The sequence below is a fragment of the Gallinula chloropus genome, assembly GCF_964237585.1.
Source record: "Gallinula chloropus genome assembly, chromosome: 2".
NCBI classification, from domain to species: domain Eukaryota; kingdom Metazoa; phylum Chordata; class Aves; order Gruiformes; family Rallidae; genus Gallinula; species Gallinula chloropus.
Window position 1 is genome coordinate 120085442 of NC_140086.1, and position 114494 is coordinate 120199935.

Below are 114494 nucleotides of genomic sequence, written 5' to 3' on the forward strand. Positions count from 1 at the left end.
CTCAGTCATATTCTTCACTTTCTATCAATCCCCTGCAAAGCAAAAACATTAGTGGACAGGTATTTCAAGGCAGCAGTGCATTTTTGCATGTTGGGAAATGCCATAATTCCCTTCTGTTCGTCAAGATGTGCTACCTGCAAATGTGGGGCTTCAAAGGAGGACATTTAAAAACATAATCTTCCAATCTGGACTGGCACTTACATCCCCACACAAAGCAGGTCATTGAGACTGCATTTTTGCAACCCTGCTAAAAAAAGCAGCATCTCTCTCCTGACGTGTCTGTGCGCTTACTACTGGAAACCAGTTAAACCAAGGGAATATTTATAGCACCGGTGAGAGAATAAAGTTGGTCTCTTAAATGTGACAGAGCCCGTTTCAGTCCTGTCAGCTGCCTCCTTTCTTAGTTGAACATCAGAAAGCAAGTTCCATTCAGTGGTGGCTTCATGCTGCTCTCTGCTGCCAGCTGAAACTTCAGTCAATGTCAGTGTGAGTCGATTATTAGACCTTCCTGTCTGTACTGTCTGCAGCTCCTGCTCTTGATCCCTGATCTCTTGCATCTAGCATCCACTTGCCCTCTTGATGATTGTGTAATGCTTCATGGAAGTTTTCTAGTCCATCTGTGTGTAGGAGATTTTAAGTATATGCTAATTATACTGTAAATTATTGACAAGATGAATACGGAAAGATCTGTTTGGATCTGCTTTTGATACTGGAGAAATCTGATCAGATGTTTTCCATCAAGGAAGCTTCTTGTCCTGTTTTCCCCTCTTTGTATGCTTCGTTGAGAGCGTCTCCTGCTTGGCAAGTGGTCTGAGAAACTGAGAACTACACCCCACAGTGTCCGTGGCTGCAAATACATGAGGGGTATAATCAAGTTTAGGCAGCTCAGGCTGACTCATTATATTGCTGTCTACACTTTTGTCTCTGTGGTGACCATCACCAATTTCTTCCCTGCAGTTTAGGATAGGGAGGCCCCGTGAATGCCTTCTGAGACATGCTCGAGGGAGACCAAAGAATAATGTTTAAGGTGGTTGGATGTCATTAATTAAAGCTGTAAGTGAATTTCCTTAGCTAAACCTAGTAGCAATCCTTTGACCTTTCAGTTATTGTGGGTTGTTATTAGGCTTAATTTTAGGATGTTATTAGGATGAGTATCATTAGGATTAAGGGCCCCAAGCTCTTTTCCTCCTAAAAAGATAACATGTTGCTTTTATTTTAGATTAAGGAAATCACAGACCTGTGAAATCTCGTGATGGTTCACAACATTCCTGTGACAGTTTTCGTCACCTGTGTCTTAGCAATGCACCATGTAAAACTCTGCCCTTTCTCCTCCTTTGTGGAGCCTGATGATGGAGGATGTGCATGACCAATGTAACCTGTAATCTGCCTGTAGTGGCACCTAGTGCATGGGCTGGTGGAGGGACAAGACCATGACGCTACCATGAAGCACAGATATGACCTCTCGTGGGAGCCAGTATTTGAAGAGACTTTCAGAACTTCTTCAGCAGGAGCCTTTTACCAAGATCCTGTCACAGGTTTACCAGATACTGTCCACTATCATACTCTGAGGGCACTGGGACCTGAATGGGGGGAAGCTTGAGAAGACAACAACAGAAAAAAAAAAACCCAAAGCAAAATAAACCTTCAGTGAAAACTGTGTGAGTACTTTCCTTAGTATCCAGAAGTGACTTTGATATAAACTGTTTGCTATGCTAAAGAATCAGAAGGTTCAATTCACAGAAAACATGTACTTTGGCTGCATAAATCACAGAATCTGAGAATACTACCAGTGTTCTCTGTGCAGGTCCCTGTTGATTATCTGTGCTGTGGAGAATATAATTTTTATTTCCCTCCTGCAAACCGATCTTGTATGCACTTGTTTGACATATGAACTTTCAAAATTTGATTTATTTTTTCTCTCTCCAGAGCTGACACCCTGAGTTTCTCCAGTTAGCTGCCAGAAATTAAAGTCAGGTTCTTTGATTCATGACCATGTCTCTTTCCCATCATGCCTAGCCACTGACACCCTCAACACTGAATTCTGGGAATGTGATTCTGAACTTCAAGGTCTTGGTCCCTCCATCTGTGTACACATACCCAATGTGTACCATCTCCTTATATGCTCAGAATTGGTATCTCTGTTTAGGGATTCTTGTCTGATATTTCTGGGACTTGGAATTTGCTCTTTTAGATTCTCTTGGCAGAGAGACCTGAACTTGGCCCCCTGCCTGCTTCCTTTGGCCTTTAGCCTTTGCAGTGGTATGTTCTTCTTTCCTGAGACCTGTCTTCATCTCAGCTGCCTGGGAGAACTCCGTGACTTCTCTCATCCTTTGCCCACTGATTTTGCAGGGATTCTGACCTGATTGTGATCTGCAGAGGTCACTGATATTGCAGGGAATTGGGTTTCTGAGAAATCTTGCTCTCAATATTGGGTTTTTTTTTTCCTATTTCCTTTTCCAAGTATCCATCTTAGTACCTTTGCTTTTCACTTGACCTCAATTCAATATCTCATGCAACTTCACACTTTGCCTACTTCATAGCATTTTATCTACCTACTGATGTTAAACCAATTCAGAATGTCTTGCAGGGCCCTGGTTCTGGTAACATTATGAAAATATCAATAGGGAGAACATTTCCTGAAAAGGGATCAAAACAAAAGAGTTAGATGCTGTCTTATTATTGTTTAAAAATAACCCGAATATTCACATCCATTGAACTTGAGCATAGATTGCTGGAGCTGAAATTGTCTTTGTTACAGTTCACATGAGATCATTAATGACTTCAAAATACAGAAGTTTCCATGTCCCTTCCTCTTGAAAAAATATCTAATTTGGAGATCTAAACTGTGAGGATCTGAACTCTTTCAGTAAAAGTTTTACAGATTTCCTGAGCAGTGTCAGATGACTTTCATTGTTGGAAAAAGTTCTAGTTCTATCACACCTAAATATATACCTATTCTGTTTGAGATAACTTTTTTAAAATAAGTCCTCTTGACCAAGGTTCAATTATTAAAATCGCTTCAGTCTCTGTGAGGAGACTCACGGGGCTCAGAGTGAGATCAGAGCCCTTCATCTGCTAGATAAGTACACCAGTAAGCGTACTGTGAAGTCTAAGATGCATCCGAGGTCATTTTCCCTCTCTGACTACCAATGGATTCAACACAAAGCCATCTTGAGGACCTTCCTGGTGGCAATTAGTGTGGCAGTGTGGCTTTAAGAAGAGCTTCTGCTGCACAGTACTGTAAAGACTGTGTAGAGGCAGTGCCTCTAATGGTAGAGAAAACAGGGCAGGGAGCTTTCTCTGCCCTTAGGCCAGGTAGGATAGCCTGGCTCATGATCACATGGCTAAATGGCTCCTTCCCTCTTGCAACCAAGCTGAAATGGCTTAATAAATTCATGCCAGTACTGTTCCACTCCAAAACCGATGCCACGTAGGATGTGGGAGGGTGGGAATTAGGACTGGTGAGAACTGGGTTGAGAGCATCCCACTAGCTAAGTGGCATCAATGATCATGATCCAGAACTCAGGTCACTATCCAGCATTGCCTAGTTTGCAGTATACAGTTATTAAGATGGAACATTTGGAGTATTTTAAGTTCCACTGTAACACCCTTAATGATGAACACTGTGATGGCAGGGTCATAATGAAGACAATTAGCAAGTCTGACCAGCAAAGAAATTAATGGCTAACAATTTCCAGCAATAGTAACGAAACTTTGTGAAAAAAAGGTGTAGATGCTTACTCTGCTTACTCCATTGGCTTTGAATTGGTTTCATGTTCTGTGACTATGAATGTGTAAGTGGGGTACGTTTGGAAAACCTTTGCTCCCTCAAATAAAAATAAAAATGACCACATGGTGTTTTTGCCTTAGAAGTGTTGCCCCAGTTTTAATCCCAAGTGGCTTCTTTTTGGACCAAAATAGTTCATTCCCATAGAAATTCTGCATTTGCATGTTGCTGCTCTGAGTCAAGTCCTTTCAGGCTTTTGCCTTGAGGTACTCTGTCCTGTACAATTTTGATCACGTAGCCATAATCCTGTGCTTCAGCACAAGCCTTCCTTTTCATTCCTAAAAATGTGTGTTTTCCAGCTCAGCTATAAGATGACCTAACAAATATATCTCCTGTAACCTTATCTATTTGTTTAATGACCAGTGCAGACCAGCAACAAATGTCAGAAATTTCACTCTTTTGGTTGCAGAGGAAAGAAGCAGAAGTTCAACACGTGGCCTGTCAGGGCTGGACAGAGAAGCATAGGACTAATTAGCATTCCCTAGGTGATTTTCATCCAGTTCATTTTTTCGTATCTTGACAGGACAGCACTGTTTTCACAGGTCTCTGATCTGAAAGTCAAGGGTGTCAAACTGGATCAGTGTTCTCTTCCTCTGTGTCGTGACTGTTATCTTAATTTATTTTTCTGCTTTTAGAAGAATAATGATTGTCCACTCACTTGGGTTGAAATGTACAGGCATCTGGGAATTCCAGGTCATTATTTTTTCCTGGAAAATTCCAGTTAAAATATTTTCTGCTAAACAATGAATGAGGTTGATAGTATCTTTGAATTATGTATGTGAGGGGGTGGGGTGGTGGGGGGTGGGATGTACTATTTGACCATTTGGAGGTAGGTTTTATTCATCGAGGAAGAAGTACGAGGAAAGAGCTTATTATGGCACAGATTTGTGTGTGATTGTCCTTGGCTCCAGTCCTACAACTTGATCTTTGCAGAGTGACTTCTCTGAATGCTGTATGGAGGCTCTTGAGGTCATGGACGATGTTTCTGTATTACCTAATGAAATTCAACACATGGACCTCTGGGCAACAGCCAGCCTGCTCTGGCACATGCAGATTGTGCAGAGATGCTAGGCTGATCCTCTGCAGAGCCCTCAGTTGAGCAGTACTGCCACAGAGTCACTGGTTATGGTCAGCTGCAAAACAGTTCACTGAAGGGAAGGCTAGAGTAAGAAGTTTCGGGGTCAGTGGTCTGCAAGACAGGTCTGAAGACTTTTGTAACATTTTTATTTCCCAGTTAAGTTGCTTGCAGGTATGGCCAAAGTGTTGTCAAATGCATGGGGCTAGTCCTGCATCACACTTTGGGGTTTAGCTTTGACCCCGACCTCCTCAGCCAAAAAACAAAGGCCCCTCCTCTACTCTTCATCCATACACAGAGCCTGTACAGTCTAGTAAGAGGCAACAAGTAGCAATAGGTAGTAAGTAGCAAGTAATAATTCCTTCTGACAAAGCGAAGACTCCTGACAGGCTTGTTCAGAGGCTGAAGAAATGCTCCTGAAGGGAGGACAGGAGGCTGCCCCACTGGGAAGGTGCAGAGCACAGTGCTGGCGATGAACCTGAGCTGGACGCGGTGAGTAGTACAGCTGGAGGGGTAGCAAGGGGCAACCTTGCCCACAGTCCTTCATCTGGAGCAAGACGGCTGATTTCCTTTCGTCACAGACAGCTCTACTCAGAGTGCTGCCCAGGAAAGGAATGCAACAAGTGATAACAATTTGTCACCCATTTGGTGAAGCTGCTAGAACTGTGTGTTAGCAGTTAAGGCTAATCAGTTGCTAAGAAAACAACTGCACTGGTTTAAGTTCTTACAGCCTCTTTGCTGCTTGCTGCCTTCTGTCAGCAGTTACTATTCCTGTAGGAGACCTGGCAGAAAGAAATGTGTACCCAGACTTCTTCTGTCTGACATTTTAGTGGAAACCCTTGTTCTTTGGTGTTGCAAGCTATCAGGTGCACTGGGAGATAAAGCTGTTTTGGTTTAAACTTGGTGAGCAGAATTTAAACTAACACACTTCATAGATTAAATAAATATTAAATAAATGAAAATCATGCTTTCGGTTAAACTGATGTTACTTCATTGTAAAGTTAAATCTTCAGATTCATATCAGAATAATCATACATGTGAGCTGTTGGGTAGATTTTTTTTCCTTTATCATGGAATTATAAATTTGTTGCAGAGGAGTAACAAGTTTTGGTACTGCGCTGTCATAAATGTATGTTACCTGAATCTTTATTGCACCAGATCTAATGCTCCTATGCAAACTGTGAAAATTAAATCTATGAAAATTGACTTCATTAAGGTATAAATGAAACCATTTGCTGTACTTACAAAGACATTCCAAACCTGCTTTTGGCATAAAGTGTGTCTTTTACAGCATATCTTGGCACGCACTTCTTCTGACTCCCAATTACGAATGCCTTGGGGTGACCGAGTAAGCAATAATTCCAGCTGCTCCTGACAGAAGACAACACTGCTGCGCTGCATTGTTTTTCTGATGAATGTATCTTCCCAATAAGCTGGAACAGGCTTTGCATCAGCAACATCTGCAACAACAGGGATTTAGAAATTGGGTCAGGTATGTTGATGGATTGGAGAAGGAGGATGGATGAAGGAGGGTGTGTGTGAGCATATGTATAAATGCAGATCTACTTTTGCCTTCATATTTTCCTCCAAATACCTCACTAATTGATTCAGGTCCTCTGGCAGTAGTCACAGAGGGAGCTTTCAGTATAAAGTGCCTGACTTGGAGCTTTAGTCACCATGGCTGATAAATCTGACTCTGTTATACTTAACAGTAATTCATTTTCTTGACTGGTACAGGGACAGCATTTCTCCTTGTAATTCCTAAACTAGTTCAGGGCAGGATCTAGGTAACACATCGATTATACTATTTGTTCTCAGTGCTGTTCTTTACTATTGGCTCTGGAATTGTGTATGTGGCAATGACAGTACGTTGCTTGAGGTTAAAAAATGTCTAAAACAAGATGACAGATTTCAGGAGGGAAAGGACTAAAATCTGCAGACCAGGGATTACAATCAGCTAAAGAAAGAGATAAATGGAAAACCTGTGTTGTTTTGAGTCTGGTGTTAATATATCAGGCAGCTGGGCAGGAAGATGTATTTGTGAAAACATCTGCAGTGTGAAGTCTGATTCCCTGGGGTGAGAAAGGAGATGGGGGAAGCAGCAGTAGCTGCAGTCTGACTGAGAAATCTCTGCTTTTTGCTGCTTTTTTTTTTAAAAAAAAAAAAAGATTTATTTCAACAGCAATATTGAGCTTATGTTGTGTTGATGGCTCTGGAGACTGTTTGGTTTTCTTCTTGCTGCCTGGGCTGGACAGACATTTGAGCACGCTTCCTGGGACCTACCTATTAAATTGGTTAATGCATAAAGTGGAAGTGCCACCTAGAGAGAACAGACATCTTGAAGTAAGCACCTCAGCCACTGAATGTAGTCCTTTGCAGTAGCAGGCAACCCTGTGATAGATAGTTATTACAGATGAGTTAACAGATATGCTACTCTGTGTGTATTCTAGGTGCCACAGAATGCTTCCCCCAAACTTGTAATAATGTGGTAGTCCATAACACAAAAGGCAGAACCACAAAAGTGCACCACACCACAGGAAAAGAGCAGAAGAGATTGGGCATTACCAGTGTCTTCAGGCTCTAAGGTATCAGGAGAATTTGACTCTTAAAGAAGTTTAGAAGATCCTACAAAATAAACAATCCCCCACACTATTGACAGAGACCAAAACCTTCCAAGCCTTCCCTCCCAATCTGCTCTAGAAGAATTTTTTTGCCACAAATCTGGCAACCTGCTTAACTCTTGATGCTTGAACAAGATCCCTCATGATTTGGACAGCTGTTCATCCTCCATGTCCATCCAGTTTTCTCACTGATTTCTATCTTCAGGGGCAGCTGATGAGGTTCTCTGTATGGATATTGTGATAGTTAGATACACTAGAAACTCCCTTGGCACAGACTTTCAGACCCATCTTATGTTGACCATTCACTCACCATTACAGAGATCTTGTTAAATCTTACAGAAAGTAAAAAAAAAACCCAAACCCTGAAAATAAACTAACTTTAAAAAAAAATATTTGTTTTCATGTTAGAACTTTCTGTGGGGTGAAGAAGGGGCTCGTTAGAGACTAGCACTGGAGTTCTGGTTTGCTTTCCTATGTTGCCACCATATGCTTCTGTCTATCTTCTTTTTCACTGTCCCTGCCTACAGCAGAAAGGATCAGATAGAAAATTTGGCCTCTTCTATGTACGGGTTTTTTTAATTAAAGCTGTCCAGGTAAGACTGCTGTCAAACTAGGTTAACTTTTAGACTGTCATAGATGATGTCTCCTAAAATTACCCTCTGGGACTTCAAGGACACTGAGGACCATATGCTTCTGGCCTTTAAACAAAGCAGAAGAAAGCAGATATCTAGGCATTGTAAAAGAGAAATCAAGTGAAAGCATAAGCCCGTTCTTTACATCAAGAGGTAGTAAATAACATTCTGGAGCAGGCCACAGCGAAGAGGGGGCTGTGAAAGGGTCCATTAACAGTTATGATGTCCTGGGTCAGAAACTGGAATTTCAGCGCACAAATCACCAGGTATTTTCTAAACAGATGAACTGAACTTGGAGTTTCAAACCTTTGAAAGTCCTGTGCATAGTCCCCAGTAAGTGGGAGAGATTGGGTTTGCAATGCCTTAATATAGCAAAAGTTCCATATTCCTTTCAAGTGCTCAGTAGGTTCTGGAAACCTCCTGAATGCAGTCCTGTTATTCACCATTTTGCTGTAACCTTTCTACTGAATTGATTTTTTTGTACTGCTAAGAGAGAAATACTAATTAACTCTCTCCATTTTTGATAGCTTGCCTTATTATAAAACTAATTAGTGCCTGACTTTTATTGTTGTGAGAATTAGAATACTGAAAAAAGTCTCAGAGTAACAAAATTAAAACTCTGAGATTTTTCTAATGATTCTGCACTGGGTCAGACACTTAGAAGGTATTTCTTCCAACAAACTTTCATTTTCTTTGGAAAGGAAAAGGAAAGGAGAGTACTCTTTGGGATACTTGAAGTTCTATTACTGCACTAGTTCTGAAAACGAACCTCTGAAAAAAAGGGAGCAGTAAAGTGTAAAAGATACTCAGGGCTAGAATTGTTAAGCAAAAAAATCCAGTTTACTATCAATAGAGGCTTCTGCTTGAAAACTAATGGCACAATTATTATCTTCATTCTAGTACTGAGAATACTATGGAATTTGTTTGACATCTGAAAAGAAACTAAACCATCCGGAATGGATCCAAAGCCCTTATTGCCACTCCTCCACTGTAAATGAACCGAGTAACAAAGGACTAGGATTAAAGGATATATTGGTGGATTTACAGAGCACTGTCAAAAAGAGTTGCAGTGTTGTCATTTGATGGCCCAATACTGTAATAAAAAGCAACTGGCCGTAAAGGGTCCTCTTGAAAAACTGGAAGTGATCTGAGATAACTAATTGTGCTACACTAGCTCAATTTATGTTAGGGGACTATGTTAATGACATTTCATTGAAAAGTCTGAAACTGTTGAGATTGACCTTTGAAGAAGAATCAGTTACATGATTAAGAAGACCTGTATCAATATCAGTAGCCCTATTTTAAAAGGTGATTTGCTGATTTGAGCTACTGATTTAGCACTTCTAAATACCAGCGGTAAGAGAATGTGCTTCAGTGACACTGTTAGTTTTTCTATGTCTGAACTGCTACAGACACTAAAACTGCGTCTAAACGAACCTTTATGGGCTGCTTATGCACAGGATGCAACACAGATGATGTAAAATTACATATTTAGGGTTTATGTTGCTGTCAACATTAAATGTTTGAAGATGGTTATGATTCAGGAGGGAATGTGACTGGTTTTAATGGACCACAGTTGGTTGAGAAGTATATAATTTAATGGCATCTTTATACCTAAAAGTGTTCTATACCACTCTGTATTGCTTTATGTAAATAGGCACTAAAATAATATGTTAAAGTTATGCATTTTTCTCTTTAGTTCATTTTTAACAGTATGTATATTTATACATTTTAGGTTTATATACTAGTCGGCTATTTCTGATAGTTCAGTTTATTTGTAAACTGGCACTGGCATCTTTTCTGAAACAAGGTGGAAGTTCATTTGGATTTCTTTCCATTGCACTGCTGGCAGGCCCTGTATTCTGTGACTGATTTGACTCTGTTCATTCTGATATGCCTGTAGAGTAAGTCTTTGTATTCTTCTATGCTGTTGAGTACAGGATCTATGCAGTGTTGTCATCTCTACTGTTTTGAATACAACTGGTTGAGTGAGCAATCACAGGCGACATATTTTTACCTGTGAAATCCAAAGAGATCCCAAGAGAAAAGATGTCTAGGCACAGAATGCCTTGAAAGTTTCAATGGAGGGTGTCTCAAGAGAAAACCAGTTCTGAAAGATTAGTTAAAAAAAAAATAAATTCTTGGAAATAATGAATCCTTCTTCCTACCTGACACCAGCACACCTCACTAAAGGGACTACATAACTGAAAGTTGGTTTGCAGATGAATAAGTTTTCATTTTCTTTCTTTAAAAAAACTCCAAATCTCAAAAATACTATGTGAATTGCTCTTTTCAAGAGACTAGTTCACATAATCCTAATGTCTAATTGTGCTCCCAGAGTGTTTGACGGCGAAAGAAATAGCAGTGCACAGGCTCTAGTTTAGCTATTCAGTTGTGAATGCCTTTGCCAAAGGGAAGATGTGGCCAGAAATGATCAAAAAAAGCCCTCTTGTTCAAAGTGCTACTATTCTTTCATTTGTTTACACACTGACATTTCTACACTGGAAATTCTTCTTTATTAATATACTGATCCTACTGGAAAAGGTCTAGAGGTATCCACAACAAAACTCTACTGCAGAATAAGGGTGTGCTATACTCATTAAGTATTGTATCTTTTGTTGCATCAGTGCCTTTCTCAGTTAGGCCTGTCCTAGCTTTGCCTCAGCTCTATCAGCAGAAACAGCTGGTGCTTTTCATGGGTGCCATCTTTGGAGGAAGTGGTCTACCTGGTCCTTAAGAAGCAGAAATAGGGGTTACAGTGTTTCAGCATCAAGGATAGGTTTTTCTCCTGGTTAGGGGCTGGGACTTCTCTTTCTTTTTGCTGTGAAACAATTTTAGATCACTGGTTCATTCTCAGTCTCAACATATGAAATGTATGCCATGTGCAGGGCACTACACTGGACACGGGAGACAGGAGTTCAGATCCTTTCTCTCTTGGGAGTGCAGTAGGTAACTTTCAGCAAGACACTGGCATTACCATGACCTTTCTGTGCACTAGATTGTCTTTATGCAGGTTGTTTTCTTCAGTCTAACAATAGGGACTTTTCAAAAGTTATTGAAGAGTTGAAGATGCTAAGAGGAGTGAGCTCAGTATAATTCTTGTCCTGAGAGATGCTTAAACTTCTTATCTCCTTTGATGTCAGAGAAAATGCTGTCACAAACTAACCTCTTTTTCTCACTATAAGGAGTTGTTGGAGAAATAGCTGCCAAAAAAAAACCTAAAATGAAAAGTTGTAGTCATTACATCATGCACTGTATTGTGCCCAACTCACAGTCATGTCTTAAGTTCAAATTTGTAAGGCCAGCTTGTCCTATTCATTGCCTGTTTGTAAGTGATGATGTAGTTCAGTACTGTGAAAGCTGTATGATAACCAGATGCATCAGGAGAGACTTGAATTGCAGTTGAATGTGTGCCCACAGTAAGTAATTATTCACTTTACTTTCTGTAGGGAGTGGAGCTAGGTACTAAACCCATTATCACAATAACAAGGTTTGGCATAGCTCTGTTTTTTACCCAACAGTGTACAGACAGACAAAAGGGGCACTGAACTACTTAATTTTTGCCTCTGCTATCATAAGAGAGCTGATGCAGGCCAGAAGTGGCCTTCCAGTTTCATACAGCTAATACTGTCCTGAAGATGTCAGTCCTCTCTCTATTGCTGCTTCACTTCTCCTGAAAGATGGAGGAGTAGTAAGCCACCTAACTGACACTGGCTCTCTTATCTACATGCAGTATTTGCATTATTTATGACATGTTTACCATTAAAAAAATACTTTGTTCTGGGTGTGGGCTGGTGGCATCTGCTTCTTGCCTGTCTCATCCCTGTCTGCCTTGACATCAACTATTACAGTCCCTGCATACAACAGAGTTCATTTTACCTCAGGCCTTCTTTAGACATAACAGGTCTTTGAACAAATACAAGAAATAGTGCTCACTGCAGTGAGGTCAAACATCAAATATGAAGATGGTTAAAAGAAGCTTTTTTGTCCCCAGATGCAGTTTCAAGTCACTCAATGTACATTATTTGTGCACAGAATTTTACAAGTGCCATGCAAGTGAGTGTTGGAGTCATTTCGTTTGCAGAACCCACAGGGTCCTTTTTTTTTTTTTCCTAAACAGCACTGTTCAGTATGGTTCTGAAATTGCCTGCTGCTTTGCATCCTTCTGAATGTTAGGTGGTCCATGACCATGCATGAGGAAAGAATGAATATAAATTCTGTCTTGAAACAATATAAACTTCATTCTTTTCCTGAAGTTTACAGAGACAGGAAGTTCATGCATTAGCTCTCCTTACTTAATGTGGTCACATGCTCTGGAAGACAACGTACATGTGTTCCACTTACACTCTGTGGTGTCTGTATCTGCCTCCAAATGGTATCACATGATGCCCTGTACTGGATGAAGAACAGACTTGTGTGAGTGCATTTCTTGGGGTCATGTTCCCTTCTGGTGGCTGCATGTTACAAAGAACATAAATCCTGATTCTAGAAACAATATTCATGCCTCTTCTTTTATGGCTTGCTAACATGACAGTTGCAGCTTTTCCCACAAAGGTATTTCAGGTTGGCATATACTTAGCCAGCTGAAAATTTCCCAGTTATTATTCTTTGGAAAATCACAAGATACTAACTTTTTTGGGGGATTAGGACAACAAATGTTCAAGCTACTTTATGTGGAAAACCAGGCATGTAGGGTTTCCTTAAGATTCCTGACATTACAAGATGTAAAAGTGATGAGTTTGCCCCTTTCCTGCCTTGCCACCTCTACTGTTGTGCTCTTCAGGGTTTATTGTCTCAAGGATAACTAGTGAAGCCTGATTGAAAAGTACCTATAAAAGATTTTGGAAAAGAGCCATTGTGGGAGAGTCTAATTGGTGCAGCTGACTGATGAGTGATACCCTGTCTTTTTACTAATTGCATCTTCAATTCTGTAATCTTCATACACAGATTTTATCTCCTAACTTCCAAGATAAACTAACGGCTGATCTTCCTTCTGTTCTGCCAGCATGTATGATGATCTGTTACAGCCCCGTGCATGACAGTGTGCTGGATGTGGCAGTGTGCAGCTCATGGGCCCAGTGCCAAACATCCAGCCTTGAGGAAGAGTCTGCAGCTTGCCTTGAGCATTCTGTTACTTTTGCTACTTCTTCAGCAATATCCAAGCTTGCTAGTTTAAAGATAGCTCATACATGCTCACACTAGCTGCAGTGACCACGGCAGTGTCTGGCATTTCTTTAATTTTTCTCTATCCCTCCTCTGTGATCCCCTTTCTCTTTGTAGACTTAAAATAGAATGTTAGACTCTTACATTAAAAAAAAAAAGAGAGAGAGAAAAGCTATGTGCACTTTCAGTATCTCTTTGTTTATTAAAAAACATCAAGCACAGACACATAATAGCACCTTGCTCTTATTAGCCATTGTTGGCTAGGCTTCTCTGTCTATTACACAAAGAAACAGGCAAATGTGAATTATACAGCTCTCAAAAAGATTTTGGTTATGTTATAAACCATAAGAATGGCACTTGTGTACTCTTTTTAAAAGTTTGTAATCAATGAGATCTTGAGATAAAATTAGAGTCTGAATTTTGAAATATCCTAATTTGTTAAAATTCCTGAACACAATTTCCTTATTATTTCTGCTCCCCCTTTTGTCTACCCGATTCAAATAGGAAACAGAAGCCCTGCTATAATCAGTTGATCATCCTATCTTTAATTTGCAGGAGTGATTTAATCCCGCTGAATTACAGAAGGGGCAAGTGACTTCATAAACCTGAGTAATGAGATTTGTTAAACATTATTTTATCATGAGGGCTTTTCCTAGAGCACATATCTACCACGGGAAAATATTTGATTAAAATATACTGGGTGAAACAGTATGCCGTCCCACATACTGCAAGATTCTTCCTCCTATGAAGTTTTAAATTCCTTCACCTCCCACCAAAATCAGCATGAGAGAAGGGATATGACATGACCTCATTTGCCAACACTGATTAAAGGAGAATGCAGAAAATGTATCAGTTATGAAAAAAACAGTGTAACAGTTTTGAGATCAGGCTCCTCTGATAGTCTACCCTTGCATAAAGTAGGTTGCAAAGCTTTTTTTATTAAACATAGGAATGATAACAGATCTGTAATTATCATTATTGACTTAAATTAACAAAAGTCATCCTTGAAAGGGTGCACGTTCAGCGGTTATAAATGGCCCTATCTGGATTCCCCTACGCTTTTCCCCAAGAAAATACAACTGTGATTTATTAGATTTAAATATGTGACATGGGTATCTAAACTGGGTGTATGAAGCCACGAAGGACTTGCCAGCAATTTGAGTGAACTTGCCAGCAGTTTGAGTGGCAACTGGGCACAGAGCTAGTAACATGAGGTTGCCACGTCCAGCTCAGGCCTGCAGTGGAGTGGGATGTCTTTCCAGTGCCTTTGGTGCTTTTAGGCTGTTGCTTCTGTCTCCTGCTCATCCTGCCCATCACCACCAGCAACGACAGCAGTGGGTTCTGCTATTTGACAGCTCCTTACCCTGCCTCCTAAGGTTGCAGAGGCTTTTGCTGCTGGTGAATTGTGCTCTCCCTGCTTTCCTCCACCTAGACTCTTCATAGCACGTGTGACCTTTGGACATCTGAATATGCAATCTCCAAAAGACGACACGGTCTATGGGTGTCTCAAGGGAATGACATCTGATCACCTCTGAGATGCAAAATATCTCCAGAAAGTGTCCTGTAGCCATATTTTGGTGCTTAAATTCACTATTCCTGTGGCTTTGTTGTCTCTGCTGATGCCTTTAGGGTCTGAGCCTTAACTACTGATGTTCTGTTGTTTTGAGCCTTGATGCTCTGAACAATGTGTTTTGCCAGCTGGCTAATGTAATATTGTTCTTTTGAAGGCATCAGATGCTGCAACTTGAGAGCCTAAGTACTTCTTCACTTTACTGTATAGAATGATCAGTCTTCACCTTTGGTTGGCCTCCAGCAGCACAGCAACATTATTCCTCTGGGCATCAAAAAGATAATGAATGCCCTTCAACCTCTTAATGCTTTCTCTTCCCTGTCTCAGTTACCAGCTCCAGACTACTAACATTTGAGTTCCATAGGTGGTGTTGATACCAATGGAGGTAACCATGACACTTCAATTATTAATGCCCTGGGATCTGATTTTCACAAGCACAGCGATCCTGCAGCTTTTGTTTACTCTATTTGGAATTGGGAATTCTTTGTAATTCTAAAAAGGGAACCTAAAGCTTCTCCTGGGAAAAAGACAGAAAAGGAGCAAAGACCCTTCTTTATGTACCTTCCAGGTAAGATTTGCAATAGTATCTGGTGATGTTGAAAGCTTCCATCTTTAAGACCACAATTTTTCTAAATAATTTCTAGACATTAGAACCATTCACAGCTTGTTAAGGTTTTGCACACCAAAATTATGCAGTTCAAAATCTTTGAATGTCTTTTGGATAAAATTCTTTTCTTATTTGGAAAGCACAATTGTTTTGAACTTTGTGGTAGCAGAACTGAAAAAGAAGTTTACACGCTGACTCCAAAAGAAACTCTCCCTCTCCCGCTTTGCTCTTTCTTCCTTCAGTTAAGGAATGTGTTATTATTCTACCGTTCTAACTATTTGCTTACAGCCATTGGCTTTCTGCATAGTTCAGAGGAGGCTCTTTACTTGATGAGAAGGTTGTGTCTTCATATAACAAACTTCAGAGAGAGGGACAAGTGATGACAACAGAAAGGGCACCGAGGTGAACCCTGCCATATCAGCTTTGTGAGCAGAAGAGAGAAGACGCAGGTTCACATCCTGGCAAATACAACAATTTAAGCAGAATGCTGGTTCGTTAATGTTTAAACATAGTTCTCAATAGTTTATGTGCCACACAGTTCAGTTCTGTTGTCCTGGCTGCTTTCAGAGAGGTAGGTATAACTTGTCAGTGTCAAACCTTTTAGTCTTCACTGCATACCACTGCTCATTATGGGGGATCATCACTTCAGGTGAGGTAACCTGATTCGTTTATGCACAAGCTGGGCAAGAAACCCATACATATTTAAAACTGATGTATATTTACTAGTGTAATATCGCATAGAGAATTAGTTGTCTGGATTATCTGCCAGTGTTTCAAAGCTCACAGTTTACTTATCAGGTTACCCAAGGCTGATGGCCAGTGTTTTTAATGGATTCATGCTTCTGCCCTTTCCTTCAGCACCTCCTTAAGCTCTTCCAAGGTCCTTTGCGACCCAGATGAATTGAAATCTTGTCTGCTTAGTGCACTGATAAATGAAAATAGGTGACTAATGTTGATTGTCTTTTGATATGTCACACTCTGCTTGCCAAGAATGTCTCATGTACTGCAATCGTTTAAAAACCTACACATTCAGGGTAGTCATGTTCTTCATAGAGACTGATTGCAGTCAGTTGACAAAGAATATTATCTTGAGCAGATGCTCTCCAGTAGCCACCCCTTCTTATATTTACTTAGTATAACAAGAAATAATGAAGGAGGACCACAAAAGACAATTTAGTCATATGGTCAAATCTCTGTAACCTGTGTCATTAGATTTCATGAATGTACAAACACTGAGGAAAGTTACCTGCATTTGGCTAAAACCTGTCTTCCAGAAAGACATCTTGTGCTGGTTGGGGGACATAAAACCATTAAGAATTTCTTGGTGCCCCTGTTAGCATGTTCCACTGATGTACTGTACCTTAAGAAGAAAAATTTTGTGTTTCATTTTAATATATCTGACTTCAGTTTCCACCACAGCTTCTTGTTATGCCATTCTCTGCTAGGTTAAAGAGCCCTTTAGAATTCAGTATTTTTTTCTCCATAGAAGTACTTATATGCTGTAATCAAGCCAATCTTTTTGATAAAACAAACAGATTGAGCTCTTAAATCTCATTTAGCAGTATTTTTCTTCAATTCTCAAATCACATTTTCAGCTCTTAATCTGCCCCCTCTCCACTTTTTCAGTGGTTTTTTTTTTTTCAAATCATGGGCAGGAACACAGTAGACAACATTGGTTTAATCAGTGATGTATCCAGAGATAAATCCATCTCACCCACTTCCTAGTCCCTGATGCAGATAACTGGTAACCTTCCTGTTACCAGTGTCGGAGTGAACATTTATTGTTATTGAGGAACTACAACCACAAAATCTTTTTCAGCAAGTGTCATCTCCCTCTCAGTGCACAGCACCTACAACCCTTCATGCTTGTTACAGGGGTTTAGTTACAGTATGTGTATTTTGTCTGACAGGGTCCAGTTTGCCATTCAGTTCAGACTACTTCCCGTGGTTGGTTTGGTCCTCTTCATGTTATTTTCACGTGACCCCCTTTTCACAGAAACATACCCATCCCATGAAGGTTCCTTACTGTCAGCTACTTTTTGTCATCAGTCATTTAGGCAAATCTTAGTCAATGTAACATGTGCCCAAATGATATCATGGGTACTACATTTTCTTTCAGACTGTCTTAAAGGCTTAAATCATCAATATGCAGTTAACCAAATGAGCAATCTCATCAAAGAATTAATTTAGAGAAGTTGGATTAGACACGGTCTTCATAAAAAGATTTGGCTTATTTCAATTCATTTGAAATTGTTAAAAATTAAATCTATTATTCCCATTATTCTTTGGGGTTCTGATGTTGGCCCATATTTTGTCATTGCAATTGTCCTCTTCTGACTACTGATATAACATCAGCACCCCTTTGGAATTTCACAGGTATTCCAAAGTTTGCTAAAACAAGTGAAAAACCCCAAGTGTCTATTCTAAAACCAGGAGTAAAAGTTATCAAAGTCTGCTTATAGGAGAATGGTCATGATTTCTATCTCTCTTAATTACTTGCAGGCTGGAGCAGTTCTTCACAGTCCCCTGGAAGTCTTGCAACCACAGACTTTTTTTCCTTCCCCTATCAATTTTTGATATCGCAACTGGTAATTTATAGCAACTGTAATTTATAGCAACTGTAATTTATATAATTTCTCTTTGTTTTCAATTTTATTTCTAACCGACACCTTTGAGCTTTTAAGGGAAAGTTACTGCCTTCTGTGATGGCCAAATCATAGTCTTTTGCCCATTTAATAGAGTATTTAAGACAGCTACTCTTTCGGTGTTCCCACTAAATGATTTTTGCCTTGTGAGTTCCCCATAGTGTTTTTCTCAGTTTGTGGAAATTAGCTCTTTTGAAGCAGCAGAAATAGGTGGTTTTGATTGGAGCTGTCCCTCATTTACCCACGATGAATGCAATCAGGCCACGATTGCTTGTTCCCAGGCAACTATGAACTTTTAATTTAGCGGTATCTGCCATTTTTATCTATCACAATGAGGTTCAAATACTTATCTCATGCAATGTACGGTATCTATTGGACTACAAAATTGCCTTCTGCAAGTTGGGGAAGTTATTAATGACTTAATAGAGGCTGCAGTTGAAGCTAGAAAAGGGCTACCTTTGTTTCCTGGCAAACAAGGAAAATTAGGATACTGCATGTGAATAAACCTTTAATTCGCGCCTGAATGTTTCACCAGCTTCCAAATATCTTTGCCAAACTTTAATCGGGTCTGAGTTTTGACGGAGAATATGCGCTTTTGGGGGCTTTGGTAGTGAATTTTTGGGCGCTTTCCGGCTGCCCTGTGAGAATGACACTAATGCCTTTTGTAAGAAAGAAAGCTTGTTTGCTTTAAAAAAAAAAGAAAGAAAGGTAGCAATTGTGAGGAAATAAAGGGCTAAGAATTAAGAAGGGCTGTGCTGTGTTGAATGGAGCTGGTGTCCTGGAATAAACTGGAAGAAGGAGGTCAGTCACAACTCGCTTGGAGGCCTTTAAAATAGCCCTTGGCAGCCTGCGGTGCCAAGCCGGGCTTCGGTGGGCAGCTGGGCTGTGCGGGCCTGGCAGCTGCCCCGGGGAGGCTTCTGAGGCACTGAGACAAACGCTGTCACAAGCTGCGGCAGCAGCAAAGCCCCGGCTGCGGGAATAAGGGCAGCTCCCGGGTATTAAAAGCTCCCTCTGTATTTACTGCAGCTACGCGGCAGCCGGTACCCTCGCACAGCCGGGCAGGGAACCGCTCAGAGCGACTCCCCAGCTTCGGTGCGCCCGGCCGTGCCCCAGCACCCAGCCCCCCCCGCGTCGCCGGAGGAGGTGGCTGGCAGCGGGCCAGCGGCGCCGAGGGTATTAATAGGCGGCCCTGAGGCAGGCGCCGGGCGGCTGCGGGTGTGTGGGGTGAAAGGCTGTGGGGTTCGGCCCTGGTGCGGCACAGGACGGCTCGGCGCGGGAGCAGCCTCCCCTCCGGTCCGCACCCGGCTCCCAACGCGAAGGCGAGATGGAGGGTAAACGCTGCCGGGGCTAGAGCCGCCTTCTCCTTCCTCTCTCTCTCTATCTCCCCTCTCTTCAGCCAGGCTGCGGCTCCCGCCCGCCGCTCCTCAGGCTGCGGCCGCCGGGGCGGCGCCATTTCGGCCGGGCGGAGGGGTCGGGGCAGGGAGGGGGCAAGCGCCTCGCTTTCTGCCCCGCTCGGGGTTGTTTAACCCCTTCCCTGGCCGGCCACCGGCTTGCGCCGGCACCCGGAGCCACCCCTCGCTGCCTCCCACCGGGCCCGGGAGGAGCGGGACCCCTCGGGGCTGAAGAGGGAGGCAGGGTCTCTGGGGAGGGGTAGAGCTGCCTTAGTTGGGGGGGGTTTCCATCCGGTTCGGAAACGTCCCCAGTATGGTGTGGCGATGAGTAGGAGGGCTGCCTGTTGAATACCGGTCTGTCGCCTCCTTTGGTTAAAGAGCAGCAGTAACGCAGCCAGAACGGTTTCCCGAGGTACAGGCTTCGCAACAGTCGCTGTAAAGGCACTGCGGCGCGCTATTTTTGTTGAAATAAATGATCTTTGAAGAGCGGTGCCTTTTATTTATTTTATTTTCTTTCAGGCACCGGGCTAAAGCGAGCGTGGGCAATACACTGGTTTGCTTTGGAGCAAAAAGGGCTGGGGAAGGGAGAAGTTAATCCTGTTTGGTAAACGTATTGTGAAGTTAACTTCTTTACCTGCATTAGCAGGAAGGCCTTGCCTCACTGAGTAAGGGAAAATAAAAGTTGGCCGTGTGCTTATGGAGGTTGGGAACAGGGATGACCTATAGGTAATACAATAAGGTGGCTCCTGTAGAAGTTTGGGAAATGGGTACAGATGAAGTTGGGGCACGCTTAGGCTTTAGGTATGCCGTTATTTTCCAGGTTAAGAAAGGAGGAGTTCCTTGATCTTGTGGGTGGAAACTGGTTGCTAAGTCAGAAGATAGTAAAAGTGTTTGCAGATGGCAGTCCCCTCTGCCACAAGATCAGTGTTCTTGGTAAGAGTTTCTCCACTTATCCCAAACTGTGAATCTCTTATGGAACCAGAAAAGCTTGGGATCTACTAGGCATATTTTAGTTCTACCCTAAGCATGGATGAGAACATCTTTTTAAAAGTTTTTATCTCCAGGTTGAGGAATTCTCATAGCTTGTGTCCAAAAGCTCCGTTTCTTTTGTTTGTCATTAGGACTCTATTGGTGGAAAATCTCAATACAATAACATATGCCAAATTTAGAGAAAATAAGAACTCCTGAAACTTAAGATTTAAGGACATAATTCCTTTTTTTTTTTTTTAATTTGCTGTAAATTGGATGAGCTTTGTAAAGATACACGACAGCTCTAGTATGAAGTAGATGTACTGTGGTGGCTTAAGGCTGTGCCATACAAGCAGCACTGCGTGAATGGTGGTAGCAGCTCCAAATGTGATTGCCTTCAGATGTAGCTTATCTTAATGTCATCTACCAAGACACCACCAAAAATAAGCTTCTAGTGGTCACTAACACAGAGATCTCAGTGTTCCCTTCAACTGAGTAATACTTTTCTTGTTGAAATACTGCCCGAATTGTGCTACCAAAAGTTTAATTTTGTTCCAAATCTCTTGGCTTGTTCTGGTAAGCCAGAACATGTCTAGTGATATGATCCCCACCCTTGTTGCTGTAGGCTTTTCTGTCCCTCTGCTTTCCTTGTGAGTAGCATCTATAACTTCTGCCTACTTTCCTCTCAGTCTCCCTGTCCCCTCTTCTTCCCTTTACCTTTGGTGATTTGTTGCGTTTTCAGTCCAGTGGTTGAACTTCACATCAGTGGGATGGTGGAGGAAGTTGGGCTGCACTGTAGCCTTTCCTGGGGATATTGATAGTAGCCTGGTTATTTGTGGATTTAGGTGATTTGGGACCTGGAGAAAGATATTGCTCGTTATTCAGAGCTATTAAAGAAATGAGGCTCAAGTTCTTGAGGTGATAAGGTCTTCACTGCCTCCTGAAAGCTTTTTACCTAGCAAGTGTGCCTCCACATGTAAACCCAGATCTTTCTGTGCTGGTATGTGCTGACTTTCTGATTTTTTTTCTGGTTTTATGTGCTCTTAGCTGGATCTTGTTAAGGTTTAATGGGAAGCTGTCCAGGAGGCAAAGACTGAAGGGCACCTGCCTGTTGCAGAGTAGCATTTATGTTTGCTTCGCACATCTGGAGCAGCTGGTAAAGCAGACATAGTTGCAGTGAAGACTTGGGTCAGGTTTCCCTGTGCATAGAGTTACCCTTGCTGTGGCTGTGAATACAGTAGGAGTGCTTTTGGGCAGGCACATTGATATTTAACTCTCATAATGCATCTGAAAGCGTGTGCTCGTGAGGTTCATCTTGCTGCTTTCTAATTGAGCCTAATTTCTCTCAGACTTTATCACTGCTCCACAAAGGCAACCTTAATAACTGTGCAGGGATGGGTAAGAGGATTCTTTAGGCTACACCTCCACTCACACAAAAGACAACAAAATCTCCTGTGAGTGGGGTCTAAGTTGTAGATTACTAGTCCTAGCTGCAGAAACAGATCTTGACTGCATATATCCTTCAGTCTTCTGGCATCAGGGTAGCTTTCCAATGTTCTTTTGGCAGGGAGAAAGGCTGGAGAGTTTTGCATTTGGAGAAAAAAAATAGGTGAGATGTTCCCTTGTGGGGTGTAAAGGCTGAGTCTATTAAACATGTTGTTGCTAGCTCATCAAGTGCAACAAATAGAGTCAGAGCAGGAAACCACAAGAGGAAGGGAGCAGCCAGCATCTGTGAGATATGCTGCTTTTTAATTTCTGAATTGCTGGCTGCTCAGTGGGTTATGTGTTAAGTTTGGGGTGTTAGGTGGTTTACATCAGACAGCAGACTGGAGAGATGGGTCAGTCAGACGTTTATTTCCTGTAAGATGTTGCTGTGTTGCCATCTCAAACAGGTGTAATGTGAAGCGTGGTAAAACATACTGGGTGTTAGGGTGATGTTAAGGCTCTGGTAATGTGACACTCGGGTTAGTATTTTGGTCAGAGCGAAGGGATAGGATCTCTCCTGTGTCTGAAAATCTGATCTGACAAAAAGATGCTAGGATCTTTGCTCGTGTCACTTCACCAGAGGAAGGGAAACACAGGTTTGCCAGAAATGGAGTTGCATCAAATAAAGCCATTCTCTGTGTGTGCATTCATTGCACTTTAAAATTAATAAGAATTTTCTTGGCAGTTAATGAACATTTAGTGAAGAAGCTTAATTTGACATTTGAGAAGTTCAATAAATAATATTTCTTTCTTGATTAAGCCATCTTTTAAGCTGTCACTTATACAACCAAGAATTGTCACTTTTTAATGCATTGGGAGATCTTGTTGCATACTGATTCAGCTGTTACTGCCTATTAAACAGTTTAGATTTCATGTGCCTTTATTTCCCTGCCCTTGATTATTTGTAAGCAGCCTGCTTCTCTAAAGGCCATATGTATTTCCATAAGCATTTATTGCATGTTCAAGCCAAAGAATGGACGCACTGAAATACAAGTTGTATTTCTCTGACTTTGCCTCTCTGACCTGGTCAGATTTGGGATAGTCAGTCCTAATGCTCATCCCAGATGTTTACGGAAACTAAGTCTTCAGACTTTGCAAAAACCTGAAATTAAATTTCTAATGGGCTTTTTTTTTTTGCTTTGTGTCGTGTCACAGGCTGTAGAGGTTGTTGGGGGTAGTTGCTTGTGAAAGCATTGGTAGGTCAAGGATGCTCAGCAGGACGTGGCTAAATTGGGGCCAGTGCACCCCGTTTTTAGTCTTCCATCTATGCACACAAGTTATCTTACTTTGACATTAATGGGGTTTATGTATGTGCAATGAGGGATTAATAAATTTAAAAGGGAAATGGTTGTTGCTTTGTGGTATGTCAGTGGAGGTGGTTTCAGTAATTATCAGGGTTGGTCTGAGGCAATAAAAGGTGACTTTGACCTGGTTCAAATGTATGTATCCATCTCTGTTACTGTTTCTTGAGTATATGTGGTCTTGATTTTTTTTTTCCTTTTTTATTGAAAACCTCATCAAGTGTCAGCAAATAGAGGTGTCTTTAAAGAAAAAGTCACTGGACCAGAGGTTTTTCAGTCCCATAAATATGGTGAGGAAAGTGGTTCTTAGTGACCAAGGTCTTTTGTCAGTGAAGTAGCAATAACTCTACAAAGCAGCTGGTTAAATCTAGATAATTTGGAAGAGCTTTTGAATCTAAAACATGGATGTCCCTGCCCTCTATCACATCTCACCTTATATAAGTGGAAAAAGCAGCATAAATATGATCTTATCCACTGGCAAATGTCAGGGTTTCAACAAGAAAGGTTGTCTCAGAAGCAGTTTGGTGTCCCTCTGCTCGTTACACTGAAAGACAGCTTGTGTCTCATTGAGTTTCTGTAACTCCATTTTCTCAAGCAGACCTACTCCATTGTTAAGGGATTATTGAACCCCCTTTGGGGCCAATATGTTGTGTTCAAAAAGCTGTTACACCTGCCTGAAGGGGAAAGAGCAAACAACAAATGCTGTGTCTGTACCTGGTACTCAGTTGCAGTGCTGGTGCTTATCTCAAATGTCTGATTAAAGTTTTGACATGGTAAAAAAAAAAAAATCCAACGCAAAAACCAAACCCAAAAGACATTGCAGAAGAAATTGAAGACTGGGATCATGGGTGCAGTCAGACAGCAGATAGTGTGGGGACTCTGGGCTTCTTTAAGCTATGGTAGGGATTAACAGTCTCGATGGTGATTTTTAGCATGCATAGCATGGTCAGATCTGTGCTTCTGCCAGGCATCATCCTGGCTGCCACCCTGGAAAAGGACTGACAGTGTCTTCTGCTGACACTTTCCACAGTGTGTTGTCATCCAGCAGCTTGGCCTGTTGCAGCTCAGGAACAGCTTCACATGGGAAAAACAAGGCAGATATGATGTTTCTCTCTCTCTGTGATATGTGTGTGACTGGTTTCTGCTGATCTGACCAGCAACATATTATAATGACCTGTGCAAGTGGATTAACTACTGTGCTGTACATAATATGCTAATAAATTAGTGAAAGTCTACAGGGCAACTAGTTCGGAGAACTTAGTGGGCTGTAAAGTTACATCCTGACTTACTATGCACCAGCTTCCCTGTGTTAGTAACCAAGGAGATACCTCAGAGCAATGTTTTAGATGTGCATTAGTGAGCAGTGATTGGAAGCCCTCCATAGGCAACGGAAAATAGGGAAGTGTTTATGATGTCAAGAAAAGTTGGTTTGACTGTAACTTGAATGTAGAGGTAAAACTTCCTAAAATGAAATTTAATCTTCATCTAGTTTTACATTTTAACTTGCACTGAATTCCAGAAAACTCAGGTTTAGTAAATTACAGCTTTCTTAGTTGATTTTTCAAAGACTGAAGTTAAAAATTGTTTTTATGTTATGACTAAAAATACATGAAATTACAGGCTGTCATGGACTCTCTTATATCAAGTTGCAGGAGTCCATTTGGAAAAAAAAATTGTATTGGCACTTCAATTTCTTCCAGTGGGAAGCAGGGAAATCTCAGGGATTCTTTATATTCTATGTGGGTCACACATGTATTTGTCACTTCTGTCTGAACTCAGCCTTCTGAAGCTGTTAACTTTGCTACCCCCATGCACGGTGATTGACTTGGATGTTGCAAGCACATTCGCATTCCCCCAGAAAAAAAAGGATGTTCATTAAACGTTCATTATCAATGTGCAACTTCTAATTAAAATAAAAGCCATTTTGTTTCTCAGATGGTCCCTGCCCTGTTGGCAGATGTTAAAAATTAGAACTTGCGAGCTGAGTGAATCTCATTGGGGTCAGGGAGTTGGGATTTCCATTTCATAGTTGGCATCTGCCGTTTCTCAGTTTCCCATCAAGGAGAATTCCAATTCTCCACAGCCTTTCTTCCTAATTGGAAATGTTACAGCGTGAATCATTCCTGCAGTTACTTGGTTTGGGCACTGAGAAGCCATTATTAAGTATTAACATAAATTCCTGGGGTTTGGCTGCATTAAAAATTTCCTGATTCTTGTTTCTTAACTTCTGTCTGATTCTTTTGTTACTTTTTTATTTAAAGCATATCCTGCCTAGTACTGTTGTGTATAGCAAGCACGTGGAATGCAGTTAATGGGCACAACGTGTCATGAGCATTCAAGTAAAAAAGGGGCCTCCTCAGGACTCTGAAAACACCCCCGAAAGCAGAAACTCTGTCCTAATGTGGACTTTGCATTCCCTGTCAGTCATTGCTGGGGCTGCTTACCAGGTTTCTCTCTTTCTCCTCTCAACCTTTCCTTTCAGAATGGGACATGGATGTGTGGGACGGAGAACAGGACTTGTTTGTAGTGCTGTTGCTGTTCTAGCAGTGTGCTCAGAGTCTATTGAGGGGCCCCTGAGCCTGGACACAAACATTTTTGTTTTCCTTGGGTGCTGCTCTATAAAGGTCACTTTTGCATTTTCACAGAGTGTTCCTGTGAGCAGAAGGCTGTTACAGACCCTCTGAAGTGAAACACCCAGCTTGTTCCCTCTCTGCAGGCCTTGTCCATAAACCTGAAAAACAGAGATGCATAGTGCAAGGACAGTTGCATGAGCCCTACCATGCCTGGGCCTACTTTCTCAGATGGCTTTTGCAAGATGCCAAATCAGCTCCTAGACTGGCTTCTAGGAAAACAGGCCTGGGAAATCAGTTTAGTAAGAAACAATGTGTCTTGCCTTAAAAGTGGAGTGGCTTCACTTCAGTCATACACATACAGATAAAGAAACAAAAGTGTCCTTAAGGATGAAGTGTGCCATGGGACAGTGCTGGGTCTGGGCCTCATAGCTTTGTGTTGTGCTGTGCATTGGTAGCCAGCAAGGTGCTGGTATCACACCAGGGTCTTGGCTCCTGTTGAACAGCGCTGGCACAGCATCAGGGACATCTCTTGCCAACGTTGCCCCCTTGCAACTGGGCTGGGGGTGGGCAAGGTCTTGGGAGGGGACACAACCAGCGCAGCTGACCTGAACTGGCCAAAGGGATGTACCATACCATATAATGTCTACTCAGCAGTAAAAGCTGAGAGAAAGGAGGAGGAAATGGGCATTTGTTATGACACTTGTCTTTTGGAGCAACCACTATGTGTGTGCTTCCCAGGAAGTGGTCAGACATTACTAGCTGTTGGGAAATAGAGACTGAATTCTTTGGTTTTCCCATGGCTTCCATGCTTGGCCTTTTACCTTATTGAACTGCCTTTATCTTGACCCATGAGTTTTTTCCCATTTTATTCCCTGTCCCATCGTGCTGATGAGGGGAGTGATAGAGCAGCTTGGTGAGCACCTGCCATGCAGCCAAGGTCAGCCCACCACAAGGACTCAAGTAGTGGCACAGGTTTGTGTGTTTATACTTTAATAGACGATGTGACACCATGGTAATCCATTAAACATGGTGGTGGGGAGTCTTGACACTGACATTCACTTGATTTCTTTTGCTAGTCACTGTGAGAGAAAATACCACGGTCATCTGAAATGAGGAACAGGGACTGGATCATAGAGAACGAGAAATTTAAAATTTGTTTCTGATTAATGCTGGCAATTATTACAGCATTTGTTACAAAGAAAAAAATCATCCTTTGGTCAAAGCCAGCCTTTTGCATTCACTTAAATAGTAAGTGGCGTTAGCGCAGTGTAAACTGAACAGGATTTGGCTCTGGCATTCAAGCACAAGCTACTCTTTCACAACCACCCCCTTCTGTTTCTGTCTTTTCCTTGTGAGCAGAAAATCTTTCTGGGCATTTTATTCTACTCTCCCAAATGTTTTCAGAATGTGCCAAGTACACGGCTCCAGTTTCTTTTTGTAGAGCAAGAATTTAGCAGTGAAAATTTCTATATGTTTATGGAAACACAGATGCTGATTTTAAAATACTTGATGGTTCTTACATAAAGAAATAGAAACATCTGAAAAATGTTTATTTTTCTGTACATAATTTCAGCTCCAATAAATTTACATTTCCTGCTGGGAAAATAATATTGATCATAAAAATGAAACATAAAAAAACCTTAGGCTTCTGTAATAGAATATTTAATTCAGGATGAAATATGGGAACGATGGGCTCGAGTCGGCTGCTTCTGAAGCCAGTGGCTAAATGCCCAGTTACCTTCAATTGGAGCAGGATGGAATCATCTCTTTTGCAGAAGTGTATTTGTACAGTCAATAATCCTTAATCTCTCATTTAAAGCACTTCCATGTGGTAAAGTTTTAGTACTGTTTCAAGCCTGGAGCCATTTGGCTGAGATTGCATTTGATACACTTTCTGGAAGTCTGTTTTGTGAGTCTGCTTAGGAATCTGTTTCTATATTCTTAAATAGGAAAAAAAGGTAATTATTGCAGCCACCTCTCTAGGTTGCTTGCTTATCATGTTTGAAAACAATAAAGGTGTACGTGACAAGATGCTGTTTCTACAAAGTGGGCTTTATGTGGAATGTGGTGACTTAGTGCAATTAGTTGTGTTTGAGACATATATAAAAGGCTCGAAATTCCTGGAAAATAATGTTTTGACCATTTGAGGTATGATTTATTTATTTACTTATTTTTAAAGAGACAACATGAATTACCAGATAGTGTGTGTTTCTTAGCTGAGATGCTGAGCTCTGAGAAGGTGCTGAAAGCATGCTACTTAACTTGGGTAGTGTGACAAAAATCATGAAACTGGAATCTTTCTGGAGGTTCACCCATCTGAAACAAAATTAATTGGTCATAAGATGTTTTAAAAATGTGATAGAGAAAAATGATGTTATGAAAATTCAGACTTTTATAATCTGCTTAGTTTTCCAGGTTTTTGCTGTAACCAAGAGGAAACATTTATTTTTCAGTAAAGAGTTCATCTTGTTGAACTCCCAAAGTCAGACAGTTGTAAGTGGAAGATTAGGTATCACAGGGTTTGGAGTAAAATCATGAGGGGTGGGACTAGTGTATATATATATATATAGCAGGGACTTGCTAAACCTGAAGACATTTACCTGAGAAAATGTGTATGTGTGGGGCTTGATTTAGCTGCCGATTGTGAAATAGTTGTTCATATTAATATCCAGTAACAGTCTTAGGGTACGTTCCAGAGCAGCATTTAGCTCAGCAAGTTCTGATTGAAATGGTGATAACAAAAAAATTATTGAGAAATTGGTATGTACTGACAAGGTGCCTTATCTCATGAAGTATAACGTGGGCTCAGCCCTGAATTCTGCTGGAGCCTTACACGGGTACTGAAGTGAAGGCTCTTTTGCTTCTTTTCCCTCTGACCCCTCTGCATTGCCTTTCCGTTTCACACACTGTGCCTGAGGCCCAACACAGATCTCTTGGGATTGGAGGTAGGCTGTTGCCTGTTTTCCAGAGGGTGTCTTCCACCTCCAGCTGCACAGAGCATCCTGTGCAGATTGTAAAACTGCGTGTAAAGGAGAATAGACCTGTGTCAAATAGGGAATAGTTGTTAGATTGATCACCCAGTCCTCTAAAGACCTGTAGAAAACATAGTTCTGATTTTGCTTTTCATAGAATCCTTGGAAGAGATCTTTGTAAAGTCATGGAAGGATTATTACTGCATCTCTGTACAAAATTATCAGAAATAGGGCTGATGGAGTTTCCAACAGAAGGCTTTTGCACAGCTCTGGTTCTAGCAGGGACCCTGGGGTGGAGCAGAGCAAAAGAGAAGTTAATGAATTCTCTTGCTCTGTAACAGAAAGAAGCATCAACATCTACACTGTATGATAGATATTAATCTCCTGTAAGTTTTTTTTCAGATCCTGTTCTCTTTTCCATGGAAACAAACTGCCTTTGTCATACATGGAGATACTAACATCTTCTGGAGGTGACAAGTCTGAAATTTTTTTTCTTTCTGATTATTTTCTGATTCTGATTTTTTTTTTTATATTAAGGCACCTATTTATGTATCAGCTAATGAACTCCTAATCCGAAAATAGTCCCTTCTCTGTCTGCCCAAAGACATTGTGCCTTCCAATTCTTTGTTAATACCTGGTATTTTAAGGCTCTTAAAATTGACCTACAAGCTTATTATCAGAGAGAAACCTCTTTTTCAAAGCTGCAATTTCCATACAGTGCCTCTGCTGTGGTGTGCTGGGAAGCATGATTAGAATTGACATTTCTGGTGCCTGGGATTTTCCCTCTTTGCCTGTTGAAGATGCAATACTGTTTACCTGATAGTTCTGTATCTGTCCCACAAGAACATTTATGCCTCTTCTGTATCAATGTGCTGATGGCTACTCTGTTTAGTGAGCTTTAGTATATTGCCCCTTTGGATTAAAAAACAGAAGTAAGCTCAGAAATGCAGAGGGCAGGGCGTCTCATTTTTGTTACCAGCACTATGGGAAGGCTGAGGTTCCATCTCATGATAAAATTTGATCTTCTTTGTCGTATCTCTCCTGGTAAGCAAAAGTAAACTGAATAGCTACTCTGAGTCATCTGTAAATAAAAGCTTATGAGATTGACAGGGTTTCTTTCAATCGGTGGACCTCAAAGTCACCTTTCTAGGCAGCGTTGTTGTTCTGTATTCTCCTGTGCATGAAGAACCGTAATTATGATAAGTATGATGAATGTGTCAGACTGCACAAATTCACTTGCTTGTTTAGAGCTGTAAAAAAGGTTCCTTTCTTCTGTACTTTATAATTGGAGCAAAAAGTAAAGCAGAAGATAAAGTTGTTTTGAGCATGGAACTTTCACCTTGTATGTCCTACCCTTCCACCATCCTCACTGAAGCACTGGCTGAAGAAGACCCTCCAAGGCAAGGCTGCCTGGTTTCATAGATCTTAGCTATTCTAGGGTGAGATCAGCAGGCAGGCACTGCCTGTAACCCAGATAATTTGGATACAGTAGTTACCGCTTCTCCTTTCAGCCCTATGCAGTTTCAAATGTCTGTTCCCTTGGTATCTCCAAATGTCTCACTTTCACCTTTATCCTTAACGTTGATTAAAACAAGAGTCCTGATCTTGCTGTATGAAATCAATACATGAAATAGATACGTGATTGCTGCTCTTGGCCAGTGCTTTATATAAGCATCTTAGAGGTACCTGCAGAAGTAATGTAAAGAAGGGAGTAGCGATGTGTTTATGGAACATGTCAGGAGAGTGCATCTTGTGGATAGGTGAAGGAGAAGAAAGTGATCATCACTGAAGTGAATAAACTAGGTATCTGCACAGCAAATTGCTGTAATTAGTAACTGAGAGCACTTACTAGTGCAAGGCCAGAAAGAAGAGGCACAGGTATGTGATACTGACAGCTATCACAATACCCTGTACTCGGCATTGGTGAGGCTGCACCTCGAGTACTGTGTCCAGTTCTGGGCTCCCCATCATAAAAAGGACATTGAGGTCCTGGAGCAAGTGCAGAGAATGGCAACCAGGCTGGTGAAGGGGCTGGAGGGCAAATCATATGAGGAACGGTTGAGAGAGCTGGGGCTGTTTAGCCTGGAGAAGAGGATGCTGAGGGGAGACCTTATCACCACCTACAACTATCTGAAGGGAGGTTGTAGAGAGGTGGGCGATGGTCTCTTCAGCGAGGTGACAGGAGATAGGACAAGGGGAAATGGCACAAAGCTGCCCCAGGGCAGGTTTACATTGGATATTAAAAAAAATATTTTTACTGAAATAGTTGTCAGGGCCTGGAACAGGCTGCCCAGGGAGGTGGTTGAGTCACCTTCTCTGGATGTGCTTAAAAAAAAAAAAGGGATATGGTTTAGTATAGGATGGGAATGGTTGGACTTGATGATCTTCAAAGGTCTCTCATTAAAACACTTTGAAAAGGACACAGAAGACTCAGAGCAATAGGACTGGCTGGTGGGAAGGAGCGACATGACAGTGTATAACATGAAGCTGGAAAAAGGACAGCAGGAGGGATGATGTTGAGGGAAACACTTTTGGCTAGGAAAAATGCCTGTTGTTTTGTGTTTTATTTCTGTTTATCCAGCTGGATCATGTTCTAGGCCAGAACAATATTTTCCTCTGTGTTTGGAAGGTGCCTTGCATGCTTTTGTATGCTACAGAAAGCAGTGGATACCTTACAGTAGGCTATGATTACCAACATAATAGCAAAATAGGTTTGAAGAAACACATTGGGGTTTTTTTGTCTGTAAAGATTCTTTCACCGAAATCTAGGATTTTTATACAGGTGAAAAGTCCATGTAAATTGTTTTCTTAAGTTGACTAAATTTTCAGCAATAAATGAGGTTTTGGGGGTTTTTTTTTGCTTAATGATTTAGTTGTCCAAGCCTTGCTCTAATGGTGAGTTATTTATCTTACAGTTAGCATTTGCAAACAGGAGATGCTCCAGAAAAAGAAGAATGCTGTTTTGGTGGATGGGGTCATCCTAAACGGTCCGATAATGGACTCAAAAGCAGGAGAGAAGTTTGTGGAAGAGGCCTGTAAAATTATAATGGAAGAAGTCATTCAGAAAGCTGATGATGTAACAGAAAAGGTAAAGCCATTGAGTGTTGTTGAGAATTTGTAACGGAGAAATGAACAGTGAGTTGATATTTTTTTTTTAAAGCTGTGTTTTATTGCACTTTAAGTAGCCTCAAAATTGCTTCTAGTCTGTGTCTGGCTCTAAAATAAAGACAGCTCTCCAAATTAAGAGATCATATTATAAAACCTTTCAATAACATAGTTATCATGCATATTTGCCAGAATATAATGATTTTTTTTTAATCTTGGAGAACAACGGTCACTTTCTTTGAGATGACAGATGGGTGCAGTGGTTTTCCTGTTTGGGGTAGGAGAGACTTATTTGTTTGCTCCTCCAGAGCTTATCAGAGAAGGATGAACAGTTAATGTTGTACCCTTGTGGGGGAGCAACATTATGATACTGCTCTAGCCCCTGTTAAGGGGGTGTATAGGAAAAGGAGCTGAAAATGAAGCATGTTTACTTTTGGTCATGCCCTGATTGCTCCCACACGTTGGCAGAACGGCATCTGAAAATGCTGTGATTGCAAATCCTTAGTGAAGGATGAATTTTACCTGCAGGCTTTGTGTTTCTAGCTAGGACATGTCAGCCATGAGCTGGGCAGCTTGGTTTTCAGACTTGAGGCTGGCTTTTTACACCCCTGCATTCCAACAGGCACACCTTATCCTCCTCCAAATCTTTTCCTCCTCCCTGTTTTTCCCACTCTAGTTTTTATGGCCCAGGAACACAATAAAGCCAAGGTCCCATGAGACCGTTTTACCAGAGATACTTTCTGTGGTGTGCTGCACTTCAGTAGGCAGTTTTGTGGAACCATTGCTGAAATTTGGTGCTTACATAGTACCTTTATAACCTGTTCATTGCTTCTGTCTCCTTCTTCCCCATCATTAGGTTTGTGAATGGCGAGCCCCTGAAGCACTGAAGCAGATTCTTGATCTGGAAATGAGGGACACTGGGGAATCTCATCAGAAACTCTTGCAACTCTGCCGGGATGTTATACAGTACAGCGTCAAAACCAGTAGGAAGTTATTTTGTATGCTAACCTAGGAAGAAGGGATAATGTTTACAAAGTTCTGTCACCTTTCAGGGAACTGGGAGCATGAATGTTTGTTTTCTGCCTGCCTATACAAGTGTGCAAACATTGGGCTGTGTTGGATTGTTTGAATGAATGCTGGTCACCATCGGTCTGTCTAAAATGTGTAATCATGGCAAACTAAATGAAAACTAATTCCTCTAACACCATTGATGTTAGCAGTAGATTCTGTCATTTTGAAGTCTTGTGAAAGTCACCTAGATGGGTATAACAGTCTAGCAAAACAGGCAGGAGAAAGACCACTGTATGTGATTTCCTGCTGTCTGAGTGATGAGAAGTGGAGTCGCCATCATTGCCCTCATATATTCTTAGTGATGATTTCCCTACGTTTACTATTGCTCTCTTTGAGCAGTAGTCTTACAGGGTGCTAATTTGCTGATAGGCTGCAGTTCCTGTTCCAGACAGGGTGAGAAAAGAGCCTGCAGTGTTTCAGAGACACTACACCGCATCTCTGCAGGATGAGCTCTGTACAGCTAACCTTTCTGCAGCATGTGTAGTACAATTCAATCTGAGCGAAAAGCCATGAATAACATCTGTTCAGGAAACAGCGCTGCGGATCAGTAGCTCGGGGTTTCAGATGTGGTACAGCTTAGGCTGTGTTTTGGAAAGGGAGAGGGATGTTTGATGGAGTTAGTTATGCATTTCCAGGGCATGTTCCCTCCTACAGTTGCTGTTGCTACGAAGTAAAAACCATAAAATAATTTTGAGTGTGAACACTCGCCTCTGAAAGCCGTAGAAAAGCAGCAATGCTGATCTACAGGGGAAGTGCCTAATAGTATGCAGATATAATTACTGAGTTACTGCAAGGTGTTCTGTTTATCTTACTTCTGCAAACTGCCTTTAGATTTTCGTTTGTTACACTATGTCCCCTTAGAAAGGATATGGTATATAAAAATGTGCTGTGCAAATAGTCTTTAATTTAAGTATAAGCACTTTTTAAGCCCCAGATATAATATAAATGGAGCCATACGGTTTACCTGGGTTTGCATGTCAAATAATTATGTTGTGGATTAAAATTTAGGTGGTGATCTCACTGCTGAACTGAGTTGTTTTTACAGTCAGCAATAGTATAGAATTTTCTCCTAATTAGTTAAACCTCAGTGTTTCAAGGGAGATAAACAAATGTTTTTAATTTGTAACTTTAAGTCTGTAGGAAGTTTTTCCAAGCTGTTATGCTGCTTCTCTCTCTCAATACTGAGTGTTTGGTGGGAACATGAGCACAATTTCTTGAGATAAGAAGGTATTCTACTGTTTAGCGAAATTTGGCTGAGCACTCACGGTGGCCTCTCAAGACCACAGTTAAAAGCTGCGATGTGTACTCAACTGTCAATCCCTTCTTATGATTTGTAAGACTTGTGAACAACTTGCATTGATTCTGTGCACTACTTAGATCTCTCAAACCTTGTTTTGGGACCTGAAAGTGCTTATTAAATTTCCTTTCAAAGGATTGTCTAACCTGAGAAAGGACAGAAAATATTGAGAAAATGATGGCGTGAATTTTGGTTTGCAGTGATCAGCATGCAACTGAGAGGGCCTGTGATATACTCTCTTTTCATGTATAACCTGTCACTGCTTTTCATCTCTATTTTCAGGTCATCCAAGATTTTTCAATCAGCTGTATGCTGGAATAGATTATTACTCGTTAGTGGCTCGTTTCATTACAGAAGCACTGAACCCAAGTGTGTAAGTTTAGTTCTTCATCCTCTTGATGAAATTGGCATGCTTTTTGGCATAACCAGTCATCCCCCCCACCCTTTCTGATTTGTGTTTTCAGTGTTACAGAGGTAGGAATCATGCAGGAATTTGGGAGAGGTTGACTGTATAGCTCACCAGAAGGTTGGCTAATCTGATGAGGCCATTTTTTTCTAGTTTGTGAGGTGGGGCTCACCTCAGTGCTTTTAAACCTAGACTTTTATCTTTCTTATTGCATAAAAGTGAATAAATCAGACTGAGTTGTTCTATTCCTTTGAAGCATTCTGCACAGTCAAATGCAAATGATTACCTGTCTACTCCTTGTGGTGGGTTGGTGCTGGCTGGAGGCCAGATGCCCACCAAAGTTGCTCTATCACTCCCATCCTCAGCTGAACAGGGGAGGAAAATATATGCTGAAGAGCTCATGGGTCAAGATAAGGACAGGGAGAGATCATTCAGCAATTACTGTTATGGGCAAAACAGACTCAAATGGGAAAAAAAATTGATCTAATTTATTACCCAATGAAAACAGAGTAGGATAATGAGAAATAAACCCAAATCTTAAAAGCAGCTCCCACCATTCCTCCCTTCTTCCTGGGCTCAACTTTGTTCTCAATTTCTCTACCTCCTCCTCCTGAGCAGCACGGGAGGGACGGGGTATGGGGGTTTTGGCCAGTTTATCATGAATTGTCTCTGCTGCTCCTTCCTCAGAGAGGCGTCTCATTCATTCTTTTCCCATGCTTCAATATGGGGCCCCTCTTGTGGGAGACAGTATTCCATGAATTTCTCCAATGTGAGTCCTTACCATGAGCTTCAGTTCTTCTTAAACTGTCCCAACATGGCTTCTATGGGGTGCAGACCTTCAGGAACAGACTGCTCCAGCACAGTCCCTCATGGGGTCACAAGTCCCCCTAGCAAACCTGCTCCAGCATGGGCTCCTTCCTTCATGGGCTGCGGGTCCTGCCACGAGCTTGCTCCAGTGTGGGCTTCCCACTGGGTCAGAGTCTCCTTTAGGTGTCTCTGCCTGCTCCAGCGTGGGGTCTCTCCACAGGCTGCAGGTGGGATCTTTGCTCCACATCATCTTCCATGGGCTGTAAGGGGACAAGCTGCTTCACCATGGTCTTTTCTGCCACCTGGGGCGCCTCCTCCCCCTCATTCTTCACTGACCTTGGTGTCTGCAAAGGTTTTTACATCATCTCACTCCTTTCTCTGGTGGTAAAAAGCTGCTACTTGCCTTTGGGTTTTTTTTCTTCTTAAATATGTTACCACAGAGGTGCTGCCACTGCCGCTGATTGGCTCGGCCTTGGTCAGCGGTGGCTCTGTCCTTAAGCTGGCTGGTATTGGCTCTGTTGAGCCTAGAGGAAGCTTCTAGTGCTTCTCATAGCAGCCACCTATGTCCCCCCCCTCCCCACTATGAAAGCTTTTCCAGACAAACCCAAAACACATGTGGAGCCCAAAGAAAAAACAATTTTTGCTTGCACTAGGTTATAGCTGAAATTTAGTCATGTGACCTACATTGAAAGCAAACTGGAAATACCAGTGTGGTGCTGTCAGGAACTAAGTTGTACTGGGTCAGATCCATAGTGGTTTTAGTTCTACTGCTGGTGGTGGTGAGCTTCTGATAGATTAGAGGAAGCAGCAAGAAACCTTTAATCTAGCAATATTCTGTGACATGAGTTCTGTAGTCTTCATACCAATCGCAGTGCTTCTGTTTTTGTTCAGATATACATATGAAGTATCCCCTGTGTTCCTGTTGGTGGAAGAAGCAGTCATCAAGAAAATGATTGAATTCATAGGCTGGGAAGAAGGTGATGGTATATTTAATCCAGGTAGGAATACTTCAGATTTCAAGATGAGTCATTATAAACCAACTAACGCCAGCGTGAACACTGGATTCATGTAGAATATCTTAAAAGGCATATGAAAATTCAGCAATGCCTACACACAGCTGTTTTGTCCAGGCTTGTCTTATGTGTTTCGAGTAATAACTCTGTGAATCTGATTGGCAAATGAATGGAAACGGCTCTACATTAAATATGATTATGTGGAAATTAATTGTTTCTAAATGATACCCTTCCCGACCTTATTTACAACAATACCAACAGCCTCATTGGACTGAGTCAAATTGATTGACAGACAGAGAGCTCATTTATGTGCTAGACACAAAACAGTGGTGCCTGTGGGCACTGATCTGTGTATCCTGCCTATCAGCTGTGGGAGCCAGATTTTGTCTTAGTGGGAGTGTCATGAGCTTAACAGCTTCCAGTTTTGATAGTTTTTTTAATGTTGTGATAAGGCCAACCAAACAAATATTTCTTAAGCTTCTTGAGAAGCTACAGTTTTCAAATGTTCTGTAGAGCAGCTTTCTACCGCACTGTATTGCAATAATTTCGTACCGGATTTGATGTGTGTTTTCAGTAGAATCTCTGCTTTTACAGCAGAATTGCTTTATTAAAACTTGCTGAGATACTGTCAAAAGATGAATGAATTGTACTTTTTTTTTGTGCTAGTTTTGTGTGAGGGTCTTTCTTATTATTTTGGTTTTGTTCTTTTAAGTGAATAACACCCAGCCTGGTCTTACCTTGCAGATCTTCCAGTTCCAACTCAGTCTGGGGTTTTTTGGGTAGTTTTTTTTTTTTTAAGGTTTTTTGTCTCTGAGGGCTGGTTGCCTGAGAGATCTCCTAGGCCCTGCACAGTGGAACCACAGCTGACTTCGGTGTGGGTAGCTGAACTGGCACTGCTTCTATGTGAATAGGAAGGAGCTGTTGTAGGAAGTCCTCTCACAGGGAGGAGTAGTTGGGCACAGTTCTTATTCTTCAGGAAATTTAGAATCACAGGTTAGTTGGGGTTGGAAGGGATTTCAAAGATCATCTAGTTCCAACCCCCCTGCTGTGGGCAGGGACACCCTTCACTAAACCAAGTTGCCCAAAGCCCCATCCAACCTGGCCTTGAACACTGCCAGGGAGGGGACGGCCACAGCTTCTCTGGGCAACCTGTGCCAGGGCCTCAGTACACTCACAGGGAAGAGTTTCTTCCTTAAAGAGTATTCAAATGCACTGGTTCTATACATGCTGCAGATCCCAGAGTTCATTTTATATCTGTAGGGTTTTGGGGAGAAAATAAGCATGGATGCATCTGTAGGCCAACTGTATGTTTTGGGTCTTTTTTTCCCCTAATAGATCAAGCATTAAGACACAGGGCAGATACTAGGACTGTGGCTTAAATGATATCTGTATGCTTCTTCTACAGGTGGATCTGTTTCTAATATGTATGCTATGAACTTAGCAAGATACAAATTTTGTCCTGAAATAAAGGAAAAAGGCCTTTCAGGTTTGCCAAGACTAGTCCTGTTCACTTCAGAAGAGGTAAAAACAAGCTTTTCTTTTCATTATGGAACTTCTAAAATGAACTTTATTTTTCAGTAGCTGCAAAATTTTATCACTTTCATATCTGATGGTGCAATAAATTTGTCATTGATGTATGATGTGAAATTTTGGAGCTAATTGGAGAAGTCTGATGGTAAATGTCCCTGCAGAAGCTTCCTTCCTTTCAGAACACAGATTTAGATGTTCCTGCTCTTGGAAATTGCTGATATAACAATGGGCTGTATGTGGGGCAAACATGAAGCAGAAGCATGTGGGTTGTTGGGGAAGCCTGTAGCATTTTATTTCCCACAGCATAAAGTCTAGCAGGAACCACAGGTAGGTTTTGGATGTCAAAGTTTTGGGTTTTTTTCCCTGCAGGTTTAACTTGTGCTAAACTGAGCCCTTGTACCTGTGAGTTGGCTCTGCAGCTCCCTCTCCACCCTGTATATGAATACATACTGTCTGTGGTACAGAACCAAACCCACTGTCAAGCATTTTGGAAAAACCTGATGGATCTTTAGACAGTTCTTCTTTAAATAATTGAAAATATGTGGCTAGGGTTAAAATTTTTTAATAATACCTGTCCAAACTGCCTGTGGGAAATGGAGTTATATTTATACATTTATTCTGAATCAGGTTTGGTTTTTCTTTGAGGCTTTTTTTTCTCACCTATTCCTCCAATTTTAGGAGTTTCTAATTTCATTAGTACAGAGCTGTTATTAATTCTGACTCCACTGTATAAAGGCCCCAGTGGAAGAATCTTAATGTACTCGGGAATATATAGTTACTAGTATAATATTAGTTCGTACGTTTATGCTCCAAACAGTTTGCAGTGTAAATAGACAAGAGGCTTATTTTGAAGAGGCCTGAGGGATGAAGGCATTGAATAAGTTGTCCAAGACAGCAGGTATATTTTGGAACTGGATCCAAATGTCCTAAATAAAGCGTTTTGGTTGTTTGGGTTTTTTTTTTCCCAGGCAAAATATGGTTAGGTTTTTTCTTTCTGAAAAGCATGTATGTGAAATGACGTGCCAGCTCATACTTAATCCATCATGTTGCATCTTAAAAATAGCTAAGGAGGAAAAAAATTAGGTTGAAACATGTTCCATTAATGCTTTTGAATTGCAGCACGTAGAATTTTTATTATGAAGTAACATTTTATTTCATTGCAAGATTTAACTAAAATGTATGCTTTCGTACTCTACAACAAAGCAGCATTTAATTTCATGACAAAAAAACTTTTATTTGATGCCCAGAGTAAACTTATATTGATGTCTTTGCTTCACCAGAAAGACTAAAACCATAAAACATAGAACTGAACGGGAAAAATAAGTTGGCAAACTATTTTCAAGGCAATGGTCTTGATCCCCACTGCTCTGCTTGATTCACAAAACCACATTGTTTTTAGTGCTGCTGCTCAATAATCACTTGCTGCAGAACTGCCACTTTAAGTAGTTGGATATTTTGACTTTTGTGTAAGATCTCTTGTGTTCATTCGTGGTTATGAGCAAGAAGATGTGGATATTTATATATGATTTAGATCCACCTGTTCTGAGTCCAAGCTACATTACCTTTTTAAATTTTATTTAGTTCAGATATGTCATATTGAGAATATAATTAATAAATGGTCCACACTGAAGATAAGTACATAAGTGCTTGTGTCACACACTCTGAATTTTTTATTTGTTTCCGTTTTGAGTATTCTTTTATTTAGTATTTTGTGCTTTTTTTTTTTAATGAGGTAAGTGGAGAAGCAAATGATTAAAAAAAATGGAGGAGTTAACAGCCTGTGTTTATCTTTGACGTGAATCAGGCAAACTGTGTTGGCATGGAGAAGCCATGAGGCTGTAATGAACTGAGAGTATTGATAAGGAGTCAAAACACATGGCTGCTGAAGGCACTTGTGTCGTTTTAGAGCCTGGCTTCAATGTGTTCAAATGAAAGTGTTTTTGCCTTGTGTTGCCAGGTTTCAGTCTGGCGCTTGGCAGACTGAAAGAGCTGCCTTGCTCTGTAGAGCAGAGGAACGCACAGGCTTGTCAGTGACTTTCATTTTCTGTGCTACATACTTTGTGTACATTCTTGGATAACATGAAGATGTATGTTTAGTGTTTGGCCTGCTTAAAGTCCTCACATGCTCTGGCCTTAAGGAACAAAGAGCCTCCTTGTTCCTCCAAGTAAAATGCTTGGCTGCTTCAAATCATGGTGATACACAATGAACACTGTTTGTCCTACTACTCCATAGTTCTCTTGCTGGACCATTACAGAGCGATTCCTCTGGAAAGAGTAGCTTGTGTAGAGAAAATGTTATATCCCACTTTCTTGAAGCATGATTTGTGGATCTGTAGGAGTGGAATGCTGTTGTAGTTACAGATGTCAGCCCACCTTTTAATCACTTTTTGCTATTCGAGTCCCATATGAACTTTATTCTGACCCCAGGATGTATTGCGTTGATCTGGAAGATAGAAATCTGCTAGATTTGAGGTAACTGAGAGTAGAAGGGAATGCATAAACAGTTGAAATGTGCATGCTGATATGAGCGGTTTTTTAGATGCAATGAAACTAAATTCCTCCCCAGTGCAACTTGATCATGAAAGTAATAAAGTGAGAGAACACAACATTAACTCACCATGTTTTCCCCTGTTGAAATTACCACAGACAAAAATGAGTAATAAAACAATCTCATAATAATGTAATTGCTTTATGCAATCATGTTTCTAGGAAACTTTTCAAAATCAAGAAAATACAAATTTATCTTCTGTTTTAATGAGCACCGGGGAAAAGTACCTTGTCTTTGCAAATGTTATTAGGCAACAAAAACTGTGTCTAGCTATAGTTAAAATAGTACAACAGCACATCTTACATGTACTGTTCCAATTTGATCTTGTGCTCAAAGGCATTAATTTCTCACTACAAATAGCTACAGTTTTAATAATGTGTCCAAACAAACAAAACTGCAAAAGACATGGCAAGACTAATCTCAATTCACAGTATTTAAAATGATTATTTAAAATTATGTCTATAACCTAGATACAAATAATACTTTTTATATGGATATTTCTTTCTCTTTTTTTTAGAAAGGGGACTATGAACAAGTGAATTAGTTGACACTGTTGTGACTGGAGCTGCTAAATGTTTCTTTGGTATATTTTTTCTCAAAATGATGCAGTCTAATTTAGCATAATGGCTTCTGGTAATGATACCAGGGGAAAAAAAATAAATACTGGTATATGTTCGATCAATGTAACTGAAAAGATTACTTTTTTCATCAAAGAAAGCATATTCCAAGTCTGTAGCTGTGTAAATCTTGTCCCTTTTCTGTCCTACTGGAGACCTGACAAAATTTTCCAAAGGGGCATGAGTGTTTGTGGAGGTGAGAAATAATGTATTTTGCAGCGTGTTTTGTTTTGGTATTCCCTTTGTTCTTCTCTTTTCCTCTGTGCTTGGGTATAATCACTCAGATGACCAAGCCTCTTTTATCTTTCTCCTAAACTCCCATAACATCTTTTATAACAAAATACAATTTTTTTAGTGATTGCCTGTTTACTAGTATGCTGAATTTGCAGGTCTCCTTCTTTCTCAGGTTGGAGCAGTCTGATTGCTCCTGGTGAATCATACCTTTTACTTGAACCTAATGGATAGAAATCAGTGATGGAGGCAACTTGTTCTTTAAGAGATTTACTAATCAGTTGAAAACATCTCAGAACTTCTACTGAACAACATACAGCCACTCTACAGTCATTATTACCATTATTCATGTAATTTGATGTAATGTAAGACTAATTACCCACCTATGTATGTTATTATTTTTCTAACAGTCTAAATGAATGAGCCCTAAAGGCTTTGTAGGTGTGTCATGTTACAAAATTTAGCTTTCTTAAAACTACCTGATACTATCAGGTAGTGTCTTTGTATGCCTTGATTTAAAAAGTGGGTGATTGTGGGGGAAACCTTTTTGTCAAAAAGAAAGAGAGCTCTTTGAGATGATCCATCTCATCAAAATAAGCGTGACAGGCTTTAATACCCTTAATATATTCATACCCACACATTAAAATGTTGTACACTTTTCATAATTATGTTCAGCAGTAACTGCATTTGTGTGAACTCTCTGGAAGAAAATGGAATTAATTAACCACCTGGCTTCACCTCCTGTATGAAAAGTAACAATTGCAGACATCTTCACGGTTGCTGGAGTATGTGTTATTTTAACTCTTCTGTAATAAAGTGAAAAAGAGCTGATTTTGGTTTTTTGAGATGAGCGGTGATAATCCAAGGTTTTGGATGATCTTGATTCTGAGAACAACTGTGTTGTCCTATGAGATGCTGTATACTCTCAAAACTGACTCCATTGCTGTGAGTGGGTAGGCATTTGGCATGCTGCAGTCTCTTCAGAGTGGTTTTGACATCTAAAAAATGTCTTCAGATCAAGAAGGTTACTGTATCTTTAATTCCCAGGCTAATCTTGAAGATGAATTAAGCCCAGATCACCATACTCTTGTTCTGAATTAAACAAAATGTTCTTATGCTGGAATAATAGCATCCACAGTAGAGCAGCAGGTCCTTATAGGGGCAAATGTTAGAAATATGGTAACTTGTAGCTCAAGTTTGGATTTTTTTTAACAGAAAAAAAGCTTGTAAAAAATAGTTGACTGTAGGCTTAAGTATTCCTCTCACCAGAGCCATGTTACCACATTCTGATTGAATAAACACCCATTTCTAATGTTCTTTGAGCAGGTGAAGAGGCCTCTGCTTTTACAGGCACCTCTCAGGTTTCATACACTAATGCCCCTTATTCAGTGAGAAGTGGGCTGTGTGTATCTTCAGTTGCTCAAAGATGCCTTTCTGATGCTGCCTAGCTAAAATTCCTTGCTGAAACAGCAACTTTTTTTTTTTTAAATGCAGACTGGTCCAGACTGGAACCTTTTGTAAAATTCATGTTAACTCTTGAAGATGTGTTGAGTCCTGCCTAAAGTCTGCTTGCTTTCATCATGGCTCCTAAGAGCCTCATTCATGTGAACAACCCTGGTAACTAAATACCAAGATTTTCAGGTCCTTTTGCAGAGATGGGGCTTTGAAGGTCTTGGAAGCCTCAGCTGTACTGCATCTAAAGGCCTTAGTAGGTCTTGGGAGTTGTGCTTTTTGATGCTATCAACAGAATTGCTGGATCAGGCCACAAATCAGTTTGATGTAGTATCCTGTCTCTAGTGGGCAACAGTGGATGTTTAGAGAAAGCATGTAGAAAAATCCCATGGATGAAGTGGTAGATGTATCACAAGACACATCCTAATTAAGAGTCCAGTTTCCAAGGAGTGGTGCTTTTGGACTTTCAGACCTATAGGTTGCTTCTCAGCTGTTGAGTTCAGGAGCCTTTGGATCCTTCTCATGCGTTTCCTAACTTCTGCACTTATCAATACTTCTGACTGAGTTCTATTTTGAAACATTAACTCTTCTCTGATGACACTTAAAAATTTCTGTTTTTCATTTTGATGCAGAGCCAGCTTAAAAAAAATCATATGGAACAGAGCTTTATATTTTTTCAGCCCACATTGTAAACATGGTGATCGCTGGGTTTTGTCTTATTTTCCCCAGTCCTCAGTGTGTATCATTAATTGTCAAATACAGGATGGTTTTGGTGCTGTGTAGCATTGTCAGCTTGCTTTTTGTGTTAAGATATACTGTTGTCATGACTGTTAGTTGCTATTAAATTAATTTCAGTGTCACTCTTCCCTATTTTCAGGAATTTATTTCTTCCTTTATAATCACATACTTACTTTTTTCATGCCTCTTTCATTTACAGTGTCATTACTCCATGAAGAAGGCAGCCTCCTTCCTGGGAATTGGTACAGAGAATGTTTGCTTCATCAAAACAGATGAAAGGTAAGCAAGCAAAGCTGTGGCTGTGGTTTCTGAGCCTTTTTAAAATGCAGTAGTGCTGTACATAACCAACCTATTTGAATGTAACTGAAAAAGTTTTAAATCTGTGTCCCTTAGAGGTAAGATGATACCTGAGGAACTGGAGAAACAAGTCCAACGGGCCAGGAAAGAGGTGAGAGGGGGAGAGAGAGAGTATGAAGGAGAGAGGAAGAGTGTATGCAGACTGTGTGCTTGTGTCTGAGTGAAAGGAAGGAAAACTAAGAGTGAGTGAAGTCTTAAAAATAGGGCAGTTAATGTACCAATGCCTTTCTAACAGGTGCAATCTGTTTGCAACAAACTTGTGTAACAAGCCAAGACTTCTAAGCACCCTTAGGAGGGAGAAAAATTCCACAGGGTGTTTACTACTAATGAAAGTCCTAAGAACAGCCCTGCTCTGAAGTACTTAGCACATTCCTTCTAGGATTTCTTTTTGCCCTTTATCCTTTTCTCCTAAATGGAGGCTGTATTTGTTTTCCTTAAATGGTAAACGAAAACTAGGTTTTTCAGTTAATTGCATCTGCTATTGCTCTGTCCTCAGCAGTGAGCAAGAGCTATAACATGGCTTAGGCTTTAAAACTATAATACAAGCTACAAATGCTTAATTTGTATTGTAGCAAGAGTGCAGAGATTCTGTCCTGTGCCTGTTTTTTCCCTGAGGACTTTGCCAGGTAGAAAGTCAAAGGCCAGTGTTTGGAAATGTACGTAGATTCCCACAGTCTGTAAGACAGCACTTACTATAGTCAACATAATTTATCTTAGAGAGCTTGGAGGGCTGAATGTGAATTCTAAGGTACGGAGCATCTTTTGGCTTGGTTAGCTCACCTTGTTTCTTGCTTTCAGTTTGTGTATGAGTGTGGTAGGATTCAGAGCTTGACCCTTAGTCCAAGATCTGTGAATACCAAGCAACTAGTGCAATGTCTACCATGGACTCCTACCTTGGGAAACCTACTTTTGTAGCTGGTAGAAAAGCCATGGCAATGCTGTCTTGTCATACCCTCGCTTTCACTAAGATCTGAGTTAGATACATCTGTGAAACAGCCATCTCTCTTTGTATCATGCTAGATAGAATAACTACTGGTACATGGTAGCCCTGAGGACCTAGCAAACTCACCTGCTTGCCTTTTTCTGTACTTCATGTTATCTGTGGAAGGCAACTTGTACTTTAGTCATTTGAGAAAGCGGGTGGGTGGGGGGAAGACTGAAATTAAATGGAGCAAGAGAAAGGCTGACAGGAGAATGAGCTCTTTGCTCTTGCTAAAACAGAATTCTTGTTTGTTGATGCAATAATAAACTTAATGGGTATTTGAAAGAAGTCCTCTGGCATTTATGATTTTAAATAAAAGGTCAATCTCAGTATGGTGCTCTGCAATTTAAAAACAAATGTTCTATATTAAAGTGCTCTGCTTACAGGAGAGCACTGTTTCGCTCGCATTTTAATGGAAGTTACCTGGTATATTGGAAGGTTTTCGTTTCATCAGAGCTTCAGTAAGTGTGTCTGTCCTTGATAAAGTGCTACTTCGCAACTTCTACAGAGGGACACTTCAGTGAATTACTGTAAATATTCTAATGACTCTAAACAACAGAGGATATATTCGCTAGCAGTAGGAGTGCAAAATGATCACTGACTATGAATGGCAAGAGTCTTCGTCTCTTTTGGGGCTTCAGTCAGGAAAATTTATTTAACAATTTTGTCAAGAATAATAAAAATTTAATTTCCTTCTTTGTGGGCAAAATGCAATGGTAACAATGTTTGGAATTTGTAGAGGTCCTAGACTTGTCCCCATATTCATGGGGGGCCTACTGGCTGCTGGGAGACCTTCGATTTTTATGTAGCTTTGGGAGAAAATTGGTGAGAGCACAAACAGGAGCTAGGTGCAGCAGATACATCTTGCCTCACTTGCAAGTATTTTGTGTGTGAGCTGCAGGCTCATGTAAGTTTGTAAGTTTGATTGACTTTTGTGGTAGATTGTACTAGGAATGAATGACCAAGAAGTGAATTATAGGCTGATAATTCTTTGTGAATGCATGGGATTAATTTAATTTAATTCCAAGGTTACTTTTCACTGCTTTAGGAGTTTGTGAAAAGATCTAAAATACAAATAAATCATAATTATGTACCATTCTAACAGTCCTCTGTGCTGTTCAAGAAGTGTAAAACTGTCAGAGTCTAAATATGAATCAAGCCTGTCTGCCTCTGTAGCAGATGTTTAAAGGAGGCAACACCTTTTTTTTAAAGAGCAATGATCAGATTTCAGTTGAAGTGAAGACACAAACAAGACTTGTATGTAGAGTTTGATTATTTTTTTTTTTTCAGCTGATGTGTGATTTCATATAAGCTGCACTGAGTTACATCAGCAGAGGTTTACATCATCTAAGAGATGTAATTCACTACAAATGGACTCCAGGGATTTCAGATTATACAAATTCAGTAACAACTTTAGTCCCTCCTCAGTTACAGTGTTCCCAACTGTGGGGCCAGATGTTGAAAGGTGCAGAGAAGTTCCTTCAGTGTATATTTACCAGTGAGACCGTGTAGTCATCGCTAGGGCTGGTACCCTCAATTTCATGAGTTTCAATTTCATAGTTGTTTCAAAGTCTACCAATTCTTTCCATTGTTTCATTTTCTACTCCTGAGTAGGCACAGGCATGTTACACTATGCAAGGGTAGGTGCCAGCGGGTATACGTGGCCTAGTCTGTTGTTGTAATTGTGCCCATGGTATTAGTTGAGTGGGAAAACAGTAAGCAAAGCCACTGAAACCACAACGGACGGATTGTGATGGCTGTCTGAGACTGCAACCTGACAACAGTTTGCCTTATCCCACCTGTCTAACCGTAAAACTGTCTTGAGATTTCCAGAGGTCTCTCTCCTGATGTTCAGTGACCATCTACGGCCTTTCCTGCTTTATAGACAGGAGTAGGAGTGAGCGAATAGCACTTTGCAGTAGATCATGTAGGCATGGAGGTCAGGCCGTGATGGCTGTCCCAGCTGCGGTGTGTGCCAGTGCTGCCAAAGGCAAACAGTGTTCCTCTTCACCAAGCAGAGAATGGGGGCACTGCAGAGACAATGCAGGTGAAACCCCTAAAGGGATGAGACCTTTCCTTGTATGGGTGGCCTGCTGGCGGAGCTAATAGCTTTATTGTGTTTGGCAGGATAGCAGCAAATATGGTAGTAAAATGTGGAAGACTGAGAAGTGAAAATCAGTGTATAGAGAGAGATGTCAAATATCTGGTATGTTTTGATCTTGATAAAACAAGCATCTGTCAAAACAGTCTGAAGCTGGTGAAATCTGCCCTGGGAGGATGTTAACTGGAAATGGAACATGCTTTTTTTTTTTCCCCTTTTTCAGTTTTTTTTTTTCTTTTTTAATAGTCAGCACTTTTAAATGTAGCACCTTCTGCTGGGAAACTAAAATATAGACTGTTGCATCTTTGTCCTGTATTCCTAGACCTTTTAATACTTTGGCTTTGCAGATATACTGGAAGAAATGAGTGGTGCAAATGACAGTTTTCTTGTTTTGAATCCTATTGCAGGGGTCAGCACCATTTCTTGTCTGTGCTACAGCAGGCACAACAGTGCTGGGAGCATTTGATCCTCTGGATAAAATTGCTGATATCTGTGAAAAGTATGGCCTCTGGCTTCACGTTGACGTGAGTTTGTGTACCACATAGCTGTATTTAGCATTGCTTTTTTTATAACTGCTATTTTTTCTTTACTGTTGATGATTCTTTGTAGAAGTAAGTTGGGCTCTAATAACTTTTATTATTATTTTTTTTTTTGCATAGAGAACAGAAAAACATTCTGATTTATTTGTGTCTGTTACGTGTGCTAAAAAAACAGCAAATAATTTGGTTGTGACAAGCAGTCAAAGCTATTTTGTCATTGTCAGGTTATACTTCAAAATTACTTTAAAATCAATTTCTTCTTGCTACCTCCTAAAAATGCTTCAAGGATGATTATATACAAATTTAACTTAGGATTCTTTCCACGTTCTATTAAAGAATGGGTATATTAGAATTGTGGTATGTGGTTCGTACAGGTTAAAATAAAAATATATTTCTGACTCAACCAGGCATAAATTATTCTGTTTCATATTTACAGGTTTAAGTTTTCTGTAGATCTCCTCATGCTTTCCTAAGTTGTCTGGAAACTTTTCTTCTCTCATTTCTTTATAATTTTAGGTTTGGTTATGAAAATCCATTCATGAACCTTTTTGGAATAAAAATTGAGCCTTTTTATTGCCTGAAAGAATTAGCTGTAAACATACTTTTTCTAAAACCAGGTCTCTTAATATTTTCTAAAATTACGTTCCCTTTATAATTGCAATGCCACAAATCCAGAATGGCTAAATTAAAACCCATGGAGCGATGTGAGAATCTGGAGCAACATTAATGGAGATCTTTAGATCCGCTCTAAATATTTGAAGTGTTTGTTTAATGTTGACTATTTAAAGAAAAATCACGTAGGCAGCAAATGTGTGTTTCAAATAATGTCTCACAGACATTAATAAATAAAGTCACCATGAGTCACAAGAGTTTTTTCTTACTGACCTGAAGGCAAAGATGCAGAATTTAGCCTTAGTATTTAAAGTGTGTGCAAAGCCTCCTCATGGCTGCATGCTGGTGGGAACAGCCCAGCAGATTTTCAGTACACTCAGAGAATTCATGGTAGGTGCTAGTCTCTCCTGTGTCTGCATATATAGTCAGTGGAAAGAGAGGTGTATCCAGAATCTGGGTTGGATCTTAGGTGAGTTGAATAGATGTGGCTGGAGCCATCTCCAATGGCCGTAGGAGAAGAATGAGTAGTCTCCTAACATACTGCCTCTAGCTGAATGACTAAAATTAGATAGGATGGGCCTGGGACATATTGTGAGCTATGTGTTTTATAACACAGTTGATAGTGCTTTATAAAGAATTAACTTTCTCTTTCCAATTTTGCCTCATGTTAAATTAAGGCAAAAATGTGTGTGAAGATCTTTGAACAGGACAGTAGCTATCAGATGTTAATTGATTCCCAGTAGAAGGACAAATGTCCAGTAATAAACTGGGCTCATGGTCCAAAAGACCAACTGTTCTGTTAAGGTGTGATTCACGTTATGAACTTCTCAATGGTTCTCAGGAGTTCTATCAGCTTTTTTTCCGTCTTTCCTTTCACCCTCTATGCAGAGTTGAGTGGATGACTTTATTTGTTGTTTAAAGTTTCTAGCTGTATTTATATGAGAACAGGATATCAGGAAAAGACTGAAAGCTTTCCATCAGGCAGACATTTATATACAAATGTAAAGTGAGCAGACTAACTCATAATGGGGCCTTTTTTCACTCACAGCGCCATTGGAAATAGGTTTACTATAAAAATACATGAAAAGGTATAGTGAGACCAGGCATCTGCCATTTGGAGTGTACAAGCAACACAGTGAAGAGTTGGATTTTTTTTTTCTTTGTTTTTAAGCAAGCCTACCTCCTCCTAGCCTCATAGGCAAGAATATAATATTTTTGGTAGCTTTTGAGGATCTACATTCCTCTGAAAGTCTTGGCTTCTTGTTGAATCATTTACACATTATGGAGGCTGAGTTACAGCAAGTGAATCCTACTGTTTGGGCCTGCTGTAACTGTAGAGGGGAAAAATGACACAGTACAATTAAAACAAAAGAGTGAAAACTAGGGGAAGTTCTGTGTAATTTAGGACTTTTCCTGTATTATTGATGGAAGTCAGGGTTATCTACTACAAATGGTCTCAAGAGCTGTTTACAAGAATATCTTCTATATTCTTGTTTACAAGAATATAGAAGTTGGAGCACAGGAAGTTCTGCACCAACATGAGGAAGATCTTTTTCACAGTGAGGGTGACAGACCCCTGGGACAGGCTGCCCAGGGAGGTGGTGGAGTCTCCGTCTCTGGAGATATTCAAGACCTGTCTGGATGCTGACCTGTGTGACTTGTTCTAGGGAACCTGCTTTGGCAAGGGGGTTGGATCAGATGATCTCTGGAGGTCCCTTCTGACCCCTACAATTCTGTGATTCTGTTATTTCCAGATTTGTCAGTTCTGTTATTTCCAGATTTACACTGATGTACTTCAGAATATTTTCTGATCCCCAAAATTGGTATGTTTGCCTTAGGGAGACACTTTTCATTAAATATGAAATGATAAAGCTCATAATTCTTACAAATGCAAAAGGGAGAATGTCAACTTAAAATCAGTGGGCTTCAAGAAGATAAATTTCAATAAAGTCAGAAATAGTAGATAAGCTCTCACATGGAGACAAACCTGAAAAGGGAGTTAAGCAAAAAGTTGTTTTAAGAAGATAATACCAATGAGCCCAAACTGTCTCAGCAGTCAAGCCATTCAACAGCCTAAGTGCAAAGAGTATAACCAAGTTTATTTTGTGTGTATTACAGTACTCATACATGCATCCCAGTTGCTCTTTGCGTTCTGTCATACACCTGTGATGCCTTTCTTAATGACTTGTTTTGCATCATCAATACACAGTCAAGCTCCAGCACTTAAGAATGTCATTTGTTGTGTTCATGTAGCTTTAAATACTATGTGTGACTATTTCTTCCCTGCTGGTCCTGACTTTGACTTTTTTTTTTTCCTATGGCTAGGCTATGGAAAATCAAGTTTGACCTGTCAGCCTGTGCTTAGGTAGTTAGTTTAATCACACTGTGAAGACAGAGATTCCTGTCCTTCAGCTGTAAGTGGTTTGTTGCATATGAAACACTGCAATTTTCCCATCCCTAGTTACCAATTACATTGTGTGGGACACAGATGATAATCTTTGTGTTTTGAGCTATCCTGCATTGCTGGATCAGCTGGATTTGTTGTAAACAAAAATGTGTCAATCTGGTTTGATCCATCTACCTTCCTTCTGTAGTCTCATGGATGGAGGAGAAGCAGTTAACTTCATTGTGTCTTTGCAACATCTCACCAGAAAGCCTGAGAAACATGCCAAGCAGCAGCTGTGGTAGTGAATGAAATCCTGGCTGGAAAATCATACCCAGAGAGCCAGTTACCAGTGGTTCAGTACTGAAAAGGAAGGAAAATTTTGAGGAGGATTCTGCAAATGTCCATCCTAACTTAGCAGTTAGTTGATATTTTCACGAATAGCTTGGATGAAAAAGAATACGCTGACTAAAATTGCAAGTGACATAAAACTGCTGCAAGAGGCAGTGGGAGGACAGGATTAGAAATCAAAAATATCTTGACAGTGTGGAGGAAAAAGTGGAAAAACTAGGCTACAGTTCAATAAAGATAGAGCTCTAAGTTTAAGCTGTAATAATCAACTGCAGAAACAGGCTGGGGATTGTTGGCTAGACAGCAGGTCTTCAGAATAAGATCTGGTATGTGAAGTATATCACAAATCAGTGATGGTAGGCATTTTCAGATAGGGTTAAATGTCTTTCAGAGTTGAATAAAGAAGATACATAAAATATTCTCTTTCTGCTTGGTGCTCCATCTGCGTTATCTAGATTGTGTCCAAATAAAAAGCTGTGTTTCAAGAAGGAAATGCAGGAGACCTCTAGCAGAAAGATTAGAGAATAGTAAAGCAGTGAGGATAAACAGATCCGTATCTGGAAATCATGACCAGTGAGGAAAGACTGAAAGCACTGATATTACTTGAACTAGAACAAAATTAAGACAATAGGTAATAGTCTACAGATGCTTTAAAAGCTGCTGCAAAAAGAAAAGGATAATCTGTTCTCTTGATCACTGCAGGTATGACAAGAGGTAATGCTGTTTAGGACTGACATTTTATATCTATAGGGTTGCTACTGTTAAACACAAATTAAGTGGTTAAATCATGCCGTCTCCATCATAAGAGGTCTTTAAAACCAGACAAAGCCAGTGATTTTCAGTCATCTTTGGCGCCTTTTCAGTCCTTTCCTGTTTTTTTTGTCAGCCCTGGACCCCTAAACAATTGTTCTTTGAACTGGGAAAAGAACCACGAAGCACAAGCTCGTTTGTAGTACTGAGTGATCGCTCAAGGAGCTATTTAAACTTGAAGTGTGGACCTCCAGTGCTATCATCCCTCTCTTCCAGATCTCCAGCAGTAATTTTTAAAACAAATGAAAAAAAAAAAAGTTGTGCCACTAGTGCTGTGGAGGCAGCTGAGTCTCTCTGCACCTTACTTTTCACCTTGATACTTATCGCAAACTGTGCGTGTTCCCTGATTCCTGGTCTCTAGATAAGACAAGTGTTTGACAGGCGTGAGATGAGTATGGCTGGTGCTGCCTTTAGGGGTGGCACACTGTTGAGATGACCTCTTCAGGGCCTTTCTAGGCCTGTTTTTCACAGACTGTGAAAATGGCAACTTTTTCAAATACAGCCAGCTTTGGATGCAAATTTTGTAAACATTTACTGTATTTCAGTGGGTTGCTTATGAATTATGAAAATCAAGTAATTAACTTAGTGACTGTTTTGGCTTTATTGAGTTAGAGAATGAGGAGAGTAAAATTTGTCTGAATAGGTAGTTCTTCCGACAATACGGCAAATTTGGGCGAGCTGGAGAAACCCAGTGTCATGTCATGGATTTGTCGCAGGGTTGCTGTGAAGTTGGAGGCAAATGATTTCCCACCTTAGGTCCCACAGTTACCTTAGACTGAGCAGCACCACTTTCCTCAGCAAGGATGGGAGCATGACAAGGTAAAACACGATGGGGTGCATTAATATACTGCGTTAATGACAATGACATGTGATAAGGCAAGTTATTAACCTTTCATTTCCCTTGTGAGCCTTCACTATTCCTGTCTCCCAGAGATAGCAGATCTTATTCCTAATGTATGGCAAGTGAAGCAAATGCTGATTCAGCTGTTGCATCCGTTTCTTTCAAGAACAAAAAAAAGGACAAAAGCCAAGCAAGCATGTGTTCTCCATCCTTAGGTCAGGAATCTTCACATCAGTGATTTTTTTTTTTTTTCTTCATTAGCCTAAAATGTGTGAGTCTTTTCTTTTAAATACGCTGAGTCCAGATGTTCTGTGGACTTATGCCTCCTGTGACTCTCTGAGGAGCCTTGCTTACTTCACAAGGAATGTGCTGTAGTGGATTCTGTCTGCATAAACATTGAAAGTCTTTTTCTTGCACTTTAATAATAGCTTATCAAATGCACTGTATGACCTGTCTAGTGATTGGTGTGTCTTGTCCCCACCCCTTCCCTGTGGACAAATACTGTTCTTTGAGAAAGGAAAAATCACAGCACTAGGTGGGTGAAATCTGATCCTTGCCATATTCATGGATCCAGTTGCCAGAAATTAAACTAATGTAATAAAAGCTTGTTATCTGGGTTCATTCTATAGTCCTTGGAGAGAGACATCTGCAGGAAGTGTCACCCACCCAGAGGCAAATATCTAGAAGAGATAGAATTACACTCGATAAGGAGTTTCGGTGGAGAGCCCCCTCATTACAGAGAAGGAGTAAATGTCTCTTAGATAACACGTTTATTTCTTAGATGAGCTGAGGGAGATGTTGTGGGGCTTACTCCATTTTCACATCAGTTGGATTGCTGGTAACAGAAATGCTGCTATAGCTTACTCACTGGCTTTGCTTTTTGTGTCCAAACTCTGTTGAAAATCTGAGCCTGGACTTTGCAATTGGCAGAGATTGTAACTCTCTACTATTTCCCCTGTGAATGTCTCAGAAAGGAAACAGCTAGCAGGAGGAAGATGTGCAAAATGTGGCTTTCTGCTTTCCCTGCCTAGGTTTAGGCTGGGGGAAAGGAGGCAGCTCTAAATTAGTATCAGGAATGGGTCTGGTTATGCAGGGATGCTTCAGTTCACATCTTTGCTTACACAGAAGGGACAGTGTAGTTTGTGGCTCACGGAGTGGTAAAGACCACCACCTCCTTTATTTTAGGTACAGCCACAAGCTGCTATCTTTATTTCAGTAGGTGATACTAAAGGCAAAATTTAACTCACTTATGTTGTAAACTAAGTTTTAAACAAGATAAAACATCTTCAGAAATTATTAGTTGAAGCATTATCAAAAGACCTTTATACAAATAATATTGCCTTGGCTCTATGAATGTTCCAACAGGCTTCTTGGGGCGGCTCAGCTTTGATATCAAGGAAGCATTGCAGGCTTCTTCATGGCATCCACAGGTAAGTCACTTTTAGTTCATGTACATACTTACGGGGACTAAGGTGGAAATTGTGTGGCTTCTTGGCCTCCATGAGAGCTGCGTTTTCCAAAATACAAATTACTGTTAATTAGAGATGCTTCTGAACCTGTGGGAGGAAGAAATGTGAATTCTCATTTGTCTGCTTGGATTGAATGTGCTCATTTTTGATTCTCTAATACCCATGATTATAGGTGCAATTTCCTTCTCCCTTTCTCTGGTTATAAATTTCTCAGGGCTGATTCTGTTGCCTGGAATCCCCACAAAATGCTGTTGGCAGGAATTCAGTGCTGTGCTCTTCTGGTGAAAGACAACTCTGTAAGTCCCTTTTTTTTCCCCTCTTTTTTTTTGTTTATTTTTTTTAATATGATAGGCTGTCATGGCTGTAATATGGAAATGGGAATAATTAGAAAACAACTGCAAGTCAGTTTTACTACACTGCAGTGCAAAGACTGAATGATATTATTTTGAATTTCACCACAAAAATTAACAAAGGGTGAATAAGAGAGGAGGGTCAAAATGATCCAAGTCACTGTACTCACCAGTGGTCAAATTTTGCAGCTGGTGCCTTTGCTAGTTAACTTCTGTACATGATTTGCATTCAGAATTGAGTATTTTATCACCTGGGTCTGCAGCACTGACACCAAGCTCATCAAAGGCCTCAGAATAGCTGTCATCCATTGGGACTGCAGCAGTACTGCGTCTCTGTTGAAAGTAGTCAGAGCTCCCCTTCGCATCCTCTTACATGGGTGCACCAGTGGGAAAGGAGAGGGGTAGGAGTTGGAGCACATGCAGGTAAATGTGCTGAGCCTTCTTTCCTTACTCTTCTAGTTCTTCCTCATTACCAGGGTGCTTTAGGCTTTCTAAGAACCATGACTAATTAAAAGGTCTAGCAAGCAAACAATAGAGCTTTGATCTCAAGAGATACAAAAGTGAGATGAATCTGGGATGTGGTAAAAGTTTCCTACTTCTGTCTTTATTGAATCCTTCTATCTTGACAAAGAAACAGTAAGAGGTCAATTATTTCAAGCCCCATTTCAAATTCAGCCCTGCTAAAACTCATGTCCATTGTCTACCATCAAGGGAGAATTTTAGCTTCTACTCCATAGGTTATGGAAGACTGAACATCATGAAGCTATGGAGCCTCTGAGGTTTGTGCCACTATTTTGTGGCCATGGTTTGTAGAACACTTTTATAAATCTGTCAAAACAGGTGATAGTTTCTATTCAGCTGCCAATGGTTAGCTGCCCATGTAATTGGTTACTAACTTCTGGTCGTAAGAACTGATGAGGACCGAAGAGCATAGATGCTAATCGGTGTTCTCTTGGAGCTGATTGCTCCAAGTCAGGGGTGAGACACATGGCAGGACAGCAAGGACTAGGGTGCCTCCTCATTTTCTTAGACTAGAGTCTGTGGGATTAAAGAGGATTAGACTCCAGGACTACCTGTCCATCACTATCTTTATTCCAGGATGACAAACAAGCAGAATGAAGTTATTGACTAAGATTAATGTGGTGTCTTAATTGAAGGCTTGGGAAGAATTCAGTGCTATATTTTTAACTAATTAGGCCCAGCACATAGATATAGCCCCAGGTAATGATTAGTCTACTTGGGCAGCATAGTGGAAATTTCTCAGGAAGAAAGAGGAAAGAAATGGGAAGGAAAGAAATATTCTAGCTCTCCTGGCATTTGGAGTCCCCTTACAAACACTGTTCCAACTTCAGGGCTCTGGCAGGCTTTCTGTATTCTCTACAGTGCAGTGTCTGGTAGAGCAGTGCTATTCAATTTCTAAATCACAGCTAGGCACTTCTGTGCTGAAAGTAGTTGTAGGGTTGAATCCTGGGCTGCTGAGGGGTGAAAACGCAAGCATTACTGATCATACAATCAGATCCTGTTGTACAGTGAGACATGTTCTGGAAAATAGAAGATTTCTCTCCTTGGGGACAAGAGAGTGTTTTGCTCTGTGTTTAGTTCCTGGAAAACTGGCACTTACATGTTTTGTGTATGTGCCAGTGCGGTCTTTGTGTGCACACAGATGCACATACAAATCTGAGTACTTTCTTACCAGCTTTTTGAAAGTGTTGGAATATAAATCCTTAAGGAAAAAAAAAAATCAAATGCATATTTAAGACACTTTGTCAGAAAGACTTTGTCTCCCTTTTGTCCTCTCTGTACCAGAACAGGCAGTTTAATCCAGTCTCCCATTAAAAAATGCTATTTTCATACCTATAAGGGAAGGGAAGAGTATGTGTATCAGTTTCTCATTTTGGAGTTTATTCCATGGCTCCCAAATTAAATAAATACCTATGGCTGCACATGAAGCACAGAGTTATATCTGAGTATCATTCCTTCATACTGTAGTTAGCAGGAGCTGGAAGAATTTGGCACATACTGCTCTGCAAGTAGATGTTCAAGGAGCTTCAGGTAGTTTCTGAAGTGGTGCATTCTGCAAGGAATCAGAGCAGTGAAATGTTAAATGTAGATCTTGGGTCCCATTTATGAATCAAGCCCTAGCTCCCTTTGAAAGTCTGACTAAGGAGTTTTTGTTAGCCTGTCTTCCCTTTTGATTTGAGGTCCATTTGGAAACTGAACTATCTCAGGATTAAGGTTAGGTGATTATTGGTGGATACTCAGGTTTTTTTACTGCTCACTTTTTCTTTTTTTAATAGATTAACAAACCCAAAGCTTGTATGTTACTTAATGTGTGAAAAGATACTCTTCAGACAGAATCATCATGTTTCTGCTGTAGTGGCAATGCCCTAGTTTGCCATTGACAACAGTAATACTGACTCTGTTTTTGATTTGAGCTTTTTTGCCACATAGTATCAATAAAGCTATGTGCTTTTGCAATGTTAATCAGTTTAAAACATTGTGGCTACATTATCAGAATGAAACACTGTATTTAAATAGTTTCCTCTTCAGATTAAAGAAATAGAAATAAACTGCAGTGAAATGCCCATAAGAGAGTATCTTCCAACCCAATGGAACGATTTCCAAACAAGGTAGATACAGAAAAGAGAAATTAGTGATTGACTTGATTTGAAGGGGGAAACATTTTCGCCAAAAGGGAAGGGATTGATTAATCCTCTGTAAAAGCTCAGATCAATGAGAGTAGTTCTTCAGTACTTAAAGCACTCAAGAAATGCACAGCTATCCCTCTGTTGTGGTTTAACCAGGAGACAGACAGCTAAAGCAACCCCACAGCCCTCACTCATTTTCCCCCTACAGAGAGGATGGGGGAGAGAATTGAAGTGAAAAAAATGGTAAAACTCATGGGTTGAGATAGACAGACAGTTTATTAGGACAAAAAAGGAAGAGAATGATAATTGTAGTAATACACACACACTGCAAGTGATGGCACAGCACAATTACTCACCACTCAGAGCTCAGGTTGTTCCTAAGCTTGCACACCTTGTGGCCAGCTCCCCTAGTTATACACTAAGCAAGGCATCGTATGACAAGGAATCCCTTTGGCCAGTCTGGGTCAGCTGTCCTGGCTGTGTTCTCCCAGCTTCTTAGGCACCTCCCTGGCTTCTCATTGGCAGCCTGGTATGAGCAGCTGAAAAGTCCTTGACTGCTTGGTAATAACTAAAGTATTACTGTGTTATCAACATTGTTCTCATCCTAAATCCATACCACAGCTGTGTACCAACTACTGTGAAGAAAATTATCCTGGCAGAACACCCTTTTTCACTCTCATACCCTGAGTAACTTTCATGGTTTCTGTAGTAAGACAGACTTACTCAGAAAACACTTGTATTGCTGTGGTGTGAATTGCAGCGCCTGTTTAAACAGAAAGCTAGATGAACCGATATTCTCAAATCATTAGTGAGTCAACTTTGTTCTTATATATTCTTAAAATGCTATCAATCAGTCTTGGGTTGTACCTACTCCCCTAAGACCACAGAACCGCTCTTATTTGTCCTGGCTATAATCTGTTTTAAGCTGTATATTATCACCATATAGAGATGTAATGTTTATCACCGATGCCATAGTTCAGTGACTCGTCAGAGTGTAGCACTAGCTTGGGTAATTAGCAATCAATTCTAGGTAATGAGCAGGATTTTCACTTATTAGTTAAAATAAACTCTCAAAGAATGTAGATATGGAAATCCTGGTTTAACACAGAATATAATTGATTGAGGTCATGATGGCAGCCATGTACAGCGTGATCTCTTTCTCATCATTATCAGTATTGCAGAGATACCTGCTTCCCTGATTCCTTTCCAGGGCAGCTGTAGGGATATATTCTATTCCCATTGCTTTCTGCTTGGGGCAAGTGTAACTGAGAGCTCCTCACCTCTTGAAGTGAATTACAGGGGTGGCCTTTTGCACTGCACTGCTTTTGAGAATTTTCAAGTATGCCATTCAAAAGATTGTCCTTATTGCTTCAGATGAGGCAAATCAGGAAGATATTTGTATTAGGGGAGAAAGATATTTTGTTAATGAAATTGGAATTTCCTTTTAACTAGCCATGGAAATAAGGTCAGAAGGCTTCCTCTAGGTAGGTGTGTTCAATGAGGAAATCATGTTGAGTTATGACATTGGAGTTCTTATGTATCAATTTCAGTATGAATAATTATTATTTATTTCCCATTGATTAGAACACATAACTATCTATAGGCTTCGTTAAAACCAAAGGCTTTTTGAAACTTCACAGTGGATTGTAGCCTCCATGAAAATGGTATTTCCATTGTCTAAACAGCCCCAGTGTAAGGCAGAGAACTACCATTAGTCTGTGTACAAAGGGCAGAATGATAAAAGACAATGAAGAATGAAACTCAGAAATGTCAAATAGGGCAGTTGTAGGGAAATTTTAGCAGTTCTTCCTAACAGATGGGGCAGCTCAATCGCTGTGTGGAAAACTGATGGAATCTTCTTGAGACTGAGAATCTTGAATTAGAAAGCATATTTTGAAACTTTTTTCTTTTCTTTTTCTTCTACTTTTCCATAATTTTAATAGGAAAGCTGACATGTCTCTTCTATGTCTTCAGCATGTTTGAGTCATACTTTTGAGACAGCAGTGATCAAAGAGTAATTGCTTTCTTGCACAAAAGATTTATCTTGGATTTTTTTTTTTTCCTCTTCTGTTCTTTTCCCCACCCAAACTCTGTTCTTCAACATCCTCTTTCTTCTTTTCCCTTCTCTTTCCCCTCTACCTTACTTCTTGCATTGGGCTAGCATACTTGTTTCTTTCTCACAAAGCATGATTTCTGTTTATTCTCCTGTCTGATTTACTGATGTGCTGGAGGATGTCACTGTACTTGCCTCTGGAGATTGACAGTAGGCAATCTCTACAGAATTTAAGTGTATTGCATAATTAGTAAGATAAGCAGAACAAAGAGGATCATCAAGCCAGAACATGTGAGCTTCAGGTTCACAAGGAGAGTAGGGCAGTAGCCATTTCTTTTTTAAAACTTGTTTTTAAAGCATGTTCTCAGGACTCTTGAGCTCACTCAGAGATACTGAACTATTTGTTTTTGTTGTGTTTTACTCCAGAGTGTTTGTTTTTAAACTATGAAACTCTGCAGCTGTACTGTGATCTTAAGTGCACTTTTCAGTATTTCTGTAATATTACTAAGCTTAGTTTTCTTGTGGCAAAAAAATGTTGTTATTTCTCAGACAACAGGCATGATGGGAACTAATATCCAGTAATGTCCTCTATTGTGCAGCTGTATTACATTCTGATAAGGCAGAAGATAGTCCCATATTGATCAGCTGTGCTATATGCTTACTGCAGAAACACTGCAAAATTTTCAAATCAGTAAGAAACAAAGCAAGTAACTTAAATTTGTGGATGTTGCCGCCTTTTTTTTTAATACCATATCTAGTAAACTTCTATTTTCCCTGAAAAATCAAGGTATAGAATTCAAAATGAATAAGGCACAGTGGCTTGACACATTCCTGTTCTTGTTGTGCAGCTTCTACTTAAAGAACACAAAGCTGTAGAAAACCCATGAAGGATGGATGCTTAAGTGCTTGACTTCTCCTTGGTTTCTAATGCCATCTTCTTGCCTTTCCGTTTTTTGCAGAAGTTCAGAAGTAGGTGTGAGAATTTTATATACTGCAAAAAAACTGCTGCCAGCATTGGCTTTCCAGTTATGGCTGTGTGTGCGGCTGCAGCAGCACATTATTACTGTGATGACTGCAGAGGGAGAGCAGCTGCTGTCCCTTTTTTCCCCAAGCTGTCACATAAACTGTCTTTTCCCACTGCTGAACGCACTGGTCCTGTGGCTAAAGAGTTCAGGCTGAATTTGCTGGCCTTTTTGCAAAGCAGTGATGTTACTGTGGGATTGTCAAACCCCTACAGAAGCTGTGGAGAAAACCTTTTGTGTTATTCTCCTTTTCTGCTCTACAAATAGGTTGGGTTTTTTGTTTGGCTTGGTTTTAGTATCGATAGAGGGAATTGAAAATGCCAGGAGAGAGGGACACATTCTGTGTATGCCACTGGATTACTTCTTCTTTTTTGTCCTGACCCTTTTTCTCAATTTTAGTGCCAGCACCAAAGTTAGCAGCAGTGTATTGTCACATTGCCTTTATTATGGGAATGTGACACTTTAAGAGTGATGTCAGACGCTGTCTGCCATTTTAAAATCAGACTTGCAGCAGACGCAGAGCAAAGCATGAAATGCTTTTTCAGCTGGTTCAAATTAAAGAGTGATCTAGAATTGGAAAATGAATTGTACTGTTTGAGATACTTTTTAGAAACTTTCGTCACACTGCTGCCCACTTCTGTTCCTTGTCTGTTCTGCGCTGGTTTGACTGTCACTTAAATACACATTTGCAGATCTCAACTTTTTTTTTTAGCCTTATCTAAATTTCTATTCCAGTATTATCTTATAGATTGTGGTTTATTTTTCTTACCCACTTTTAATATCACCAACAAATCTACAACCTTTTCTGTCTCCTGGGGTCTCTGTAGGACCAACTTCACCTCTGCCCTTGTAACCTGCTTTTTGCCAGCCCTTCACTTTACTTCATAGTATAACAGAGTATACTTCACTATTTCATTCTTCAGCCAATGGCTGGTCCTATGACTCTTCTCTTCCTCTGCCCCTTTAAACCTGTAACAGCCTCTGTGCTTTCTGTTTTGGCTGCTCATCTTTGGCCAGATAGCCTCTCAGAATCTGGAAGGTGAAAATTGCAGAACAAAAATAATTTCATTAACAAACTGTAATTAGGGTATGTTGTTCTGAAGTTATTTTCAAATGTTAAAATTGTCTGCACTGTGAAGAGGCAAAAATTGGGGTTGTACTAATCTCTTCATGGTGTTTCAGTCTATACTGAATCCCCAGTCACTTTATTTTCTGATAAGGGCTAACTGTTTATTTCTTGGAGCTAAAATCTTCCCTACCTGCAGCTAGCTGTGCTGTATATAAATGAAGTTCTTTGACAATGAAGGAATAGATTCAGCCATTTGTTAATGTGTAGGAAGCTCCTCAGGACCTGTTCTTCCAATCTGTGGACTGGAGCAGTGGACACAGGCTTCTTCCTCTTTCCTACCTACGTATGTCTTTGGGCAACTGTTTCTCTGGTACACACTCTTGTGGTTTCTTGAGATCTGAGTGAGAATGTCATTTCAATCTGCAGGTCTTCAGTGATGTTACAAAGAGAATAAGCTTTTTTTTTTAAAAAAAAAGGCTTCCTTGTTGTCAGTGCCAACTTCACTGGGTTCAGGTTCATCCAGGGTTCTTAAACCACACCATAGGCTTTGAATAGTTTTCTGGACGTCCAGTTCTGGTTTACTAAGCAGGTGGTACAGGCAGGAAAAAAAGGTTTTGACTTGTGAAGGTAAAAAGGTTTGAAAATGCTTATCAGCAATTTACATGTCTGTTGTGCTTCTAATAGGGTCTCCTGAAGAAGTGTTACTCTGCCAAGGCTGCATACCTGTTCCAGCAGGACAAGTTCTACGATGTCAGCTATGACACTGGTGATAAGTCCATCCAGTGCAGCAGGCGTCCAGATGCATTCAAATTCTGGCTGATGTGGAAAGCACTGGGAACCACGGGCCTGGAGGAGAGAGTGAACAGGGCACTGGCTTTGGCTAGGTACTGCCTCACTATTTGACTCAAATGTTCGTGTGGCTGATACTCTGAAATGGACCATGTTGCTACTTTTTCCACCCTCTCCTTTTGTACGTGTATACTACAATTATAGTCTTGAGTTGGAAGGGACGCATAGGGATCTTCAAGTTCAAGTCCTGGCTCCACACAGGGACAACCAAGTCAGAGTGTGTGGCTGAACACATTGTCCAGATGCTTCTTGAGCTCAGTCAAGGTCAGTGCTGTGACCACTTCCCTGGCGAGCCTGTTCCAGTGCCCAATCATCCTCTGAGTAAAGAACCTCTAACTAATATCCAACCTAAATCTCCCCTATTGCACCTTCATACTGTTCCCTTGGGTTCTGTCATTGGTTGCCAAAGAGAGGAGATTGGCATCTGTCCCTTTGCTCCCCCTTGTCAGGAAGTCATAGACTGCGATGACGTCTCCCCTCAGTCTCCCTTTTTCCAGGCTGAACAACCCAAGGGACTTCAACCTCTCCTTGTAAGACTTCCCCTACAGACCCTTCACCATCCTTGTTGCCCTTCTCTGGACACTCTCCAATGTTTTTCTGCCCTCTTTGTACTGTGGCACCCAAAATTGCACACAGTGCTTGAGGTGAGGCTGCACCAGTACAGTGTAGAGTTGGGACAGTCACCTCCCTGGACAGGCTGGCAATGCTGTGCTTGACATACCCCAGGAGATGGTTGGCCCTCCTGGCTACCTGGGCACACTGCTGGCTCATGGTCAACAGCAAGTTAAACAAGACCCCCAAATCCCTCTCAGCATGTCTGGCCTCCAGCGTCTGATCCCTCAGTCTGTATGTGCAGCCAGAGGTGCCCCTTCCCAGGTGCAGAATCTGGCATTTGCCCTTGTTAAATTTCATGTTGTTGGTGATTGCCCAGCCCTTTAATCTGTCCAGGTCTCTCTGTAAGGCTTCTCCACCTTCAGTGGAGTGATCAGCTCCTCCCAATTTGGTGTCATCTGCAAATTTACTTAAGACACCCTCTAGTCCTGCATCCAGGTTGTTTATGAAAATGTGAAAAAACTGGACCTAAAATGGAACCCTGGGGAGCCCCATTAGTGACTGGCCACCAACTAGATGTAACCCCATTTACTATCACACTCTGGACCTAATCCATCAGCCAGTTGCCCACCCAGTGCATTATAGCTGCTGGACATTTTGTCCAGCAAGATATTGGGAGACACAGTATCAAAGGTCTTACTGAAATCCAAAAAAATAACATCAACTGGTTTCCCTTGGTCAAACAACTGGGTGACCTTGTTGTAAAAGGAAATCTGAAAATGGGTAGCAGATTGGGTAGCAGGACCACCATCTTCTGAACCCATGTTGGCTGAGACCAATGACTGCATTGTCCTTTAAGAGTTTTTCAATAACTCCCAGTTATTGGTGGAACTCAGAGCAAATATATGAGTGTTATTACATTTGCAACAATATTTAATAGCAATTATTACTTTTAGCACTAAGCATAGATGTTGGTAAACATACAAGTCCAAATTAGACTGTTCTACATTGTTTAACACTTATGTTACCTGAATCAGATGTAGGGCAGGTTTCCTACCTATGTCTTCTGGTGTTAGTGTAAAAGTAGCCCTATATGCCAGGCTCTGAGCTGTCTAGAAAGAAGTGAATTAGCATGCTTCTGTTTGCATCATTCCCCATGACTGAAAAAATGCAGAAGGCTGCTGATGTGAGGAAATTTGTATGAGGATGCTGTTTGTGGTAGGATGTAGTAGAGGTATTTGAAGGCATATTGTTCTGAGATACTGCTTTTTTTTTTCCTTCCTCCACAAGTTTGCTGAAGTTCTTAATGCTTACAGTATGTTCTGTTAGGGACTCGAGGACCTTTTTCTTGTGATCTTTGTCTTGCCTACCCTGCTCAGTTTTACTGTGTTTTTTGCTTTGCAGAACTCCAGGGAGACCTAATTACAGCCTACCAATACTTACAGGGGTCCTACAGGAAAGGAGGAGAGGGATAGTTCACCAGGGATGTAGTGATAGGACATGGGGCAATAGCTTCAGGCTGAAAGAGGATAGGTTTAGATTAGGCATTAGAAAGAAATTCTTTACTCTGAGGGTGGTGAGGCACTGGCACAGGTTGCCCAGAGAGGTTGTGGAAGCCCCCTCCCTGGAAGTATTTAAGGCCACATTAGATGGGGCTTTGGGCAACCTGGCCTAGTGAAGGTGTCTCTGCTTATGGCAGGGGCTTGGAACTAGATGATCTTTCAGGTCCCTTCCAACCCAAAGCATTCTGTAATGTGATGGTTTCTGGGAAGAAACCTCCATATGCAGACTGTTTTGTCTTCCAATAGAAGAAATAATACTGAAATAAGTTAATGGCCCATTAAAAATCGTTGATTTTAAGTATCATATTTGTTTAGCATTCATACAAGATAAACTACAATGAAATCTTTACCAATTTCTGGCTTAGCTACATACTAACATAAGTCAAATCATTAATATTGAAAAACAGTCACCCGTATCATGTTGCCATTTTATTTTTTATATGAACTACCAAATTGAAAAGAACTCAATGTTTACTCCAGCAAAAATTAAAGGAATAGTCTCTCCTTAATAAAGTCAAAGAAAAGGTAAAAATACCCATGACCTAAACCCAGAGTGGATTAGAAAGGAATAGAAAGAAAGACTCAAACCCAGAAAAGTCGAAATGAGCTGTGGCTTTTTTCTCTATTTTATTTCTTCAGAACCACTCATTGTTTGGCTAGTTAAGTGTTCCTTAATAACTTCTGGTTAAATTGCATCTTGGTTTAGTTCAGAAGCATTATACTGTTCTCTCTCTGTACAGGGTAAGTAATTCATTCTACTATCAGTGGGAGAATTCAACCTTATCAAGGTCACTGGCCAAGGTCGTTTGAGAGCGCAGTGATTAATGACCTTTCTGGGATCAATATTTTCTTTGAACATTAGGATTTAGCTGGTAGCGCTTCTAAGGAGTGACTGAGTTGTCTTTTCTTTCTTTTTCCTTTAAGGAGAAATTTAATTCTTAGCCATTATCTGATGAAAGTGTATTCTTTATGGTAGCTGCCTTGCTAGCCTGAGCTTGCATGGACATGGGCGCGTTGCAGCTGAGACGTCAGGTTTGCCGGGCGCTATGCCAGGTTTCCTCACTGCTCAACAGCTGCGCAGCCTTCCTCCGCTTTTGCTGCAGTAGGCTTTACTTTGATGTTGCAAAGATAGTATTTCAGGGTTCCTGAACATAGACCTGGATTAATTCTGGAACTAGTCCACTGACTGTAGAATTTAAGAGCAAGATTACTGGACACCTCTGCCCAGCCAGCCAGACCTGCAAAGGGTCTAGGGTAATTGCAGGCATGTAACTCTGTTGCATCAAACTTGGCTTCTTGGCTATTCCATTAATTTCTTCCTATTTTGGAGAGGAATCATGTTTTCAGTGTATCAGATATCCCAGGAATATTGTGATGGCTACCTATTTGGAAAGGCTTATTTTAAAAATACCTACAGTACAGCATCTTGATGATCACCTCAGACATTTTTTTGCTGTTTTTTTCCTGCAGTTATTTTTCATGCAGATATTATGAAGTACACTGAAGCAAACTGCTTTTAGAATACAGCTGTAACTACCTTTCTGTTTTATGCTTCAGCATCTTTGCAGTTTTTCTGCCCAGTTCCCCTTCTGACACCCACTCTTAGCAGACTATGTCTACTTTCACTGCAGATCTCCACCCCTCGTTTTTTGCAGGGTTTAATCATAGCAAATACCACTTCTCTGTGCACTCCAGTCCTCACTGAGACTCAGTGTCTACAGTTCTACAACCCTGACACGATAATAAAACTCCACTGTCAACTGTGGAAAGATGCACAGAGTAAATTGCTCCACTGCCATCAAATGGTCCTGGCGAGATAAATCACGGGTGATGGATTTTCTAATGGCTGCCTTCTTAGGCTATTGGCAATGTAGTTAAGAACATGATTAACAGCATTGTGAGCTTGACTGACATCAGATATCCTCTGGAAGGTTGTGGTCTAAAAAAAAGGCACTTTTGGTAAGAGGGAATAGTATTAAATGTTGTAAAATAGCAACATTCCCCTAAAAAAATTTAGGGTGAAAAAAAGTGTGTGTGGGATCATCCGTAGATTTCTTTTTCATGATTTAATAAAAAATAAAACAAGGGGCACTCTCTTGTGAATAGCCTGCTGATTTTGCTGTATGTTGGTTTTATGGCACAGACAACTATTTTCTAATCAACAGGACAAAACTACTGAGCTTGCTCAGAAACAGGTTCCCCTTCACCGTGCTCCCATGATACCTAGCCTCTTACTTACCTTTCAGCATGCCTCTCTTTCGGTCTAAACAGTAGTGTGGGCAAATACAGGGAACAAACGCACAGTTGGCTCTAAAGGGTCATTGCAGAAAGGACCCAGAACCCCGACTCATTAGAGCGAGAGGAAAGATCTCAGCAGTGCACAGCACGTCACAGCTCCTGGAGCTGCATGTCGTGGGAACTGGCATGCTACCCTTTTGCAGGGATGTGTGCAAAGAGGTAATGAGTCACACACACACTCCTTGTTAATGATAAACAGCGTGACAACTCCCCGTGCTCTGCTTTGAAAAATGTGTGCCATCTAGGGTATTGTTTCCTGCCTCCCCAGCCAACCTGTTTCTGCGGCACATCTGCCGAATAGCAGGCATTGCAGATACAACTGTGCTAGAGGAGTCCCCGTGGGGGCAGGTTTCAGGCATGTGGATAGGACCGAGGGGGGTTATTTTGGCAATATTTTTCTTCCTCAAATAACGAATAAACGAATTACTTGTGTGATGACCAGTAATGAAGCTGCAGTCAGGAGAATGCCAAATGAATGCAACAAAAGAACAGACTTAGTAGTTTGTCTTTTTTTTTTTTTTTAATTACTGTTGAACACCAAAATCTTTGTGTAGAAGACTAAAATGCTGTTGGAACAGAAAAACTGTGAATTTGAGGTGATTTTTATTTTTTTACTTTAGTTTTCCTTGGGAAAGCTTTGGGGAGGGAATAAAAAGAGCAGACCCAGCAGTGTCAAAGTGTTATCTTTGCTTCAGCATTTCTGTGTGGCGTGTGCTAGGGCAAAGTAGAGGTCATGTTAAAAAAAATTCTATAAATTGAAGCTTTTTGGATCCAAAGTTTTAATTCAACTCCATTTTTATATTAAGTTTTTCATACTGACAGACAAAAGAGAAAAGTGATAACTATTTCAGTGTGTTGTTAGCATAGGATGCTCAGGGATTACTGTGCATCAGCAATGGCTCACTAAATGGAAACAGGCAATGTTGTGTACAGTGTGGAACAAGGACAGTGCTAGGAAAGTATCTGAGCTTGAAGTATATGGAAACTTCTATGCTCTGGGCTAAACTAAGAGGTCCCAGTGACAGTAGCAGTGTAAGAGGTGTCAGGGTGACCATGAAATAACATGGCAGCACAGCATCAGCACTTGAGAAAAAGAGGTGGTGGAATTAATTCGTAAAGTTCAACGTCAATTGAAATTTGAGGGGAGAAAGTTCACAGCTGGATGCAAATAGGATCATTCTGTGCCATGTGGCCCCACTGAAAATCTGTGCCTGAGGACAGAATTTGGCCTCTCCTCAGTGCTCCTTGGCTGGCTGTAGCCTTCATTTGTTTCTAGGAGCTGATAGCTACTCCATTTTCACAGCAGGGAGAAATGAAGTTTAACATAAATGAGGTGTCTTGCAGGGGGAGGGAGGGAAGGAGAAGAAATTGGAGGGGGGGAAGGGGGGGAAGAAAACAGGATGTAAAAGTTCGAGACTGTTTTTGTTGTTTCCTGTATGTATTGATTTGTTCTATGCTTTAAAGCTCTGCATCTTTAATTACAGATACCTAGTGGATGAAATAAAGAAAAGAGAGGGATTCCAGCTTATTTTGGAGGTAAGTCAAAACGGAAGTGAACTGTTGTTGCTGTTAGGGGGTGTCTGCTGTTTCATTTTGTTCTTTTAAGCTAATTGCCAGGCTGTATTTGGAGTATATAATTTAATAAGCTTTATGTATCAGAGGTGCACAGCTATGGTTGAACATCTTACATGCTCTGTATTCTCTGCCATCACTCTACCTATTTTCCTAGCTTCTGGGCCTGTATTGCCTCGGGGGTTATAGATGGAGCACTTTCTGTGAAAACGAAGAGTCTAGCTTCCAGTGGTTGCCAGCCTTATGGATAAGACTGTGTGCTGGATGGAAGAATATTTTGATCCTAAAAACGGACTTTTCATCATCAAAGTTTTTTAAAAATATTTTTCGCTTAATTCTGTTTCTTCACTAAGTTTTCTAAAAAGCTTTGCAAACATTGCGGGTTTCACCTATCTTTGATAAACCTGTCAGCTTACTACCTCTTGGTGACCTTGCTTAGGGGAAAAGTGAGAAAAGGGGAGAGAGCTAAAGCACTCTCTTTTTCCACACAGCTTTTTGGTTAATGTGGCTAATATCTGGGGACATTGAAAAACTTGTCATTTTGAGAAGAATCTTCAGCCTTGTTGGAAGGGTACCTGTGTGAAAGCTGGGTATGTAGCCTGGGGAAGGAAGAGAACACACAGAGGAGGAAGGGAGATTAAAATGAACTGACACAGGAAACTGACAAACCATAACAGTGCAGATTTGGTTTACACTTGTTGATGTCATGAGCATAATTCTAGGTTAGGCTAGAAGAAATATGAAATATAAAAAAAAATATTTTATACAATTGTATAAAATGTAAACTTTTAACTTTGACTTTGAAAACTGCTAATTTGAAAATGCTTATTGGGAAACTTCACACAGAGTGAAACATGATGGGCCAGCAGCACATGATGGGCCAGCAGCACACTCTCCGTTCTCCATTATTACAGAGTTTAGCAGAAATCCCAGATCTGTTGTAGATGTGAAAGCTGTTTGGGAGAGCAGAGATTGTTGTTTAGTTCCTGCAGGAAAAAGACAACTGGATTAAAAGTGGGATTGGAGGGAGTCCTATAGCATGGGCTATGAGAAGGAAGTTGGGTAAGGGTTAAGAAAAGATTTCCCAGAGTGCAGGGGGAACAAGCAGTTTGAATTCAAAGAAAGACTGCTGGGAGACTCAGCTATGTGAGCCCTTTCTGAAAGGAAGTCAAACCTCGGACAAAGCTCAGGAAGAGGAGCCTCTGATACATGCAGTGAGGGAAGTCCTGTAGCGAGACCCACTCTGCGGCCTGGAAATGCTGCTCATGCTTGAGTCATCTAGAGCTCTTCTGTGGTATAATTGCTTACCTGCTTGGATAAGAGCTGGGACAACACAGCCAGGAATAGAGTGAAGTGTGGCTGGGAGTCGCTAAGTTTTTTCTAGGATGAATGGTATTTTCAGAGGGGGGTGATGTATTTGATGTGTGAAAGGAAACTGAGATAATCAAGAAGGCAATATAGGCAATGGCAATATGGTAATGCATGCCATCTGTCTACTGCCATCTGATTTTAAATAGTCTTAAAATAAACCCTTGAACAGCGAGCTAGTGCTTGCACTCCTGAGGAAGCCACTGCCTTTTCAGGGTCTGTGTTTATGTGTGTACTCAACGCACGCTCTTTGGGGAAAGAAATGGGACTTTAAGAGCTGAGCTTTATTTCATTCAGTGGCAGCTGGTGGCAGGTTTGCAGCTCTGTTCCTGCTGACAACGATATTCTTCTTGATGATTAAATTGTATTTAATGCATTCTTTGAAGTGAGGCGGAAAATGATATGAGCAGTTCCCAGTGCCCTTTCATGAAAGAACATGTCTCAGCTGGTGGGCTCTCCTCGTTCAGGAGGCTGCCTGGGATTATAATAGCAGCTGCATTCACAGTGGGGCAAAGAGATGGTGTGACCCAGCTACCAAGCTCATTTTTTTTCCCCCTCTTTTTTTCTTTTTCTTTCAATCAGTACTAATGAGAGTGGCGTGTGGGCGGGGAGAGGGGTGTGTGAATTTATCATCCATGTTATAATCTAGACCCCAGTTAAATACTGTGTTGCAAATAATGTAGGTCAAGACTGATTGAGTGGGTTTTATGGGTAGCACTGGATGGGGCTAGAAGGCACATCTGCTCCTTGTGCTATTGCTACCTGTACAGGTAAAAAAAAAAAATAAAAATTGTTTCAATGTATGTTTCAAATTAGCAGGGAATGTAGAGAGGCCCTGGGCTGATCTGCTGGGAACACTTTCTCAATCTTATATGAAACAGAAACCTCATAAGCACAAAACGCCTTACTCTATAATGCATGGTGAACAGCCATTCTTGTTGGGAGCCTTGTAGCTAACTCTGCTGAGTTTAAAGGCAAAATTCCTCTGGAGGGAAGCAGAGATGTGGAGTCTCAGTCTCTGCTCAAAAGGGATGCTTAGATATTAGAGAAGGTACATCCAGGATGTGGCACATACCCTGCAAATTGTCCAGAGATTCTCACAAAATGTTGAAACTGATAAAGCAAGCATTAAATCCAGCACTGTGTAGCGTGCTGTGTGATATATGATATAAGAAGAGGCTGGAATTGTTCAGTAAAAAAATGGCTAGATATGCAAGTGTTAAATGGTGACAAAAGTTGAGTTTATATGTTTTATGTTAAATCTAACATAGGAAATTTTAATTAAAAAAAAATGCTAAAGAGAACGTGTCATAAGGTTGCTTCAGTTTTGAAATCTGTAAGTTACCTCCATGGCTCTCATGTTTTCCCTAATGGAAGATTTTAGTGAGCAAAGCAGAGTTAAATACATACATAGGAAGAATAAATGAGAGAAGTGAATGATATGAAAAGTACTTCTAGTTTCTGAAATGGGAAACAAAAGGTGAGCTGGAGAATGATATTTTAATGAAAATGATATAAACCCATAGGTTTCCCCTGGTCAAGACCAGTGAAATACCCCAGAAATTTTTGACAAGCTGTAATATGTATTCCTGTCCCATTTGTTACATCTCATAAGCAATCACTTTTTTCCTGTGTAGCCGGAGTATGCAAATGTTTGCTTTTGGTACATTCCACCAAGCTTAAGAAAAATGGAAGAGGGACCTGAATTTTGGCAGAAGCTGCACCAGGTGAGTGTCACATGAACAGTGTTATCTGTAGCTTACTTATTTATCTGTGTGCCAGATAAGAATGTGAAGTAGCTTCTGACTTTGTCCACCATTAAGCTATGAGTAGAATGTGGATTTAATCCTTAAATAGATGGTGGGACTTCAGTTTATTTTCTGTTTAGACAAGGTTAATGAATTTTTTTCGTAATGTAAGAGATGCAGGCATTTGCAAGCATTCACCTTACAATCAAAGCTGTTAGCAGCTGGCAGAACTGAGAGAACAGCAATGTTGTCTGCATCTCTTGTCTACACAGAGTCTTCATTACCTGGCACTTAACGCTGTCCTTGGAACTTGTCTTGCATTATCTATGATAGTCTATGATAATGGTAGCAAGGAAGTGCTTAAGAATACATTTCTGATGTTAAACAATGCATAAAAGAGAACAGGAATACAATGGAGGAAAACCTCATTGTTGAGTGTTTTGTCAACTCTTTGCCATCCTGGTAGAAAATCATGAATGGTCTTCAAAAATTTACTTCTGCTTTTTCTAAGTTATTAGTGGAAAACAGTAAAGACTTAATTAAGAAGCAAATAGACACCGTGCTATTATGTTTTACTTAATAAGCTATTCTGTGAGAAATTTAATTCATTGTTTGCTTCTCTGTGTAGTAGCATTGGTGGTCTGCATTTATTATTTCCTAGAATTTACTACTACAAAGTTAAAAATTTAAAGTAGAACATAGATGTATACATGCTATATCTACATGCAGACTTGCTATGATGTCTGCTCTCCTTTCAGCAGCTTTTCTTTCACAGGAATTGCTTTCAGCTTACGCTGGATGCCATTGTTTTTTGGGGGTGAGGTCTTCCTTAGCCCTGTCTGTGTTGTTTGAGGAAGTATATTTAACTTTTGCAGTACAAAGCTATGAATAGCCACAGTGTGGTTACAAGGGGTTTGCATTTGTCATGCTTTCACAAAGCATCGATGGGTAATGAACCTTTGATATGGGGCTTCCCTTCTCATTAAGAGTAGAAGGCCTGTATCTACATACATGTACACAGAGAGAGAGAGGGAGCTGTGTAACAGTGCCTCTGTACCCACGGAGGAGTGAGAATTTGGAAAAGAGAAATGGGAAGGCATAGAAGAAATCATACTGCAACTGCCTCCTTTTGATTTATGTGTGCTCTGGAAGGGACTGAGGAGGAAAGGGATGAAGCACAATGAATGGCTTTGAGGTGTATATTGTGAGTGGCTTTTTGAATTTAACTTTCTGGTTCTTTGCTACCCTATGGTTTCCAGTCAGGGTGGGGAATAGATACCTGGCTTTATTTTATATACTGATATAGACGGACTGATGCCGAAAACGCAGATTTATTAGCTAGTGATTTGTGGGAGAGAACCTGGAGGGAAAGGAGCTTGTGTGCAGTTTCTCCCAAGAACTGAGCACCACTGCAAGGTCTCAACCACTCTTTTCATGGTCAAGGTGACGTTTTCTTACACACCCTCTGATGAAGCACCAAGAAAACCAAAATCCAAAAGCATAACCTATTTTTCTCTTCCCCACATAAGCCTGAAAGAAAATTTACCACAAAACAGACCCCAACTCCCTAGCAAAGCAAGACACTGGATGCCACAAAGTTATTTCCTGAATGATGGGGCAAGGAAACAAGAAGTGACGATTGTTATTTGTGTTGCTTGCAGAACTGCAGGGAATTTCTTTGACGTTACAGAAATGAGCTTGTTGCACTACTAAAACATGTTTCACCTCCCTGATTTTCCACAGGGATGGACAGGTCTGGAGTTACTTTTCCCTTTTGGATGCTGAGGGCCAGTTTGGGGCACAAAATGTAACCATGAGCACATGAAATGACAGTACTGGGTCACAAAAAATAAGGCTGACTTGACTTTTCCAGCTAATGCCAATTTGTTCTCACATTGCTGATACAAACAGCGTAGTCATTAGATTAGTATTACATTAATCAGTACAAATATATGGTTGGCCAAGAAGGAATGCATCCTGATCAGCAAGGTGTAAGTGATAAGATGAAGAATGAAGAGGTGGTTGCATTATGACATTGACAGGCAGATAGGGATGTGTAGTTTCTTGACTGCAAGTGCTTCTTGAATACTCCCATCATTTCACTAAAATGAACATTAAAATGCTTTAATTCATAATTTGTCTTTCCACACAACAATTTAACATCATAGTTATTCGGTTTATCCAGAAATCAATCTTCCTTTTAGTTGACCTGCATATCTGACAATAATTAAGGAAACGTATGTCTTGAATATCCCTTGAGCAAGTAATTGATTTTATTCAGCTGCTTATTCAGCAATAGTCTTCAGAATAGCATGCTGTCTTCTAAGGTTAGTTATGTGAGTTTTAGTGCTGGTGAAAGTTGATAAGCAAATAGCTCTGATCTCAAGTCTTTCAGCTTTGTGAAGAATTTGCATAGTCCTATGCAAAATAGCCCTGAAGGTTTTCTGCTGTGCTGGCTCTACTCCAGCTTTCATGGCCCACTTTGTGTGGAAATGTGTCAAGGCTGACTGGATCACAGTGTGATACCTGATTCTGATGTCAATCTTAGCCATCCTATATAAACCACATCTCTTGGCAGCTTGCATTTTTTTGTATGCTGTTTTTTTTTTTTTTTTGTTTCACCTTCCAGGGCCTTGGACTTTGGGTATAAAATTTGCCCTCCTTGGAGTTTCCTACATGGAAAACAGAAAGGTGGTAGGAAAGAATGGCCTGAAGGATTTGGATCAGCCACTAGCTGGTCATTTCAGTCATCACCTGAACACTTAAGGGAATGAGAAGCAATCTGGTGCTGGGAAAGTAAAGAACAGCATAAATAGTACATTGCTCCCAGTGAAACTGGGAATTCTGTGCACATCCACAGTCTTACAACACTCTCATCTTTTGGGATTACAGCAGAAATGGAGTATATAGTGAAACTAGCTCTATAGAGAGTACAGAAGGGCTTTGGGTACAGTTGGGTGGCCCAAGACAGTCTGTGCCCTGAACATTTTGCAGTACTGAGTGCATAGCAGATGACCTAATCAGTAAAGGAACCTGTGATGTAAGGTGGCTTTCAGTTACATCCTTCACAAGGAGGTATAGAGGGATTTCTTCTTGTAGAAACCATACAAATGGACACTCTGTGATAATTGGGGACCTACTGTTACATGCAATTAAAAATATTTTTAAGTGGTGTTATTGTGTCATTGCAAACTGGGGGCAGTTGTCTCTGACCTGATACTGACATAATTGATGAGCTGAAAGAACAGTTTCCTAGTTTCCCTTTCCTAGTACTGCATGTGCTCCTTAGTGGTATTTTTGCTCCTCTTCTTCCTCTTGTGTCACACTGTAAGATTTACTTTTTTTACTGCTGAGGATGGTCAGAATATCACAGGGTCACAGTGACAAAAGTGTAGCTGGAAATTACAAGCCAGAAATGGAAGTGAGGGAAGAAGTAAGCCCAGACCATACTAATTCTCATATTTTTCCATAGAGATATTTATGTATATTCTTACTTTTTACACCTTCTCTAAAGAGAAGTCAGCTGTCTCAGTTTATGCTGAAGTGTCTCCGGATGATGTAGAATTAGAGGATTGCAAGTAATACTGTCTCTGGAAAGCCTCCTGGCAGCACAAATGGCAATAGAACAGAAGGGAAGGTCTGGAAAGATGTATCTGGAACTGTCACTACCCTGTTGCTAACCCAGCCAGCCATGCTGTGTGCATTCTGGATCAGCTTGTAGTCAGTGTGGCCTAGAAGGCTAAGGAGGAGACATGGAAATAACCATCTTGAAAAGAGCCCTTTTCTTGTGGGAGCCTAGCTTTGCTGAAGAATCCTGGAGTGCAACTGTAGGTAGTAGGTTACTGTGTACTGGATGCTACTCAGTAAAGGAAGGTAGTGGTATATTGTGAAGTACCACTTTAGACCTCAAAGTTGGGGTTAAAAAAGTGTCAGCAGGTTCCTGGTAGGTCTTTTATGCTTTACTAAAGTGCCTGAACTGTAGTTGTAAACAACATATGCTAGAGTATCTGATTTCCAATAGTTCAGTAAAACTTTTATAAGCAGTTGTTAGTTGCACTTACTCAAAATTCTAACATCTCAGACTCTACGTGTGTGGTGTATTTGGGGTTTTTTGTTTTGTTTGCTTCCTGTCCTTTTGTGGATTTTTGGCCAAAAATGACAAAATTTATTGGCTGTTTTAGAAGTCTCAGGTTACAGATTCATAATAAATAAAGCCTATAGAGCTTGGAATGTCATTTTTGCCTCTACCCTCTTCCCCTTAGTAAAAGGCAACCTTATTACTGCCTCCTCCCCACCCCCACCCCCAACTTAAGAGAAGAATATAGCTGTCTGCTATCTGAAGGCATATTTGTAAAATAGCCTGTCATGCTGACTGGTGTTGTGATACATTTATATAATGAGAGGTTTCATATCAAAGCAGAAATGTAAGGAGGTTGAAGTGGTGTTGCCTTGGCAACCTCTGAGTCTTGTGGTCTTTGTGGTATAAATCAAACACTAATCAAGGACCCGATTCAGTATTCTTTATGTATTCAAAATATCTATTGACTATGGTATGAGGTTTGAATGGGAAGGGAAAACAAAACCTCCAATTGGTTATATTAGTAGTATTTGCTCTCTATATTTTGGAATAACAAGAGAAAAATGACATAGATTATAACCACAGTATTCAATGTGGTGAGCCTGGTTCGTGCACAAGAAAGGTTCCCAACGTGTCACCACAAATGGATTTCCACTTGAGATTTGTGTGCAAGGTGATGTTACTTGAATACCTGGCATCCTCGTGTACTTTGTTTTAATTTTTCTTATGCTTCAACAAGAGAACAATTAAACAATATTTTAACATGTGTGTTTGAAGAGTAAGGGTGGAGACCCAATCCTGTGAATCTTGCTTGCACAAGTAGATTTTATGGTAACAAGTTGCCTACCGACTCAAGTATCTAGTGGTGTTTGTCATGAGTTTCTGTGGAGGGCCACAGCAAATGACAAGAAAATCAATGGTAAGATTTACACAGAAGTTTATGTAAGTTAGATTGGCTAAATCATTGTGACTGACAGATCAGGAGGTGTTTGTCAGTCATTTGTGAATACTGTATGTATCTTGATGTAATTGTTTCTGATCCCAAGTGTTTTCTTGTTGCACTGAAGTAATGCGGTTGAGTAGAAATATGTTTGGAAAAGAACAGAAAGAAAAAGATTGGGTCACATTCTGGGAGTTTTTTTGCCAGTGTGTGAGGACTGTGAAGAGATGGTGCCATCCCTTAATCTTTTTGCCTTCTCTCAAAGCAACCCAGAAATCTGTTGTGGACTTCCAGAAACAAAAAGCTGTAAGTAGAAGAGATTCCTTTAGCAGGTCTAAAAGAAAGACCTCCCACAGGGATGGATGGAATCATATAGAGACCTCCAGAGAGGTGGTTTGAGGAGATTCTATTTGTCAGGGAATTCCTCAGGGTTGACAAAAGCTCCAGATTCATCCTATATAACTTGAGGCACTTATCCAGGGAAGCTGCTTGAGGAGTTGGCATATTTTCCTTCCATCTTTAACATGGAGAAGGGGAACTCCCAGATCATGACTTAGGCAACCTAGTGTCAGAACCACCCTTGGGAAAGACTTGTTTGACTTCATCATTCAGGAGGGGAACCTTAGGGATGCCAGAATCCCAGCTCAGCTACCTTAGTGCATAAACATAAGTACAAAGGACCCAACACTTCATTTTGAGCATGCTGTGTGCTGGTTCCAACCTTTATTTTACAGCTGAATTTTCAGTATGGTGGTCAGAAGGGGCAGAAACGCAGCGCTCTGGGAGAGGTGAGAGCTGGAGGCTCAGTGGAGGCAGGGCTGCAGGCAAGGACCTTAGGGGACAGAGAGGCACAAGAAGCCCTGAAACCACAAAATGAGTCATACAGGAATAACCAGGGCTTATGTTGTAGTGTGACCATTCCTCAGCAGAGGGTGGTTGCTCAGAAATTTAATAGTACAATAAGCAGTCACTTGTTAAAGTAACGACATCTCTTATATTGCAACTAATAGTACATAATACACAGCAGCAAAAGAATAAAATCTTTGTAGTTTAGCTGCATGTAAATGACTGTTATTGTTAAGCAGAAAGATCTGAGCCCTGATAAATGAGAAGGAACAGTGCAGTGGAATATAATAGCAGAGAAAAATTATAGCGGTGTTTCAGTACCTTGTTAATGAGGGATTTGCACACTTTGCCTTTTAACACAGTTTTTCTGCAGTTTTATATAACTCATCAGTACAAAAGTGTCTGTAACTGTTAATTAAAAAAGATATTTAGCATGACTTTGTTTTAAATGTCTCCTCCATAGACTTGAGTTGTAAGAACACAAAAATAACAAGCCTTTAAAAAAAAAAGTTTAAAATAGAGTAGTTTGGTTTCTATATCTGCAATTTATGTCTTTTTTTTTCTCCATTATAATTATTCTTGCATGAGTACTGAAGTAGTAGTGCTAGACTAAGGAGCCAAATTTATGGTTGTAGTCTCCATCAGGAGAAGCTGGGACCAACACATTTTACACTAATTGTGTCCATTTCACCTTAGCATTAGACCCAGGTGCTAGAGACCCTTCAGCATATATTTTACACGGGTGGGGTTGTACACCTCCTTAACTTTCAGCCACATACAATGGTTTGAGAGACTGACCTGGTCCCACACTTATGCTTTCATGGGGTGACTGGCATATTGGACATGTATGGGAATAGAATGGAGTCATATTTGTATGACTGTATTGTAACCTACAGTAGCTGAAGGCAAAGATGTGAACTGCTTCCAGCTCATGTTTTTTGTTAATAGTCCTAAGTGAAATTTGAGTAATTTGTGATATGTCCATTGTAGAGATTTCTGTTCTAGCTCTCTGCTTGGCCTGTCTTCCAGACTTCTAGGGCTGGGCAGTAGCAGTCAAAGATAGTTCTATTCAGGCAGAAATCTTTACTTTCTTAGGTCAGTGGTACCCTTTCTGTTGAGGTGACTAGGCAAGAATCAGCATCACTACATTCCCCTCCACTTCATTTTAACCATCTAAGTTCTGTCCTTTGGATAGCTGACCTTTTCTGTTAGGCTCATCTGCCCCTTCCCTGCCTTGCAATATTGGGTGATAGCTTGAACTGATGATATTTACACCCTGTCAAGCACCGCATCTGGCAGCAAAACATCTCTTGTAAGAGCACTGATACACAGCTGCTAAAGCTACCCCTCAGTTCTTGAAACAAAGAGAAGAAACCCCAATGGCTTTGCTGCTGTATGGTTTACTAGATGAGAGTGCAGGGCAACTGTTGCCAGAGACTTAATGCTGAGTGGTGCATATTCAAGTTCCATTGGGGACTGAGGTCCATTGATCCCTAGACCTCAGCCTATAGAAATGATGGAGACTGTGGGGAGGGAGTCTGCTGCAGATCCAGACTGTGGGGAGGGAGTCTGCTGCAGCTCCACATGCTACATTCAGCCTGAACAAGGGTTTTCATCTTCCCTGTGCCACCTGCAGAGCAAGATTGCTCAGATCTCCAGAGGTGAAGTAGGTTTCAAACTAGTTGTTGCTTGGAATCCTTTTAAGGATAATGGAGGGTCCAATCATTTCTCAATGTGGTAATACATATAATGGCATGAAATGAAACTTTGGGCGATAGACAAAGTGGAGAAAAATATTGTGAGGAAATAAAATCATGAGAGATTGACAGATTCAAAGTAAAGGACCAAACCTTCCAGGGAGATCAAGGCAAAATGTACTTTCATCACAGCGTGTAATGCTCTGTGAAGGTATCTCAGGTACTAGGAGCGGGGTGGCCATATGTAAGTATGGTACTTACTTCAGTTTAAAACAAATCTTGCTAGGACTAGTTAGCTGACATGGTGATTCTTCCAGGGCCCAAGCAAATTATCTACGGTAGTGAGGTATGTTGTCTGTAGATGTGCTCCCTTCTTACAGGAGAAGCACAGGTTCTACTTGTCAATGTGCTAAAAATTTTGCACGCTGTCTTGCTGAAACCTGAAGGTCATTCCAGCTTTCAGTTCTGATATAGAAAACAAACAAGCCAGTTCCAAATCTTTGTATTGTTAAATGCTGCACACATAATAAATCTTTCTGTTTATATACAGGAAGCATCTAAAAAGCCTTTCTTTCTAACTGAAAGATCATAGAAACAAAGGCAGTAGGGATTTGGTGGGACTGCATTCTCTGCTTCATTGCCGCAGATTCAATTGACTGAAGGGTGCTTAAGCACTGCCTAAGTGCTTCTTGCTATTTCTGTGTGAACAAAGACAGTACTATTTAATTTGTACAGCATGTTACCCAGAGCAGTGGACGTTTTCATCCATTGTTAGGAGCCTCATGGTTTATAGAAGGACCAGGAGGGTAAAACTAAACCCCGTAAGATACTGAGTGCTCCAGATTTCGAGATAATGTTCGTTAAAGGTTTATACTAAGGTTTACTGAAGCATTAAAATAGTGTATCTTACTATGAATGGCCAAGGTAGATAAACAAAATAACGCTCATGGCTGTGAAGACAGGAAGAAAGAATTAAACGTTTTCTGTTACTATTAGCCTATCTTTATGCTAACAGGCAAACCCAGCTAATCTGAAAACTAAAGTCAACTCTATGGCATTTTTTTAAAGTGAATCTTAAACTATTTTCAGGTTACAAGAAGCCAAAGGAATTTACATTGGAACTGTCCTGCTAGTGAATTAGTATTACATATTTAGGTAAATGAATGATTAATTGTCAATATTTTACATATAGAAGAGAAAAAATGTATCGATGTAAGAGTTTTTATCATCTCTTTTGTTTGCTTTAAGAGCTCATTAACATGTCATCTTTATTTGTACATCTTGTCATTTCCCAATAGCATAATAAAAATAAACACTTCTTTCTTGGAGTCGTGTTGCCACACAGAACAACACTGCCTTTTTCTCATTATTGCTATAGAAGTGAAAAATGTAATATTTTTCAATACAACACTAATTCATATATGCTTTTTGAATGTAAACTTGTGTGTGTGCTCATGCATATGCATGTATATGATTAAGTATTTGCATGATGGGATCACGTAAAAGATTATTATTCTTGAATGAGGAGAAGATGGAGTAAGGCACAGTATTAGTGAAGTAACTAGATTCTAAGAAAAACTAGTTAACAGTGTCACAGAACAGTTGGGGTTGGAAGGGGCCTATAGAGGTTATCTTGTCCAAACTTTCTGCACAAGCAGGGACACCTGAGAGTTGGTTGTCCAGGACCATGTCCAGGTGGCTTTTGAATATCTCCAAGGATGGAGACTCTATAACTGCTCTGGGCAACCAGGTGAAAAAAGTGAAAAACTGTGAAAAAGTGTTTCCCGATGTGCAGAGGGAGCTACCTGTATTTCAAGTTGTGCTCCTGGCTCTGGTTTTATCACTGGGCACCACTGGAAAGAGCCTGTCCCTCCCATCAGGTGTTTATATGCAGTGGTAAGATCTCCCCTGAGCCTTCTCAAGGCTGAACAGCTTCCTCAGCCTCTCCTCATAGGAGAGATGCTCCAGTCCCTTAATAGTTCTCACAGCCCTTTGTTGGACTCTGTCCAATATGTCCACGTCTCTTTTGTATAGGGAAGCCCAGAAATGAACACTCCACTCCAGGTGTGGCCCCACCGGTCCTGAGTACAGAGGAAGGATCACCTTCCTCAACTTGTTGCTAGCACTCTACCTAATGCAGCCCAGCCTACACTCACCAGGCCCCCTACATCCGTTTCTGTCAAGCTGCTTTCCACCTGGGTGATCCCCAGCGTTTACTGGTGCAGGGGGTTGGTTCTCCCTAGGGGCAGGATTTAGCATTTCTCTTTGAACCTCATAAGGTTCTTGTCAGCCCATTTCTCCAGCCTCTATTGTCTGCATGTTCTAATTTCTCTTGAACATAGTCAATGTTTTGCTATCCTTAATAGTCTATGGCTACTTTTAGGGGAAAAACCCAAACCAACCCACCACCCTACAAAAGCAAACCCAGTCTTATTCCTCACAAATAGATGCTTTCCAAGAAATGGTGACCTATGAATCTATGGTTTATTCTTTGAGGAAAAAAAATAGAGTATGCATTCTTAGCCTGTTTCCAGTCAAATATTTTCCATTCTGAGCTATGGCAAATTGCTATGCGCTTCATGTATTTTGTTGGTTTCAGCTACTACTACGTCGTCGAGGATCTGGATGCACTTGTTTGCACAAACAGCATGTATTTTCCATTGCTTAAATAGGACTAATTATTCTTCCTTTCCTTTGCTTCATTTTGGAGTTAGAACATATTGACTAATATTTTAAATGGCCTTTTGTGCCTGCCTGTGAAGAGAACCGCTTTTAATAAGAAAGCAGAGTTTGAAGACACTCAACACAGTTAATTTAGTTCTAGTTGACCCTATTGACTATGTTCTTATAAAGCAGCACGATGCTCCTGCATATCTGGGCACCTCTTCATTATGCTCTCTCGGTGCTATATGCGCATTAATAACCAATGATAGAAGGGGAAAAAAGTTTGAGTTACAGGCTGAACTCCAAACTACGGCTTTTCTGAAAGTGTCATAGATCATGTTTAATAGCCTGTGGATCAAAATGAAACCCAATATACATCACAGGGGAACTCAATAATTGAAGCATCCCAGGAATGTCTAAGTACTGAGTCTTGAGGTCACTAGCAGCTTCATTCTGTGCTCAGTTTTTACCTGAATAAAAGCTGTCTCCTCCCCCCATCATCTTTTCTTTTTATAACAAACACTAATCGTATTTTAATGTAGTGATTTAAATTATTTTATCTGGTGTTTTGGGAATAATGAATTCCCTTTTCTTCCACCTCCTAATTTTCTGTGAAATGAGAAAAACAGTCATTCAGAGGTATTAGCATTTCAGAATGTCTCCAGTACACTCGGCACATGGCTCCCTCCTCTCTGAGCTGGGTGGCTGCAGAATGATCCCGCAGGGGCACTGAACATGTTCGCTGGGTCTGTGAAGCTGGTCTGCCCACCAGCTCTGAATTTACTCCCTTCATATGAGAAGTCCCTGGGGCTCTCTGAAGGATTGTTACTGGTCCCTGGGTGCTGAAAATTCAATAATTTGCAACCCTGAGGCTGCACAGGTGGTATTGTGTGGGCATGGGGAGGATGTATAGTCTCGTCTCAGGAAAACAGCAGTCACTGAAGGGTTTTTGTGGACTCGGTGCTCTGTGGTTTGCACAAGGGCTAAATTATATTCCTTTGTGAAGGCAGTGGAAGGAAGGAAGGATGGCTGCTGCAGCATCCTACTGACAGAAAAAGACTTGGAATGAAACTGCAGGAAACCTGGCCAAGTTGAGATCCTTGGCCTTTCCTGAGTTGCCATCATGGGACTCCTTTTGCCTGGCCGCATTGTGTGATTGTAGCAGAACTGGCCTGGTGTGGGGGCTGCTCTCTGATCTGGAGCACGGGGTGTTTGAGGTAGTGAGACAGCTGTGCAGCCTAGATCAGTCCCATCTCATGGTGGGGATGGTGGTTCTTCAGGACCATCATTGTTTCACCTTGTGCTTGTAAGCTGTCGGAGCTGTGGCTCCCCATCCTTGTGATGGTTATATATATTCCTTAACCTTTCTAATAGCTGATATTTCAGTGCTGAAGGGCGTGTGTAGGATAAAAGTAACATCTGCCCCTCCCATTGCTCCTTGGCATAAGGTGAACCTCGTTTAGAGTGAAAGCAAAGAACGTGACCAGGCAAAAATGATTTTTGGCAGTTGTTTAGTTGTTAGCATGTGGCTTTTCTTGCTTTGCACACAGCAAAATTTGCGGTGCAGAATGGAACCCACTGCTTCTTGGCTGCCGCCTTATGAAGTGCAGCCTCTCCTCCTGCAAGGGTGTGGTACCAGGAGCTTCTCTTAATGCTCCAAATATATTTTAAAAGTACTTGAATATTAGAAACTGCAGGTGGGCTAAATGACAATCTCATGAATGAAGAACGAGTGCTAATGTCATCTCTTGATAGCGGCTTTTTAAACAAACCCTTTCTATGCTACACAATAAAGTTTCCTCCAATTACAAAGTCTTACTGGTGGTGCCATGACCATTCTACCCTGCTAGCTGATACCTGCTGTGGTTTCTAAATGAACCAAGTGTTTTCTAGCATTCTGTTGGTTTTGGCATGTTTAATAAATAACAGCAGTGAATTGGCTGTAGTGCAATAATAGTGATTACAAGATAAATAGCATGGTGATTTTTTTTGGGTCATTTTATAGGGAATCAAGCAGAAGGAAAATAAAATCTTTAATGTTTCATCCTTAATTAATGGACCCCTACAGCATGACTTACTATGCATTTGATGGAAAAACCAAGATAAGATATCTTTCTGCTTTATCACCCAGAAAACAGAAGCTTCTTAACAGTATAAGCCTTTATTTTACCTCCCAGGAAAGGTAAACTTCTGCTGTAGTCTGAGAACATGGCTGACAATTTTAACATTGGCTTCACCTATCTGGAAAATATTTAATCATATTTGTTATATCAACTGTAAGTGGGGAACTCCCTTGTTGGGAGGAGTGGCAGAGGATGTGGGCACTTGGGCATGTGCAGCATTTCTGGAAAAGAATGACAAACATACCAGGGCTACAAATCCTTGATAAAATAATAGTTCAGTGGTTTGTTTTAGGGAACGATTGAAACATTTATGGCTTTGCAGTTCTGCTGTACAGACAGCTGATGTAGATTTTGTGGAAGAGTGGTAGTGCATGGAAGTGTCTTTTGTTCCTGATAGTTGAAAAGATTTTATTTTTATTTTTTTTTTAATTTTTGGCACCGGAACAGGAGTGCAAATACCACAAAGGAAAGCATGCACTGCCAGAGATGAGCAGTGAAGCTGTTGTACTTTCCCTGCCCTTTCCTGCCACTTCCTGTAGCAGCAGCTCTTTACCAGTACAGTGTTTGTGCTCTTACTCCTTAAACCGACCATGATGGGAGAGACACATCTGGAGAGGGGATGCAGTTCCTCTCCCCTTTCCTTCTTTTGGGTAGACCAGATGAGCCAGCTGCAGTCAGTCCTGAGATATGCAGGAAGGCATCAACTGGCTTTACCATCTTCTCTTGAAAATGTGCTTAAACTGAATATTTTCCTTAACCATTTTTTAACAAGCTTCAGGTTGCTGCCTGTGACTTAAGAAAATATAAATTAATTTAAATGTTTGCAGCTGATTTGCATCCTGCCATAAAACAGAAGCTTATGATCAAAAAGAACTTAAAGACAGAAGGAGTTACCTGACTACCTCTGTGTTTTGGGGACTTTTCTCTGGGTAGCACAGTGACCTCTTTATAAGCATGGCATGTAGGAACATGTCTATTCTTGACTGGAAAATATCAAGAAATGGAAAAACGACCATTTTCCTTGGCATCTTCTTTCAATGGCTAATGAGTCTTCCTATCTGAAAGGAGATTGATTGAGAAGGGAGAAAAAAAGCTGAAAAAACACCTTTCCACACTAAAATAGCTTTATTTTTCCCTTTTCATGTGCTTATAAGCTATCATCAAGCCACCTCTCATTCTTTTATTTATAAATTAAATAGACTCACAACTTTAAGTCTTCATTAGCCATTGAAACATTTCTGCAGCTGTCATCAGCATCCTTCCAGTTTTTCATTATTACTTCAGGGAAAAAAACCTAAACCCAACAAACAATTGAACTATGTATTGTTTGCCAGCACCTGAGTTTCCACTACTGCATGTGGAGATAAAATTGCCTCCTTAATGTGTGTGCACTTGTTTGTAAAATTCTGGATCATATTAACATTTTTTTCCTTCTATTGTATTTCTTTGGTAGCTCAAGCTGATGAGGCTTTGTAAAATAGAGATATTGTGATGATGAATGCTGAAACGAAAAACATCTCTTGTATGTATAAATTACCATTTCAAGAACAAAATTAATTGTGAAGATCTTTTGGGGTTGGTTTTTTTTTTCTCCATTGGCCCAAGGAAAACTGACTGACATGACATTAACTAGTGGTCCTATGATGTGGGGACATGTGTTAAAGAGCAGCCCCGACTGTTTTAAAGCATCCACATAAATAACCTACTGCACACAACTTTGGGAGTCTGTCTGTACTCAGAACTTTTTGAAACTGATTTTGGCTTTGATGTAGAGTGAAAACAATTGCAGAGAAGTCAGTTTCTTGCCAGTCTGATATGTGACCTGGAAGCTCATATGAATTTTGCTTTATTGTTGACTGCTGCTGTCTTTAAAGAGTTACTCTGAACTGGATAGTCATCCATTCTAAGCTCTCTGTGGGTTTGTGAGTTTTGTCCCCTACATGAATAACTCATCATGTGCTAAAGCCGGTGCTAGAGTGGGTTTAGGCACTCCAGGTCTGTGCCCTGGCTCATCTCCTTTGGTTTTCTCCCTTTGAAAGAGTCTCTCACTTGCAAATGGTATCAATTGTCGTTTATTGACTTCCAGGAAATGAACAATGAGGATTAGCATCAAGTCTAATCTTGATCTCTGTGGAGCCTCACTAGCAGCAACATTTGATTGACACCCTGTTTACTACATGTAGAGATACGCTAGTTAGTCAAATCTGGCTTAGTTTTACCGTATTGCTATTGTGTAGCTCTATTTTTTGTGTGTGCTGTTGCTGTGAGAATTGTTCCTGCGATTTTTCATCTAAATGGCTTGTGTAAGGCTTTCTTATTAATGCTCTAAGAGCAAGTAAATCATCAAGAAAACTTGTATTATCAGCAAAATAACGAAGGTAGTCAGACCCCAAAAAATGGTGCTTGGCAAAAATATAAACGCAATTGAACACAAAAGACTAAATTTTGGATGTTTTTATCAATTTTAAAATGACTACACATTCTTAGCCTTTAATTCATTATGAATTAAATCTGGTACAAGTGTGCCTTTTGTTAACTTTGGCTTGAGCATTCTTATTTCGCTAGGTCTGTCTGCTATTACTACTGGTGCAAGTTGTCTGAATTTTCCATGGTATTCCCAAAATTATGCAAAAATTCAATGAGCTTTTTAAATCTTGGGTACAAGCTATACAGGGCTGTATTTTTTAAAATTTGCCCTCAGTAGACCTTTAACATCCCAATAGGTGCTGATGGCTTGGAAAGTTCATCATATTTCTCCCTGAAGAAATTTAAAGCTTATTGAATGCTTCTGCTTTGCCTGCGTTTTTAATGATTAACCATAGGTAGGGCTTCAGTCGTCCCTAATGTACATACTAAAGTGTTTCTTCTTTCCTCAGTCCTGTCAGTCAAGGATTTCTTTCCCTTCTGATAAATTTTCTCTGTGTCACATTTGTATTGATTGCTATCTGATCCCCTTCCCCCTTTCAACGCATTAAATATTGCTTTGCTATCTTCACTTTGCCAATAAACCAGGATGGACTTTTAGATGAAGCTGTCTTCTTTCCTGATTGAAGGATTGCAGCTTTTGGCCATCTAATCTCTTCTTAAAGAGCTTTAAGATTTCATCTGTCTTTTCCACCTGAAGTTTTTTGGAAATTAAGTCTTTTGAAACACCCTTTGTGATTGGGATGATCCTTTTCCTTTGGCTGCAGTGAGTGTAGTCAGGCTGTGATCAGTTCAGAGGGAAGCACTGATTTATAGACCAGTGATTAGTTTCTCTGTGGCACAATGTGGTTGGAAATGAAGATGTATCGTACGGGGTGTGTGCCGCACCTGCTGGTGAATGGGACAGGAAATCTGACTGTTGTATGAGATGGGGACTGTCTGGACATGCTTGGTCAGTGTGTGCGGTAATGGATGCGGTGACTGGGGATGGGAGGGAAGGCACAGCCAGCACTGGGTGTCCACGTGTCTCAGCTGCTTGAATGATGCCTCAGTTTAATTTATATAATGCAGTTTTCTACAGAGACCCTGGATGTAGTGTCTGTGCTTGGGAGTCAGGTTGATTTTTGCAATCAACAGCGGCTGTGAAGGTAGCTGTTTGACCTAGAGGTCTCACGGCTCAAGCTGCCAAGGTGCCCTGCTGAAAGTGGTTAAGGATGCTGATCAGTACCTGGCTCTAGGAGCTGCCCTGCATGCCCAACTCTAGGTACCGCCTATGGGGAAGCTGCAGTGCTAGTAACCTGTGTCAGGGCACAGAGCTCGGGTCCAGACGGGTGGAGAGCTACACGTACGTTTGGGGACTGCGCCCGGATTGTAGCTTTTCCGAGTGTTTTGAAGCTGTAGCTAGTAGTAAAGGCAGGTGACCATTGGGGGGCACCAGAACAACAGTAATACGGTGGAACTGCTAATTAGTGCACATGCTGTTAATGGCTCTCTGGTGCGGTCAGGGAAAAAACCTATGTTTGAGGAGGGGAGGAAATTTCTTCTACTTCTTAAATCAACGTAATTTCCTCAGTAATGCTGCCAGCTCTGTTGTGAAAGCATAAGCTGTTAAAGAATAAACTGTAGCAAGCATACTTTCCTGGCAGCACTGGCTTTGTCTTTACTTTTTCTTCTTAATACTTTGTATAAAAATTATATATTGCTTACAAGGTTTAGACTAGAAGGTTATTTTGTATACTATATTTTGAATGATTATTACTGAGAGGTCAACTTCTAATAAATGTGAAGCTGCTTGTAAAGATTTTACAGCTCTCTCCTTCCTAGGCATTTGGGCGTCCTACATAGGGTCTGAATCCAGTGATGTTTGAGGAGTTAGTATAGAGTCTTAACAGCAGTTGAGTGTTGTTTTTTGTTTAGATTTGTTTTTCCCCTGAGTGACAGTTCAGCTGATGGTCTGAATTTCAGATGTGAAGATGTCTAAAGACTCTTCTGGGTAGTTTTCGGTGGATTTTGTCATGGGTAGATCCTGTGTAATGCTGACTATAGCTACTGGTTAAGTCATGGTGTCAAAGTATCTTTGCCTGCTCCTTGACCTGACCTTGTAAGAAATGGGTGGGAAGTAATATTTTTCCATTTAATAAGAAGGCTCTTCTGTTGTCTACAGGCAAAGGCTTCTTCTTAGTGTCTCCTGAAATTCCTCCTGCTAATCTTTGGTGAAAATTTACAGTATTATTGTTTAATATTGAAGGTATGGCCCTCTTTTAGTAAAGATGTGCTTTCTGTTTTTTTAGACTTTTAAAGTTCCCTTTTGAAATGCAAAGTACTGAGTTTCTGTGTTTTAAGTCACAGCATGCTTTCTGAAAGGCAAGGTTACTAGCCGAGATCTGGCCTTGCTTGGTCAGTGCTGTTGAAAAGCATTATCCAAGTTATCCTGAGTCATCCGCATTGATCAAAACTTAAAGCTGTCAGGGACTTTCATTCCCAGTGGTACCGATGGTCTTCCTTTGACCAGTTGTCTTGCTGATATACCAACCTTGAAGTCCTCATTGCATGGATGAATATTGAAGTGCAATCAGTGGGTTTTAATAATCATAACACACTCAATCCATTTTTGTAAGTGGAACATTTTCCAAAGATTATTTCTGACAATCTTGGCAAAAAAAATGGACAGCAGTGACAGAAGTGTTAAAGTTTAGACACCAGGAAAAGACATAGAGACTTGATGAAAGCATTCCTTCTCTGAAACCATGTTTCTTTTTCTCACTAAGTAATTTGGCCTAAAAAACCTTAACTTTGCAGGTTTTACTTTCTTTATATCCCTAGACCGTCGTAGTCACAGCCTACAGGAAAACAGTGTCATCGTGAAGCTGTCTAGCTTTCATCAGGCAGCTAAGGGCATCTGGAAATTCTGGCTTTTTCAAGTTCACTAAACCTATCTGAGGTCTTCTAAAAATGATGAAAAGGACCGCTAATCCTACTGCTAATCCTTCCTTTAAATCAGGAAGCCACTCCTTAAAATTGTGCAGTTCCTGGGTTCATGCACTAGATGGTGATCAAAAGCAGCCGAAATTATACGCTCCCATCAGCTTCCCAAAGTCACAGTTGACATCAGAAATTGAAAGCACATGAGACTGACCGTTTTTCCTACCAAGCTTTTCAACTTTTTTCTCTGTCCATGAATGATTAATCTATTTAGCAGAATCCTCTAAAGGATTAAGGTAGAAATGAAAGTGCTTAGTGGTGCTGCTAAATTCACATATCTTGCTGGAAATTTGATTTTTCAATCAGTTGTTTGATAAACACGTAGGAGCTACTTCTGTCTGTGTGATCATGAAATATTCATAAAATACCCCATTGCTTCAAGCTGGGGTTAGTGCTGTTTCCACAATACAGGAATTCAAATATGCCAGTTCTTAAAATAGTTGCTACAGACTGAAATTCGGTCTCTGAGTGTACAGATTGATTACTGGCGAATAATAAAAAGGTCATAATGGAGAAGGGGGAGCACTGCTTTGAAAACATGATTACAGATTTTTATAAGACTAAAAACAAACCCAAGAGAAATCGTTTCCATACTGCCCACCCTGAAATTACAAAAGCTGCTCTAATCCTGTACCTTGGGAATACGGCTTCCTTCAGAGGAAAAGGTTGCAAGATGTATTTTGCATTCTGTAACTGGAAAAATGCATTCCACTGAAGTGAATCAGTGAAAAATAATTCCTTTTGCTACAAAATCAAAGTATAATTTCTGGGAGTGGAGGCTGATAGATGGACTTAGACAGATAAGGGACATGGGGAAATCTAGTACAATACTGTGTAGTGCAATGGTAGGTGGAAAATATCAATGGTGAAATGTTTAGATAGTAGAAGGGGAATGTACAGCACATGGGACTGTAAGATACCATTGTACAACACATTGGACTGTACCGTAGCCATAGCGTAGAGCAAATAAAAGTTGAAAGGAGGATTGTCACATAAATGCTAAGTCTTAATAGCTGGGAGCTTTTTTTTTTTTTCTTTTTTTGTCCTCTGTGTACGTCTGTAAGAAAGACAGCAGAAGTCTGTCTCAGAAGTAGTGCTCAGAGCCACTCTCATGCATACATCCTTTCTCTGGCAGGGTTAAAACCTGGAAGAAACAACCCCTTTTGCTCCTTGAGCATGGGAGGGAGGTCTCATGGGGGATGCCTGTGGCAAAAGACACAGCACTGTGGAGGCATCTTCATGTGTGGAAAGGTGGAGGAGATGTGATGGTGCATGGAGCAATGGCACGCATAGATTGAGAGTAATCTTATTTTTTTTCTGGACAGAATACAGACACACAATGCTGAAGCTTAATCCCAGAAGCTGAATAATGATGTCCCTCTTAGGTGCTGCAGTTATGTGACTCCTGCAAGGCAGGCAGTGAATGCACAGATCATCAGTGGTTTGGAAGCTGGATAACAGTAAATAAGTATCTGCTCGCAGGCAATTGCAGGGTTAAAGACAGCAAAAGGAAATTTGATGCAGCTACAACATGTTTTACACTGCTGATCTGTGTAGCAATGAGGAAATGCATGGAAAAGCAAGATTCCAGACAACTGAGTTGATGATATGATTCATACACTGACTTTTTAACTCAGCACTCAGCCCGGTTATAATGAGAATCATCTGAGGAAAGTAAAATAACAACAGTTTGAAGCTTGTAGGAGGGCAGTAGCCTGTAGCCATGCTAGATGTGTTGAGTCAATTGCTCTGTAGCTCGTTGGAGAGATGGAGATTGTGTCATGTACAAGATGGATTCTTTTCCTTGTCATGGGGCGGGGGGGGGGTTGGTGTTTTTTTGGAGTCCACTTCAAGCCTGACTTTTGCTCTAAATTGTTCACACACAACTGCATGTATACACAGGCATATTATGTGCATGCAAATGATCTGCTGTACGTGAAAAATCGGTCTTTGCATGTACACATAGCAAGTCTGGCAGCAGTGCACCAAAGGCATTTGTATGCACTGAATTTACAGAAACTGGCTCTGAATGTAGAAGGGAAACAGTGTCAAGAGAGCTGAGGCATGCCCTGAGTATGGAGTTAGCACGTATTCTCACAACTGTTCTTGGTTAAAGATGGCTCTTTCTCAAACAGAATCAGAAATGCAAACCTCACATTGTGTCTCATTCGGTGTATTTTCGGTTTTTGATCTGAAAGAACTTGACATCTGATAGGATAATGAGGTAAAAGCATATGTGGATTTAATCCTAGTCTGAAATCACATTTTAAATTCACGTCAGATAAACCTCCACCCTGAAGACAGAGCTTTCTAATGAGCAGTATGCTGGGTAGGACCAATGGGATACTCCTGAGATCAAATGCAAATGAATTCTTATACATAGAAAATTTTATTCAAAGCATGTCCCCACTATTTAAGTGAAAATTGTCAACTGTCAGTTGTCAACCACAGAAAAGATTTCAGAGCAGTGGCAATTCAGTATAATGTCAGAAGGTGGCTAAATCCAGGTGCCCTCAGGATACAGAAGCATCCCTCCTTTTCCAGCCTAGCAGGTATGAGGCCATTGTGGTTCCCTGTCTGCAGGTCCAGTGAGTACATGTATTGTGATAGCTGTACACATGTGTGCATGTACATACAGACAAAAAAATATGGGATACACACACAGCTGCCTGCACAGATCGGCACAGAGACCAGTGTCTTTACTGGCACCTCATAACAAGAGTCATACAGACATGAGCAGCATGAACAATCAAATTATCCTCAGCTGATAAGGACTGAAATCTTGCGGGGTAGATGCATATGCACATTATTGTCTATGTGGTAGCTGGGCTTAGAAATTGAATCTATTCAGTTGTCGTCACCTTGGTCTGCAAAACTCTCAGGTTGCAGGTACTCAAACCTCTTCTCTTGCTAGCTGGCTTGTCCATCTTGAAGTTCACTAGTGTTCACACAGAAGAAAGAAATGGAATTTACTAAGAATAAAGGATGACCTGCAGCAATCAAGTGCAGGGTTCAGCTAGGTGAGTGTACTGACCAGCAGTCTGTTTGTATGTGACTGCCCTGTTTATCTTCTTTTCCCTCCATTTTCCCACACTTGTTCCTCCCCAACCATTTCACTCTTTTCACACCTTTGGACTTTCACCTTAGCATCCCGTAATACATTTTCTTCAGTCCCAGAATTTTCTTCTACCTGCATCCCATAGTAAGTATGTACTCCTTTCCTGGCATTCCTGTGAGAGTTTTTAATTTATTTATCTTTGTGGATTTCGTACTAGGGACAAGGGTCCTCTGATATTTGGAGGAGTAGTCAATGTGATGTGCTCCATTTTCACTGGTCAGGTTACTGGGGTTCCTCTATTTGTTGTTTCTCTGATCCTTGCTGTGTCTTTGTGTTCTCTGTGGTTAGCCTTTGGTCACAGCACTGTGTTAGTCACAGCACCGTGTTAGTCACTGGAGGAGCCTTTGGTTCCCCTTGATCCTTTCCAGCAGTTCCATAGCCTAGAAACAGCAGAGGAACATGAATTTGGGATATCTTTGACTTAAGAGAAACTCTCTGCATAGACTTCATCTTAGCTTGCTTTAGCCATCTTAGGCAGAGGTCTACTACTGAAGTCCATGGAGGAGAGAAGATTTTCTAAATTGAGCCAATCTTCTTAGCTACCTATTCTAGGATGTAGTGAATTATTCTCTGGAGATGCCTCTTTTTTTCTCTGTTAATTAAAGGCAAAGCCTAGATGACTAGCTTCAGCTAGATGTCTAACTTTTAAGCTGACAAAATGATGAGAGTTGAATCCTTCTTTCTGTATTTTACCTTCATTGCTGGAGGCCATGTCTCTGGGTAACATGTGATGTACAGCTCAATGCACCTAACACTTCCTCTCAAGCAATTATTCCCCTTATTTATCAGACATTTACAGAAATAAGCATCTACCTCTCTAAACAATGCAGCTCCTAATGGAAAGCTACCCTCAAGGATCAATATAAGTCAATATATGAAGCTGAAACTTGGGAACTCTGGTCTATGTTAGGTTGTATGTGGCATAAGGAAGATGGAGAAACCAGTATTTGATTTTCTGTAATCACTCATGTCCTCAATACATCTTCCCCACCAGTGAAGTTCATACCAGTCAGTTGCCCTAGATGTGCACTGAGTGTGTGGAGCACTAACCTCTGGAGGAGCTGTCATCTGCACTGCAAGAGAGGCACTCTGCATTGCACCCTGATGTCCAGCTGTGGTACCTTCAGAATGGAAACATGTTTGACCTAAATGGCTGCAAGTTTGTGTATAGTCTGCAAGAGTATTTGCAAGACAAATTTGCACCAAAAATACCCTGACCTGCTCAGTAATTCACTAAGGTACCCAAGTGATTAAGATCTTGGTCATTATTTCCTTTCTGCATGCCCCACTTCCTTCTAGAGATGAAGATGATGGTATTTCCTCTTGTGAATACATTGAAACGTGGGGATGGAAAGCACTGTAAACCTCCTAAAGCAGAAGGAATTTTTCCACTTGTGACTCCTTTTTTTCTCGACATCAGCTACTTAGTGATTTGTGTCCGTGCTCCTTACTGGCCTAGTGCATGGATAGCAGATGGATGGGGGCTTTAGGAATATCAGTTTTTTTAGGCAAATGAAGAACTTTTAAAAATGGTGTAGTTTGAACTGAGCTTTTAATTTCTTAGCTGTGCTGATCCTGGCAGAAGAAAGGAAGGAAGGTCTACAGCAGCATGAAGGAAGAACCCAATGGAATGTACCATATAGTTATGATAGAGAAACATAAGTATTTCTATCCCCAGATATTTAATTTTATTGGAAATTATATCATTTAATTATCAAAGCACAGTAATTATGACCCATGCAATACTAATGACTATTGGCAACAAGGCTCACGAGGACACACAATCTAATTAGCTTTAATGGGATGGATTTAATAATACATTGGATTAACATCTGTTAGAACTAAGTATCAAGATTTATTGTTCTCTGAATAAATATTGACCTTTTGCTCTCAGGCCAATAAATCTTAAGCTGGCCTCCACTTAAATGAGTATCTACTTATTACGTTAGCACTCTTCTGTTTCTTATCACCAGTTTCAGTAGGAGGAGAGTTGCCCTTCCCTCCTATGGCATCAAACATTTCTTTAAGAAATGTCAAGAAAACACTGAATTTGCAAATAGAGAAAAAAAGAAGGGTTGGGCCCTAAACTCTTTGTCTTTCTTCACATAAACCTGCCCTTCCATACTGTTCTTTGATAAGAAATTTTAGAAATATTCAGAAAAAACCCAATCACTAGTAAAGCCCAGAAAAGTGTGTAGCTTGCATCATGTGTTCAATTAAGCCATCTTTATATTTTGTGTAATGTTCTGAGCGGTGTCAAAAATATTTGGGGGGGGGGGGGTGAGTGGGAGGCAATCCTGCTCCTTCACCTGCACTGAGGTACAAAGTTTTTTCTAGGATTTCAGATTTCATTTTGTGTTTCAGATATTTAAAAGTATTTAAGCATAGATTCCTTTCCAACCGTAGGCATCTCAAGAGGATAGAGATGGAATGTGTTTCTTTTTCATGTCTGTAAGGGAGGAATTTCTTGATGCTCCCACAATGTGTCAGTATGGTCAGAAATATCTACAAGTCCTATAATGTTTCTTATAACTGAGGAGAGTTCCTCTAAAAGCAGTAGAAAAATACTTGAGATTGATATCCATTCAGCAGCCATTTAGAGCTTCCTTTCAAATTTAATAGAGTTATAAGGAAACATATGTTAGCCTAACTCTACTGTAGGTGAATTCAGCCATAAAACTCCCAGTGGCTTCAATGGCAGGCTTCTGTAGGTGAATGGTGATTAATGGAGAGATTCTTTTCCAAAGCCAGTGATCAATTGGAGACTTTATAAATTTTGTAGGAAGATTATTTGTATTTACTGAATTTTCTGGAAATGTTTCAATAAAGGTATAGAAATCCCAAAAATCAAAAGATTGTCCTTGCTTGCTCACTGTCTCTTGTCAAAACATCTGTGCTGGTGTGGAAGCCTGACAAAACTGTGGAAGAGTTCCAGTGTTTTTCTACCTGCTCTTCTTTTCCTTCAAATTGTAACGTTTCTACCTTTTTTGATGTGATTTATAGGGACCTGTGGCACTAAGGGAAACTGTGGCATATGCCATGGTTCAGAGTGAATACCTGGTCAGACAGGTGAAACAAAAAGTTGCTCAAAGCAATTTAGTGTACAGGGTTAGAGGATTTAATCTGTGCCTCTGAATGCTGAGCCATATCTGTAAGGGTGTAGGGTAGGCCTGAGGTAAGCAAATTTTTTATACCATGTATTCCTTTTGAGGTAAGTATATTGTTACAAATCTCTGCAAAAACAGATGCTGAATTTTGAGCCCAGTGTGCCTTTCCTGCTCCAGCTGCCCTTAAAGCTGCAGTCTAGTTCTATTTACCTAAGACTTTTAATAACAACAACGATGTATATTTTGGTTCTTTGGTTTGCAAATACTTGTAGATGCAAATCATTATTTTCCTTTCTCTTTCCACCCTTTCAGACCACAAGAAAATTTGCAAATTTTGAAACCCTAGGGATCCTGCTTTGTTCTTTCAGTATCCTGATGGTCTGTGCATTTAAGCACAGAGGTTTGTGGTATATGTTGCATTTTAGTTGTGGATTTAAAAATTAAAAAAGAAAAACATGCTTACTGGAGATGAGAAGGAAGGCTGAGCTGGAATGAATATTGTTCTGGGACAAGATGTACGTGGGAAAAGGGGTGTTGACTTTGTTAGGGGACTCCACATGGAAGGGTTTGGTGGCATTTATTTCGTGGCCAGATCACGATTTAAATAGGTGAGTCTCAGATAGAAAAATTACTCCAGTAACTGACAGGTGAGAGGCCTGTACTTCACTGGGTTGAGGGGGGAAGGGGATCATTTTCTTTGTTAAATTTGGTGATCAGATCAGACAGCAGCCTTGATTTTGTGGTAGCAGTCTGGGTCATAGTAGACACCATCCCCTCATCCCTCCCAAGATATTGTAAGCAGACTCTAAGAAGGTCATTGTGATGTTTTTAATAAGAAAAAAAAAAAGACACAAAAGGTAGCTAGTTATGTTGAAATGCTCATTTTTCTTTAGATGTGGTTAAAGAATATGAATAAGAATGCATTACTGTTCTTCAATCCTTCCTGTAACACAAATACAGAAGGTGCTGTTACCTTATGTCAGAAGCTGACTTGTATTAGTAAGTAAGATCTTAAGAGCTGAGAATCATTCCAAGTTTCTGAAGTGACAGTTGACACCTGAAGTGTGTCAAGTTTTTGAACTTGTGTGGCCATATAATGAAATCTTCCTGGGGTAAGGTTCTCCTCCCAGCACCAGACGTTCACATTGCACTGTGGTTGGGTTTCTCTTTCCCCCAGTGGAGTAGAACAGAAGCTCATCCCTATGTATGCAAACTAAAAAGGGTGTTTTTTTTATTAGTTACCTTTACTTTCAAGATAACAAACTACCCTTTCATGTGGGTCGGCACAATCCCAAGCACAGCTACAGGCGGGCGGAGAATGAATTGAGAGCATCCCTGAGGAGAAGGACTTGTGGTTGCTGATTGATGACAAACAAGCTCAACTTGAGCTGGCAGCACGTGCTAGTTGCTCAGAAGGCCAACCATGTCCTTGGCTGCATCAAGAACAGCATGGCCAGCAGGTTGAGGGCGGTGATTCTGCCCCTCTACTCTGCTTTTGTGAGACCCCATCTGTAGTACAGTGTCCAGCTCTGGGGTCCCCATACAGGAAAGATGTGGAACCGTTGGAGTGAGTTCAGATATGGAAGGTCACAAAGGATGGAACACCTCTCTTATGAAGACAGGCTGAGAGTGTTGGGCTTATTCGGCCTGCAGAAGAGAAGGCTCTAGGGAGACCTAATTGTGACCTACCAATATTTAAAGGGATCCTACAGGAAAGGGGAGAGGGACTGTTCACCACGGAGTGTAGTGATAGGATAAGGGACAATGGCTTCAAGCTGAAAGAGCATAGGTTTAGATTAAATGTTAGGAAGAAATTCATGTACTCATGTACACTCTGAAAGCTTTTAAAACAATTATTTTTATAAAACCAGTGATACTCAACCCTCTTGCTACTGTTTAAACAGATCAGAGCAGTGGATCCACAGTATTGTGTGCTAGTCTTTGGAGTTTTATTAATGCCTACACTTTGCACATGGCTTGTTAATAAGACCTTGGTAAAGTACCACAGAAATGACAGAAACATAATAAGAAATCCATGTGAATAGCCTTGAAAAGCCACCTGTGCTCAAACAGATGATGACAGGGGACTGTGCGCCTGGAAAGCCATGTTGCTCTCCAGCGTACCTTTTAGCTGTAAGTAAAAACATACACAAACATCTTTTAAGTGCTGATTCTCATCTGGGGGGTTATCTGTTCTGCCTCGTCTTTTTTGGAGGCAAATACTGTTAATGTAAAAGCCTCTGTCTGAAAGCTATTTTTAGTTGCATAAATGAACAATTAAAGAAGTCAGTTAAGGCAATCAAAATCCATAGCCAACCCACCATGTCCTATTAGTTAGATCATTTTCAGCGATTTGTGGGGTTCACGAATGTGTCTTCTGGCAAAAAGCAGTGGGTAAGATGACATGCAAAATACGATGGCGTAGACATACTGCACAGCCCTGAGTTGAAGGTACATGGAGAATGTGGGTATCAGCACAAAAATACAGCAGCATCTGTTCTTCTTTGATATGTTAGTTGCTCTGAAGAATGTGGAAGTGGTTACTGCTATTTTGACAAATGTGCTTATTTCTCCTTTTGTTGCCTGGTGTGGCACAAGGGGAACACTGGCGCAACAGTGTACTGCAGTAATTTATTAGTGGTTTAGGGATGTGGGCCCAGAACAAATTCTAGACAAAAGAAAAACATGTTTGGGTTTTGCAGAGTGCCTTGGCTACAGGAACAAAGCTTGCGTTTGGGTGTGCAAATATTTGGTATTTCGATTGTCCCAGTTGGGGTGACAGCTGATAAATGGTCCAAGTTTGTTTTTAATTATCACCAAAAGGGAAAAGATCCTGTTATTTTAAAGCCAGCAACTGATGTTGCAGCACAAGGCAAGAAAAGATATTTAGCAGTGGAGGATATACTTTCTCAGCATTACATTATGTTGAAAGCACTATTACTTCCAAATGTTTGTACTCTTTAGCTAGAATTGTGACTATAGCCAACCAAGGAAAGTGTTTTGTTCATTTGTATTGCATCCAGTATTGATATCAAAATGCTGGCTACTGTTCTGGTATCGCTGATATCAAAGTTATCTTCTGCAGTCACACTGGGAATTGCAGCAGATAGGCTGTGACAGATGTTTGTGAGACCTGGTTGTCAGGGAAATTGTTTGATATATAGCATACTAGCGTACAGAGCACCCACGAGGTATCGGGGCTGATCACAGTTACATGTATGAACACATAGAGACTTGGCTGCCCTGAAGGGTTACGTGCCTCCTGTGAAGGCAACAAGAAACCTGTTACCCACAAGAGATGAAGTGATTTGTCCAAACAGTTCCCGGTTAACCCTGGTTAAGGACCAGTCCTATTTGTGCGGTCTGATCCAGTACTTCCACCACTGTGCTATCATTTAAGCAAGATAAAAACCCATATTGTGAATACTCTCTGAAATCAATAGCCCATACGTAAAAGTTTAAGACTGTGTCCAATTACTTCACTGAACTGGGGCTTTGTTTACTTTCCTGGTGGCAATTGCTGCACAATGGTTGTTTTCTTATGAATATACATGAATCCAAACTGGTCGTTTCTTGCAGGAAGCATAACTTGTCAGACTTTGAATAGCTAATAAGTTGCCTTACAAGTAACAATCATGAACTTCCAAATGAAAATTTGCCCCTTCTGGGGGGAGCCAAAATAGATTTTTGTGGTTAGATGAGAGAGACTGTTCTGTGTAAACTTGTCTTCCATTGCAAGGAATAATTGAGGCAAGAACACAAAATGTGTTTTCCATTTCTGTGAAATCATGAGAATGTGATCTTTCCATTTTGTCAAAAGGACGGCTTTTTTTTTATTCTGGCTGCAAATCTTCAGACAATTTCTAGTGCAGTATTCAGTTCTTGAGAAAGTTTCATCAAGGCTTTATTTGAGGAAGAGAGAGAGTTTGAACTGCTAATATGCTCCTGTCCTTCCAACACTGCCTAGCCTGCTTTTGTGGATCCCTGGAAAGGTTATTGATTTACTGCAAGTGTGGCTTTCTCTAGTAAAAGCTGAAGGCTGTTTGCAAGCTACCACCTGAAGCAGACACTTAAGGAGGAAATTTAGATAATTGCATTCTGCTTCCTTTGAAGACTTTGGCAATTTTGAAATGAATTTCAGGAGGAGTGGAGTGGGGTTCTGGTGGCTGGGAGTCACTGCCGCCAGCAGCTGAGAAACAGCTCTACTGCTTTATGTTGCAGAGATGCTTGGTGACCTAGGGACTGTCCAAAAAAATTTTGAAAAAATGTTTCTGATAACAATTGCCAGTATTAACACGAATTTTTATAGATATTCAGACTTTGTAACACTTGCTGGGTCAGCAAGTTTAGAGTCATCCACGCTACTTGAAGCTGTTCACATGAGATTCCCGGCCAAATTTCTGCCGACACAACAGGCAGTCCCATGAATTTTCTTATCCTTTCTGATTTTTCTGGGGGACCAAAAGTTCTACAGATGTTTCTACAGTTATGCAGTGTCAGCACTTTCAATCCCACATGTTTATGGTTGTATAAATAAAGGATTTTTGCTTTGGCTATTGAATTGAGTAACTAGAAGCAATTCTTGGTTTTAGTTAACCAGAAAGAATTTTAGTTCTCAGACAAGCTAAAAATGAAGCAATTTGCTTAGTTTACATTTCCTCAATCCTTTTCTACCTACTGCAATCAAAGTGGGTCAATTTCCAATTGAATTTAAGTTTTAATTGAAAACGGTGTTTTGAAACCAATACCCCAAAGACTTTGTTTTATGTATTTTGAGAACCTGTAGGATCTTTTTGTTTTCTTTGTTTTTCTGGGTAGTGCTATCTGTTCACTTGGGCTATTTGTCACATTCACAATTTTTGTTTCCCCTGAAGCAAAATACTTTTGTAAATTCATTGCTTAGCAGCATATTTTTATCCAGTGTTGTTACCAATTTACAGCCTGTTGCTGTTGTCTTAGCATTTAAATACAAAATCTACAAAATGTTGCTTTTAAAGAGTATAGCCTCTAGCCTACAGTCTTGGAAGAGCTGTTGCGATATGTCAACATCTGGTATCACCGGCGTAATGTGACCAGAATCTTTGAGAATGACAGCAGTGCAAGTGGCATCCAGGTAACAGAGGTCTTGGGAGACAGAGAAAAATCTGTTATGATGGGACAGTTTGAAAACACTGGCTTAGATTTATCCAGTAAGGGAGGGCATGGAGACAGAAATTCATAACCGAGGTTGGACATAGTCTTCTGCTATCAGTTGCAGTTGTTCAACCTGAGATTTCTTGCACTTTCAGCGTATCTGTTAATTCCAATTGTCAGAGACAACATTTGAGCTGAAAGATAGAAGGCTAATTAAACCCTGTAGGTGCTGATTTCTGTATTTAAGGAAGAAAAACAAGGAAGCAATTCCCTGGGCCTCTGGATGCACAGTGAAATGTGCACAGTTTTGCTGCAGGATGGTCTTCCATGCACTGCACCCACCTCCTTCCTGCCTTCTTAGGTGGAGGAAGGACATGTCTGATAGCTAATGCACTGCTGAAGTAAGTGAATGTTTGAAATTATCTCCAGGGTGGATTGGCAGCGGAGGCCAACAGTGGGAAGCAAGAGGTGAAGGAGTGAGGGAGAGAAGAGGACTTCAGTTTTAGGATATATTACACTTAAAATTCTGAGACTGTTCCACTGATGGGCCACATAAAGAATTAGATTTACAATTTGAAGCAAGTTCCGTAGTAAAATAATTGGACTGGTGAAGCAATCTCTCTCTCACTAAATTGCTTTCCAAGGAGCCTATCCTGAATGGGGCTGTGCAGCTTTGTCCAATATTTGAGCATCCTTAGGTCTCATTGACTTCAGTGGGATTTAAACTCATTGATGTCCCCACTAGGCAATTAGTTTCTCATTTTTTCTGCTGAAAAGTAGTAGCTGCCTTTACTTTAAGTTAGCAGTCGTTCCCTGGGCTCCTCCAGTCCAAGCCTCAGCATGCATGTATCATTTAATGGTCCTTTCCTGAGACATGTACTTAAGTGTTTGTGCATACATTCTGTTCCTGGCTACTTTCTGTGGATAGGATCCCTGATGGTTTTACTACACTGACCACATCACGTAGGCAAATAGAACGTGCATAATACTTGATGGAAAATCTTCCCAAGAAGAATCCTGTCAAAAGCCCATACAACAGTTTTATGGTTTGTTTTGTTTATTTTAAGTAGGGAGTGTTTGTTTTGTCTTCCAAAAGGGGTGGGTGCACTTCATATTAAGAGGACAACTTCCTTAGCCTGGAAGATAAATGAGATAAGAAATGAGATAATGAAAGTGAGATTTTTCCACCTTTCCTTTCCATGAGAGAAGACCGACTGAAGTGCAGTGTATTTACAGTCCTCAAATTGCTGAAGCTCTAAATGTTTTTGCTTTCATGGTCTCCATTTGTGCTACTGCACACTTTGGGATGATGGATTGTGGACCACTGGGTGTTGAGGTGAAGAGAATCAATAGCATGATACAAAAGATGAAATAACTCTGATGGAACATCAATAAAGGCTAAAAGTTACCAGAGGGATTTGAATCCTAAGGAAGAGCTTGAGAAAGTGTATTAAGAAGAATTCGCTTCTCCCCTTGTACTTGTAGTGTCCATGAGCAGAAGTTGCTTGTGGCTTCTTGTCAAGTACAGGGGTGGAGGAATTTTTTCTTTCCTGTAGGTATATGGTGCCCAGCACTACGCCTCCTGGGCACGATGTCTTCTGAGCTTCGTCACAGTGTGGTTGCTGTTTCAGCCCATAGCTGGCATGAACAAAAATGGAAGAGTAGAGCTCTTAGTAGCCTTGTGGGCTGTTAAAGGGCTCAACACATGCAAACTGTAGAAGTAGGGGAATTTTATCATGCCAGAGTTAGGCACTGTTTATGAGGACATGTCTTGCAGGTCCTTTCATTAGCGTGCGTAACCAGGAGCATTCCCAACCAAGAGTCTTCCTGTTTGACTCCACCACTGGCAAGCTGTGTAAGAACAATTATAAGGCCCAGGTTTTGCCTCAGAGTTAGCACTACACAGTACTAGTAGCCTTCAGCAGTTTGTTAGGAGCAGTTTGGAATATTTGATCTGAAACAGAGAGGATTGTTTGCCAAGTACCACACTTTGCAGGACGAAGAAGGCTGTCTCATGCAAAATAGCTGCCATCTCTATCCAAGCAGAACTCCAGTGTTTGTTTATTTTTTTTCTTGATTATGGACTAAATTAGGTAATGTCTGAAGTCTGAAGAACTTCAGAGCTATAAAACAAAATTGAGGAATCCTTGGATTGTTTGCTAGGCAGATAGCAACCCAGGTGGGTGATGGTGTAGGGATATGGTTGATGACTTCTAAGTGATGTATGCATTGCAGATGCACCAGAATTGTTATTTCAGTGGTAGCTTCCATTAGGATCTTTATGGAGGAGTCCCACCTGGAGCTCCACATTAGATTTTATGGCTTTTATGGAAAAAGGTGCTATTGAATGTCACTGAAGGCATCACAGTATACCTCTTAACATTCTTGCTGTAATTCTGACTGTTCCTGTCCTCACTGTTATCTTCTTCTTCCCCAAATCTTTACCAGAGCTACTTTCACAACTTAGTTCTAATTTTTTGCTTGCAGCACTATGCAAAAAAACCCCTAAATAATCTGATTGCACATTGCATCCTGAAAGGCTATTAATTGCTTTCATCTGCATAATTCATACTGATGTCACACTCTGGACTTCAATTAGAATTCTGACTCTCTTGCTCTCATAGCTTAAAAAACAAACCGTAAATAAAACATGCAGCTTTGTCACAGAGAGAAACTAAAACCAGAGGGGTTAGAACCATAACAGCTCCTCCTCTGAATGCAAGCTACATTCTGTAACAATGGTAATTTAGACATGTGCCACTAAATGAGTGTGGGAAAGCTAGGCTGTTGGTGTTGAGAAGCGTGGCTGGTTCTGTCTAAGCAAACTGCATAGGACACAAGGGGAAATAGCCAGCCTCTTTTCGGTGGTCTGTGGGGACAGGACAAGGGGCAATGGCTGCAAGTTGGAGCACAGGAAGTTCCACACCAACATGAGGAAGAACTTTTTCACAGTGAGGGCGACAGAGCACTGGGACAGGCTGCCCAGGGAGGTTGTGGAGTCTCCTTCTCTAGCGACATTCAAGACCTGTCTGGATGCTGACCTGTGCGATATGTCCTAGGGAACCTGCTTTGGCAGAGGGGTTGGATCCAATGATCTCTGGAGGTCCCTTCCAACCCCCGTGATTCTGTGATTCTGTGGCTTAACTCCTCCAGTGTGCCATGTAAAACCAGAGCTATTAAGGCAAGGTTGGTGGCATCGTTCTTCTTTTTTGTAGATGAGGTAGTAGTTTCTGGCACTAACTTTTAGAGCTGAAATAAATTAATGCAGAAACCAAGGTGAGGTCATACACCTATTTGCTTAGTTCAAAGTCAGTCAGTCATGAGAGGGGGGTAAAAAAAGGAATGCAGTGTTCTGAAATGCATTAACGTTATTAGTAATCTATTAAAATGCAACACACCTTAAAAAATACTGCTTCTGTCAGAACACTTATGTTGAATTGACTTCCAGGGAAGAGGCTACTTAATCCAGCAATGCATTTAAGCTTATGACTGATTTTAAGCATGAGAACACAGAACTACTCATGTGCTTAAAGTTAAGCACGAGATTAATTGGACAAGGTTAATAGCTCTGCTGAGATGCGATCAAGTGTTCAGCTATAATGACCTGACTCTGCCAGTCTTACTCATGGGCTTTTTTCTGTAGTAAGACACCAAGAGATTTCCTCCCACTTGATATGAGTGGTGTAGCCAAATGCTACTTACAATTTAAATCTAAGAGATTAAATCTGAATGCCATGATCAGGTCTTCTCCCTTAATATTATATCACTCTTTGGCAGCTTAAGTTTCACAGGGGTTGGATGGAGAGTGTCCTCTAGGGAGAGGACCATCGGGGTAAGTAGTCAGGCTTGGCCTAGTTAACACAAGGAGAGAAAACCCGCCTTTTACCAGTGGCAGTTGATGTTCTTGCAGACTTCAAACCTTTGATATAAATCTGGAAGACTAGGAACCTTAACCCAAGCCTTCCCATGTCACAGATGAATGTCCCAAGCAGCAAGCTTTTGAGGGTTTTAGATCTTGGTCTGATTCTTCCAAAAGTCCCAGAACCTGAGGGTCTCAATGCACAGTCTGCCTCTAAACCCACCATTCTGAACTTTAGTGTTTCTTGGGGCAGGCAGTGGGAAGGCAGTCAAGGGCTGCAAAGCTCAGACTCTGCAAAAAACCCCTTAAGTCACAAGATACAGTTCCTGCCCAAATCTGCTGTATTTCTGAGTATGACATCAATCATCTTCTCTCTCTACTTCCAGATTGCTCCTATAATTAAAGAAAGGATGATGAAGAAGGGCAGCATGATGCTTGGGTACCAGCCTCATCAAGGCAAAGTCAACTTCTTCCGCCAGGTGGTGATCAGCCCGCAAGTCAGTCGAGAGGACATGGACTTCTTGCTGGATGAAATCCAACTGCTTGCTAAGGACTTGTAGCTGTAGCTCCACAGCACCAGGCGCTGCTCATGGGTGGTATTTATGGAGGGAGAATGGCAGCAGCGTTCTGGTGCTATTTTGTGAAAAGTAGTAAAAAGCTTGACACGTAGTTTGGAAACTGTCATTTTACAGAGTGATACTGAGAGCTTTGCAGGTAGGACACCCCTTCACAGGAAAGTATTTGCTGATGGGGGCCAAGAGCGGCCAGGGGCAGGCCGGTGCTTGCAGCACCACTGCCATTCTGGGAAGTGTTTCCTTGAGAAGGCAGCACTTCCAACAATGGTGCCTGTGTCCCAGGGAGGGCAGCTGTTTAGGGGGTGCCTGTGCACAGCGTAGCTCTAACTGGTCACTTAGATATGCAGGCAATACTCCTCTGAAGTTACTGTTAGGAGTGGATTTAGCTCAGTGAGCTTTAAAATTCTAGTTAGTACTCTGTCAGTGTTTTAGTTGGGTGTGTGTTTAAGGGTAGAGGCCTGGTTGGTAATTACACTGATAAGACTGGAAGTCATGGACTTAGAGTTCCTCGAGGCCCCTACCAAGGTGGATTGTCCAGGTTTCCCACTGTGAGCACAGGCTGACAGGTACCCAGTGGGGTTGTTCAATCGCCATCCTGGGAGGTTTGCAGGACCCACCTGTGCAAAGCCCTGAGCAACCAGTATTGACCCTGCTTTGAGCAGGCTGAACTAAATGACCTATTAAGGTCCCTTCCAACCTACAGGATTTTGTGATTCTATCAAGTACAGTCATCTGGCCCAGTCAGTGTTTGCCAACGGTGCCCACCCAAAATATCGCCACCACTTTAACAGAGCTGAGCATATTGGAATGCAACTTAGAGCTTCTTACCTCTCTGTTAACAGGAGTTCCCTATCATTTCTGAACTGCTGTTCACCTTACTCAATTTATAGAGAGTAAAGATTTGTTTAGCAGTTTTTAGATGCACTTTAAAATTGTAACAGAGAAAAAAAAAGAGAACAGTATGTATTTTTGATGCACGGCGACTGTATATTAAGAATGTAGCGACATGACTTAGTTGTTGTTGTTGTCTGTCTGTATTTCCCTACATGTTTGAGATGGGTCAGTCTTACATTAGTTGTGTATAGTTTATATTTTCGCACTGAAATTAAGGTGGTTGTGATCAGAGAAGGCCTGCCTGCAATTTTAGGATATGAACAGCTTGAATATTTTTGGTCAACCTTAAGTTGCAAAATTAGGTTCTAAATTTTGTCTTTGTGTTAAGGATTATAGTGTACTGTTTTTATTCTATAAAAGTTATCTGTTTTATAAAGATAGAAATGTACTTAATGGGGTGAAGTACTTGCAGCAAACTAACAGAAATAACCATGTCTTTCACCTTGCAATCAACACCTCCTTTACTGTTTTGATGTTTGTTCCTTACTCTGTATTTGAGGTAGCACTGACCAATATGAACCTTGCAGCTGTAATGTTTTTTGTCCTGTTGAAAGTGATCTTTAAACACAATGCTTTCTTCTTTTCATTTCCTACATTGTACTAGGATCCAACATTTGCGTGACATTCCTACTTCCAATCTCCATGATAATGGTGTGGAAAGTTTGACAAGGTCTTGATAACCAAGGAGGTCACACTATCAGAGCAGTAGATAAGAGCAAGAGTCATCCTGCAGCACTTGACAAATGCCTTTAACAGTGTCCTGGAAGTGAATATTTTTGTGCTATTATAGTGATACACTAGCCTTTAAGCCAAAACCTATGTTGATATTAAGATACAAAAGTGAGTATCAGAATGTGCCCCCTGGATTACCCCTAGATCTCCTTGTCATTTATTGCCTTCTGCTCCGGCTATACCAGCCGTCACAAACTTGGAAAGCTGCTCCTAAATTCAGGGCCCATAAAGCTTGTTCAGCCTCCTGGCCACTCAGGGAGGCGTGTAGAGTACACAAGGGGTGCTGAATGGATGGGATGACTTTGCTGTTCCTTCTTGAGTTTAGATGGGACTGTTACCCCTTCTCCTCTTTTTTCACCTTAGAAGGAAAGACAGAATACAGTGTCAGCATGTTTTAGTTGTGGTCCAGATTCTTGGTGAGTACTTGATTTTTTTCATTCGGGGGAGCTGTGTCACCTATCAGCAAAGGATTTGCTCCCTGGTGTTTTGTGACACCACTTCTATGGAAAAAAAGTGTTACTGTCTTGTTTCTCATCCTGGTGTCAGTGCATTTCTCCTTCCAGATACTGTGACTCTTACAGCACATGTCAGACATGACACAGTTCCTTTCCTTAGCAGTAGTGGCTATAGTATTTTTAAATGAGAGCATGTGGAACTTTTTTAATGCTTGCAGAAAACAGGTCTCAAATCAACCTGTGCAGCAATGTCTTCAAAGGTATAGATTAGCCTTCCAGTGTGATGTGAGTACCTTAGCTAACCTCCATGCATTTTCTATTATTTCTGACCCCTTACCACCTCCCAGGTTTGCAATATGATGGTCTCATCTCAGGACTAATGTCATTTTCTCCTAGTTGCCTGTTGAGAACTAGTATGTACAAACTATTTTGTAGCTGGTGATTTTAATAAAAAGTGAAGCAAATGACATCCTTGTGAATACAGGCTTTGTTTGTCATTTGTCAGTCTAAAGCTGCAAAAATTTATACATGTAAAGAAGGTCCCCGTGAGCTCTCCAGCTGGAGAAACAGCAAACTGCCTGCACGGCTTTAAAATCTGAAACCCTAGTTTAACCCTGCTTCAGGATGTGGTTTACCTGTGTGCTGTGCCCATCTAATCTTTAATAAACATCTTGGATGAAAATGTGTCACAATTTTTCTTACTTTTGCTCTCAAATGCAGAAGTTAAATTGGATTGGGGTTTTTTTTTGAAGAAATGGCAATTTTATTTATTTTTTTAGTATTCTACTAGATGGCATTGGCTCATCAGCTCTCTCTCCTAGTTACCAGGACGTACCATACCTCAGGATGCTAAGCTGACTCCTGGAAGTAACAAGGTACAGGTATAAATCACTGCAGAAGCTGATCCATTGTTTTTTTCAGTTCTTGTACTCTCTTGTGTGTGCTTCTAATAATCTTTCCTCAACAGGAAAGGAAGGAAATATTGAGAAGGGAGACAGAGATGGTTTTTGCTCTTACTTGTAGCTTGTGAGAACTTTGGGTATTTTATGCTGGGTCCACGTGCAAAATCACTCACACAAATCATTGTGCTTGGAACAAGCAGTCCTGGTCTCAGGACTTTGAATACGATTTTCTGTGATTAATAGAAATCGATAGAGCCTGGTTATGTATTATTTTAGTGCTTCTAATTCTCACCGAGTTAACTGGAAGCTGTTGCTGGAATGGGCCTTGAGTTTTATCACTGGGATCTTTCATTTCGACACCAGCAGTTTGGCACTCAGAATATCTCAGTTATCTATTCAAGATTTGTGCCTAGGGATTCAGATTTATCTTCATTTCTGTGAGACTGAATTGAAATGTATTTTCATTTATATCATTCAATGATGCATTCAGATGCTTTTCAAATACCATTTGACCCTTAAAGGACAAGTAAAGTCATTTAAGGGAAGCCTCGTGGACCTGGTTGAGTTGCATTCACAGAATGCCAGGTAAGATTGTGTAAAAACTTGTTTTTACAGGTGTAAAAACCTGGTTTTACCTGTGCCGCCTCATACACAGAGATCACAGCCTTAGTTCATGCTCACTTTTTGAATCTTGGGTAGTGTGATTTGCCTTATAAAACTGATCTGAAATGTTGAAGCCAGAGGAGGAGAATAACTCAGAACCACTAACTGTGAAGTCTGCTTTCGCCTATTGTCACGCGTGAGCTCTGCCACACCAAGGGTAAACTGAAAGTGTCCTTTGAGTTCCCCATTTTCCACAGCGCCAAATCTGCCCGGGGTCTCTTCCCCACTGGATGATTCCATGGGCTTGTTCATCCTGGAAATCATGTCTAGGTAAGGTCCACTACTCGCCTGCCCTCCTTCCTGTGGTGTAACTGGTAAATGCTGATAAATTGTTTGAGCTTGTAAGTACTGTATCTAGTACAGTAACTGCTAAATATTGCTACTGTTACATCCTGAAATAATGCAATTGCACACATTCATTATGTCTTAATTGCACATGCTAATTGCAGGTTAGATGCAATCAAAGCAGCATTGCCTGGCAAGTGCACTGTGCAAACCACGAGGAACCCTGGGGGGGGGGGGTTTCTTTCTTTAAATTGAATCTACTCTCCCACAATTACATGTTTTTGCTTCAGATGTACAATTAGATGCTATTACTCTAATTCCATAACTACACAATAATCAACCAAAAATTACTTTGAGAAGCAAAACAAAACAAGGAAATTTGCACAGCAAGAGGTACAATAAAGAGAACGTCAAAGGTTTTGAGGCAAACCCACAGAGGGAAACAATGGTCCTGCAGATGATTAACCTCTGGATGTGCCACGTGGTTGGGATGCAGGAGTTGGAGTGGTGAAGTAGTACCCACCACTGAGCCATCAAAGGACTTGTGTGTACCCCGACACTGCAGCAATCTGCCCCAAAATAGCACGGTCCACACATGGATTCTAGAAAAGCCCTTTCAGGAGGCAGGGTGCTTTGTAGAACAGTAATGATTTCTTCATGTCTTGGGGTAAAGTTTGTTTTAAAGTAGTCTCAATAATAAAAAATATCCTGAAAGGGCGATCTCCAGGAAGTCTTAATCATAGAATCATAGAATGGTCTGGGTTGGAAGGGACCACAAGGATCATAGAGCTCCAACCCCCCTGCCACAGGCAGGGACACCAACCTCCAGGCCTGGATCTACACAAGGCTGACCAGGGCCCCATCCAACCTGGCCTTGAACACCTCCAGGGACGGGGAATCCACTACCTCTCTGGGCAGCCTGTTCCAGCACCTCACCACTCTCTCTGTAAAAAACTTCCCCCTAATACCTAATCTAAACCTTCCCTCCTTTAGCTTTAGTCCATTCGCCCTTGTCCTGCCATTATCTGCTCTTTTAAAAAGTTGAATCCCCTCCTGTTTGTATGCTCCCTTCAGGTACTGGAAGGCTGCAATGTGGTTCCCCCGCAGCCTTCTGTTCTTCAGGCTGAACAAGCCCAGTTCCCTCAGCCTCTCTTTGCAGGGCAGGTGCTCCAGCCCTCTAATTATCCTTGTGGCCTCCACTGAACCCTCTCCAACAGTTCCACATCCTTCTTGTATTGGGGGCCCCAGATCTGGACACAGTACTCCAGATGGGGCCTCACGAGGGCAGAGTAGAGAGGAACAATCACCTCCCTGTCCCTGCTGGCCACTCCTCTCCTGATGGAGCCCAGGATACCATTGGCCCTACCAGCTGCAAGAGCACACTGCTGGCTCATGTCAAGCTTCTCATCCACCACAATCCCCAAGTCCTTCTCAGCAGGGCTACTCTCAAGAGATGACCGCTTTGAGCTTTAATAGCTCATGTGCAATTGAAGTACAATTGATCACAGTTTTAAAATTAATTAAACCCCCCCAACCCACTAAAATCTTTATTTTATGAAGGACAAAGGCAAATAATAGAAAGTGAAAGACATGGACTGTTAATAGGTCTGTCAAGCACAGATGTTCTGTTTTGATGAAGCAATTTCTTTCTTGCAAGTAACTTGGAGAGCATTCTTTTCTACAGAGCTGTTTAAAAATGGAAAGTATGATGAAAGCACTTGCCATGAAATAGCAGAGGCCCATGGAAAATAACATCTGCCTTTGGGACTGTGCAGTCTATATTGTCCTCTGCACAATGCTTCTTCCAAGAAACTCAGCCAGCTTGTCATTCTGGGAAGTGACTCCTTAAATCTGGCAGGCATCAGCACTGGCACCTTTATACATGTTTTTTATACATTTTTTTTTGGTTCTTTTTCCTGTCAAGTGATAAGGATTTTTACTCTTGATCTGATTTGGTGCCCTCTCTTGTGCTTGGACATTTTTTTCAGAGGGAGATTTTCAGTATTTGGCACCAGAGGAAAAATGTCAGAGCAAGAGAGGGGGAAGAGTGAAGGGTGAAGCAAAAGCAATGCTCATGTTGGTGTGTTGAAGTGACATTTTGCCTTCTCTTTCTCAGCAACAGATTTGTCTGGATGCTCAGACGAGGATGCTCGCTCACTGCTCCTGTCAGGACTACACGAACACCCAGATGACTTCACAGTGCACTGTACAATGTGGGAGACCATCTTGGCCTTGGGAAACTAAAGAAGGCAAGGGATGGGAGAAGGAAATGGTAGTTGTCCTGTTTTACAGATGAGGGATGCACAAGGAACACAAAACTTCTATTTTTGAGAAAACTTGCACTTTGGCTTTAGAAAAATTGTTGAAGGAGAGGGCAGAGAGTAAAAAATGGGACATAGTGTGATATGGGCTTAGAAGAGGGAGATGGTGCTAGGCTAGCCAGAGAGCTTTTGGGGGGGGGGGGTAGGGATTAAATATTTCCTAGGCTGGACTCTGCAGTATTTGATGTGGCAGCACTTGGGAAAGCCTACATGAGGTGGGAAGCAGTACAGAAAATGTAAGATGGGTAGGACTATTTAGTGAAAGACAAAAATGAGTGATGGAGAAAGGAAAATACTGCTCAAGAACTGGTATTGATTCTGGGCTAACCTAAATTTGTGCTCTCCTCACTAACTCTTTCAGAAAGGGCAGGGGTGTGCTCCTGAAATTTGCTGAAGAAGTTTTGGAGTCTGAGATGCGTGAAGAACCAGGTGATCTTTAAGAGTTTATGGCAGGAGAGACTCAGTCAAACAAAGCACAAAATCTTTTGGGACTTCAGAAAGCTCTCACAGCTTTTCTGTGTTAGAGGTAGGATGTACTAAGCACTCGGGAAGCAGGGAGCTGTGGGGTAAGTAAAATGATGGTACAAATAGCAGCCTATGAGCTAAGCCTCAGTGTCATATAAATAAAGACATGAAGTTCGGTGGTAAACATCAAAGCGGATCTGACCTCTCACCTGGAGCGTGGCAGCATGGAAGCCCTAGCTGGGCGTCAGACTGGGGGGCTGGTCCAGGCTTCTGCCCCCCAGCTCTGTTGCCTTAAGCTTCGAACAGTGAGAACGTGACTTTTGGTTTTACAGAGCCGAAGAGCAGCGCTGCCTAGTCGTGTGCTCCATCTACTGGTGTGTCCTCTGGTAACCAACTTGTGCCACACACAGGACATCTCTTCCAAAGAGCACTCCTGGACATCTCGCATGTGTGGCAGGGGAGGGGATTGGGACTAAAACATAGTGGGATTTTTTTCAGGCAAAAGATTTGTCAGAAAATGTTCCTTGTTTTTTTTGGCAGTCTCCCTGTGCAGACTCTGGAGTTCAGTGGGCAGCAGGGAGATGCTTCAGACCTGGGATTGTTTCTTCTCATTCTGCCTAAGCAATGGTGAGGGTGTGTTTCCTTGCTGCATAACCGGTGATGGCACTGATGTGTTTGGGGCATCTGAGCTGAGCAACGGGGAGCACAGGGTACCACGAACAATGCTGTCCCCAACTCAGCCCCTCAGCTGAGCAGTGACTCCTCAATCTTGCTCTTTATTGAGGTTATAAGTGGAGTTGGGAGCATGCAAGCCACTTGGAAGCTGTATGACCTGAGAGCGCTGAGCTTCCAGCCTTGATTTTATTCTGAAACAATCCAAATGTCTGGGTTGTTTTGTTGGTTTTTAGGGTTTTCTTTTAATATTTCCTTTTCTATGAGATATATTGATGTTCCAGGGTGAGTTACAAAAGAGGATGACCTGCCACCATGCCCCAGCACAGTTTGGAATTTCCCATAGAATGAAATTTTCAGCTTCTTGACCACCCTGAACTCAGACTTTTTGAGACATGGGCCAAACACAGAAATACTTTCCTGTGGCAGGAAAGAGTGTCAAGATACCATTGAGACAATATGACCTCCATCCTGAGATAGGATCAGTGATATCAGAGAACTAGTGTCTAATCTTTGCTTAGTCTATAATTCATGACCAAAGTTGCTGGGCATCCTGCAGCCTTCCCATGAGGTTTTCTTAATGGATAGTCTAGCTTTTCCCTGCTGTGCTTGATCCACCCACCATGATTAGGGCCAACACATGTTTTTCCTTTTTGCAACTTCTACACATTCAAAGATTATTATCTTCTTGCCCCTTCACCATCATTTTGAGTACTGAATTACAGTAATTCCTCCCATGTTTCCTCAGAGGCCATGCTTCTAAATCTTCTGATTATTCTGCTGTCTGAAGCAGGACGGAGCGATGCTCTGAAACCTTGCCAGGGTTTAAAAGAGAGGCAGGGTTACTTCGTACATCTCTCAGCCACTGCTCCTGCTTCTACATCACAGTGTGATAGTCATCATCTTTTGTAAACAGCAAGCTGTTATAGACTCTCCTTGGGTTTGTGATCCCCTCTCATCACTAGAGCTTCTTTGGCCAACCACTCTACATGGCTTTTCCACATCTGTGTGCTTAATTACTGCTTTGTTAGTGTCTCTACTAAAGAGGACCACGTTTTTTCATTGAACACAGCAGAGCTGGTCAAGAGAGGTGACCGTCCCACTCCACACTGCACTGCTGCAGCCCCACCCGGGTGCAGTGTTGAGCACCACAATGCAAGTGGGACATCAGAATAATAGAGTGTGTCCAGAGGAGGGTGACCAAGATGGTGAAAAGTCTTGAGGACAAGACTTACAAAGAGTGGCTGAGATCACTTGGCTTGTTCAGCTTGGAGAAGGGTGACCTCATCGCAGTCTGTAGTTTCCTCAAGGGGAGCAGCAGAGAGGGAGGTGCTGATCTCTAGTGACCAGCAATGGGATGGGGGGAAATGGAATGAAGCCATGCCAGGGGAAGTTCAGACCAGACATTAGGAAAAGGTTCTTCACCGAGATGGTGGTTGGTCCCTGGAACAGGGTCCCCAGGGTTGTGGTCATGGCACCAAGCCCATCAGAGTTCAAGGAGTGTCTAGGCAATGCTTTTAGTTACATGGTTTAGTTTTAGATAGTCCTGTGAGGATCAGAGAGTTGGACTTGATAAGCCTTATGGGTCCCTTCCAGCTTGAGATATTGTATGACTGATTTATTCAATCTGTCATGAATAATTTGAATTGTCATTCCGTCCTGCAGCACACATGCAGCCTCTCACAACATGATACAGTTTGCAGATTTAATAAACATATATTTTAATCCATCACCTAGGCTATTTTTTAAAATACTGAGTTTGAGGTAGACCTGGGTTGCTGTTGAAACTGCTCAGTGCCTCCTGGTGACCTAGGAATCTACAGAGTAACTATTATCTCTTCCAAGCCAGCTTTGCACCCACCCTGTGTTTGAATTTAGACAACTTTTCCCTTATTTGCTAATGCTAACACTGGAAGACAAAGACTTTGCTCTGGTGGTGGAGTGTTGAGCCTGATGAGGCAGTCATATAGGAGATATTTGCATAAGGCATTCAACTAAAAGAGCTCCTCCCCCACTGACCATTTAAAAGCCCTTCCCCCATAATTACTACTGTAATGAAAGCACCACATGCAGCTCACCATACCTATAATTTAATTTTAATTACTCCTGGAAGACAATCAAAGCAGTTATTTAAAAATGCAATTCTTACCATAAAGTATTGCAAAATCAAGTCACAAGCATGCACAAAGTATTCATCAGAGCATTTAATATCCTCAAGTTAATTATTATGGCCAAGATGTCTGGCTCAAGCAAGGAAACGTGTTGCTACAATGGCGAGGGCAATCATTTGCTCTACAGCATTCATACATTCCAGTCGCTGATGCAGTGGCTGTATGTATCAAGAAGGAGATGGAAAAAGATGGACTTCATCATTTGACCTGTCTGACCCTGCATCCGAAGTTTATTTCATGCATTTG

At 40.9% G+C, this 114494-nt stretch overlaps 1 protein-coding gene across 1 annotated transcript; it reads left to right on the forward strand.

Annotated features, from left to right (window-relative positions):
- Positions 1-20294: 20294 nt before the first annotated feature.
- Positions 20295-104932, forward strand: GADL1 (glutamate decarboxylase like 1; the record flags this gene model as incomplete). Its single annotated transcript, XM_084260664.1, has 15 exons — positions 20295-20424; positions 31707-31879; positions 32753-32879; positions 34547-34637; positions 36369-36475; positions 37896-38011; positions 43806-43885; positions 44000-44054; positions 47454-47570; positions 53948-54012; positions 54266-54347; positions 61878-62077; positions 67939-67990; positions 71032-71121; positions 104500-104932. The coding sequence occupies 15 exons, from the start codon at positions 20295-20297 to the stop codon at positions 104671-104673; spliced, it is 1659 nt and encodes a 552-aa protein (XP_084116790.1). The 3' UTR covers positions 104674-104932.
- Between the last annotated feature and the right edge of the window lie 9562 nt (positions 104933-114494).